General features: G+C 35.7%; 6 protein-coding genes across 11 annotated transcripts; 3 read left to right on the top strand and 3 right to left on the bottom strand.

The window, feature by feature from the left end:
* Window positions 1-5,450: 5,450 nt before the first annotated feature.
* Window positions 5,451-11,410, top strand: LOC129236819 (WASH complex subunit 4). Its single transcript, XM_054871063.1, has 10 exons — window positions 5,451-5,809; window positions 5,869-6,389; window positions 6,463-6,684; window positions 6,759-7,517; window positions 7,589-7,921; window positions 7,979-8,258; window positions 8,437-8,591; window positions 8,684-9,110; window positions 10,491-10,708; window positions 10,788-11,410. The coding sequence occupies exons 1-10, from the start codon at window positions 5,791-5,793 to the stop codon at window positions 11,277-11,279; spliced, it is 3,426 nt and encodes a 1,141-aa protein (XP_054727038.1). The 5' UTR covers window positions 5,451-5,790; the 3' UTR covers window positions 11,280-11,410.
* LOC129236818 (1-phosphatidylinositol 4,5-bisphosphate phosphodiesterase gamma-1) lies at window positions 11,345-17,546 on the bottom strand. The gene is made up of 4 exons (XM_054871062.1): window positions 15,894-17,546; window positions 15,351-15,834; window positions 14,433-15,289; window positions 11,345-14,274 (listed from the first exon to the last, which is right to left on the bottom strand). The coding sequence occupies exons 1-4, from the start codon at window positions 17,178-17,180 to the stop codon at window positions 13,159-13,161; spliced, it is 3,744 nt and encodes a 1,247-aa protein (XP_054727037.1). The 5' UTR covers window positions 17,181-17,546; the 3' UTR covers window positions 11,345-13,158.
* Window positions 17,547-22,262: 4,716 nt separating this feature from the next.
* Window positions 22,263-30,582, bottom strand: LOC129239311 (uncharacterized). The gene is made up of 5 exons (XM_054874730.1): window positions 30,479-30,582; window positions 30,261-30,415; window positions 29,651-29,993; window positions 29,237-29,582; window positions 22,263-23,400 (listed from the first exon to the last, which is right to left on the bottom strand). Exons 3-5 carry the CDS (start codon window positions 29,983-29,985, stop codon window positions 23,059-23,061), a joined length of 1,023 nt encoding a protein of 340 aa, XP_054730705.1. The 5' UTR covers window positions 29,986-29,993; window positions 30,261-30,415; window positions 30,479-30,582; the 3' UTR covers window positions 22,263-23,058.
* A 20,735-nt stretch (window positions 30,583-51,317) lies between these two features.
* LOC129238476 (potassium channel subfamily K member 1-like) lies at window positions 51,318-108,580 on the top strand. 2 transcript variants are annotated; one of them, XM_054873505.1, is made up of 7 exons: window positions 51,318-52,077; window positions 52,137-52,410; window positions 72,281-72,507; window positions 106,167-106,307; window positions 106,540-106,749; window positions 106,836-107,039; window positions 107,135-108,580. In XM_054873505.1, exons 3-7 carry the CDS (start codon window positions 72,282-72,284, stop codon window positions 107,407-107,409), a joined length of 1,056 nt encoding a protein of 351 aa, XP_054729480.1. In that variant the 5' UTR covers window positions 51,318-52,077; window positions 52,137-52,410; window position 72,281; the 3' UTR covers window positions 107,410-108,580. The 2 variants fall into 2 exon arrangements, with proteins under 2 accessions (XP_054729480.1, XP_054729479.1); XM_054873504.1 differs by lacking the exons at window positions 51,318-52,077; window positions 52,137-52,410; window positions 72,281-72,507 and adding an exon at window positions 85,695-86,411.
* Window positions 108,581-116,234: 7,654 nt separating this feature from the next.
* LOC129238205 (c-Myc-binding protein homolog) lies at window positions 116,235-116,859 on the top strand. Its single transcript, XM_054873247.1, has one exon. The coding sequence runs from the start codon at window positions 116,320-116,322 to the stop codon at window positions 116,737-116,739; it is 420 nt and encodes a 139-aa protein (XP_054729222.1). The 5' UTR covers window positions 116,235-116,319; the 3' UTR covers window positions 116,740-116,859.
* A 4,115-nt stretch (window positions 116,860-120,974) lies between these two features.
* Window positions 120,975-137,824, bottom strand: LOC129236762 (mucin-2-like). Of its 5 annotated transcripts, XM_054870961.1 has the most exons (7): window positions 137,676-137,823; window positions 137,388-137,585; window positions 126,697-128,798; window positions 125,307-126,639; window positions 124,782-125,245; window positions 124,531-124,711; window positions 120,975-124,466 (listed from the first exon to the last, which is right to left on the bottom strand). In XM_054870961.1, the coding sequence occupies exons 3-7, from the start codon at window positions 128,755-128,757 to the stop codon at window positions 124,261-124,263; spliced, it is 4,245 nt and encodes a 1,414-aa protein (XP_054726936.1). In that variant the 5' UTR covers window positions 128,758-128,798; window positions 137,388-137,585; window positions 137,676-137,823; the 3' UTR covers window positions 120,975-124,260. The 5 variants fall into 5 exon arrangements, with proteins under 5 accessions (XP_054726936.1, XP_054726937.1, XP_054726939.1 ...); XM_054870962.1 differs by having other exon boundaries at window positions 120,975-124,463; window positions 137,388-137,824; XM_054870964.1 differs by having other exon boundaries at window positions 120,975-124,463; window positions 124,537-124,711; window positions 137,388-137,824.
* Between the last annotated feature and the right edge of the window lie 3,484 nt (window positions 137,825-141,308).

The raw sequence follows: 141,308 nt of genomic DNA, 5'->3' as shown, positions 1-141,308 counted from the left end.
AAAAATGGATGTGTCACCTACTTTCAGCGTAAGTATTTTTTTTTTTTTGGTTCTTTGCCAAATTATATTAATTATCTTCATTATAGATTTTGTATTCAAGAATTTTATTTCGACCGGTTACGTTGACTATACTTCTTTCCATTTCTTGTAATTATTGATAGCACAAGTTATTCGACAAGCTTATAAACCATGCGGTGAAAGAGCCAATCCGGGCCATGCGTAAAGGCGCTAGCCGAATGCAAGCTAGTTTTGCTTATTATACTTGCTTTGAAAACGTATATGGCCATATGGGCGCTTGAAACGATGCACAGTGGTCCGACCAGAAGGCGTTGGCGGACAAAATTCAAAAACTCATTTAATTAAGCTGAAAACATATATTTAGGGGTTTTAAGGATCAGTGATGACGAATCTGACCTTAGTTTTAGCAAATTTTAAATTCATTGAATACTATAAATACATTTTTACTTCCGTAATTAGCTGGTGTGCTCATTTTTACATTTTTCACGACCCCAGAGAGTACCACGTGGAGGTTTATGGTAAGGTTATTCTCTCCTTATTTTGTTTTTGTTTTTAGATTTTTTTATTTTATATATTTTTTTTAATTTTTTTTTTTAATTTTTAAATTTTTTTTTATTTTTAATTTTTTTTTGTATTTTTAATTTTTAAATTTTTTGTTTGTTTTAGTTTTGAAATTTTGTTTGGATATTTAGTTGTTCTTTTGTTTTTCATTTTTAATTTTTTTTATGATTCAGAATCCTCGGTTTCTGATGAGCTGTTTTCTGAGGCTGGATCATTTTTCAAATTTAAAAGCGCAAGAACCTTTTTTGAAAATGGTTTTGGCTTGTTTTTCGGAACCTTAGTTTTTGATATTGTAACTACATCTGATGAACAAAGCAAAGCATTTAATAAATCTGTCATTGTGTCAGTTCTCGACATTTTTCGTGCATTGTTTTGTCTAAAATTTTTCAAATCCTTATTGCGTGCTTCCTGAGCCTCTTCGGAGAGTTGGCCAATAGGCAGCAAAGCATGTTTAATGATTAAACTCCCATGAATTAATATTTTGTGCACGGAAGCCGGCATGTAATACCAATTATATAGTTGGACAAATAGTTTAGCAGAATCAAGGGCATATTTTTGAAATGCTTCAATATTAATATCAAGACCAGACGATAATGCTTGTAAAATAGTGGCAAACCGCTTGATTAAATGAATATCAATTCCAGTAATTTCTGATGATACTTCAGGATCATTAAAAAACCTGCGAGCCGTATTCCCATCATTTGTCGTTCCACTACCACCCGTTTTAGGAATATCCACCAATAATCCCATTCGACTTTTGAATGCTGCTTGGACCGATGTCTTTTTGTTTTTTAAACTATTTTTTTCTTCTAGACTCCTAGCCTGCCATTTTTTGAACTCTAATTGATATGATATGTGTAGTAAACATTCGAAAAATCGTATGCATGCATGTAAAGTGGACAAGCCAAACTGAAATGTAGATGGATCGGTTTCATTTAGAATTGATTCTTCGATTTTGTTCATCATTATTGACGTTGACCCACATATGTACATAGCATTTTTGAGATGATGATGTGTGGGTAAGAGCATTGCATACTTTGCCATCTACCATGGTGAGTAGCATTTTATGCGAAATTGATATATTTAATTCATTAAGTTTAATTTTACTTGGTGTTAAATTATCTATTTGACTTTGTACCCAATCGCTTTCTTTCAAAGAAACTATCGAACTCTCTTTTATGAACTGAAGTCTAATAGGCACGCAAGTTCGGGAAGATGATGGGCGATCATTTTTCCAAACGATTATTTTCTCTGTTGTATTAGACATATTTGTGTACAATTCAATCCTTTTTTTCAAAACTATACGTCATTTTGATTTTATTATTACAAGCAATTCTCAGATGTTCGTTAATATTCTAATCGGCTTATGCCCGTTCCTCCAGTGACAGATAAAAATGTTATATTATTATATATAATTTTATTGTATATAGTGTTATATACATATGTATATAATTTTAATATTGTAATAATATTAAAAAAAATTTTGTTTTTTTAATAAAATTGCATAAGCCATATGTAACGTTTTGCCTGTGGGTAAATGCACAAAAGCTACATTATTTTTAATTTGCGCAACAGGTTTCAGTTTGAGATCATAGCTGAAATATGTGGCTACATCACTCATGTTGATTTCAAGTGGACCGGTGTGGACCACTCGAAAAAATTATCTTTAAAAAAAAAATTTTCCAAAAATTTTGAAATTTCAAAAAAAAAAAAATTGGATTTTGTACCACAACTTAAGAGAATTATTACTGTTTCCATTAATATATTCAATTATCTCTTTTTTTCAATATTTGGTTAACAATCAAATGGTAATATTTATTTGCAGACATGAAAATGAAACTCTTGTATGAAGTACGATTTGCATACAATTTCATGTTTAAAGTCAAAAACCTCCAATGAAAAATTTTTTAAATTAAGTAATATTTTCAGGAAATCTGCCTTGAATATTTAAGAAAACATCTGCATTATCAAATTTTTATTTCAAAAATGTTGAAAAATTGAATTTTGTTCGGCCGCCGGACCACTGTGCGATGGCATAACAATCAGATGATTCATGAAAGGAAAAAGGAAATAGGGATGTTAGCCATATTCAATAATACAAAATATATTTTTGAATTGTTGTGTTAGCTAGAAGCTTTAGAAACATATTGCAAATCTTTCTTTGAATGTACGTTTTTCTTGAAATGCACAAGATAAGACGCCACTCACACCAACCACGAAAGTTTTGGGTGCGCGAATTATATCTAGATCCACGGGCAGTTTGAAATTGATTTGCGCAAGCTTGCAAGTGACGAGGAACAATTCAAGAATGACATAACATCTATGCTTTTCAATGGCATTTATTACAGTTTCTTCAAACATTTTTGAAAAACAAATGTAAATAAACAATCTCTATAATCTGCCTAAAATTCACAAATGAAGCTAAACCATATCAAAGTAAATGAACGACAGGAGTATTCAATTCCTAATGTCAAAAACGCTGTCAAATAGACCATTGAACTAAGAAACTTCGAAAAAGTTATTTCTAATAGCGGTCGCCCCTCGGCAGTCAATGGCAAACCTCCGAGTGTATTTCTGCCATGAAAAAGATCCTCATAATAATATCTGCCGTTCGGATAGAGTCGGCTTGAAACTGTAGGTCCCTCCATTTATGGAACAACATCAAGACGAACGCCAGGAGGAGGAGCTCGGCCAAATACCCAAAAGGGTATTGTTAAAATAACGAAAAATAAAGTAACTGTTTTCGAACGGCGACACCTATGGTACTCAATTTTCCTTGATTATTTACCAATGGCTGCAGAGATGCCACCCACATGCAGATGGCAAATTTTGAATAAAGGCAAAGCCCACATCCAAGTCTGTACTAAATTACTAGACAAACAAATTGAGAATAAACAACAACGGTGAATATGAAACATGCGTTCGAACAAAAACACAAACCACATCATACTTCAATGCAACAAGTACCAGAATAATACGTCCACATATACATAAGTAGATGATCTACTTTTTTGCGCTTAACTCCCAACCCGTAATTAAAAAGCGAGATTTCCCATACAAAATTTCTCTCCCAAAATCTGAGATTATAAAATAGTCCTAGATAATAAGGATACTTTTTGACATACAACCCTGTGTTTTCTGTGTTATCGATAATTATTATTACGAATGTAAGGAGAAACATCAAAATAAAAACTAAGTGAAATGGATGCTGGCAAAGAAAACAGGTCGGTAAACATAATTCTAATAAAATGTTTGTTAAATATTATTAATTATGGATTCATTTCACAGAAAAAAGCATGTGTCCATAAACGTTTTGTCCTCTTATTACTTATTATAAAATGTAATATAGAATTTCCCATGCGTATTGCTGCCATAATTTCATGAAACCTCAGTAAACGTCGCATATGGATTTCCCCCCAACTGTTTATTATTAGCACTCAAACGCGCAATTAAATTAGCTATCCCTTCTCCTTGTATTTTCTTCATATTAGTAATAATTAAAGAAACCAAAAACACCGAAATATTCCACCAAAATAATTTCTATGAAAAAAAGAGGTTGTCTGTAAAGTCGGTGTACTGACGATAGTTTAACGTGATAACGTCATAAGAAAATACTGATTGAATGGTTGCATTTTTCAAAAGAAAATTTTAATTTCTTTTCTACCAGTTTAATTTTAATTAACATAACATAACATAACATAACATAACATAACATAACATATCATAACATAACATAACATAACATAACATAACATAACATAACATAACATAACATAACATAACATAACATAACATAACATAACATAACATAACATAACATAACATAACATAACATAACATAACATAACATAACATAACATAACATAACATAACATAACATAACATAACATAACATAACATAACATAACATAACATAACATAACATAACATAACATAAAATAACATAACATAACATAAAATAACATAACATAACATAACATAACATAACATAACATAACATAACATAACATAACATAACATAACATAACATAACATAACATAACATAACATAACATAACATAACATAACATAACATAACATAACATAACATAACATAACATAACATAACATAACATAACATAACATAACATAACATAACATAACATAAAATAACATAACATAACATAACATAACATAACATAACATAACATAACATAACATGCTGTTCAAGCAAGGTAACGACGCATGAGCAAGATAACGACGCATTTTTTGGTGCGTGCAGTCGGCTACATAGAATTATAAGACGTTATCACGTCAAAAAATAATAATAACATTAAAACAACAGGTATTATTAACAAACTTGGTTTTATTTTAAATTCTTCAAGTAAATCAAATTAATAATAATCAATAAGAAGGCATACGCAAATACAAATACGTGAATTTATATATGTACATATGCGCATACACATACACATATACGCTCACTTAAGTAGGAGAGAGCAAGATGTCGAACGTTGCCGTTCGTTTGCTTTGTTTGCTTTGTCGTTCGTTCCGCGCTTTCGCTTGCAGTTCATTCAAGGTAACGGCAATGAGCAAGGTAACGGCAATGAGCAAGGTAACGACATATGAGCAAGGTAACACTAATGAGCAAGGTAACGACACATTTTTTCGTGCGTGCAGCCTGTTAAATCGAATTATAAGACGTTATCACGTCAAAACCTCTCAAAGCAGTATGGACAGCTGATTGTGAATTTTGCAAGTAATCTGCCATGTGTGAACGGGTCGATTTATAACGCATTATAAGAAATACCCACTTTTAAAAAATTACCCATCATTAATCGAATTTTATCGAGGCATCAATGCAATAAAATATAATGCCGTCACTAACTTTCTTAAAATATACAAATAAACCTATAATAAACAAAAAGGAAAATAAAACCCTCAATTGGAGTTGGTGTTTTAGCTCTCAAGTTGGCCAACGAAGTATTCAATCTTTCTTCAGGAACATGAAGCAACTTTAAATCACAAAACAATTAGCTGGCCAAATAAGGCTTTAACTTTTGTTCAGAGAAACATTGAAACAAATTTGTATCCAAGGAAAAAAAAATACGAATAGTCAAGATACAATTTATTACTACACAGAAGATAATCACTAGGCGTTATGTGGATCTTAGGTGTGCCGGCCATCTAAAACAAAAATCATTTGATATTGGCAACTTTTAAGTTTAAATAATGAATCAATCAGCCATAAGTGAGTACCATTCATTTTTTGTAAGAGAAATTACCTTAATTGTATTATTTACACAAAAGTTTCGTCAGCTGAAGAGCAGCTAAAGAATTTTGGTACATTCCTGGATTTTCATGATAAGAGGTTGTACCGGTTGTTGAAGGACGTAATACAAATACCGACAGTTAGAGCACCGCCTACAGCTACACCTCTCATAGTCATAAACTACTCGGCCAATCAGGAGCAGCTTCAATTGCTTCGTTTACTTGAATCAGATCGTTTACTAAACAAGACTTTGCTTACTTTCGGACATCTTTGCGCGGAAGTCGATGAGTTGGTAAACAGAGCTCAGCAAATGCAGACAAAGTTCCTATATATAGATGAGAATTTATGTGTAATGTTAGCAGATGAAGATTGGAGTGGTAGTGTCAATCTCACTAAACATACAAATGAGATTGTGCTACAAATGAGCGAGTCTATGCAATTTATATGCGACATTCAGTTTTTATTGCAACGCTGCATTGTGTTGGGTAATAATTTGCTGCATCAATGTGGTGCTTACTGCGCAGCAGAGGATAACAAAAATTTGGAGTTTCGTTTTGTGGTACCGATATTACATTATTCGTATAAATAAGTGCATGCCATTTAAATATCAGTAATAAGATTTTCCTTTTTAGGATGTGTTTGACTGCCTGGCGGACCTGCTATTACAAATTCTAATATTTAACGAGATTATATCTAGCTCAAATTTCTGCCGTTTTTGGCCGACTTACAAGAAAACTGTGGACGCAGTAGCGCACAATAAAAATTTTTTAGAGTTTTGTACTGACAACGAGTTGAATGGGTTAAAAAATTGCTTGCAGGAATTTGATTTTTTGTTTTCGGGCGATTTATTTCAAGTAAGTATGTACAAATTATTGGTTAATAGGTCTTTATTGCTCTAACGAAGAAATATCTATGTTATACATTGCAGAGTTTTCTTGATAGCACATTTGCCTTAAAAGATAAAATCGGTCCGAAGGGTATTGGTCAACTTACAAATCAATGCAATGAGTATATGAAACAATGTTTGGCCGGTATAGCCAAATACGATGCGAATGAATTTTGTGATCATAGACTACTTGTTCGTCTAAATGCTTTCTGTGTAGTTTTCCACGATTTCTGTGGCCAAGTTGAAAGTAAACATGTAAAGCATTTACTAGAGCTCAATCAGAAACATCAAGGAATTATGTTGATAGGTAATGTGGCCTGGCAACCGATCGCGTTCTTGCGGCGACACGCTACCTCATTAGTGAAGCCACATGAGCGCATTTTGCAAGATACTAAACGATTGCGCCAGCATTATTTACAAACTCGAGTGCAAACTCTTCCACGTGAAAGCCGCAATTATTGTTCGCAAGTGCTTCTTTGGACGCTGAATGTGCGAAAAGCATTAAGCACCGGCCCATTCGAATTAACTGTACATCAATTTAAGGAGCTGGCCGCATTGCTGCTGCTTGGTCTGCGTTACGCATCGCAACTAAGTTGCCTAATAAAAGGTTTGGTGAATGCACATGTAACATTAGAATCACCAATGGCCAAACCAACACTACAGTGTATTTGCAAACTTATTGAGTTGTTGAAAAGTATACAACAAGTGTTCCAACAGTACATGGATGTCATTGCAAAAGTGATACAATGTGTGATGCAGTACTTACAGTATAAAGTATTACATTTGTTGAACCTGTACAAGGTATTTGAAATGCTCGATGTATGAAGTTTTGAAAAAAAAAAAACTATTTTGTAAATATTTTTATTTTAAAGAAACGCATCACTGCTGCCAAAATGCATAATCGCAACGTTGACGCTCTGGCTGCGCTGCGCATTGCTGAGAAGTGCATGGCAGGCCCACCAACGAAAATGCGCGTATTCATAACGAAACTCGCAGTGAATGCAACTAATCTTAATAACCGCACGTTGCCTCAAGATCAGTGCGAACGTTTCCAAGTATTAATGTCCCGCATTTTGATATTGGCAGATTGTCAGAAAAATGTGGATGATTTGTGCGATACCACTTTTATTTATTGGCATCAATCAGTACTTTCGGCATATTTGAAGCAGGTGGTTGAGCGTAAATTGGACTTTAATTCATTTCAGGTGTTAATTTGTTTTTATTTCTATAATCAAACAAATAAAAATTTTTGTATTTTACAGCATATTCTGTATGCTTTTAACGATTGCGGAAAAGCTTTTGATATGTTGGAGTTGAATGAGTTGAAGTTATCAAAGTGTCTGGAACGAGCAACTTATGATAATTTACGCAGCGAAATTGTCAGCAAATTATGTGCACATATTGAAACGTTTTTGCGTTTAGAAGTGCATTCCAATTTACAGCTGGAAAAGATGAGTCCGTTTGAGCAGGGCATAGATGACTATCGCGATTTGATTAATGCTTGTCCAATTCAATTAAATGGAAATTATGTGATTTTAAAAGGTTATTGCGCTAAGGCATACGAAATATGCTTATTAAGTTTTATTTTATCTTTCGCTTCGCTAATATTTTTTTGTTTGTTTTCTATTTTAATTTTTATACATAATCTGTTTTGCTACGCGCTTTCATAACTGGTTTCTTTAATTAAAATTAGTTATAACCAATTACTTGTTGTTTTCAGATCACGTTGAAAATTATTTGAGTGCTATGTTTTATAATCTAACTACCATATCACTGCACGACTGGAAGACTTACGAAGAGATGCGTCACCTGGCCAAAACGCGTTTAAAGCTTAAACCTGTGGAAGACTATTTGCCTAATCAAACATTGGAACAGGTATAGTTAGTTAATAAGACAATAGTATCAGTCCACTTGTTTTAATTTTTTATTCCTCTATTTAATATGTAATTTCTCTAAAACTTTCTAAGGGCATTGATATTTTGGAGATAATGCGTAAAATCCATATCTTCGTCTCGAAATACGTTTACAATATGAACTCCCAAATATTCGTCGAACAAACGAGCGCCAACAAGCACTTGGACTCGATTGGCATACAGCACGTGGCCAATTCGCTACGCACACACGGCACGGGTGTCATCAACACCACCGTCAATTTTACATATCAATTTTTGCGACAAAAATTTTACACTTTCTCGCAATTTCTGTACGACGAGCAAATCAAATCGCGCCTCATGAAGGAATTACGCTCTTATGCCGAACACAAACAATCGAAAAGCTATCCCCTATACGCCTACGAACGTGCCGATGCCTTTAATAAAGATGTACGTAAGTTAGGCCTCTCCAATGATGGTCAAACATATATGGATCTTTTCCGGAAGGTGATAACGCAAGTGGGTAAGTGATTTGCAATAACGAATTTTACAGGTTGCAATTTATGTTCCAGGTCGTTGTTTTTTTGAATACATTTCAAATGAAATACAATTTTGTAATTTGTGTTTTACTGCTTGATTGGTATGACGCTTTTAAGCCTGTATGGAATGTGATGCCAGTCAAGTGACCACCTAACAACGGCGAGTTGGTTAGGGTTAAGTGCATTTTGTACGACTACTACACTGAGAGATACCCAAACATTCAACATCAATCTTTTCTGATGTATATAGACTTAATTGGCGTCCAGTCTTTACTTTTTATGTCAATGTAGACCAAATTTTAAAATCATTAGTTTACATGTTACTTTGATGCCATATAAAGAGTGGGCAAAAATATTGCAATTTTACTCAAATATCAGTTATATCTTAGACATTTTGGTATCTCTGACATCAGATACACTTTTTTTGAAAAGGGTAACCGTGAAAGTCGTCCTAAACTCTTAAGTACATTATTTTGAGAGTAATTTCTGATTATTTTGGTTATCGATATGATATCTAAAAATGTATAATACTTAAATTAAAAAAGTATTCCGTAAGGACTCAACTAGTGCAGGGTAAAATTTCATAAGAAAAACATTCTAAAAATACGCAACTAAGCAAAAAATTTTACAAGCACTGTCCCTAATCTTTATACAAATTCTCATCTTATATATAAAATAAAGTCAACTTTTTGTGTGTGTTCGCTAACCGGCCATGTCTTTGCACCGAATTAAACCAAACTTACACACATTGTTAAGTAGGTATTGAAGACGGTTTACGTATAGTTTGGATACCTATTGGTGGATAGGGCTCGAGATATAGGTCAAAACGTAGACCCGGGTAACCTTCGGATGTGTATGTACAATATGGGTATCAAATGGAAGCTGTTGGTGAATGCTTTAGTTCAGAGTATTTTTCATGCCGCTCCGTGACTAGGGTCTCGAGATAGAGACCAAAACGTGGTATTGAATAAAGAAATAAATAATATGAAAACCATATATTTTCTGTTCTAAACCATATCTATTCTATTTTAGTGTGCCCAGCGAAGCGGGCCGGGTTTGCTAGTTCTTTATATTTCCTTAATAAAGTCCTTAAGTATCTAGGGCAACTTTCCTAGTAGCCCTATAGGCAACTGAGTAACAAATATAAAGGTGGCGGAAGAGAATTAATCGGTAAACTTTTAATAGTACATAAATTACCCTTGATGATATCACATTTATTCGTACTTATGCCGCCAAGTGTTCCGTTTTTGCTGCGCTAGATATTCCATTATAGATTTTTAAAGACTTGACGATCAAACAAAATCGACCTGGACCACAAAACGTACGCGTAAATATATTCAACTACATTTGTACGTATTTCTCAGGCAATGCTATGGGTTATATCCGTTTGGTGCGCTCCGGTAGCATTCATGCCAACTACAGCGCCAGTCTTTATTTACCAAAATTCGATGAGAATTTGCAATTCATATCTGCCTGTCAGGAGCAGAACCTACACGAAGTGACTGTGGCGGCGGCTGAGAATTTCGAAGCGAATATCTGCAATTTGGTGAAGAGCTTCTCCGATAGTACTGACTACTTCAAAGTGAGTTGGAAAAAGTGTGAATATTATTGAATTTTTGCTGCTATGCCTAAAAAATTATAAATATTTGTATGTATTTCAGTTACTTGTCGAAGCATTCCATCCGTTCTTTCGTAATCCAAACAACCTTCACTTAAAAAATTTCTTTCTCATTCTGCCGGCGCTTTCTCTAAATTATGTGGAACATATGTTGCGCGTCAAAGAGAAAATCAATAAGAAAGATCGTCAGGAGGCAGTGCTCTTCGATGATGGTTTCGCCGTTGGTTTAGCATACATTTTAAAGCTATTAAATCAAATTGATGATTTTTATGCTTTGCATTGGTTCGCAACGGTGCGTGAGCGCTTCAATGCGGAGCGCCGCAAAATACAAGAAATGCTGCTCGATATTAAAAAATCGACAAACACACGAGGTGGTGCAAAAAGTAACTCAAAAGCGACACTTGCAACACAAAATAGTGAAACTGAAAAGTTGCAGCAAACACTGGCGCTGACTGAACGACGCATAAATGCATATCAAATGGAATATAATCTACTTTATTGTAATTTGTGCAGTGCGAAAATCTTTTTCCAATAATTAAAGTGATACAAAAGTATTTGTATTATTTTATTCATACGATTATATAATTTTTTTATGAATTACATTGCCAAAAATTAAAGCAAAATTATATACATTTATATATGAATAAATAGAAACTTGCATAGCAATTGACTTAGAAAGCGTAGTAGAAGTAAAGATGGTAAACAACGCAATCTTTATTTTTACTACGCTTTCGCAAAGATTTCAATGGACTTCAAGGTTTGCATGGAATAAAATGCAAGTAAGGAACCAACTAATCTTAGTTTTAAAACGCAAGTTATTACTCCAGTTAGTAACAAACACCATACATTGAAGTGCAAAACTGTGATAATACTTTCTATTTCAACGTTCTATATCTTCTCCGAAATTCAATGAATTATATAACTTTATTGTCTTGTCTTATTGGTACATATACTCCCTCCCTCCCTCAAATAGTTTGGTGACAATATAACAAAAACAAAAATATATACTACATAAATAAATATATGTATGGAAAACTTGGAATTGTTCAACTGAACAATTAAAATTTCTGAGCGTTCACTCACCATGAAACATGACAAACAACTGATCGCTTCCAAGACAGTCGGTGCTACGTTACCGAAACGACCCGGATTTATATCCGGCCAAGGACTGTCGCCCCAGCATCATTTCCCGTATGTAAGTATGGGGAATCTTTTTGCTGCTACAACAACAACAACAAATAACTGATGCTTTTAATACGCAAAAAAATTCCTAGGCAACTTAAAGAATCTGAATTCTTTCATAAGACTGATGGTGCAACTGCTGTAACTGCTGTAACAACAACAAAAGCAATACTTTAATCGTTTACCAGTATAAACACTCCTCCTGCTGTTGGAGTAACAGTCCTTGATAACGTAGGAACATACTGTCCGGGTGGTGGTCTAAAAATCTGCGATTCCCCCACAGAACTTGGTCTAGGCGACGTTGGGGTGTCTTGGAACATTGTCTCAACGCTTAATTTAAAAATCCTGTTGGTTTATTTTGTGCATGTGATTTTATATAGACGAATCTCTAAAAAAGCCTAATGGAAATGTGAAAGGTGTAGATCTGGTTACAATTAAGACCGTCTTTCGTAACATAACTCGTAACTTGTTTTCTTTCGCATTGGAACCATTTTTCGAATTTCTATGTTCTTACAATTTGAGACATCTGTAAAATAGGTTTTTGTGTATACATATTTTTTTTTGGTAAATTTACATAGACATATGATAACCATACATACGCACATATATAGATACTATAAATATATAAGATGTAATAAAATTTAAAATATAATATATGCAGTGTTGCGTGCAATTAATAAAGTACATTTTGCTTAGAAGTAGATACATACCATACATAAAAAATGTTAAGTCTTTATATAAGAGTTGCAATAGTTAGTCAATGGAAGAAAAGTTTCAGTGCTATAACTCTATTGCGAAAACAATAGTTTTACAATATGTAGATGCATTTAATGGCGAGATGAAGAAATCTGGAAAGAAATGTTATCTTTTCTATATTTAATTTTCTTTAGGTGGTTTCCATATTTCCTTATGCAGAAGGAAGGAAACCAATTAATAATTCTCTATTTATCACATGTTTCCCGAGAATCTTTCATCTTCTCCTAACATATGCAATAAATGCAAAAATTGTAAATGTTTAATAATAATTATTAAAAAAGTGTTAAATTTGTTCAATTGTTTCAAAAACATACTATACTATGTAATTATGTAATCATGCCTTTTGGCATTTGTTCGTTGGGTACGTTGGTTCGTTAAAGGACACTTGCTAACAAACATACAACAAAAAGTGTTTGCACTCGTATCAAGTTAGCTTTTCATAAAACAACATTTGTTTTATCAATTCTTTCAACTTTTTAAAACCCCACAACAACCGTGTGCTCATTAGCAGCATTTGTGGCGGTGTGTTTAACGTCTATATGCACAAGCAGCGAGGCCAGTTCGAGCTCCTCACTGAATTTATTGCGCAGCGTTATGCTACGATAGCCTGTTCGTATGCAATTCAATGGGTAACATGCTTGCGCTATGAAATGCGTCTCTGCAAACATATCTTCGTCTTGTACCTCGAAACGTAGCAGCGCAAAATGTGGATTGCGTACGGCAAACTCACATTTTTCATTCCACACTGGGTTGAAACCGTTCTCGCTACCCTTTGTGCGGTGTTTAATGCCCGTATCAAAACTAGCGCCACATATCTCTACAGTGACTAGCGGGTTGTTGGATTTGCCACCGCGGAACAAATGGCGTCCGGCTATGATACGTATTGTTATAAAGCGCTCCTCTAATGAGGTGATGGCTAGTGGGTTATTTGGATCGAAGCCTTCAACTTGCATAAACTTCGGTTTCAACAGATAACCGCAATTCCCATTGTCTCGAAATTTTGACTGGTTAAGCTGCATTGCCTTGTCACCGGTCTGGTAATTGAGCGCAATCATTTGTGAGCCCACATTCCAAAATGGTACCGGATTGAAGTTGGACGAATCCAAGCGTTGACCCTTCGGATATACACGGCTGATCTGGTTGCGATGGTATTGCAAAAAGAGCATACTGTTCTGTTGCAAGAACTGTTTCTCGGCTTTAGTTTCGGGAAAGCTGGACATTTCGTAGAATACCCAGGAATGTTCACGAAATGGCACACTTCGAAAGTAAATAATCAAATCGGACATTTCTTTGGCCACCCGTGCCGAACGCTCCTTTTTACGACGCTCTGTTGCCAGTTGATTGGCGATTTGTGCACCCTCCTGTATGGCTTTTATCCATTCATAAGCCAATTCTTGATTATCAAAGCCGATGATGAAGGAATTTTGCATGGTGGGTGTTTGAATTTGTAACTGGAATAATATGCCTGGTTCATTTGATTCGGAAAGGTGCACAATTGCACCATGAATGTCAATGGAATCGGTGCGTGAGATATTTTCGCTGTTATTTTCGTCACTAAAGGAATTGTAATCATCGCCAGCAGAGTCAATCACCTATGGGAGAAATAAGAATAATTCAATTTTCTAATAGCAAAAAATATATAGGTATTTAGTTAATTAAATGTTCATGCTGCCCTTAATATATCGATTCAATAAACATTAATGTGAATATTCTTTCTTTCTCTAAGCCTGCTATGAAAATTTTTATTTACCTTTACGTAGTTAGCCGGGAAGTGGCGCTGAACCATACCTCCATAATCGCCGCGCCACCACATCGACGTATTCCTGTGAACATTCATAATAATCGCATGCTTTGGAAATGACAATTCATCCGGTTTATTAGCTTTGTAACTGTAGAGTGCTTTACATGTCACACGGTCATCCAGACTGGGATCCATATAACTGGAGGCATCGCTGAAGTCACTGCCGTTTTGATGCTCCAACGATGCCTGACAAGCGAGCAGTTTTTGGCGCAACAATTCCTGAGACACTGGGTACAATAGCTTAACGTTTCGATATAGTGGATTGCGTATGTAATAATTGACTAACGAAACAAGCGATTCAAATTGAATAGTATCCACGACATAGAGGCGACCCTCTTGCATGATGCGACAATGCTTGATTTTGCGATTAATTGTAAATGATATGACAAAAGCATTGGTGCTTTGGACTGATGGGCGCACAAGAAATGAGCCCACATCCAGTTTAATAAGCACTTGCTCCGCTTGCTCTTTGGTTGTATTTGGGTGAAACCATTCTTGTGTTTCGTGTTTTTTCGGTTGTGGTACAGGTTCCTTTAACGTGATTGAGAATTCGGAGCTGCGTAACATATTCTTCCGATAGTAAACAATAAGCGAGTAAAGCGAATCGAACACGAAATTATCGACTAGATAAAATTTAGTTGCGCCGTTTTCATGTTTCAACTTAATACGACAGTGATTCGGGCGATTTCGTCGCCAAAATGACAAACTGTAATCACCAACAAAGGTGGCTGACTCGCGCACTAGAAATGTTCCATCACCAAGATGCTTGTAGGCCTCCAAAAGTTGATCAGCCTCTTGCCGACCACCTAAAGTCATATGTTTTTAATTTTATTTAATATTTAAATATGCTTTGTTTGGTTTTCATACCTTCCAGTTTCCCATGGAACCAGTTTTCACCGAAGTGCAGCTCGTCATTCACAAAATTATCTTTCGATTTGGGTATTATTGTTGACGATGAACCCTGCGACAAGGCGTTGTCATCATCATCTCCACCACCAGTATTGTTTTCATCAGAATGCGACGAATAAATTAATTGCTGCTGTGTTAAGACAAAATGATAGAGGTTCCAAGCTTTGTCCACTGGATCTTTAAAGAACAACATTCCCTCTTTGAGGAAATTGCGCACATTTTCATTGTCATCACCATTTCCACCACTAATGGATGATCTACTTCCATTATTCGACGAGATACCAGAGCCACCACCTACTATACTGGGTCCACCAGGGCATCCATCTTCATATTCCGGCAGTTTTTTGTGCTTAAGTATAATTTTTCGACGTAACTGGTGTGGTGATGGAAGTTGTACTTCAGCGCGATCACAACGCTGGGTCAGCAGCATGTCACCGAAGACCTTCAAATTTGGTAGATTAGTAAATTAAATAAAAATTGTCCTCTCTTTTAAGATATTACCTCAATTAGTGCCTGTGCCATATTACGCTGCTGCTCCAAAGAACAGTTTTGCTCAATTGATAAAATCACTGGATACTCGGAGGTTACGAAAGCATGTTCTTTTATCGTTTTGATTACATCTTTAAATTTAATTTTGGAAGTCATTGTGTGCCCGTGAAAAATGTATGGCAGATTATCTGCCCCATTCCAACAATCCAGCTCAATGCAACGACATCCCATGCGCAATGCACGCGCATACGCTTCACATGACGATTCACTGGAAAATTGATCACCAGTGAGATAAGTGTTGTGCGAAGATGCAATCCAATATGCAGACATAGGTTGCTTCATGTCCATGTAAATACGATCACAATTGCGATCCCAGAGGTCGTTTTGCTTTGAGAAGAGGTAATCTAGAAACTCGCTTAAAGTAAAATAAGGCTCCTGCACATCACGTTCAACATCTTGCAAGAAGTCGCGTATGAAGTTTGAAACCGAGGCATCATCTCGTCCCATTATCTCATGTTGCTCTTGCACCAAAAAATTTTGGAATTCTCGCAATGTAACTGTTTCGTCATTCTTTGAGTATGGAAATGCGCCAGGAGTGCTGTAAAACATTTCTTCCAGAAAATTATTTGGCAAAAGCAGTTTTCGATACAATCGGGAAAAATCATCAAAACGTAAATCATTTTTACGTCTTACATCATCTTCAGAAAAATATTCCATCAACTTGCTGGTAGTCATTTTGCAGCTAATACTAGCCAAAAACGATTTAAAATCTTTTACTGTCACTTGACCACCATCTTTCGAAGACTGCACACTCGAATTCTCTATGGCATAATACTCTCGACGAAGCCAACGTTCTACTTGCAGTGGATAGGGTGCTGTCACCGTGTCCTGTACCATATAACGAAGACCACGTACCCAATGGTCTGCTTCCTGCTCGGAGAGTGCCACAACGGAAAAAGTTTTTAATTTAAATGAACTGCCATGCAATACTACAAAGCACTTTGCCGGCTCAAAACGTTTCGTATCTTCAGCGCAATTGCGAAATTCTTTCGAACACTTTCCAACTCGAATCTCTCGTATTTCCCGTAATTCTAGTGATCCTTCATAGTCGGTGCGGGTATCTGCCATAACGGATGACCACAGAAGTTGCCGTGTTTCGCGTACCAACAATAGACGCCGCTGCTCTGGACGATGCTTAGAGTAGAGCTTGGTAATAATTGTGCCACGTTCAAGCATACAAATTGTTTGCTCCATCTCACCCAATGTAGGCACACTCATAGTGCTAAAACAATTCAACATGTTTTCTACAATATTCAAAGTGTATATATTCAGGAAAGAGAATGCTGAAAAGGTATTGTTTGCTGGTCAATCACTTGTTTGCTAGGCTTATCTATTTTTGTAACTTCCTGTTGCTTTTTGGAGTGTTTTTCTTGCTGCACATAAGGTCTCTCTCTCTCCTGTTATTGCACTCCAGTAAGTTTTATGGTAATTGGAATTTCTATACCATATTTCATGTTTGTCCAACCACTCAATTCAATTTGCACACACAGTTTCTTCACATAAAAAGGTATCTCACAAATGGTATTAATATAAAATTGTATCACATAAATTACTATTTGTGAAATTAAGGCACTTGATGAGGAAAGTTTCCTTTGATGTTTGTTTGGTTGGCCGCATTGCCAGAAGTGAATGTTGAGCAGGGTTGTTTAAAAAATATCGGTATATCGAAACATCGATATATATATCTAAAAATCGATATTTGTAAGCGTAACCGAAAAAAACTGTGAGAATGTACTAATAAAAGGATATAAAAAGGAGGTAATTATACAGAAGAGCGGCCCTTCAGAAAATCAATATTTTTGTAAAATTTTTTCAATGATATCAATAAAATGTATTGTAAAAGAGTGTTTAAGATCGGGGGAACTATACTTTTATGTAGGATTTACTGTTAATATGAATATCAAATCCGGCGGGCGACACAACAAGAATTACCGCTTGAACATTATATAAGTGTTTTGAAATGTTGTCCAACTCCGGCTACGCAATCCACAGTATTTTTGCGTAAAACTCCTTTTCGCGTGGGCGGCCTTCGGCCGCGCTTCAAAAAAATAACCCTCATCAGTCCAACTCCGGCTACGCAATCCACAGTATTTTTGCGTAGAACTGCTTTTCGCGTGGGCGGCCTTCGGCCGCGCTTCAAAAAAATAACCCTCATCAGTCCAACTCCGGCTACGCAATCCACAGTATTTTTGCGTAGAACTCCTTTTCGCGTGGGCGGCCTTCGGCCGCGCTTCAAAAAAATAACCCTCATCAGTCCAACTCCGGCTACGCAATCCACAGTATTTTTGCGTAGAACTCCTTTTCGCGTGGGCGGCCTTCGGCCGCGCTTCAAAAAAATAACCCTCATCAGTCCAACTCCGGCTACGCAATCCACAATATTTTTGCGTAGAACTCCTTAAACACTCTTTTACAATACATTTTATTGATATCATTGAAAAAATTTTACAAAAATATTGATTTTCTGAAGGGCCGCCGGATTTGATATTCATATTAACAGTAAATCCTACATAAAAGTATAGTTCCCCCGATCTTAAACACTCTTTTACAATACATTTTATTGATATCATTGAAAAAATTTTACAAAAATATTGATTTTCTGAAGGGCCGCTCTTCTGTATAATTACCAAAAAGGATAATGAACCTAAGACCCTAAGACCCTCATGTCTAAGGGCAAGAGATCGCCCCACGTTTGATGGGGAAACGTAAACCGAACCAAGGCGTATCTAGGGTTTGCAGCCCCGGGATCCCGAAATCCCGGGATCCCGGTGTTTTTTCAAATCCCGAAATCCCGGGATTGAAATAACTAAACCCGGGATATAATTTTTATCTGAATTATATTTTGAAATTTTTTTCTCATCAAAATTTTCTAAGAATTTAATTCTCAGAAAATGTATTTTTTTTTTATGAAATATGTACGTAGAATTTTTTGTTTTGGAAACGGAATGACACCGCGCCGTTCCGCGCCGCCATTCCGTAAATTTCTGTTAAAGAAAACACTCAATCACAACAATACAGTAAAATAAAAGGAACGGCACGGCGCGGTATCATTCTGTTTTCAGCATTACAGAGAACGTAAATTCATAGAGAAGGCGCAGTCCCGGCCCGTTCCTCCCAACAAAATACGGGTAGGAAAATGAAATCAGCACAAGTTAACATTAGGAAATTAATTAATATGGCTGCCGGAGAGAAATGAGAGGGGGAGAGTGATACGCAATGTAAAAAAATGTAGTTTACATTAGCTTACATTTGCTTGCGTACAGAACAGAGTTGTTCATTTGATATGTCCATATGATTTGTATGCATGTATACAGATTTGTTCTTTTTGGTTTTTTTATGAAAATTGCGCGTAATTTAGGACATATGTATGTAATTAAGTTATGAAAATTGCGCGAAATTTTATGTATGCATGTTTATATACATATATTAGCAAAGGACATATTTATTTTAGGTTTACATATATGAAAATTGCGCCAAATATTGGAAAAAATGTATGATTGCATTAGATTTGATTTTGATTAGATAAATGTATGTATATACATATGTACATACATATATGAAAATTGCGCCAAAAATTGAAAAACTCTTATGATTGCTTGTAACCAATTGATTGAGATTGAGCAATCTGTTTACAGCAGACATAGCCATTAATTTTATGCTAAAGATGCTTAAAGATGCAAACAGTGCTATAAGTAAAAAATTATATGCAGCTCTCATTCTTCGTATGGAAGAACGCCGCACAGATCTAAGTGGTTTACTGCAATACTTACACAATGGTATAAGCAACGTCTCAGGAATAGATTTTGTCACAGTTCCTTCTTCAATTAATTGCCGTAAATTAATAGTGGACTTGCTTGAAAGACTAGACGCTTCAAATCCCACTGCATTACTAACAGCTCATGCAACTGGATCTTCTATTTCAAATGAGGTAAACCTTGAAATTGATTCCGAATTTGATTCAATAACTGAATCAATTATTAAGTTTTGTTTTGTTTTGTTTCAATAAATAATAATATTAAACCAATTTTTTAATTATGTTTTCAGTTTTTTTGTACTTTCAACTATGATAATGTGTAAGTATTTTTCATAAATAGTCCAATCCTAATCCCGGTACCAATCCCGGGATCCCGGGATTTGGATAATGTAATCCCGAAATCCCGGGATTGAAAATATAACACGGGATTGCAAACCCTAGGCGTATCTATAGAAGTGGGCGTGATTAGAGCAATCTATTTCTTCTTCTCCTTCAATTCGTTTTTAATTTTCCCTTGACCTTTCTAATTTAAAAATATTTTTGTTGCTCGAGTACAGATTCGCCTAGCACCAATCCCATTATACGGGCTAATAAGCTGTTAAACTCCGAATAAGTATATATAATTGGCGCGTACACTTCCGTTAAGTGTTTGGCAGAGCTCCTCCTCCTATTTGTGAGGTGTTTCTTGTTGTTGTTCCGAAAAGGAATAGTGAAAGGAAATTTCATATATCGAAATATACCTATACAATTGATAATTTATTGTCTGTTAAAGCTAACAAGACAGTTTACATTTGTGAGAAAATTAATTATACTTATTTTCCTTACTAAATTCTGCACTGTTAACTTCACTTGTTGAGCTTCTCTGTGGTTAAGCTGGTAGCGGCGATTTCTTCTTTACATTGCAAAAACCGAAATAAAGCAATAGTGTAAATGTTTATATATGTATGTATATTTTTATGAGTTTGCACATTTTATTAAATAATTTTTGAATACATTTTTATTTATTTTTGAGTTTTTGCTTTTATCCAGTATAAATAGGAATTTAGCGAATACAACACATAATTACGGTAAACACTTACTTAAATATACATGAATTATAATAAATGCGCCACGTTGCGCATAAAAATTCCTTATTTGCTTTAAAACATACTTATAATTCATAAAATTCAACAAAACCATTAAATAAATATTGAGCATTACCTGTTGCTATGTAATCACTATTTGTGGTATATGCAAAATTTAATACAACTCACTGTTACAAGTAAAATTACGTGGGAAAAGATAAAGCTTTTAAAAAAGCAATTTTAAATTCAGTATTTATGTATACTTTCATAGACATATACTCACATTTTATATAGTATTGTATTATACGTATATACGTAGTTATGATATCTGATTATGTGGCTTAGGAAATATGTGAGTTTAAAATTGTTTTCGTGTTAACACGAAACACGCGTTAAAATATTTTTTGCATTTTAGTGACTGAGTGTTGATGTGTAGGAATATATGTAAGTGTATAAGTATTTGCTTTATGCATTTTAATATTCAAATGTTAATTTTAAATCAGTATTTTTATTTTTTCGTCATATTTTACAAAATATTGTGACACGTTTTTTATTAAAACGCACGAGTCGAGAGATCAATTGAAAGCCGGCGGTTTTATTATCATTGTAATACATATATATTTATATATTTATGTATATATCATAATTCGTCTTTAACTTAGTGTTATTTGTGAATTAATCAATTCGCCTGTGGAAAATTCTTTGCGTGACTTTATTTACTTTTATTCTCTTATAAAGTTGATTAAAACCATTTGCGTTACCGTTTTGAAGTGTAATTTTTTTTATTACCCCTTTTAACTTTAATTTTTATTTTATATTTAACTATAATAATAGTTTTATTATAATAAATAGTATTTGAGTTGAGAATGGCTTTTACTTTTTTTAAGTTCGGCGTTTATAGTTTTACATTTTTTGGTCAGTAAGAATTTTCTAAGCTATTTAAATCCTTTTTATTCAATATTTTATAATAAAATTACTTAATCATAAAAAATATGTGTCAAGCGATTACTTACATAAAGACTTTATAACCGATTACTTGTTAGAGGGCAAGCCTATTTGTAATATTAAATTAATTCTCATTGATTAGGAATTTGGGTGTTTGCTTAAGTACTTATATTACATTTATTATAAACCATGCATACACAGTCAACAAACAAAATATAGTTTCCACCATTTTTTGTTTGATTTAGATAAAATTGTTTTCTTAAAGAAAATCATTTTCAGTTTCAGCTTTCAGTTTTCAGCTATATTTGTAAGCTGCCTAGCTTTATTTTGCGAGATCAACTAAAACAAAGCGCAGTACTAAAATTTACAAATGTTATTCACCATGCCAAAAACCAATTACAGTGAAACCTCTCTTAGGCGGACACTCCCCTTCAGTAAACTTTTGTCCGTCCAAGAGAAGTGACCACTCAAAGGATGGTAACTTCTTCCGATACATAAGATTTGGTATAGAGAAAAATGTCCGCCTAACGGAGTTGTTCGACTAATATATAGAAGTGTCCGTTAGGAGAGCTTAAATCCAAAAATCCAATTTGATCTTTATTTCAAAGCATCGGTTTTCAGCATGGTGAAAGTCTTTCGCGATTTATAGTACGTGACTTTCATCCTCTCTCTTTCAAACGTTTTCTGTCTGTCAAAAAAAAAAAATGTTCAGTTTCTTGTACACAATATACATATAACTATAGCATACATTTGGGTAAAGATTCTGTAGCGAACACAAGTAGTTTGATGTTATTTAAAGATTTCCTTTTATGAAGTTTTAAATTCATTTCTATATCTACCATTACCTCAGTACAAGTAACTAGTGTGTTGCTGCATTTTATTACGATTTTCGTAGGTTTTCAACATCTTATTGCTTTCGTATGATATATGTATGTACACACACACATACTTGCATAATAATAAATAAAATTTGTATGTACGAGTATATAAATGCTTTGAGATTTTGATTTCTTTGGGTATTTATTATATTTCTTCGCGTAGTCTGACACACTTGCCTATCATAAAATTTTCTCAAGTAATCAAAACGCCATCAAAACAGTTTTCACAGAAAAAAAACTTTTCAGAACATAACTGAACGGTTGCCCCAACTGCCACTCTTACCATCCCAGTGTTAGTAATTTGTTTCCACGCATTCATCATGAGGGCCGTTTCTTAGCAATAGCAAAACTAACGTTTCGTTGTATAAGTATACTACGATTCTTGACATTTTCTTATTACATTGAACCGCTTTTCTTTCATTATCTTCTCAACGAGACTGCTTTCAATCTACTATAGGTATATCTCCATTTTTTACGCTTCACTGTTTAGCTACAGCATTTGGTCCACAGGATGAGGCATCACTTATGCGACGTGTTAGAGTGGCTTTGCGATTTAGAGTGGCGGACGAGTGATTGGATTGCAAGGTATTAGTGCTTAAGTGGTGAGTGGAACGATTTGAAGGATAGTAGTTGAGTGGTGCCATATTTGGGTTATCGATACGTGTTGGGGACGAGACTACGGGGCGTGGGCAGACACGTTGAAGGGTGTTGAGCACTTCCTGTGGCTCCTGATAGCCAGAGTCCAAATCGTCATGATAAGAATCCATGAGTGGCGTTGGGTCTTCGTAGTCATAATCAACGAAGCCATTGTTGTCGAAAGACTAGAAATATGAAGTGAAAGTTACCTTATTTCAAGTTAATTTGTGTCATATTTGTATACAATTTTTTTATAACTCCGTAGTATGGTAAGTATTCCCAGGTACAGCCAAGGGTAGGTACGTGTTATTCTCGGTAAATATACGAATATACCATACTCCGAATTTTAATTTTTGCTTGCCACAGTTATTAGATTGGTCTAGACATTGACCAATGGCTTTTATATGGCATATAGCTTAACGAAAAAATGTTCATTAGTAGCAACCTTTAAGGGGGGACCCTCATTTATCGGGTCAAAAAAATCGATTTTTTTGAAATAATTTTAATCTATTCTACAACTATTTAAGAATATACTTTCAAAATTTCAAGTCGATATCTGTATTTTTGAAGGAGTGACAAAATTTTTAACAGGACGCGACGGGTGGCCTGATCGCCTGTATCCAAAACTTTAAACGCGTTTTTCTCGAAACATCATTTTTCGATTTTGTGTACACAATTGAGAACGCTGTATTGAACCAATCAGGCTTTACAATAGCTCATTTTAAAGATAATTAAATTGTTTTCAATGTGACATTAAGTGTTTTTTTAAAAAAAAAGATTTTCATATTTTTTTGTAATTTTAAAGTCAATTTTTATGCATGAAAAATCACTTTTAACATAAAACTGGGTAAAAAATATCAATTTCGACATTTTTTTTTTAAATCAAAATGTCACATCGAAGGTATTATCCTAAAGTTTTAAAAAAAATTTGGTTTTTTTATTTCAGAAAAAAATTCAGAGCGCTAGAATGTACACAGATAGAATGAGGTGCCATGGACGAGGTGTATATTTCCAAACTTAAAATGTTTTTTTTCTTCTCCGAAAATTTTTGTAGACAGTCAAGACATTTATTAAAGTACTTTATGAATTACAAAACGTTTGAAGTTATTTTACCTGAGAAAAAAATTCCCAAAAATGATGCATTTTTCGACCGTCTAAATGAGGGTCCCCCCTTAACCAAACACATAGATGCTTCAACAATTTTTTAGGTGCGGCCTGCTAAAAGGCTCGTTAACTCAATCGATACTGCTAACTCGTTTCAATATTTGTGGCTAAAATCCCCTGCCGTATTACGAAGTTCCAAAGAATTGTTACTAAGAAAAATGAAAAACACAAGAACTGAGGGGCGACCGCTATTATAAAGATGTTTTTCTTAATTTTGGTGTTTTCACCGAGATTCGAACCAACGCACCAACCCATTCGGCTACGGCGGGCGCACACTGGGGATTTAGCGGAAAAAAGTCAAATTTGAAACATAACACATACGCAATGTTTAATGGTATTTCTAAATTCCAGAATAGAACCAACAATAAAATCAAAAAAAATTACTAAACTCCGACTTACAGTTTTTTTTTATAGATATGTCAAAAGTATAATTTTTTTATAGTATTGAACTGACTAAGAAAAAACTTCAAAGTCCAAGATGTTTTTTTTTCCTTTTGCTTGAGCCGACTTCCAATTTTTTATTTTTCATTTAGGGTACGATATTTTTATATATTTTAGCCGGAAGAACAAAGGCTGTGAAGCATTTGATTATCTATTTATAATTAATTTTAGGAAAAAAAAAAATCATATTCCTTCATATTCTTGGATCTGCAAATTGAGCTACATTTACCTACGGTCAGAAACTAGTATCAACGTGTTGCTTAATAACGTCTCTTTCAGTTTTAATCAATTGCAGGTGCCACTAGGCGCCACTGATTATTTTTTGGCAATGATAATAACTAAACGCTTTCTAGTGTGTGCATAATGATAACGAAACACTTTTAATTTTGTTTTGACATTTTGAGGGTAATTCAAAATTATGAACTTATATGTATCCTGTGCGTAAATATTTGCTGGCTTATATTAATAAAAAAAACAAAAAAAAATTTATGAATTTTAAAAAACAATTTTGTTTTTTTTTTTTTTTTAAACAAATATATACAACTTCGTTAGTAGTAAAAATGTAAATATTTTTTGGGATATATACTTTTTTCCGAATCTCTGTACAAAAATCCCCAGTGTGGGCCGCCTATACTATATATAATAAATGTTTTAAACTTCCTAACATTTGGCATTACGATAGGAAGTTCAGGAGTTGTAGTGATAAGTATGTATATTGGTAAAGCCTACAAAAAATGGAATAAAAAAGCAAACTTAAATTAATTGTTTAACTTATTTAGTTGGGAAATGAATAGTTGCTTACCAAAACTAGACAATTATTTCTACGTATAAGAAGGGCGCAAAACTAGTCACTCTATCGAAAGATGTATAAATGGCGTCGTACGTCAACTATATTTGACACTTGAAAACTAGCTAGAGTATGCGAACAGACGAACAATGGACCGCTATACGATCCAAATAAAGATTTTTTTCATATAGTAAAAAAGCTATCCAAAAACAAAATTGTAAAGTTATGCCAATGCCATTGGCAATCCATTTTCATATGGACTACTTTCTGAAGCAATTATCTTCAGAGTCGGACGAGCAAGGTGAGCGCCAAATGGGAGAGGGTACATAGGTACAGAGGTACAGAGGGTACTTATGTCGGCTATTGAAAACAGATGATGCAGAATCGAATAGCAACAACGAATATACATACTCGTATTAATAATATGCCCCATATGTAATGATGAAAATTCATATCAGCCTGCCTCATCAAATCAAAAGAAAATAATAATTTAACAAAACTTTCTAGCACTCTTAAAGGTCTTAAAAAAGGGAAAACAATGTAACATGTTTTTATATTTTTTAGAACACAATAACCACAAAGTGGGGTTTTTACAGATTTTTTTATGTATATACAGTGAAACCTCCCCTTGCGGACACCTCCAATAAGCGGACACTCCCTAAACTGAGGAACCAAGCTTTATGTTGTGTTTTTAGAACGAATTCCACTCTAATAACCGGACGCGGACACTTTTTCTCATTTTTTTGTTCTAATCACCTCTCGAAAGCGGACGGGGACCTCTCGGTAACGGACAAGCAAAATATATCACTGAACAAATGTGGAAAGAAAACAATAAAAACCTCTCATAAGCGGACGCGATACTCTAATCCACGGACAACAAAGATAGTAGATAGACAATAGTTGAAATAAAAGATATTAAAAGAATATGGATGGGCGGTGATAACGTCAACAAAAAGAAAAAGTTCTTAAACGCGGATGGCTCAAAAATTGACCATTTGAGTTTCGAATGGTTCGTTAAGGCCAGAAGCCAAAATATACCAATATCGGGTATTATTATAAAGCTGCGTCAAATGGATGGTTGGAGAAATGGCGTAGGCGTCATAATGTGACTTTCAAAAGAATATGTGGGGAATCTTCCGAGGTTAATTTCGAGGATTGTGTGCCAATATGGTTGGAGATAAAGAAAAGCCATTGGTTATCGGAAAAGCAGCATGCCCACGCGCCTTTAAAAGAGGCAATATAGGAAGTTTGCCAGTGGAATGGAAGCCAAACCGGAAAACTTGGATGTCTCGTGAAATTATATGTGAGTGGCTAGAAATGCTTGATAAAAAAATGGGCTGCCAGAAGAGAAAAATTTTATTATTTTTGGACAATGCTACAACTCACCCTCGAGATATTAAACTAGATAACATAAAGTTGATCTTTTTACCTGCTAATAATATACAACATCCGTTTGTCAGCCCCTCGATCAGGGTATAATACAAAATTTTAAGTGTCATTACCGATGCCCTATAATCAAACATATTTTGACAAAATTAGGAGACATTCCGATGGACAGACTTTCAAAAACTTTTGACATTTTGGAGGCTGTTTTTATTATTAAATCTTCATGGGACAACGTAACGGCAGAAACGATTATGAATTGTTTTTCGAAAGCCGGATTTCAAAAAGCTCCGCTTGAATGTTCTGACTTCGAGGCAGAGGATGATATTCCCATATCGACACTAGCGGCTTTGATAAAGATTTTAAATGAAAATCAGCAAGGTCAGTATACAGAAGAGTTTTTGTTAATCGACGAAGTTGTTAATATAGAAGACAATAATATTGACGTTGTCATTGACGAAATTAATACTGAGGAATTATCTGACGGAGAAAGCGAAGACTCAAATCATGTATGTGTCCAGGATGAATGTCAGATCAAGTCATATTCTGAAGCATTAGAACAACTGCGTCGCATTAAACAATTTCTAAGAGACGATATTACTGGATTCCAATACGCCAAGACTTTAGAATGTCATCTTGAAAACCTCTCTGTGAAACATAAACAGGAAAGTCTACGACAGACTACGGTATATGAATTTTTGAAGCCTAAAATATAAATATGTTCAATCAAACATGCATATTCAAATGTGTAAATATACTCATTGTTCCCAATATAAAAATGTATATATGTACATACATATATATTTTTCAATAAATATGAAAAAAACTGAACGTACCATAAAAGAACATAAAAAAATTATAAATAGTAATTTTAACCTAGAGTTTTTTTTCAACCCCCATAAGCGGACGAAAATTGTGGAACCGTGAGTGTCCGCTTGTGGGAGGTTTCACTGTACATATTATAAAAAGGTAATAAGTGCAATAGGTTTAAAACTGTTAGAAGCAATTTGTTTGTAATTTTTTTTAGAATTATATTATGAGCACAATAAATTTCTAATAAAATTGGAAGCATAAATAGCTGTAAAATAGTTAATATTGTTATATTTCTTTAAGGGGGGGTAAGGGATAAAAATCGATTTTTTTTTTGCATGTTATTGTAGTAAAACATTTCAAAAAAAAAAATGTTAAAATTTTAAGTAAATCCGAGCAAAACTTTTTAAGTTATAGAGCATAAAGCCGTGCCGCCTCAAACATCTGCCGAGATAACTTAAAACTTTAAACGCGGTTTTCTCGAACCTTGTTTTTTAAAGTGCGTAGTCATTCGCATTTGAAAACTACTCAGCCGATCCTTTTGAAATTTTGCACACATATTTTACATATAAAAAACCTCCCGCCAACGTTTTTTTTCGCCATTTTTTTTTATATTAAGGTGGTTTTACACCTACAAAATGGCGGCATTTTTTCGTCAAAAATCACTTTTTACTTCAAACGATTACCAAATGGCTGAAAATGAAAATAAATCGTCAAAATAAACGTTGAAAGTTTAACTCATACTTTAACTAAATTATTCGATTTTTTTGATTTCAGATGATTCTACGCTGAGATATGCTGACTACTGCAAAATGTATAATATTTTTGAAAAGACGTCTACGTAAATGTGCTCTCATTCGCTCATTTTGCAATATTTTTACATGAAAATTTTATCAAATATTCTTGAAATGTTACTTTATAATATGCAATAACTTTTAATAAACTGACTTGAACCGTTTCGCTACAATAAATTCATGAAAAAAGTGTTTTTTTTAGCGTTTATCCCTTACCCCTCCCCTTAAAGACAAAGCGCTTAAGCTGTTGGTCGGCTGAAAGAGGCAACGTTTGAGCGCAAAGTGGTCATTCCATACACGAAGATAATATTGTAATTAAGCAAATTGCTCTTGTTACCGTAGGATGCCTTGTCCACTACCAGCAAGTTTGCAAAGCCAGTAGTAATAACCAAATGACCACCTCCGCATAATTGTATGCAATAGAGGTTACAAGGCAGAGCTTGGAGTTATACTCTTGTAACACAACGCACCAATTAAGTCGAGGAGTCTCGAATGCCAAGCCCAGTTGTTGGCAACATCATTTTGTTTATACATTATTTTACACCTGATTTAATTCGAAATGCACATTACTTTTATCCGTTATGATAAAAGTTCATGCAATCCTGAGGTATTGCACAGGGGAAAATAAAATATTATTCTTACCTTCACCGGTACACGCTTGACATATTCACGGTACGTTGAATTTTGCACCTTAGTGCGGTAATCCACCACCTCATAGTGAGCATCTTGTACAACATTCCCATTGCCCACTGGATAGTCCGATATGAAGTGTCGTGTGCCGTGCGGAGTTAGGGTAGCCCAAAGTAAGCGACTATCATTTGCCAATTGGGATTGCAAAGTGTCGCGATTGTTGGTTGAGGTGCATGGATATAAAATGCCACCAGCCATAAATGGGTTAGCTTTTGTTGCAGAATCGCCCAGACCCGTCATTCCATTCTGCTTGATATTCGAGTCATGATAGGATAGATTGCAGCTGGAAAATAGCGTGCTGCAAGACAGAACAGAAAAGTATTTTTAAGAGTCGTAAATAAAAAAAAAATCCTCCATTATACTCACTCTCTACACTTTAGTAAAATGACCGCCAAGAGGCCACCTAAAATTATTACACCAACGCAGCAAGATATCAAGACGAAGAGCCAAGTGTTCTCCAATCCTTTCGAATCGACGCCAGTTAGTTCGACGAATTCGATGGCCCCACTTTCGTGAGGATATGGGCTGGGGTCGCACAAGAAGGGCGCAAAGCATGGATGGGTATCGTTTATTGGTACAGCGGCCGCTATAACGGCAGTCCTAGGTAGCAGAAAGGACGGTAAAGGGGGTGGTGGCATTGATAGTATGGAGTCGGGTGGTGGGCCTGCATAGTTGCAATTGCCAACGCAGCTAGCAATCATTTTTGACTCTTGAGTAGAAGTAAAAAGTAGAAAAAATTATATTAAAATCAAGTCGTATCGCGTTTCATAAAGTAGAATAACTTTTCAATTATTTTCTCTATCACTAATCAATAACTTGCCTGCTCACAAAATACAATTACACCGTGAAATATCGATCGAAAAATCAGTCAAGTCCTAAAGCAATTTAATCTCAGTTCAAGTTGAAGTAAACACTTTTCACATGCGCTTTCATATAAATTTTATAGAATAATGATTAATTTCTTTATTTAACTTACCCGTATGGATTTTTGATTTTAATAAATGAAGGATTTTATATTTGAAGCAAAAGTAATTAGGAGATGAAGTAAGTAGTACTGCACTGCATGTAAAGGAACATATAACTGTGAAATTTGAGAAAATTCTGTATCACTTGAAATTGTAAGAGAGTGTCCTGTGAGAGTAATTATGAAATGTTATTATTTCTGTTGTATGCAGTTTGTTTTTGTTTTCTTACAATTACTTTCACTTAGTTCAATAGATAATTATGTATGCCATCCATTCATTTATTCGTTTAGTTATTTATTTTTATTTTTTATTTATACATACATATTTTTTCACACCGTTACTGAAGTATTTTCTATCTATTTAAATTGCGCAAACTATGAATATAAATAATAACAAAGGTTTCACCCCCTATAAATATGCTTTTCTAATACACCCTCATTCGCTTTCTCTCTATTACAGTGCGCATATGCTGCTCGAACACAGGGTGCCAGAAAGAATAAAAAATATTTATCAACATTTTAGTAAAGCTGTGTTCCCACTGCACATCATTCACTTTCTAAGTAATGCGCTGCACATGCGCACATTCATAATTCACATTGGCAGCTCTCTTTCTTGTTCTTTGCTTCCTATTATTATTTACTGTGATTATTAGTGATGGAGAAAAAAGTCAGTTAAAACTAAGAATGGGAATAGGCCATTCATAGATATACAGTGTAGAGCAGACGTTTTGGTACCCTAACACTGCGAAGATGCCTTATAAAAAATATCACGAAATTTTTTGAGTATCTTAATATTTTATTAAAAATTAAATAAATCCAATTGTTCCCATATGAAATACTAAGTAATATGAAATTTTAATATATAAACTAGCTCATTCTCAAATAAGAAGGAAAAAACCATAGAAAATCTTTAAATTCGCACAGCAAAAGTGTTCATACTCTTGCAATAAATTTATGTATGAAAAAGTTTAATAACAATTTGAGAAAAATGTGTAATATCTAGTAGGATATCCTCCTAATCGAATAACCTCTTTTAGTCGGTCAGACATTTAGTGAATCAAGTTTTTTGTATAATCCGAATTTATATTTTGCCATTCGACTTGAAACAAGTTTTTAAGCTGATTTTTGGAAGTTATGTATATATATGATGTTTCTTTAATCGGTTTTGCAAATGATCCCATAAATGCTATATAGGGTTCATATCTGGGCTTTGTGGAGGAGTTGATAACAAATGAGGCACTTTATGTATTAGCCACATCTTCACTATGTGCGCTGTGTGTTTGGGATCGTTGTCCTGCTAGAAATAAAATCCACCAGACAATCCCATTTTTCAGCGCTTTGTAACAAGTTTTCTTGAAGGATTTTCAAATATACTTCTTTTGCCATTATTTCATCAATGAAAACAAGATTGCCAACACCTGATGAGGACATGAAGCCCCATCCATGACGCCTCCACTTCCATTAGATTAGATTTGTGGGGGGTTGGACAAGTCCAAGCACTCAGTCAGTAAGCCCTTGTACTACACCCAAAATGTACTACACCTCCATACTTTACCGTTTTAATTGTATTTTTTGGATTTAATTCATCGTTTCTCTTCCTCCACACTTTAAGTGGCCTATCATATCCGAAAATATTATATTTCGATTTGTCGGAGCAAATTACTTTGTCCCAGAAGTGGAATTCTTTGAGTTGATAAGATCTGTCAAATTCGGGCCTTTTGTTTCTATTAGTATCACTGACGAAGGGCCTTTTTCTAGCAATACATGGCTCATATCCATTTCTCTTGATTGACCTTCGCACTGTATCCGATGAAACAATGGTGTTTAGAGATGTTTGATATACAGTACCTACATACATATATTCGGAGCACTTTTGAAAGGATTTTTTTCTATTGTTCTCTTGTAGAGGCGTTCATCTCTCTCAGTTAACTTCCTGGGGCGGTCTGATCCCTGCTTATTTTCGATCCTTTTCTCCTTTCTGAATCTTTGTAATACCTTTTGCACGTTTGCTTTACTCCTGCTGATGGTTTTCCCTATTTCTGAGTAGGATTTTCCATCTTTATGTACGCGTACAACAATTTCTCTCTTCTCTAAGGTCAATTCTTTTCGAGACATGATTGCATACGTATAAAAGTAAATACGGATGCGAATAAATGAACTTCATCAGTTATACTGAAAATGGCAATGACAACAAATATTATTTCGAAGAATCGCAAATCAAAACGACCGTTACTTCACGCATTGGCTACTTCAAAGTGCGAGCGTATCAACACTTTTGCTGTAAGAATTTCTTACTGACAGTTATTTACGAGGGGTGCCTTTTATATGTCGGGATTAGAGAACAAAAACAAATTTTAATAATCGATAATCATTTTATTGTTTTTCAAAATGTTCTCCATGAAGATCTATACACTTTTGCATGCGTTTGAACCAATTGTCGAAGCACTTTTGCCAGTCTGAATGAGGTACCTCCAAAACATGCATTCTGAATGCCGCAACCGCTTCTTCAGGTGTCGAAAAACGTTGACCTCAGTTTGTTTTTTTGCGTACGGGAATAAAAAGAAGTCATTCGGTTCCAAGTCAGGACTATACGACGGATGACCCATTAATTCGATGTTTTGGGTGCTCACAAATGCAGTTGTTTGAGCCGATGTGTGAGAGCTGGCAAACAAATGGTTGTGTACCACTCAGAATTTACTGTTCTGCGTTGTTCTAGTGGTACGGTTGCGACATGTCCAGTTTTTCCGAAAACACAGGCGACCATTTGCTTGGAAGTGCTTCGTGCGCGAACAACTTTTGTTGGATTTGGCTCATCTTGAAACACCCATACAGTCGACAGCTGTTTACTTTCGGGCTCATACGCGTAAATCCATGATTCATCACCTGTCACGATGTCATAGACGTGTTTCGAAGCCCCGCGATCGTATTTTTTGAGCATTTCCTTCGACCAATTGACACGAGACTTTTTTGAGCGATTGACAAATTGTGTGGGATCCAACGCGAACAAATTTTTTTGACAGTCAAATGTTTATGCAATATTGAATGTATGCTGGTCCCACTAATGCCTAAGATTGTCTCAATCTCACGATAGGTCACATGACGATCTTGCAATATCAGTTTGCGCACAGCATCAATGGTTTTCGGAACAACAACTGATTTTGGACGACCTTCACGAAATTCGTCTTGGAGTGAACTACGACCACGATTGAATTCACCATACCATCGATAAACACTGGTCCTTGATGGAGCTTCATCGCCAAAAAATGAATTAAGTTCATCCATACAATGTTGCTGAGTTAATCCACGTCGAAAGTTGTAAAAAATAATCGCACGAAAATGTTCACGATTTAATTCCATTTTTGGACCGAGATGAATATTTTAAGTTACTGTAAGCAACACAAATAGCGCTGGTATTTCAAAACGTTCTGAGTACGTAAAAGCCAAAAAATGTCAAACTTTGGGATACAGCTATCAGTTGCCAGATTGCAACACCAGGGTTGCCAAATCCCGACATATAAAAGGCACCCCTCGTACATGTTTGCTTGCCGTTGTTGATGCAGCAGACAAAGTTGATTCTTTTTTTTTTTTTGATTACGAATGAGTACAAAGTGTATTATTCATATAGGTATTAATAAAGTTTTTCAGAATCTATAATAATGTGTGACATTTCTTAAAATTATACTTAGAAATAAATATTTATGCTGTGCACTGTATATTCATATATATATATATGTATATCATCTTACATCTTTTTTGATGTTTCACAAATGGAGGAACCTACCTAAAACTAAACGTGTTGTGTGGCGTCCGAAAAAACAGCCACATACTTTTAGAAATTGTGCAGAAGCAAGGATTTGTGTATTCGGCGATGGAGGTAAGATCGAAAATGCATAACTTGAGTGCACAGTACATCTGAAGACAATTCGGTCCCCTCCAACATTCTTCAGGCTTCATCAACCTCATTTACACAATAATTGTTTATTGTGTTGGTAAAAAAACAGCTGATTTTGAGAATTTTAACACAAAAGTTCCATGGATTATCGAATTTATTTACAAATAGGCAGTGCTACCTACGCCAATTTCTCAAAATGATTAAAAACCGTATTTGAGCAAATTTGTTCACTAATTACTGAAACCCCATGTTTTATTTTTTATTTTTGCTAATTTTCAATACAAATATTTGGGCCAAGAGAATAATAAGCACCAAGATGTGCTTCAATATTTAATTCAACTAGAATTAGAGGATATGTAAGCATACATAAACCCGTGTTTGCGTCTGTGAAGCAAATAAATATTAAAATAAAAAATAAGTGGTACTACTATGAACTCACGCCACAAACTTAGAAAAATTTTCCAATGAATGGTCTAACTAAAATAAAATTAAAAATACATTTAAAACAGACAATTTGCTATAAAGGTATACAAGGCAATATAATATTACGATGTTACATCATGGTGGTCAAGCATTGAAAAAAAAAAATCAAATAGCAGAGGTGTTAAATACCTGCAGACTTTCTAGAAAGTCTGTTGGAAATGAACGATACGAGGGTTGCCTTTTATATTTTGGGTCCAATAAAGAAAAGAGAGTAAAATAATAATGAAATTGGCTTTGTTGTTTTTTAAAATATTCTCTTTAACAATCAATACACTTCTGGATATGTTTAATCAATTTGAACCACCAAAAAAGCCAAACCTTTTTACCTCCGAAATGAGCTGTTTAAAGGCTTCAACAGCTTCTTCAGGCATTGAAAAAGGATGGACTCGTATTGAAAAAAACAGGCGGCCGTTTGGTTTGATTTGCTTCTTCCGCGAACAATTTGTGTTAGATTAAGCTCGTCTTGGCACGCCTATACTGTCGATTGCTAATTTGTTTTCAGCTCATATATTATATATAAATCAAAGATTCGTCTCTGGTACGTTGTCATAGACGTGCATTAAACCGCTGCGGCTTAATTTCTTCAACATTTCTTTTCACCAATCGACACGAGTCCTTTTTGGTCAATCGTCAAATTATGTGGTACCAACGAGAATAAATCTTCTTAACGACCAAATGTTCACGCAATATCGAATGTATTCTGGTCCCACTAATGCCCAATAATGCCTCTATCTCGTGATATGTCACATGGCGATATTGCGTTATCAATTGACCCACAGCATGGTTTCTGGCACAACAACCGTTTTTAGATGGCCTTCACGAAATTCATCCTGCAAAGCTCGACAATATGTTGGAACTCCTTGTACGAGTATCAACGTTTCAGAGTGGCTAAGTGTGGTGCTTCAACGCTAAAAGTCAAAGTAAGTTGATCAATGCACTCCTATCCAGATAATCCACTTTGAAAATAGATCATCGCGAAAAAATTTTCACGAGTAGATTCCAACTTTTGGTCCAAATGAATTTCTCAACTTACTGAAAAAATAGTAAATAAATGAAAACTTTATATGTCAAATAATTCTCAAAAAGACCAAACTTTTTAAAAAAATGTTGAATCACAGGTCATCAAACGCAGTGTTGCAAAGATGCAAAATAAAAGGGTAACCCTCGTAGTATTGAGATTATGAAAAATATTTATAATAATTATTATAACATTGAAAACACATTTCAATTTTATGAAATTACCACTGTAAATTGGAAAAAAATTAAAGTACAAAATTGACGGCAAAATAGTAAAACTAAACTTTTTGTTGGTTTAAAATGGTTCGAGAGTCGTCAAACAAAGCAACACACGGTGAATAATAAATCAGGTGAATATTGTGGAAGAGCTGGTGAATATTGGGCCATCACAGAGTTCAGTATTAGCACCGATTCTTTCCAACATCCACATATAGATTTCAACACAGCATTTGACAAAATTGCTCAGTGCATGAAATACCAAAATGATAATAAAAGTTTTTTCTATAGCGCCTCAGCAGGTAATGGCAAACCTCCAAGTGTATTTTTGCCATGAAAAGCTCCTTATAAAAAAATATCTGCCGTACGGAGTCGGCTTAAAACTGTAGGTCCCTCCATTTGTGGAACAACATCAAGACGCACCCCACAACTATGAGGAGGCGCTCCGCCAAAAACCCAAGAAGGGTGTTTTAATATACAACAAATTAATGTTCCATAACATTGGATGTGCCGTGAAAAAGATTCAGAAAAGAAATTGGATTTATGAATAGAACATATAAATATTAAGTAGGAGAATATTATAATATAAAATATTAGTTTAACGATCTATTATTGAGCCACATTTTATATGCTGCCCCTTTTTTAATTACGTTAATTTGTAAAGGTTTCTTACATAAATTTTCTGAAACTAAATAAAAAAAATTAATTAATTTAAAACGTGAATATAAGGTACAATGTCCCAAATTCAGCTCTCAGCTGTCGTTAATGACGCCTTTGCTGTTATTTTGTGCTTTCTGATTCTCCTTTCTAAGAGCTCCAAGACATGCTCAATTGGGTTCAGATTCGGTGATTGAGGTGAATATTTAAGCTGCTTACAGTGGTAAATAAGCCATTCTTACACGAGATAAGATGAGTGTTTTGGGTCATTGTCTTGTTGGAACGAGAACCCTCTAGAATTCAGTCCAAATTTAAGGGCACTATCATGCAATTTATTCTCCAAATTGTTTAAATACAGATGATTGTCCATTTTATTATCAATAAAAATCATTTTTCCTACTCCAGATGCAACTATGCACCCCCGAATCATTGCGTTTCCTCCTCCATGCTTAACGATAGGAATACGATTTTTTCATTATGTTCTGTATTTTCTTTTCGCCAAACTATTGGAGGCCCATCTGATGCGGAAACATTATATTTCGACTCATCACCGAATGTGACGTTTTTCTAAAAAGAATATGGCTCATTTATATAGCGTTTGGCGAACTCCAATCTCTTCTTTCTGTTAATATCTGAAATGTAGGGCTTATGGGGTGCCACTCTGCTATGATAACCAGCGTTTTGCACACAATTATGGACTGTTTATGGGCTTACTTTGTTATGCAAAGACTCTAGCATATTTCGGCATAGTATCGTGGGAGTTATTTTGGGATTTTGCGCGACTGATGCTACTATGTTGCGTTCCGCACGTGAAGTCAATACTTTCCTCCTTCCGGCTTGGGGGTGATTAGCTTCCAATTTACCAGTATTAATGTAATTAGCAATAACACTTTGCACCGTATAATGTGATTTGCCAATTTTTTGTCCATTTCGCGCAGAGACTTGTTTTCCATGTACAATTTAATAACAATTTTACGCATTTCTAATGGTAAATCCACACTTCGTCCCATTTTGCCACTTTCAATCGAGATATTACGAGCAACTGAAACTGAATCAGCGAGAAAAACTAAAAAAAACCTATATTATTTCGTACGGATAAATGTTTTGCAACATTTTGCTACGTATGCCTGTTTCCTTGGAACCCCTCAGTGTGAGTTCAAATAACGGGAGTTTTGTTTGCGGCAGTTCATCAGGAATGTAACATTCTTACACTGACCAAAAAAAAATATATATTGCCACAGCAAAAATTTTGCGCAAAGCTAAAGTTTTTTACGTACTACGCGGGTGTACGAATAAATTGTGTGACCACTGTATGTAGGTACATATACTTTTCGTTAGTGTAGCATGAGATTTTTAGCATTTATGAGATAGTTCATATCGCAATATAGGCATCTTTATATATAATATGTTTCCTTATGCTATTAATCATGTAATTACCTATTATGTGAACTTTGGATATTTTATAGAGACGACTATTATCTTTATCTATATATATAAAAATGAAATGATGTTCGTTTGTACGCATTTTTTTGGGCCGATACGAGGCCAATTTTATTCGTTCTTTTTTCATATTATAGGGATCCACTAGGGGAAGGTTTTTAGCAAAAAAAAATTTCTTTTAAATATTTTCTTCATATAAAAAAAAAGAAAAAATCAAAATATTGTACAAAACAAAACTTGCTCGATTCTTAGATTAAAGTAAGTTTCGAATCGACATTCATTTTATGTGTACAACTTTTTTTGAATTTTTCGTTATTGTATACAGAAATTTCAAATGATTGGAATGAAAATTTTTTTTTTTTTTTATTTCTTCCATAAAATATTACACCTGTCGTTAGACAATAAGTAATTTGATTTACAAAAATGGAATGAGAGTGAAATTGAAGGGCCAATGCCCCCAAGCTCATTTAGAAGAAATATATACATATTATTTAAAAACAAGTGGTTAACAAACAATGACATATACGATTAGTTGACAATTGATTACATGGATTTTGCAAGATCTGTTGGTGTTTGACGGTTAAGCCGACTTTGGGTAGATTTTTCTTTATTTGGAAGTCTTCTCATCATAGGATTTGTATGCGTTAATAGTCTATTTATGTGTCTTCTGCTAGCGCTTTGTATTGTTTCATCAATAGTATCGATGTCAAGGTCGCGATGAATATCTGCGTTAGGTATGTACCAAGGTGCAATAGTTAAGGTCCTAAGTATTTATGAAAATAATGTTTCAATTCAATTGAGCAATGCTTTCTTTGACAAATTCTATATGGAAATGAATGCGTTTGCAAACGATGTTTTCGGCTATGAACAAATGTTGGAATCGAATGAAAAAGGAAAGAAACGCGAAATGATAAAAAAAATTCTTGGAAAATTTAAAATGAATGGTGCTTCATTGCAAAAATTCAAAGGTAATAAGAACATACACAAGATAAAGTTAGAATTCGAATTTTTAGATTTATTTTGTTTATTTCTCATTTTTTCAGAAGTACACCACACAACAACTCATTCCAACTCTGATTTTGAAATCCTGTTGGAATTGGTGATCGATAATTTTGTCACTATAATGGTCAATGGAAATTTGCGTGTATCAGACCCTGCATATTATTTACCATATCAACTTTTTATGGAACATATGGACCAAATGAACACAAAAAAAATAATTTAGTTTTGTTTTGATTTTTTGCAACATTTTGGTTTTCAGTTAATACAATAAAAACAATACTGTTTTTTCGTGAACACAAAATTCTAAATTTATTACGTTGTTTGTTTAGAATTTTTTTAGAAAAAAGTAAATTTTTTGGTTTTGAGGAAATTTGTTTATTGTTGCTATTTGTGAAAGCGTAGATATTTGTAAGTATTTGACTATAATCCTAAAAGTTAATGGAATACCACTATGACACATAGAAAACATTTTTTCAAAGGGGTGTTTTTCGAAAATTATAAAAAAAATTGTTTTCAAAAATTTTGAAGAAATAAAGTAAAATAAAAAAATTCAAACCAAACCAAATTTTCCTCAAAAAGATAAAAGAAATTTCTTCGAAGAGGTGTTTTTCTAAAATTACAAAAAAAAAATTTCAAAAATTTTAAACAAATAAAATAAAATAAAACTTTTTCAAGGGTATGAAATTTTTTCAAAACAAAATTTTCTGAAAACCAAACAAAATTTAAAAAAAAAATGGTGTTTTCAAAGCATTTCATATTCCACTATTAATAGAGAATACATTTTTTCGAGGGGGTGTTTTTCAAAGCGGAAAAAAATCTTTTTTAACAAATCAATTTAAACTTTTACAAAAGTATGAAATTTTTTCAAGAACAAAATTTTCTCAAAAACGTTAAATTAAAAAAAAAATAGTTTTTTCAAAATATTTAATTTTCAGCAATTAACTGAGAAGAAATTTGTTAGAGCGAAGTGTTTTTCAAAACTTCAAAAAACACTTTTTAACCAAAAAAAATAAACCTTTTTTCAAAAACAACAGGAATGATAACATTGCCTAACAATTTCTGCACTTTTGCACAGTCTAAAGAGGCATTGATACAGAGAGTATTTCCAAACATAGTTCAACATTACAAAAAACCATGATTGACTCAGCGAAAGAGCAATTTTAGCTGGGAAAAATAAGGACGTCAATGATATAAATTCAGCTATTTTAGATCAAATACCTGGTGACATAGTTGCGTATAAGTCAATGGACACTATTACTGATCAAGATGAGGTCGTAAATTATCCAACTGAATTCTTAAACTCTCTCGATTTGCCAGGCTTACCACCTCATAATTTACGATTAAAAATTGGAGCACCGATTATTATGCTGCGCAATAGTAATGTGCCCCGACTTTGCAACGGTACCAGACTCGCTGTGAAGAAGCTAATGGGTAACGTTATCGAAGCAACAATTTTGAAAGGGAAGTACAAAGGAGAAGACATTTTGATACCATGAATTCTCCTGATTCCGGCGGATTTACCATTCGATTTCAAACGTTTGCAGTTCCCTATTCGCCTTGCCTTCGCTATGAGAATTAATAAGGCGCAAGGACAGTTTCTACAAATGTGCGGTATTAATTTAGAATACCCAATTTTTTCTCATGGACAATTGTGAATTGTATGCAGCTTGCTCACGAGTTGGCAAACCATCGTCATTATTCACGCAAAAGATGAAAAAACCAAAAACGTTGTCTACCAAAAAGTGTTACAATAAAGTTCGAATGAAATTGTATCAAAGAATTTGCTTTGTTTCGAATTTTGCTTTGTTTCGAATTTGAATTTATCGTCTAGCGAAGCGGGCGAGGGTACGCTAGTCATACAATAATATTTTGTGTAATCAATTTGTGGTGCTCTGTACATTCAGGTATATGAAATTTGAAATTTGAAAAGTCATACCAAGAAGCACCGAGAGATTTAGTAACTCCTAAAATGCTCAGGCTAAAAAGGTCATTATATTTAAAGCTCTGGTAAGTGAAAGGGTACATAGTCAAGGAGGAAAGGAGAGAAGGAAATAGATATGATAGCGTAGAGAAATAAAGGTGGCTAGATCCGTGAGAATTTTCCAGATTCTTTGGTAAATCTGAAAATATCCTCCAGTTTGAGAAAACGAATTTTACTCATTCTCGTGACATCGGAACCCAAAATTCGCAGTCTTGCTCTAGCAAATGCAGGACTCTCACAGAGAAAATACTCAGTGCTATTCACCTTCTCTAAACAAGACAGGCAAATTGGGGCCCCAATGATTCCGATGAGGGCCATATGCGGACCCCATAGATTTTGTCCTGCAATAATACCGACCATCAACCGCATTTATTTTATTCCAAGTTTTAGACGAAAGTTCGACAGTTTTCTGTTCAGGCTTGTCACAAAACACTTTGCAGTTCTGCAGCATGCTAGACCGGACCATCGCTCTTTATGTAAATTGCATACATAATCGTTGATCCACTTCATGATTCCTGCAAAACTGATTCTGTTTATTGACTCTGGTCCCTGTCGGACCGCTGATCCACAGTTGGTCAATTCATCGACAATTTCATGCCCTTGAACACCGCAGAGTCCTGGAACTCATAAAAGTATAAGCATGTCTTGTAACAGTGCATACTCTGAGACATTTGGTGCAGGTAGGATGTAGATATGGGAAATAAAAATAAAGATGTTAAAAAGTATTGGTGATTTGACTGTTTCTTACTGTAATCTGTTTTCCATTATGAAATTTCGGGAACTTTTCGCCTTCCCATTAGAGACTAATCATTCTTTATTGTATATTATACCTATTGTACATAAGTTCGCGTTATTAGATGCAAAGGGGAATTGTGTTTAATGAATTTAAATATTACACTTTTACGCATAGCCCATCAAATACAGTTTCTAAACCAATCAGGCTGCAACATTTTTATGCCAGTTCCAGTTGCTGTGTGAGAGCAGACTGTGAATTGGTTGAGTTGTAGAATGTTCGTATTTAAAACCTAACTATTTTTCGCTTACAAATTTATTTTCCGAATAAAATTTGATTTGAATTATTACACTGTGCGACAGTGATTTTATACTTTTATGGAGACCTAGTACAAGTTATTGGTATAGTAAAACTAAACAAAATGGTATAGGAGAAATTTCGAATACACCCCCAAAATCTCATTTTATGGCCATAAAACCGTTTTTCAGTAGGTTGGTGTGAAGAATCACTCCTAACTTCGCCAATTTCCATCCGATTTCGAATTTGTTTTTTTAGTTCGAAAGAACAAAAACAAGCATTTTTGACAGTGTGTTGACAATTTTTCTGAAATGACAACTGACGAGACTGTAGGTGGAAGTATTTGGATTTTTTTTATTTTTCTCTATTTTTTTAACTTTGACATAATTTTTACGATATTATCCGATATTGAGTATTTTTTTTTAGTACACTACTGTTATAGTAAATTTAATTTTGCGTCGAATGAGCTATATTTGACTGTAATTGAATTAAAATTAATAGAGTTGTGTGAGTTTTAAGATTTTTTTTTTTTACTAATTTGGTATGTAGGCATCGAAGCATGAAAATGATAACAAGTGTCATTATAAACACATAATATTTATAGGAGTATTGTGCAGTGCAGCACTATACGGTATGGTACGGTGCGGTACGGTGCAGTACACAACGGAACTGGTTCCAAACCTAAAAATGCATTGGAAACGGCCCTTTGGAGTTTAGTATGGCTTGTTTTTGTTCTTTCGAACTAAAAAAACAAATTCGAAATCGGATGGAAATTGGCGAAGTTACGAGTGATTCTTCACACCAACCTACTGAAAAACGGTTTTATGGCCATACAATGAGATTTTGGGGGTGTATTCGAAATTTCTCCTATACCATTTTGTTTAGTTTTTCTATAGCCACAAGTTGAGCTAGGTCTCCATAAAAGTATATTTAATTTTTTTTTGTCACACAGTGCTATTTATGAGTGCTTCATATACCTTGCTATGGGGAATAAGTTGTTTACAATAGGTATAACGACTCTTTTGGGTATAATTGTTTTTGCCCTTTTCCTCTTCTGAGGATCCTATTCAGGTTTTGCAACGAACTAGTATTTAACAAAGGTATACACTAGGGAGAATAGCTGGATAGTCTCAACTAGGATGCCTTCGAACATATTGCAGGCTTGAATATAAGGAAGCTGGTATTGACGGAGCCCACCTTCACATGGGTGGATGAAGTGTCCAGAGAATGTGAATGACAGCGCCGACGTTTAGAAGCTTAGAAAATATTAAAAAAAACTTCTAAATATAATAAAAATTAATTTAAATGAGTACAAGTGTTTGTCAAGTAGTTAGTAATGTACGAATAATTGTGACTTGGGGGTCAAAACTCCAAACTTACGTGAGCAAAGCGTAGTAAAGTAAGGTATAATCAAAGTATGTGCAAAATTTGTTCTTAGTTAACTAAATTTAGGATGGAGCGGTTCTTCTATGAAAGAATTAGTTTTTTACTTAAATAACATTATTATTTTCCAAGCAGGAACATAGGGCCACCTTAAGTAACATAATAGCCACATATTGTCGAAGCTTGGCAACTTCGCGATCGGTTTTAAATTTAAAAGTTAGTTCACAAAATATAATTATTCGAAAAAGTTAAATCGTATTCTGTTTCAATATCACACTTGGCAATTTCCGCTAATAACTTCTATTTGTACCATATATTTATTTATACACATGTGTAAATATATATGTATAAGTACATATGGAATAGGTTTACATTGTCCATAAAATATATTACTTAAATTAAAATATTAATTGAAATATATTTTTTAAACCATTTGCAGTTGGTTTCCATTTAAGTAAAAATCACTTTTTGCTATTGTTTTTAACAAAAGGGATTTAATTTTTTCACCCTTCTTAAATGCAACCTTTTGTAAGGGAGTATCAAAAATCGAATGTCACAAGTGAGCAAACATAAATTTAAATATCATGAAATGTGTATTTTGTTTTTATTCCAAATCTTAATAAGGTACGAAACAGTTTTTAGGAATTTTTTAATTCATAACAAAATAGTTTTAAAACTTTTATTTATCGATTTTTATTTTCCGTAAATGGGGCAAGAATTTTCTTTTGTCTATTATGAACTAATTTATTAACTGGTATATGTAAAGCTGATGCAATTGGTAGCATTAAAAAAAGATGGGAGACGAATTACATACCGCAACAGCCGTTCAGAAGCAGCAAATTTAACTTCAGATATGTACAAATGTTCGTGTTAGTATCTGTTACTTTGCCGACTTCGGTCAACTTATCATTAATGTCAAAGAAACTAAACTTTTCTCTTTGTACTTGTATAATTGAAGGGAATGTGATGTGGGTGCCTTCTGCCACTTTTAAATGTACATAGTTATGTTTGTATGTGCGTACCAACACGTGAACAAAAATGAGGGCGGAGTATATTTATAGTAGAGTATTCACATTAACCACTTGAAAAGATGTATGAAAAAAAAGGTTGTTTTTTTCGGAGTCTGATTAGTGTTTATCTCTTAAATTTGGGAATCTCCTCTATTCAAACAGACAGCTTAATCAAAGAGGGCTATTCAAACCAAGAGATTGGACGAAGAACCGTAAGATCAGAGGCGTGTTTTTTTAATACAAAAATTATGGCGTGAGAAAGCCTACGAAAGGCAATAAAATAAACTAAATTAAAAAGGAAGTAACGAAAGGTTTTGTAAATTCGACTCAAATAAAAGAGAAGCTGGGTCTTCCAGTAACAACCAGCAACATCGCTCACATTTTACGCAACACAGATTACGTAAGGTGGAAAAAACCGGTATGCGAGCCTGAGTTGAAAACGCAACATTGACAAGCGCGTTTAGACTTTGCTCTCTCTCTCAGCCTTTAAGAGAAATCCTGGAATTTCCGTACGCGATGCCAGCAAAAAAGTAAGTTTGTCTTCATCATATGTACAAATTAGCAGGATATTCGTACAATGTTAATACAGCTCCCAATCGCAACGATAAGCAAAATTTTGGCGAAGCAATGCGCTCGGAAAATATATGACAATTTTATTCACAAATTTGGCTGTATTGTAATTTTATACAACAAAAAAAGGGGAAATAATGCAGTTAAATGTAAGAATAAAAACCTTGATAAGTTTCTCAAAAAATATTTCATCCGACGGGCAATTTGCCAATGGGCACTCAAAACTGATCCCTACTTTCGGGCACTGGTGCAAGAAATGTGAATTAAAGATTAGATTGTAGAAGCGGACTTTACCTGCCATGCGACAACAAAAGGATCCTGTGCTATTTTGGCCTGATCTCGTGATTCAAGCGTCCTTTGTAGCAAAAGAGGTAAGTCCACCTAATTGCCCAGAACTTCGACCAATCGAAACCTTCAGATCCATTATGGAAGCAAAACTTCTTAAAACCCAGACGTAAACTTCTTAAGACCCAGACGTACAGCAATTGAAAAGCAAATGGTTGCTGGCTTCCAAGGAAATCACACAAGTTTCTGTGCAAGGACTCATGAAGATCGTTAAACCGGAATTGCGATCGTTTGCCTATAACAAAGAAAACTAGTTTTTTTACAGAATTTCACTAGAACTAAATTTAAGTTTATTATATGAATATATCTTTAAATTTCATACAAGTATTAAATTGATGTTGTACGAATGAAGTAATATACAATATAAAAAATGTTCAAGGATTTAGTTGCCGGTGAGCTATCTGGATTCTTACATACATAATTAGCGCTTTCACCTCTTATTGGGTGCTTAACCGAGCTCCTCCTCCTGTTTGTGGTTTGCGTCTTGATGTTATTTTACAAATAAAGGAGTTTACAGTTTTAAGCCGACTCCGAACGGCAGATGGTTTTTCAATGAGGAGCTTTTTCATGCTTTGGTATAGGTCAGCCGCTATAGAAATGAGGCGTATTGATGGGAAGAATTTAATAAATTTCTGTTACACGTCTAGCAAAGTACGGAGGAATTACGAAGAGTACCTTCTACTCAAATATGAACGAGACGGTATCAATAAAACGATCCGCGGATGACATATGGCAAAAATAAATTTTTTGTTTTTTGGTAGGACTGTTATAAGCTTACATGGCAAATTTCAGCGTGATATGTCACATAGTTTGTTTTCTGTGCTACTGTAAACAAGTCAAGCTCGAGTGTGTTCTTCGAATTTAACGATGGAAATTCAAGTTGAACAAAGAATTTGTTTGAAATTTTGTTATTCCAACAAAATTTCGGCTTCAGACGCCTTAAAAATGTTGCAGACAACCTATGGGGACTCTGCTCTATCGCGTGCACGTGTTTTCCAGTGGTACAAATCGTTCAAAGAGGGCCGTACATCAACCCAAAAAACCACGCCAAAGTCGCTCAAAAATTAAGGTTATGCTGACTGTTTTTTTCGATTACGAAGGTGTGGTGCACTCGGAGTTCCTTCCGCAAGGCCGATCGGTTAACGCTGAATATTATTTAGACGTTCTAAAGCGTTTGCGCGAGAACATTCGTCTTAAAAGGAAGGAATTGTGGGACAACAAGTCATGGTTCTTGCATCACGATAATGCACCAGCTCACACATCACGTCTTGTTCGCGATTATTTGAACACAAATAATGTTAATATCGTTCCGCAAGCACCGTATTCGCCTGATATGGCTCCATGTGACTTTTTCCTGTTTCCCAAGCTCAAGTTGCCGCTCCGTGGAAAACATTTTGAGACAATTGAAGTCATAAAAGAGAATTCGAAGAACACACTCCGCGGACCGTTTTATTGATACCGTCTCGTTCATATTTGAGTAGAAGGTATGTCACAAAAAGTATATTATTAGGACTAATTAGCAAACTTTAAATGATATTTCTAAAAAAATTCAGGAGGCCGTCTAGAATTACTTATTAATTATCTGGAAAGGTCAATAATGATCTATAACCAAACAATTTTAAGAATGCTGTGCACGTAAACTGATCTCTAAAAGAAAAAATATCGATGTATTCTAAAACAATTTAGAAAAATCTGCAGAATACTGCTTTACATTGTACAGTATTGAAAACTCGGAATCACAACACTCGTTTAATTTTTTCCGAAACCTTTTCATAGAGGGCTTTTGAGGATTGGGATCTTATGAATCTATATGTAAAAATTTGGAAGGTATGAAGAATGATAGAACTATGGTGTGGTATTGTATAATGATCAGATCAGAACTTTTGATGTACTCATCTCGTAAACATTTCAAAACAAGCGTGGTTCACAGTATGTACAGGGTACGCCATCTTGTATGTGCATATGCGATTACTGAATAAATAAAAAAAAAACGATTTCCAAATATGAAGTATTTCTATTTAATTTGGACCTTTACAATTTATTTGGACTAGTTTTTTAACATATGTAACATTAATCGAATTGATGCTGTTATTGGACAAATCAAAATGTGCCATTTTTGCTGCGTTTTCCATCAGTTTTTCGAGCATTTCGGGCGGTATAGCGGTAGTTACGTCACGAATATTTGCTTTGATGTCGTCAACGAGCTGAGGCTTGCTATCGTACACTTTACTTTTTAAACAATTCCTCAAAAACGAAGTCCGGAGGAGTCAAATATAGAGATCTAGGTGGCCAGTCAAAGTCGCAATTTTTCGACATCACATGTCCAGGATAGTTAACACAATTGACTAGTAGTAGTAGTAGTAGTAGTAGTAGTAGTATTTATTGCAAGCAAAAGTAAAATATACAAAATTTGAAATTTACTTATTGTAATATTAAGAAAAAAATAAATATTTACAATAATTTAACGACAATGGCATGAGCCGTCTGTCGATTTATTTTTCGTACAAAACAATTATTCGGTTTACGGTTTTTAAAACCAGTTTAACTCTTTTATTAAGTAATCTCTGTATCTAGAGGCATATTTAATGAAACGCAAAAGTTATACCGATGATCATTTTCCCCATTGAGAATCTCAATCAGTTGTGAATCATTTAAGGTAAATTTTCCCAAAAAGACTTTTCTACATACATATATTCTCTTAATATTGGGCAGCGCGCCAGGAAATGTGCTATGTTTTCAAGCTCGCCTAAATTACACATTGAGCAAGTTTTATTTTCTGTGACAAATCTGTTGTTAATTAAAACTACCATGTCACTTCTTCCCTTATTATCCACATGCTTGATTCTATATCATATTTTTTTAAATAAACCAGACCTTTTGACCAATCTAATTCCTTATATATCCTACTAGTACTTACGGCTTTTTGTATGTACATATTCATCCTAGCCTGTTTGTGGTTTGTTAAAAGCAATTTTGCATCTTCTATCCAGCTTTTTGATTTTATGTTATCTGTTCGCCAGAAGACTTCTTTCTTTATAACTATTTCGGACAGATAATGTGGCAGCCGATTTTCTGAGTATATAAAAAAAATTCTGTATTCTGTATTCATATATTTAAGGAACAGTTCTGAACAAATGACTTTCTCGCATTCCGTGTGTGATGGCTAGCTTCAGAATTCGCTTTACAAAATACTTTTGCAATATATCAACTTCTTCAAACCACCCGAAACCTCACACCTGTGCTGCGTATGATTGTATTAAACGATAAACTGCAAGAAATAGTTTCCATTTAGCTTCAATTGAACTTTCTTTTTTTTTTTAAGACAAGTCCACGAAGCATTAATACCATTCTTTGCTGCAGCTGTTCTGTTTTCAACATGTTTTTTAAAATTCATCTGAGGTGTTATTTCCACTCCTAAGTAAGTATATCGAGACACAGTCTGTATTTCTTCCTTACTATAATACCATTTCTCCTCTTTACTAAGTTTCCCACCTTTTCTGAACACCATTATTTGAGACTTTGAGCGGTTTACTTCAAGATTCCACAGGTTGCAGTAGCTTTCAAGGTTACTAATCATCACTTGTAGTTTGTCTGGGAGATCCGCTAACAAAATGATATCATCTGCATGCATTAGAAGTCTAGTATTTTTCCCTTCTATGTTTAATCCTCCTTCTAAGCTTTCATGTAAGTCGTTTATGTAAAGAGCAAATAGTATTGGCGACAATAACTGGCGACTTTCTTATTTTCTTCGAATTTTAAATGGACAATAGCGGCTAAATTGAATATATTGTCGACTGTGGAGTAATTCTTTCTGAAGCCGTTTAAGACACTGTTCTTTTCAGAGGTTATTCTTTCGTTAATTATGCCCACCATAACTTTAGCAATGCAGTTCATGAATGAAATTCCTCTGTAGTTTCCTACCAGGGCAGGATCCCCTTTTTTGAACTTTTTGACTGTATGCAATGTATAGGGTCACTGATTCGCCGCGTTGTTTCGGTTAATCATTTCATTCATAACATTTCTCGCCTACTGCCCCCAAAGAAGAGAGCACCAATCCCAGAACAAATGATTTTGGTTCAATAATTGATCTTACATTCGATAGTACTAGTTTCTTTCGGGTTTTCCTCATGGAAAATAAGCGACTACTCTATCCAAAGTGACAATTCAGCTGTAGTATGTGAGATAACTGTTGACAAGGGTTTCAAGAATAGGCAAACGCCACTTCTGGGATTGAATGCTACTCCTCTTTATGCTGCTATATTTACAAAAACCCTATATTCGAAGAATATTTTTTGGGAATATTGCTGGAGCGAAAGCATAGCTAGCCTTCGTAACAAGTGTCTCATGAAGAGACTTCCATCGATCAGGAAGGAGGGTGAATTTTCCGGAGAGACAAACACTGTATAGAGCTGCCCTGTACCTGTCTAAAACAAGAAATCATAGGTAGATAGAAAGTAGACGCTATAGTTTCTAGAGATATATGTTGAGCCGTTCATATTTCGTGGAGTTCGGCTTACAAGATTGTCAAAAAAACTGAAGGGTCCTAAGGGCGACAGAGAGCCGGGCTTTTATAACTTTTAAAATAAAAAAATTTCGAAAGAAGTTATACTTGAACTTTCATTTTATTTGACATACAATTTTTAGCAAACCCGGACTTTTACTTTTCTACTCCAATAATAATAGTTAAACTTGGCCTAATATTTTTTTAGGCTGAACTAAAAGTTATTTCTCAACAATGAGTCCTTTCCAAACAAAGTTACTATACAATCATACTTCCATATCGTAAGGATTCCCAAAGTAGCAGAATTGAAGCAGTTTTGAAATAACAATAACTCAGTGAGGGTTGCCATCTATATTATATATTTTTTATAATTTAATAATATTTTTTAGGCCAAATAAAAGTTCTTGCTCAATAATAAACAAACTGCTAGCCTACAACAATAGTATTAAGACATTTTTAAATTTTTATGGCAACACAGGCAATTATTTAATTTGGATAGGCGTAAAAGAGTCCAAAATTGTTAGGCTAGGTTTAACTGTAATTATTAGTTCAGAAAAATAAATGTACCGATTTTTCCATTATTATAGTACTCTTTTCCAAAAAGTTTGAAAATGAATTCTAGAATTCTTGCAGAGGAGGTCCTGAAGATCAAAGGGACTTTCATCTATGACAAAATTTTTCTCCGCGCTTTTTTAGCCTCGGAAAAAAATAATGTTAAATTGGGCTCCTAAGGGCGGACTAACTTCCAAAAATAGCAATCCTATTCGTGGCGACGAATTGAAACAATAGAGTTCAAAGCGGACGGATAATATTCCATAACATTAAATAGATTAAATTATATATACATACATATACAAATACGCAGTTTCATGAGGATAATGTATTTCAGCAACTCATTTTATAGTAATTTATTTCCCAATAGGGTAATTTAACAATCAAATGGTTTGCGCGGCTAGTGAATGGCAGATCGACATCAAACGCGTCGCATGTCCTTTTGACCTATTCCAGCACAATGGACATACAGATATCTAAATTTTATGATGTGAATGTGTTCCATTCGCGTAATTACAGCGAACTTCCAATTGTTTTTGTTTTCAAACGCGAAGTTAAATAAGGATTATTATAGACTTATTGTGACAGAAGAAGAATCGCATAAGAATGCGTGTTTTCGAAGTGAGCGAAAATGACGTGAGCAGAAGGGATTTTATCGCACTTGAATTGCCTGACGGCTTACGACGAAGTCGCTCGTCACTCGTCGATTGTCGTCGACTTTGCCTCTACCTGCATTTCGGCTGCCAACTTTGTCGGTCTGGGTTAGTAGGTGAACGTGAATTTTAGTTTGGTTTTTGTTTGGCACACACGCCCACAGAAACTGGTATTCACGAAACAAATCAGGCGCATAAAATGTATACTCGCAAATATGTAGGAGCACAACGACAATGACGGCGACGAAGTCTACACACGTCGGTTGCCTTTTAGCGCTTTTGATTTTGCTTTTGCACTTTGGGCCAACTAGAAATACTTTTAGTGCTTTCACACTTATTGAGGCGAGTAGAACTGCGTAAAGTGAATGTAAAGAATATTTTTTGTAATTTTTATTAGAACGTTGGACTGTTAGTGGTGTTAAGCGAAGAAAAGTGAGGAGATCCATGTGAAAAAGTGTGTAAAATAAAACAAGAAAAAATGTCAGTAAATTTAAAATAATGAATTTACATAGTGACTTTATTTCTATAAAATAAAAACAAAAACAAAAACAGCAGTACCATATCCTTATAAGTGGGCAGGATAGCGCCTAGCATCACATACATATACACACCAATATCCTCCGCCTTTAGACTTTCGCTGCCGCATTGTTAATGCCGCCGCCATTTGTCGTTCCTTCACCTGCAACGGTTCCATGCGTACACATGTATAAGTACATACACACATGAGCACTCGTATGTAGGTGCGATTGACGCAAATTGTTGCGGTCGGCTATTTCTATTCATTGTTGTGCAATTTCTCTCTGAAATAACGCTCAGTGAAATATCGGTTGCCGCCGTCGTCGCTTTTGCAGAGTTCGGTTTGCCCTCTGTCACCTGCTGACTATGAAATGAGGAAATCTTCCTACAGTTAATTGTGTCACTAATACTGGCAGTGTCTTATAATTGCATTCAAACGAAAATAGTGTACTACAATCAGTGTGGGCAAAAATAGCAGAAGTGAATTGAATATATGAAAAGTAAAAAACACTAACCGAGAGACGCCACAACGGTGGTTCAAGGAGAAAGAGATGAGAAGGGGAGAATGTATGCTTAAAAAAGTGAGATGTAAAATAAATAATAATAAAAACTAATACGAGCATTATTATTGCTTCTGCAGGCTTTAATTAGCAGTGGCAGAGGTGTCTCATGCGCGATTTCTGGTTAAGAATGAAGGACTGTGAAATCACCCAATTATGTGTTGATAAAATAAGTAAACGTTTTTAACGAGAATGAATATAAAACGAAACTCTTAGTGTTTGATGTCAACAAGCAACTAAACAGCGCTGCAAGAGTGGAACGTTTATTTAGATAAAAATACCGTCCAGCAAATCATAAATTTGTTGAATAATTTGCTTTCATTTGTCATTCGACATATATAGGAAAAGTAAAGAGTAAGTTATTATTAAGCACTAACTTGGATAAAAAATGTGTTAAGTCATAGCAATCAAACCCATATTGGTAGTTCTATAATAAAATGGACATACCTCGATATGTACATATGTATCATATGTATGTAGAAGCCAAGATCTCCACAACTAGACCTCCCCTTTCTGGGTGCAATCAAGTACTATATTTGTATTAATTTATGTATAATATTTATAGTGGAATCACAACGAATCGTTTCAGGGTCTGAGCTGTTCGCTATAATAAATAAAAACGCGCAAATAAAATTCCCGCTGAAACTTTCTTTCGAATACTTTAAAAACACCTTAAGTATCTTAAATTCCAGGGGCGTCAGTTCTATAGTGAAGAATTGCGAAACTTGTCTTCTCAACTCATCTTTCCGCTGTTATTACCATTTTTATTATTAAGGCATGCTCCGAACAGCAGTCGCCGGAATCTTCACTAGAAAAGCGCCATCTTAAAGCCATTAAGTCTCCGAATTTTTCGCGAAATGTTCGGCCGTTTTTCCTGTCAGCCAGCATCTCAAGCTCTTCACACTCACCTAATTCGGTCTCTCAAAAAAATACAATTTCCACGTCGCTCTGCTAGCAACGTCTTTTCAGCCTTCGGCAACGCAGTATTCCCCGTCGTATCAGTAATTTTTGTATATTATCTAATTTATTGAGTAGTACTCTCGAAAGCAAGAACGAATCAAGTTCCCAATCTTGTGGCTTTTACAATTCCAGCTTTTATTCGTCAAGATTTTCTTGCTATGTTAAACACACATTTTGATTACAGAAGTGCAAATCGATGTGAGGCCTTCGCACATCAGATCGATGTATGTTACTTTATTTATTTACTCGTTTTCATAGTGGGCAGTTATACACTGCTTTAAAATATGGTGTGTGAGGAACCGAATCCTGCAGATCAAACTACAATTTTCAATATTTGAAAGATTGTGAAAGTAACCGCTATTGTTTTTTTTAAATATGCCCAGATACCCTATGAGCAAAAAGTGCCGAGAATGTTTAATTTAAACGAACCCCGCTCGTGGGAACCGGCCCACATTTTTCTCTTATGTTGGTAGGACTGTAAGGCACACATCTGTCACTTTTTAGCGCCATTGGATCATTTGAGAGATGCTGTACGTCGCAGACGGCCGGAAATGTGGACAAACAATTCTTGGATTTAGCATGATGATAACGCGCCATCGCATCGAGCCCAAAGTATGCTGGATTATTTGACCAAACACCAAGTAAATACCATCGTGCAAGCACCGTATTCACCTGATATGACCCCTTGCGACTTCTTTTTGTTTCCCAAGTTGAAGTTACCATTTCGTGGAAGGAGGTTTTAGTCGATAGAGGAGATCAAAGAGAATGCGACGAAGGAGCTGAAGGCCATCCCTTCGTCGGCCTACCAGTGGTGCATGGACTGGGTTAAACGTTGACATATGTGTGTTGCTTCAGACGGGTCATATCTTGAAGGAGATAAAATAAATTTACCTGTTTTATTTAAACAATCCCGGTACTTTCTGATCCTAGGGTATATCTTACTTTTTTTTCCTCCTAGTAATCACGGGAAATATACATATATCTATTTATCTGGGCATATATATATAATATATTATAATAATTATATTATATATTAGGCCGGATCGATTTGTGGGGAGGCAAAAAAAATCGCCCATTGCTCTGTGAAAATCATATTCCAGGGATCAAAATAAGAAACTTTGCCGAAAGAACCATACCTCTAAAACGAATTCTGATGTCTCCCAATTTGGGTCGAACTTTTTAGTTTCTTTTCTCATGTAAAGGCCAAAAATGGTGATATTTTGAAATGATTGTTTGGGGAACCCCCCAGGGGAGTTCCAGGGGGTGTGCCACTGGCATGGGTGGATCGGCGGTCCAAAGTTAGTGGGGGTCGGTCATACATTTGGACTCGATTGGAGCACTCTAAATGGGTCAAAGTGGGATTTTTCGTTCGACCCAAATTGGGGGACATCAGAATTCGTTTTAGAGGTATGGTTCCTTCGACAAAGTTTCTTATTTTGATCCCTAGAATACGATTTTCACAGAGCAATGAGCGATTTTTAAATCGACCCGCCCTAATATATATATATATATATTACATTCCGTTTGTTAAATTATTTTTTATCCTGGCGATAAGTGTGATCTTTTGTCGGATTGGAAATTATTATCGAAGGATGTACGATTCAAGACACGTTTCTCCCTTTTCCTCTAAGCGTGGCCTACTAAATCCAACTCAGAATTGCATTTTATTAAATATGTGTAATAAAAAATTTAAATATCCTCTTAATATTCATATTTGAAGACTCAAAACTATTTTAATGTTTTCAATGCCAATAATAATTTTTTTAGGTATTATTATTTCAAACCGTTTGCTTCCAACAATTGTCTAAGCCTGCCTTAAAAAATCATGTGTTCGTAAAGCATGGTTTTAACGATAGATAAGAAATTACAGATGATGATGTTCCTTCGCATATAGGCCATTGAAAATTTAAATCACTTGGAATTGTGCTAGTGAAGAATATCGCTAGAAAAGGTAGTTTTTCTAATCTCTACGCTACCCAAAAAAAAATACAACTCAAAAACTATTTTTATGTCTATATATATATATATATATGTATATATAATTGACGCTTACCCCCTTTTTGGGCGTTTAGCCGAGCTCCTCCTTCTATTCGTGGCGTGCGTCTTGATATTGTTCCACAAATGTGTCTCTATGCAAATTAATTGCTCCAAACATTACACAGTGTCTCATATCACTGCAATTAGGAAACAACGTTTTTTTTATTTTTAGCATATATACATATGTACGTATAGGTATATGCTGGAGAAAATATCAGACAATAGAAAAAAATTCATTTAAGAGCGTTACTTTATTTTGACATTTTATGAGTTCACAAAATGAAAATCCCAAATGTAATTAATAAGTTAGATAGCCCAACAAGATAATAAACACACTCACCTCACTACCATCCATATATGAATATATAATTACTTAAGTATGTATATGTGCATATAATATTTACTTATATAGAGCCCAATGAGCAGAAAAACAACGCGAAAATTAACAAGCCCATAACTCAAAATTAAGGTGTATGCATTAGTAGCAACAACTTAAACAAGCATACTTGATAAGTCACTGTTTGACAGAGCTGGAGCCATTTTATTCTCTTTCCTCCATATTTTTCATTAACCAACCGCCTACTGAACCGAGTTTCGTAGTGTGCATTTCGTATATTAGCGTAGTGAGAATGGAATACAATTGACTGCTATGAATATTGTATGGTTGATGGCCCCAAAGCCATCACTTGGAAAATTTAAAGGAGAAAATATCACACATGCATATGTGCATATGTATGTGCAAAGTGCTTACTTTGCATTAATAAAATTTTCTCCTTTTTTTATTGTTATTGATAAAGCGTTTTTCAGTAAAAGCGCTTCAACTTTTTAAAAACACAAACGGTTTGACTTTTTTGACTAATTTTTTTTTATTATCGAGTTTGAACATATACATTTAAGTATGAAATTCGATTTCTTTTGCATGACCACCGCGTGCACGACCACTCTTTTGCATAAATCGGCCGAAATTCCAGCAATTTCGCGTTCAATATTGGCTCTGAGCTCACAAATCGTCACCGGCTTATTACTGTAGACCAATGACTTCACATAACCCCAAAGAAAATAGTCTAGAGGCGTCAAATCACACGAGCGCGGCGGCCATTCGACCGGCCCATTTCTGGAAATAATGCGATCATCGAACTTACTCTTCAACAAATCAATTGTAGCGTGTGCTGTGTGGCTTGTGGCCCCGTCCTGTTGAAACCACATGCCGTCTAAGTCCATACCATTCAATTGCGGCCAAAAATAATCGTTTATCATGTCGCGGTATCGATTTCCATTCACAGTAACGTGGCGATCGTTCTCGTCAACGAAAAAATATGGGCCAATTACGCCGCCGGCATGTAAACCGCACCAAACAGTGATTTTTTCGGGATGCAACGGTGCCTCATGAATTACGTGTGGATTGCTTTCTGCCCAGTAACGCATATTTTGCTTGTTGACAAAGCCATTGAGCCAAAAGTGAGCTTCATCACTGAAGATGATTTTTTGGAAAAAATCTGGATCATTTTCGAGTTGATCTTCAGCCCAATTTACGAATCGACGTCGCTTCAAATGGTCAAACGGCTTCAGTTCTTGTGTCAGCTTGATCTTGTACGGATGTAGGCCAAGATCTTTTCGCAAAATTCGCCACAATGACGACACAGAAAGGCCCAATTGTTGAGAACGTCGTGTGAGCGACACATTTGCGTCTTCTTGAACTGAAGCCCTGGCGGCAGCAATATTTTCAACACTTCGTGCACTTCTTGCTCTCACTGGCACCGGAACATTATGTAGCGAAAACGTAGATACAAACTTTTTCACTAGACGGTCGATTGTCGAACGGGATGGCTTATTAAATGGACCGTAAAATGGCCGTAATGCTCTTAAAGTAGCAGCAACAGAACGATTATTTTCATAAAAAATTTGCACGATTTGCAATCGTTGCTCAAGTGTGTAGCGTTCCATGATGAAATGTATACTAATGAAGTTTACAAATGACAAGCGAAAAATAAAAAATATTGCGTCGTTCGGTCTCCCTTTCGGAAAAAAGTTGAAGCGCACCTATTGAAAAACGCTTTATAAATAGTGGTGTGCGATGAAATGGATTTACTATTCTCGATTTGAAATATAAAAAGATTATCAACAAGTAAGGAAGGCTAAATATACTTAAAAAATACTCTATATACATACTATATAAATATATTACTAAGCTTTATATGCCCGCACACATTTTAGTAAAATTTGATTCGAAAATGGATGGAGGTGGGGAGCAATACGTGTACCAAGTTTGGTCGAATTTTTTAAGTCGCTATCGAGATACACTTATTTACCCAAAAAAGGCGTGATACGATATGATTCGTATATATTTCCTTGGGTTCATCATTTGTAACAAATTTTAGTAATTTTGCTTCATTTATAACAGGGATATCACTTTTTTTGTTTTCTGAAAGAAAGCAGGTGCCAATTTTTTTATATTCGCTCTATAGGTTCGCCCATTGTGTCAGAGGAATTTAAAAATAGCGCACAAATGTACCCTAACCGCATATCAACTTTTATAGAGCAAAGCCAATTAAAAACTCCGAGTAAAACCAAGCTTATTTCCTTTTGGTCTTTACAACGGAGAAACTGTCATCAGTAGCATCGCACGGCTAGCCAGTGAATGCCAATGTATGTATTTGTGGAGCTCAACATTCAATCATTTTCGCTTATCATTAAGCCTAAATAGGCTCCTCAATCCAGAGCAATACTTCTTAAAACGAGAAATTTTGCATTGGATTTTGAAGTTTATTAAAACGTTACGGAGAACTTAACAACCATTTGACATTATACCACTTCCGGTTTTTTCTCTTGGCTTATGGCTCACCTTAATTACATACCACTGTATCCATGCATTTGAACATTTACATACATATAATGAAACCCATCAAACGCAAATTTCGTGCGGGTAATTACAAACGACACCGGTGAGTGTTGAGCCCAGTAGGGAAATCGAAAAATTCGTCAAGGTAAAGAGAAAGGATAATGAACCACAGGTGCATAATTTGGTACTGTGTGAGTTTCAAGCATTAGCTCATTTTCCACGAGTTTGGAGCTTAGTGCTATTATTCTCATATTTGCACGTTTATATGTACATATATGTATGTTATAAGTATATTTCTCAGCATGTGATATTGGTACGAGTATTTTCCTTGCCGTGCACTTGGATATCGTATAATTAATGCCCTTATTTTGTACACATATTAGTGCAAATATGTCTGTATGTGCATATGCGCATATTATTAAGAGTATTGGCCATAGTTTGTGCGTGCAGCAGAGCTTATAATGAATAATAACAATGACGTCTCGTCTCGCCCCGTCCCGTCAATCAATCAGCCATTCAATCACTCATACGCGTAGCCAAGAAGGAATTTTTGGGTTCAAACCCCCCTCGAAATTTTTATACCAATAAAGAATGCCACTTTTCATCATACTAAACACGACAAAGAAATTCAAAAATACAGTCATTTGTCAAAATTATATTCCAAAAGATTTATAAAATAGTGTCGGCCAAAACGTGCAAATTGTGCGGTTTGCTTTCGTGTTTTTACGCCAAGTATACCGATGCGTAAGCGCGATGTAATGAATTGATAAAATAATGCTGAGAAGCAAGCGGAAATTACTAACTTCATTTAAAAAAAAGAGGTTGTCTGTAAAGTCGGTTTACTGACGATAGTTTAACGTGACAACGTCATAAGAAAAAATTGATGGAATGGTTGCAATTTTCAAATCAAAATTTTAATTTTATTTGTTTGATAGATATTTTGTATGGATATAGAGGAGGAGGTAAATGGAATTGCAATGGAATAGGTCAAGTTACATTTACACAAACGTGAAAAATGACGTAACATTTATCAAATTCATGAAAGATTTCTTCAATTTCGATTGTGCATCAAACGTCAATAAGTATGTGCTCATAGGCTATTATTTTTTTATTGAATTTTTGGATTCTCCATCGTCGATTTTATATGTGGTCAAAATTTTGTCAAATTCTAGTTCCACAAAGTGGGTCAAAACGTCAGTCAAAAAATAATAAATATTTACAGATATAACGAGATTTGAGTGAGAGCTACTTTCGACAAAAAGTTTGAAATTCATTTTCTCAAAACATCAAAAAATGTATAGGCTATTTTAATACTAAGGGGACGATATGATACCAGTACATAAAGATCGACAGATTTTTTAATTATCTATGCTATAAAGGTGAATGTCTGTACGTTGTCCGCGCATCACTACGAAACGATAACACCAAATGAGGAAAAAATTTTTATACATTCATATTTTCACCCAATGAAGGTTATAGGCATGTTTTTATGAGGGAACTCCCTTCCCACAGCCCCCAGGCCGCGCCACCACTCTCATTCGTCACTAATAATCGAATATTTGCTTAAATTTAATCTAAAAAATCTTAGTTATTCCTATTTCCCACTATTTATAGCACACTCTAGACTTCATAATCCGTATAAGCTGTTCAACTGTGACCCAAATGCAAAGTTCAAAAACGGGTTGAGATAGAAAATTAATAAAAATAATTTTGCTTGATATTTTTCGGATTGATTGTTTTGATTTTGTTCAACGAGGCATAGCAACGGATGCCGGGTATTGTAATATTATGGTTATTAAAAAAAAATTATTTTCTATGAAACTATTGTTTGTAATTCTTTTATATACATATCCTAAATCCCTCAAAACTACTCCTACGCGAGCGGGGCCGCGGGTTAAAGCTAGTAAATATATATTTCATAACTTCCAAGACTTTTTTCCTGGAACGCATCTTGTCTTGACGATAATGCTATACTATGTAAATTAAAAAAAATCATATCTTTTATAGTGATGGCTTAGAAGGTCATTTGAGAAAATTCAGTTGGAATAAAATCTTTGGTATAAAATAATTTGCAATGTGGAGTTCGAGGAACGGCCAAAAATAAATTTAATATAACTTCTGCTCAAATATGAACGAGACGGTAGCAATAAAACGGTCCGCGGATGACATATGACAAAAATAAAATTTTTTGTTTTTTGGTAGGACTGTTATAAGCTTACATGGCAAATTTCAGCGTGATATGTCACATAGTTTGTTTTCTGTGCTACTGTAAACAAGTCAAGCTCGAGTGTGTTTTTCGAATTTAACGATGGAAATTCAAGTTGAACAAAGAATTTGTTTGAAATTTTGTTATTCCAACAAAATTTCGGCTTCAGACGCCTTAAAAATGTTGCAGACAACCTATGGGGACTCTGCTCTATCGCGTGCACGTGTTTTCCAGTGGTACAAATCGTTCAAAGAGGGCCGTACATCGGTTGAAAACTTGCCTCATGAACGTCGTCCAGCAACATCAGTAAACGACGAAAACATCGGAAAAGTAAAGGAAATTGTGCTTGAAAATCGCACAAATCGCAAAATCGGTTAACGCTGAATATTATTTAGACGTTTTAAAGCGTTTGCGCAAGAACATTCGTCTTAAAAGGACGGAATTGTGGGACAACAAGTCATGGTTCTTGCATCACGATAATGCACCAGCTCATACATCACGTCTTGTTCGCGATTTTTTGAACAAAAATAATGTTAATATTGTTCCGCCAGCTCCGTATTCGCCTGATATGGCTCCATGTGACTTTTTCCTGTTTCCCAAGCTCAAGTTGCCGCTCCGTGGAAAACATTTTGAGACAATTGAAGTCATAAAAGATAATTCGAAGAACACACTCGAGCTTGACTTGTTTACAGTAGCACAGAAAACAAACTATGTGACATATCACGCTGAAATTTGCCATGTAAGCTTATAACAGTCCTACCAAAAAACAAAAAATTTATTTTTGCCATATGTCATCCGCGGACCGTTTTATTAATAACGTCTCGTTCATATTTGAGCAGAAGATACCATTTATTAACTACTTGTATGACTTTAGCAACTCCTCCCATAACAATCGGTATGAAAATAGAAAACAATTTGAAGATAAAACTGCATTGCTTCATGTGATTAAATCAGCTTGGTCCAAGCTCTTTAGTGGTCATCTACATCTAACGAATATTATAAATGTGAAAGTTTGCATGTTTATGGGTTTGTGAGTTTGGTTGTTTGTGACTCAATCACGCGAAAACGAGTGAACAGATTTGCATGAAATTCTGCACACAGTTTATGACCTGAATTGAAAATAGGCTATGAAGACAGGTGCCACCATTTAAAATTAATTCAATTAAAATTAATAAGCTCCACCAAATATTGCATTGCAGTGTCACATTCAAAAAGTTTAAGAGAATTTAATTTTGAAAATAGGAGGGGTAGCAACCTGTTTGGAAAATGAAGTTCATGTAAAAATAATAAAACAAATGAAATATATTGTAACAGTATGGGTGTCAAAGGCAAAAGTTATGAAGCATATTATTTTGCATATATTTTTGAAAAGGTTTACCAAACATTCTTTTGGGTTGGGGAATAAGTTCGTAGCGCTTTTACTGAAGACTTTGTTTTAAACAAAAAACAATAATTATATCAATAAGTTAATAAATTATATGAACGCCGTTGCTGTTAACAACCTTTTCCCACCTCTTAATCAATTTGATGATGCCGTTCCGTCAAAAATCGTAAGGTCTGGTGTCAAAGAAGTTATTGAGCCAGTTTTTAAGGACCTCTTTGTTATCGAAGGTAACGACCTTTATATGGTTTGACAAGAAGCGGAAAAGATGGTAATCGATTGGTGCAAGGTTCGAAAAAAGCGGCGGATGCTGAATGACCTCCTATTCGAGCTGTTGGAGCGCGGCTTTGAGGGCTTGTGCAACATGGACCTGGCGTTGTCGTGAAGGTGTATGGTTTGACCATGTCGATCAGGTCTTTTTAGTCGAATAGCCTCATTCACGCGGTGTAGGGGGCAATGTAGAACACTTTGCTGACCGTGGCGTTGGCGTATCTCCGGGAGCCACCCACTCATTTCTTTGCTTCATACTGACGTATAGGCACCATTTCTCATCTCCCTATGACACCTTAGACCTCGACGAAAAGCAAAGAAGAGCAGGTGTGGATAATGTTTAGTTTTGCCTCCTTGGTATTCCATTTCTAAGCTTTTCCCGTGGCCAACTATTTATGGCTTACTCTAGACTTGGTATCCCCGATAAATCCCCCAAATTAGGAGGCCAAATATGTTGTTTATCCTCTAGGTTGAGATGAAAAATTAATAAAAATGTTTTTGTTTAATTTTTTTCTAATTGGTTGTTTTTACTTTATTTATTAAAACGTAGCAAAGCAAGCCGGGTATCAGTTCGGGTTTAGTAATTAGATAAAACAAATAACAGTTTAAATCAAAACGTCTTTTTATCTTAAGATTTTCAAGGTCAAATAGATTTTAATTTACAATTACCCCTGAACAGGATTTTTTATCAATCCCTTTTCTTAGAACATAATTATATTACTGACAAAAACAATTTCTCTAACGACTATGAGGAGGGATTTAACAGAAAAACAAAAGGAAAATATTTATCCTTAGTCAAGTGAGAAGAAGTGCATTGAAGAAGTACGATGTCACAAGATCGGTTGAATGGGGTGGCATGCTTTTAAGTCTATAGAGATTTAAACTACTATGGTGGAAAGAGTTTTAGAAAAAACAAGCGACGTGTGGAAATGAAATTATAATTTTTTCCCGGAGACTAAATGTCTTTTTTTTCATTGTGATTTGGGTTTAATTTTCTCATTTTATAAACCTAAGCTATTACAAATTTTTGCAAAGTATGTTCGCCATCTAGTCGCCGAAACGCACCTGGCGCTACAAATGTTTTGCTCCTGTGTATTTCTTGACTTACAGTAGAATCAGATAACGCTGAAGGTTTGTGCACCACGGAATCTATGTGCTAATTATTCGTTTGCTACATACCCTCCTTATTAAAAATGATTTTTTATGGTTTTATTTATTTATTTAGCGTATCGTACTAGCTAATCGTTGTTAGTTTCTTAAAATGCAAAGAAAGTGTAATTATCCTAACAGTTTTTGATACGTACATGCATACATATTAGGGCGGGTCGATTTAAAAATCGCTCATTGCTCTGTGAAAATCGTATTCTAGGGATCAAAATAAGAAACTTTGCCGAAGGAACCATACCTCTAAAACGAATTCTGATGTCCCCCAATTTGGGTCGAACGAAAAATCCCACTTTGACCCATTTAGAGTGCTCCAATCGAGTCCAAATGTATGACCGACCCCCACTAACTTTGGACGGCCGATCCACCCATGCCAATGACACACCCCTGGAACTCCCCTGGGGGGTTCCCCATACAATCATTTCAAAATATCAACATTTTTGGCCTTTACATGAGAAAAGAAACTAAAAAGTTCGACCCAAATTGGAGGACATCAGAATTCGTTTTAGAGGTATGGTTCCTTCGGCAAAGTTTCTTATTTTGATCCCTAGAATATGATTTTCACAGAGCAATGGGCGATTTTTTTGCCTCCCCACAAATCGACCCGGCCTAATATATATGTATGTGACGAAAAGTCAAAGTGAAGCAGTGTTGTCGTGATTTTGGCTTATCTGTGGCTCATTGAAATAATGATTGGGTATCTCATACGGCGGTCGCCGTAGCCGAATGGGTTGGTGCGTGACTACCATTCGGAATTCACAGAGAGAACGTAGGTTCGAATCTCGGTGAAACAGCAAAATAAAGAAAAACATTTTTCTAATAGCGGTCGCCTCTCGGCAGGCAATGGCAAACCTCCGATTGTGTTTCTGCCATGAAAAAGCTCCTCATAAAAATATGTGCCGTTCGGAGTCGGCTTGAAACTGTAGGTCCCTTCATTTGTGTAACAACATCAAGACGCACACCACAAATAGGAGGAGGAGCTCGGCCAAACACCCAGAAAGGGTGCACGCGCCAATTATATATATATATATCTCATATATTATGCATAACATGCGTCAAGAATCTGACAGGTTGGGCGAAACGAAAGCGATATATGGCTTTTGGAAAACTCGTCATTTGGACAGAGGCTATAGAGCTCGTCAAAATAGAGATGAAATTAGAAGACGCTAACGATGAACATAGAGAAAGGATAATTATTATTATTATTGGCCGAGCTTCTTCTCCTATTTGTAGTCTTGATATTGATATTGAAAAGGTTTTGCCATTGCCTGTCGAGGGGTACTTCATCTCTTTCCATTATTTGGTGTTTCATATCCGGGTTTTCGAAGCTTGGCACAACCGAATGGCGGTCACACACTAACCTATTCGACTACGGCGGCCACTCATGGAGGTTACATCTGGATATTTCCAGCATGAAAAAACGATGCCAGGGGAAATCGAGTCCTCTTATGTTGGGATGTTGCAAGTGACCAGCCTGTAGTCAAATACTGCAGAAGATAAATTGTTTTATACCCCTGTGCACTGTTAAAGGGACGAGATAGATGTAGATATGTGTACTTATATATATATAATACAAAATGCTGTGAAAGATGAGAGGAGTCAATTTAGATATGTCTGTCCGTCCGTCCCTATATCCGCTCGTGCGCACGACAACTTGAGCAAAAATTAATGTATTTCAATGAAACTTCGTACACACATTACTCTTTGAGCAAGGCAGTTTTCTATTGAAAATGGGCGAGTAATCACACTCACTTCCCATATAACGGTAATTTTCGAAAACGGAAACGAAACGGAAAGTGATAGATATCTCAGTTTTAAAAAAGCAATATTACTAAAATTTTTTGGAATTTGGGACTTGTCCCTTTTGGTAAATACGTGCATTTCGAGAACGATTTAAGGGGTTACATGGGTTTCGTCGGGTAAAAAAAGGCCTGTTTTCAATTTTTTTTGTTTTATGTAAAAAATTATTTATTTAATTCAAACTTTTTTCTGTCTTATAGATACATACCTATTTAAAGAATAATTTCTGCAATTTTCAAAGAAAAAAAATTAAAACTACTCCATTGTGACGTAATTTTCGGGGACCCCTCGAAAAAAAGGTGCGTCCGCGTTGTCAGCATAACTCCTGACAGGCTCATCAAAAATTGAAAAAACAAAAATAAGTGCTTTAGTTAAGACCATAAACTCGTCATTCAAGGAAAGAAAAAAAGTAAAAATTGGAATTTTGGCAGACATTTTTGCAAAAAAATGAAAATTTCGGTGAAATTTGCTTGACATTTTGTTTTTTTTTAAATAGTTGTAATTGAAAAAAAAAAAACAAAATCCTTCGTTCAAGCACGAGTAAATTGTATTTCGAACACCTGTGTAAAATTTCATTAAGATCGGTTGAGTAGTTTTCGAGAACATTTGACAACCGACTTTGAAAACACAGTTCCGAGAAAAACGCGTTTAAAGTTTTGAGTAACAATAAAAATGGCTTGGAGCGCACACCTTCCAAAAGTTGTATCTCCGAAACTATTAATCGGATTGACTTGAAAATTTAGGAAAATATTCATAAGATGTTGTAGAAATCAATAAGCCAAAAAAAAAATAAATCGATTTTTTGAACCACTAAACCCATGTAACCCCTTAATCAAAGATGTACATGTATTTAAACGCTTCCTATCAGCCTCATTCTCGGCCTCCTTATGAACTTGGGGCTATTTTCAGCTCAGTTAAAGTTCGGTCACATGATGCAGCAATAAATGTACAAAAATTAATCCACCCGTTCACATATGGCAGATTAGCTGCAAAATTGAAAATCAGCTGTCAAGACTGTTTTAAAAGATTTTTCTTCATAAAAAGTGTTTTTGGTTTGTTCAATTATTATTAACGAAGGGAAGAAAAGGCAAAGAGAAGCAATATTTAATTTAATTGCGCAATTTGCTGCTAGTAATAGACAATTGGAGGAAATCCGTGATCGACGTATACTGAGATTGCAAAAAATTATGGCAACAATTCGCATGCGAAATTCGATATTAAATTTTATAATAAGCAATAACAGGCCAAATCGTCTATAGACACAGGCTTTTTTCTTCAATATGAATACATAATTAATAATATGTAACAAAATTTTACTAGAATTATGTCTACAAACATCTTCTCTTTGCCGACATTCATTTTATTTAGTTCTTTGCTTTTACGTTTCTCCTTACATTTGTAATTATAATTATCGATAACGCAGAAAACACAGGATTTTACAGCAAAAAGTATATTTATAATCTGAGATTATTTTATAATCTCGGATTTCGGGAGAGAAAGTTTGTATCGTTAATCGCAGTTTTCACTTACGGATTGGTAGTTAAGCTCGAAAAAATAGATGATCTAGTTATATGTGAACCTATTATTCGCTCAATTTAGTGCATTTTTGAATTTCACAAACTTGCATATCTTAGAGATGGCAATTCTTGAACCGTCTCTATAAATGTGACATAACATTTATTCTAACAGTCCCCCCAAACATAGTGTAATGGAGTCGAATTGCAGCTTTTATACTCCCAATTGGCATAACCGTTTCGTAAATGTCTAACCAGTGGCATATCACGGGTATTATTTTAGCTGGAAAAGTTAAAAAAACGATAGCTGGGCAACACTGTAGAATGGATATAGGCATCTGGCACACTCCACCATATCCATATATTACAAACAGCGGTAATCTGTAAAATCATACGGATTTTTTTGTAATTTGCATTATCAGTAAAATTTTGATTGATTACTGAAAATACAAGGAACTCTTACCAGAGGAGATACATCGTTAACATCATAACTGGTATCTATTTATGCTGTAGACATAACGAAATTCCCTCATTTGGACTGGGTATGCTTAAGGGGTAACACCACTGTAGAAATTTCAAAAAATTGATTTTTTTTTATAAGCTTAAAAAATTCTATGAACCTTTTAAAATACAGAACAAAAAGTTTTATACGTTACCGAAGTCTATTTCATAAATATTTTAAGCTTTTAACTAAGCGTTAGTGACTGCTACCTAACGACTTCTCCAAATTTCCAAACTTTAAACGCGTTTTTCTCAAAACACGTTTTCTGAAATTGGCACGCAGCATAACTCAAACAATTTTAAATATTTTTAATCAGGTTTTTCACTACGTCTGTATAATAACCTTCTTAAGAGAAGAGCTTAGGGGATTTTCAATAGATTAATTTAAACGATTGTTATAATTATTTAAGTGCCGTTTTTTTAGTCCAAAATAGTTTTTGGTTTAAAATAGTTTAGTCCAAAGAGTTTTTTCGTTCAAATGCTTGCTAATTCCACAAAAATAAATATTTTTTAAATCCCCTACGTGTTTCTCTAGCTATTCTTATCTAGATTAAGAAAAACAAATTTTCTTTGTTCCAGATTAAAATTTGCACCCTCTGTGCTGCGTGCCGCGGAGCTCCTTCAAGAGAAACCACATTACAAAAATGTCTCCAATGCCGCCATTTTGTAAACATTTTCGATCAAACTTTGTAGTTTTGTATTTTAGTATATAAGTAATAACTTCCCAAATCAGAGTGATTGTTTCTCCCCTCCTTCTATACAAAAAAATTCTTTAAAAATCGTGTTTATTTTACGCGTGTATAGTGGTGTTACCCCTTAAATCATATTTTCAACTAGTTACAATACTTCTACTACCGCCTTAATAAAGAAGATGATAAGTTCGAAAACAAAAATGTCTAAAAAAACGTTAAAATGTATCATCATTAAACTGGAAAAAGAAAGAGTGAAGTTCCAGCCTTAGGACGAAGCACAAATCTCAATTAAAACAACTACAGCAGGATAAAAATCCTTATTTCCTTTTTGTTTTAGACAAAATTTTGTATTTCCGCCCATAAATCAATTTCGCATACTTCTGATAAAACTTAACGGCAAAGAGTCTATAGATCCAACATATAGAAAAAAATATAAATAAAAAATAAAAAAATGCTATTCATTCGATTTTATTGTTTAAATGTAATTTGTTTTAAAAAAGTGTTTTGTGACTTGATGAATAAATAAAATATTTAGAAACAGCAAAACACTGTTTAGCCAATTATGAAAATTAAATTATATTATATTTCGCTGTGGTTCAAAGTTTCGCCTTACCTTTAAATATACTGGCATTGTGCTACAGTCCAATATAAATTTCTAAAACACTACAAATATCACCTCCATATATTCGTACATATGTTGTATATCAACCTCCGTCTCCACACTGGGTCCTTATAAAATTTAAGTGGCACTATTGCGCTGGCAAATATGCGTGCCCACGCTGAAGTATGCATGGATGTAGGCGTGTGGATGCAAATGTGTCAGCGAAAGTGCAGCTGACAGATTTGACGTCACTGCTTCTACCCCTGCCAATAAAACTTTCATGCAGTCGCAGTACTGTAATTGTATACATTTATATATTGAAGTTCTCCTCCACTCACTTATGGCATGTACAAATACACAGTAGGATGCATTTCTATATGTCAATAAAAATATGTGTGAATATTTGTACTCATGTTCATACATAAATACTCGTATATATCTTTATACTCGTACTTCTCTGATTGCCATTAGTCATTGTTGACTAGAGCCCACGCAAGTACTCAAATACGAACGCATACGTATGCATGTACATATGTAAGTTTGTACAAAGGTATATCTATTGCGTGTACTTAGCGGTCATGCAGAGTATACCCGTACATGTTGAAGAAATAACATATTAAATAAATATAGGGCACAACTTTATTAACGCTTAATCATAATTATTAATCACTCTTTTAATTTCACAATTACTTAATTTGGCACTTAACATCATTAAATTTATTTATTATGTTGGGAAATATGCTGTGCCGAGCCAGTGCTTCAAATTTTTTATTTTGATTTTCAGTTACGATTGCTCTATATTTGCAATCGGGTTATAATAATATTGCCAAAGTGTTGCTGGCCAGAAATAGAGATGTTGTGGAACTATCCTGACATACTTTGCTTATGAGATCATTGAAATCAGTGTAGTTTTCCCCCAAACAGCTACGTTTGCTATTGAGTATTTATAAATATTAAAGGAAACAGCTTGATAAGTGTAAGGTGAGGAAAGATCCAAATTTGTTTTTAAATAACTTTTTTATCAAATAAAATAAACGAATGATTTTGAGTGATCGAAACCTTTGTTTTGACCTTTACGTGCTCCATTGCTTGTCTGACTGCTTATTATACTGCAACTTTCTAGTTCACAAGAGTCAAATTTGATTGAGGGGCAACAACATTTGCAAAAATTATAAATCCTCTGGTAGGGTGATTAGTTTTACGCCACCTGGTATATGAAGAAAATACTATCAGCAGATAGAACTCCGCATTAGAAATATTAGGACCTAAAATAGCACTTCGACAAACTATATGTACTACATACATGCATATGTATTGAATATAATAAAATATAATAATTTATTGTACTTAAACTTCTTTTTAACAATTAAAGTTTTCGCCCAACTATTTTGACGAACTTGTACACACAGATATCTAAATTAAAATTAGCTGGACGCCTTTCATTTTTTATAGAAATACTGTCAGAGTGCAACAGTTAAAAAAACCCACAATCATACTTAAGTATGCATATGCTGAGCAAAGAGCACGCAAATTTAGAAGCCTCAGCCCAGGGGAAAATAAATGCAACATTAATATGGGGAAATAAAAACTTATCGTGTTTTTTTTTCTCGTAGCAGCAATAACTGTCCGTTTCATCAAAAAGAATGATGTTTTTGCCAATAAAGTAAAGCAGGTTGTGTTGCCATTAATTTGTGACTTTTATTTGACCATCCGGTAACCGAACCCAGAGGAATTATTGTGAGCGGTTTATTTGGATTTTAACGTAACGAAATCCGTAGCAATATATATTATATGCCCTTTTTGAGCATTTGACCGAGCTCCTCCTGTATGTGGCGTGCGTCTTGATCTTGTTTCACAAATGGACGGAACCTACAGTTAAAGCCGACTCCAAACGGCAGATATTTTTTTATAAGTAGCTTTTTCATGGCAGAAATACACTTGGAGGTTTGCCATTGCCTGCCGAGGGGCGACCGCTATTAAAAAAACGTTTCATATCATTATCTATTGGGTAGTCGAAAAAGTCTTTTCGTATTTCTAATCAAACTTCAACTCATTTTTTTTTATATTTATAATGAACTTTATTAAACCAAATATGTACCATTTTGGTCGACCAACTTTTGGACTACTAGAGACATTATTCCATCAGTGTAAAACTTTTGTGGTTTCTCGGCGAAAAACTGCGACAAGTAATATAATTTTCACAGGCTTCTCTTAAAGCCAAGTTTACTCCATTAAGGGAGTTCTGCATTGACCGAAACAAATGGTAGTCCGATGGTGCAAGGTCAGGGCTATATGGTGGATGCATCAAAACTTCCCAGCCAAGCTCTCCCAGTTTTTGTGGAGTCATCAAAGATGTGTGTGGCCTAGCGTTGTCCTGATGGAAGGCAACGCCCTTCCTGCTGATAAGTTCTGGTCGTTTTTTTCGATTGCTTGCTTCAATCTCATCAGTTGCTGACAGTAAAGTGTAGAATCAATCGTTCGAGCAGGCTGGAGCAGCTCATAGTGGATGATTCCTTTCCAATCCCACCAAACACACAGCATAACCTTTCGGGGCGTCAATCCTGGCTTTGCGACCATTTGTTGAGCTTCACCACCCTTGCACCATGATCCTTTTCGCACATTATTGTCGTATTTGATCCACTTTTCGTCTCCTGTTACCATTCGCTTCAGAAATGGTTCGATTTCATTTCGTTTCAGCAAAGAATCGCAGATGTTAATTCGGTCCATTAAATTTTTCACAGACAATTCATGTGGTACCCAAACATCGAGCTTCGTTTTGTAACCAGCCTTTTTAAAATCGTTCAAATCCGTTTGATGATGAATGTTTAGTACTTTGGCGATTTCGTGGAAGCTTATGTGACGGTCCTGATCAATCTTTTCCATAATTTCATCGACTTTTTCAACGACAGGTCGACCGGAGCGAGGTACATCTTTCACATCGAAATTTCCAGAACGGAAGCGAGCGAACCATTGTTGTGCTACACGAACTGATACAGCATCGTCTTCGTAAACTTCACAAATTTCATTGGTGGCTTGTGTGGCATTCTTCTCTTTTTTATACAAAAATTTCAAAATATAGCGAATTTCTTCATTATTTTCACTCATTCATTTTTGAACAGCTATAACTTTTTTTCAACTTCTCCGAATTTAATTTTTTTTAGTTAAATGAATCTTAAAATGTCACCTTTCCATAATGTGATTGGTAGCACTGGAGATAGATGACTCCAACGACATCTATTGACAAAATACGAAAAGACTTTTTCGCCTACCCAATATTACTTTGTTATGAAAAAGCTTGCAATCAGGCTACATTTTAAGCTAATAGCGGTCGCCGCTCGGCAGGCAATAGCAAACCTCTGAGTGTGAGGACATAAATGGCAATGGACATACGGGCCCTCCAAAATCAGTAGTCACCGAAAACTCCATTGATTCCATTGTTCGTAAATTTATCAAAAATAAACCGAAATCATCATTGAAATTCATGGAAAGGGAGTTGAATATCTCCAAAACATTGATTTATCGCATTTTAACTGATCATTTTGGCTTACGAAAGGTCTATACGTTTCCTTCCGCACAAGTTAACTGAGGACCAAAAATTGCTCAGAACTCAAATTCGAAAGACCTTATTAAAGAGGTGAGAAAAGACGCGAACTTCCTTTACAACATTGTGAAACGTGGTGTTTCCAACATTTACCTGAAATTAGGCGTCAAAGTGCCGAATGGAAGACTCCAGACGAGCCACCACCCAAAAAATCGGGTTTGGAGAAGTCAAAAATGAAGCCGATGCTCATTTGTTCTTACAATTCCAAGCAGTTCGTGCCAACATGCCAAACCGTCAATTTAATTTCCTATCTGGGCGTTTTGAAGCGTTTGTTGCATCGCATTCGTCGAAGTCGCCCTGAATACCACGAAGGGGGAAGCTGACGTTTATTGCATGATAATGCACCATCTCATCGATCCACTCTTGGGACTGATTTTTTTACTAGAATCGCATTTTAACTATCAATCACTCACCGTATTCGCCTGATATATGTATGTAGCTCTCTGTGACTTCTACCTGTTTGGAAAATTGCATTTGGCCATGAAACACTCTTTCGCAAAGCTTTTAGATCGCGCAAAACAGTGTATCGAGGCCAGTGTATTTGAATAAATAAACTCGAATTTATAAGAGCAAAGCTCCTGTCGTTTCTATTTCGGCTCAGTATTGTTTATTTTGGACTTCACCTTGTATTTACATTATTATCATTATTTCTTTACAGCATGCTTTTAGGCGCGTTTCCCGTCGGCGCCAAATCCGGTGCGAATTCAACTAACAACAATAAAAATGGTAAATGCAGATTTGTGCTGCTATGCGGTGGTTATATTTTATTTTTAGTCTTGGGAGCGGCGATGTTTTCGGCGATAGAAGCACCAAAAATCGACGCCATCTCGAAACGAGTGCAAAGTTTTCGAAATCAGTTTTTGCAAAATAATGCTTGTTTAAATGGTAAGTGAGACAATCCTACTAATATTATAAATAAGAAAATGTGTACGTTTGTGAATTTGGATGTTTGGAATGCGAAAACGACTAAACGCTTGTAATGAAATTTTGCACACGGCCATACTAGTATTGAAAAATGTGCTACTTCTTTGAAATATTTTATACCTGTTAATAAAGTTAAATTAAGTTACATTCATCCATTTAATCATATATTGCAACACAGGCGTCAAATAAACAAAGGTTTAAAAGAGCATAGCTTTGAAAATAGTTTTGAAGAGAATTGCCACCTGTTTGAAAAATTAACTTCGAGTCAAATTCATAAAATAAACGAAATACAACAATATGGCTGTCAAAGGAAAGTGATTTAAAAAGGCTTAGTTCCGAGTAAAGTTTTGAATAGGGTTGCCACCTGTTAAGAAATTAAAATGAATAAATTAAATAATGAATAACAAATAACTAAAATAATACAGTAGGGGTGCCAGGGTTAGAGAAGAAAAACAAATTTTAATCATCGAAAATCACTTTATTGTTTTTCAAAATATTCTCCATGAAGATCTATGTATTCACTTTTGCATGAGTTTGAACCTATTGTCGAAGCACTTTTGCCACTCTGAATGAGGTACCTCCAAAATATGCATTCTGAATGCCGCAACCGCCTCTTCAGGTGTCGAAAAACGTTGACCTCTCAGTTTGTTTTTTAAGTACGGGAATAAAAAGAAGTCATTCGGTGCCAAGTCAGGACTATACGGCGGATGACCCATTAATTCGATGTTTTAGGTACTCAAAAATGCAGTTATTTGAGCCGATGTGTGAGAGCTCGCATTGTCCTGGTGAAGAGTGATCCGTCTTTGGCGATTGGTTTTCCTAATTTCTTGGAAGACAACTGGCAAACAAATGGTTGTGTACCACTCAGAATTTACTGTTCTGCGTTGTTCTAGTGGTACGGTTGCGACATGTCCAGTTTTTCCGAAAACATAGGCGACCATTTGCTTGGAAGTGCTTCGTGCGCGAACAACCATACAGTCGACTGCTGTTTACTTTCGGGCTCATACGCGTAAATCCATGATTCATTACCTGTCACGATGTCATAGACGTGTTTCGAAGCCCCTCGATCGTATTTTTTGAGCATTTCCTTCGACCAATCGACACGAGCCTTTTTTTGAGCGATTGACAAATTGTGTGGGATCCAACGCGAACAAATTTTTTTGACAGTCAAATGTTTATGCAATATTGAATGTATGCTGGTCCCACTAATGCCTAAGATTGTCTCAATCTCACGATAGGTCACATGACGATCTTGCAATATCAGTTCGCGCACAGCATCAATGGTTTTCGGAACAACAACTGATTTTGGACGACCTTCACGAAATTCGTCTTGGAGTGAACTACGACCACGATTGAATTCACCATACCATCGATAAACACTGGTCCTTGATGGAGCTTCATCGCCAAAAAATGAATTAAGTTCATCCATGCAATGTTGCTGAGTTAATCCACGTCGAAAGTTGTAAAAAATAATAGCACGAAAATGTTCACGATTTAATTCCATTTTTTGGCCGAGATGAATCTTTTAAGTTACTGTAAACAACACAAATAGCGCTGGTATTTCAAAACGTTCTGAGTACGTAAAAGCCAAAAAATGTCAAACTTTGCGATACACCTGTCAGTTGCCAGATTGCAACACCAGGGTTGACAAATCCCGACATAAAAGGCACCCCTCGTACTTTAGAGATCGTTGCCACCTATTTGAATAAACCATACTGATTGTACAATTTTAAAATAACCCAAGCACTACAATATTCGTATCAAATGAAACAGATATGAAAAATCTTTATTTTTAATATATTTTGAAAATATAAACAAACTAATGGATTTTACGAGAAACCAATAATCTGATAGCATGATTCTCGCACAGCTCTCAATTTACACAATTTGCACGCAAATGTTGAAGACTAGAGTGGGAACAAATTTTTTTACCTCAATTTTTATGCTTTCCATAAAATTTCCGTATTTCAAACTCAAAAACTATTCGCATTATTTTATTTGCTATTGTAAATATGGACTATTAACAATAAGCAAAATTATTTAATAAAAGCACATATACTTGAAAGCACTCATTTACGAAAGTTAGCTCGCAAGAAACCCGCAAAATAAACTCTCAAGTCGCTTAATTTGTTGTTGTTTTCGCCATACGAATTTACCGCTAAGCGAGCAGAGAAGTAGCGAATCGAAAGCGGAATATTGCAGATTCCTTTCTAATAATGTTTCACAACAATTGATGGATAGATATCTTTTGCGTTTCCGTTTTCTTTTCCTCTACTACTGAAAAAAGTGATACGAACAAATAAAACTAAATTAAAATCAAATATAAACGTATATATATAATAGGGTGGTCCAAAAATGCATGGGAAAAAATTTATATTAACATTTTTATGCTGCCGCCCCCCATAATGGTAAAGAATGAAAAATAAAAAGACCCGTATTTTTTTTTTTTAATCAGACCATATTTAATGGTGCCGCCGGGGCTTTGAAATATCCCATGTATTTTGCATGGGAAAAAAATACTTTTTCGTAGATTTCATGTAAAAACCTGAAAAATGAATATATTTTAACCGGATACCTCAGTTTCTCTTCATAATTGGTCAGGGAATAACAACCAATTATGAAATAATAAATTTTTTTGTATTAACTATTTTTTATAGAACCCCAAAAAGCCCCCATAAAACGAAAATCTAAGAAAAAATCGAAAAACAATATTTTATATTACTTTTATGAAAATAGTTAATACAAAAAAAATTAATTATTTCATAATTGGTTATTATTCCCTGACCAATTATGAAGAGAAACTGAGGTATCCGGTTAAAATATATTCATTTTCCAGGTTTTTACATGAAATCTACGAAAAAGTATTTTTTTCCCATGCAAAATACATGGGATATTTCAAAGCCCCGGCGGCACCATTAAATATGGTCTGATTAAAAAAAAAAAAAATACGGGTCTTTTTATTTTTCATTCTTTACTATTTTGGGGGGCGGCAGCATACAAATTTTTTTTGGACCACCCTAATATATAAATATACAATGTATATATATATAAATATACAAATTACACAAGGTCGCGCAAAATTAATCAAGATTTTATATCTGAATGACTTTTTTAATAAATAAATAAATAAAAAAGTTTTTGACGTACGACGTCATTTGCAAAAATTGTAAATCATCTGTCAGGGAGAAAATTAAGAATTGAATGAATTGAATTGCATTAGGTTTTCCCCACCAAAATGTTTAAATATGTATGGAGAAAAATATCCATAAGCCAACAGTTGCGTTTAAAAGTTACGTGTATTTAGAGAAAAGTTCTGAAAATTTATTTATTGTAAACATACATCAATACACAAGAATTGTTCAAAAAACTTTTTATTTTTGTCGAAAATTATTTATTTAACAAATATTTATCTATTTTTTCCTTCAAACCTGTGCCAACGCTTTTTCTAATTTTCGAAACGCTTCTGATATGCGCTGTTTGGTATGTCCTTGAGCTCTCCAGTGAGCCGCTCTTTATCTCCTCCATAGTGGCAAATCTCTATAAAATGAGACGAAAAAAAGGCCAGACTGGGGTAAAATATTTATGAAAGACTTTTTTTAAAGTATATTGAAGCTTTTCTTATTTGGGCTCAATTTGATCTAAATTATTAAAAAAAACTCGTATTAAATTACATTACCACTGTTATATTGTCTTTATATATTTTATTGGCGCTTACACCATTTATTGAGTGTTTGGCCGAGACCCTCCTCTTATTTGTAGTGTGACTCTTGAAAGGTCCGACTCCGAACGGCAAAGGAGCTTTTTCATGGCATAAATACACTCGTAAGATTACCATTGTCTGCCGAGGGACGACCGCTATTAGAAGCAACTTTTTCTATCATTTGGTATTTCATGCTTGGAAATTCGAACCTGTACACTTCCGGATAGTAGTCACGTGCCAACTAAGAGTCTACGAATTCCATTACCATTTATAGAATAATATAAAGATGCACACTACAAATAGAAGAAGGAGCTCGGCAAACAACCAACAAAGGATGAAAGCGTCAATTATATATAGAATTATATATACACACATCAGCATATACACATACATATATAGCCTATAATAAAAATTTAAGGGCGCATAGTTTTGTGTAGGATTTTAACCCAATATTTCTTACCTCTGTGGGTTGGTAAAGGGTTCAAATGTTTCACAAAACAAAACGGGTGTAAATGCAAACAATCCTCCAATAGATAAAGCTTCTGCTCAAAAATAAATTTTTTGTTTTTTGGTAGGACTGTTATAAGCTTACATGGCAAATTTCAGCGTGATATGTCACATAGTTTGTTTTCTGTGCTACTGTAAACAAGTCAAGCTCGAGTGTGTTCTTCGAATTTAATGATGGAAATTCAAGTTGAACAAAGAATTTGTTTGAAATTTTGTTATTCCAACAAAATTTCGGCTTCAGACGCCTTAAAAATGTTGCAGACAACCTATGGGGACTCTGCTCTATCGCGTGCACGTGTTTTCCAGTGGTACAAATCGTTCAAAGAGGGCCGTACATCGGTTGAAAACTTGCCTCATGAACGTCGTCCAGCAACATCAGTAAACGACGAAAACATCGGAAAAGTAAAGGAAATTGTGCTTGAAAATCGCACAAATCGCAAAATCGGTTAACGCTGAATATTATTTAGACGTTTTAAAGCGTTTGCGCGAGAACATTCGTCTTAAAAGGACGGAATTGTGGGACAACAAGTCATGGTTCTTGCATCACGATAATGCACCAACTCACACATCACGTCTTGTTCGCGATTATTTGAACAAAAATAATGTTAATATCGTTTCGCAAGCACCGTATTCGCCTCATATGGCTCCATGTGACTTTTTCCTGTTTCCCAAGCTCAAGTTGCCGCTCCGTGGAAAACATTTTGAGACAATTGAAGTCATAAAAGAGAATTCGAAGAACACACTCGAGCTTGACTTGTTTACAGTAGTACAGAAAACAAACTATGTGACATATGACGCTGAAATTCGCCATGTAAGCTTATAACAGTCCTACCAAAAAACAAAAAAATTATTTTTGCCATATGTCATCCGCGGACCGTTTTATTGATACCGTCTCGTCCATATTTGAGTAGAATGTATGTATAAGTTATTTACATGACAATAAAGTACCAACTTTTGCATTGACCACAATTAAGGAAAATGTATCAAGTGGCCAACACAGAAACGATTTTTGCAATATCAGTAGTTGGTTTTCTAATAACAAATTACTCAGAGTAATAAATTTGAGCTGTAAAACTACATACTGAGAGCATATTTTCAAACAAATTTCAAGAAGAGCACGAATGCAGATATCGAACTTAAAAGACGAGCAAACTCTCTCTCTTAAAAGTTATAAGAAGGCCATAAAAATGTATTTAAAATTTTATTCTTGTTTATTTATAAAAACTAATTGATTTTCAAAAGTTGTAAGACTTTAATCAAAGATGTCACAAATTTTTTTTTTTTGTTTTTTTTTCATTTTGGAAATCTAAAAAAAAGAGCTTGTCTCTCCCATACTTTTTTTATACGAGAATGAGTGAATGGTTCCGTTCTTGGGGATTCTTTGCTATAAACTAGTGTAATTTTTACATAATATGTTCCGGACGTGTGTAGCAACATAACAAAGAACTTTCGAAAAGTCTACCTTTTTTAACAAACAAATAAATACTTAGTTCTATAAAAATTAATGTCATATTCCGAATAATAGCATAACAGTAAAAAGGCTCGTCTTACGATGAGAGCACTTGAGCAAAAAATTCTACCAAAAATTATTGAATAAGTGCTCTTACTTTTACCAAAATTCTATATACAGATGTGTTAAAAAATATAGTAGTGCAGCACCTCACAATATTCATATTCATTTTTCTATATGTTAAACATTACAAATTAAACTGGTTTTCATATTTTTCTAAGAATAGCATACAAAGAAGAGAATAGTGAAAAGATACCGTTAGTTTTCCATTGGTTTGTGTAATTTCTTGATGACTTTGGCGAAGTGTACCGAAAAATAGCTGTTCATAATTATAGTAGTGGCTACATAAAAGGAAAAACAAAATTGAATAACTTCATTCAAAAATGATTTTTTGAGTTCTTCATACTCAATACAGTCTAATATTTAGTTGTATAGCCTTTATTTTTAATAACGACTTCGTACCAGCGGGGCACGGAATCGATAAGGTCCTCACAACGCTTCAAGGGGATTTGAGACCATTCTTCCTGAACCACTTGCCAAAGCTCAGCTTTGTTTGAAGCATTTGCATTTGCCACAACCCGCTTAACATCTCCCTATAAGTTTTCGATCGGATTAAGATCTTACTTGTATGTTTCGTATCGTTGTCCTGTTGAAATGTCCATTTTATAGGCATTTCCCAACTGGCATATGGTAGCATTGTATTTTGTAATATGTCTACATAAGCCAACCAACGCCATTGCAAGCCCATATCACAATGCTTAACTGTCTTCTTTGTCTCCTTTGGATTATATTCGGTGTTTAGTGGACGTCGTACATACTGCCTAGAGCCTGTTCCACCAAATAAAGCAATTTTGCTTTCGTCTGTCCACAATATGTTTCGCCACTTTTCTGCGGGCCAAACCAGATGAGCATTTGCAAATCTGAGTCGTTCTTCCACATGCTTCCTAGTCAAAACGGGTACTTTTCTAGGATTTTGCTCAATTAGACGACGACGGACTGTAACGTCACTGACCGAGAGATTCAATTCATTTTTGATAACTTTAGATGCTGCTGACGGCCTTATCTTGCTAAAGCGCATAATGCGTCTACCTTTGACAGCGGTTGTGTGGCGTTTTCTACCCCTATTTTCTGGCTTTTTTTAATAATGAATCGCATTAAATATCATTGTAGGTGTGCAGCCAACAATATTTTCAATTTTCTTGCTCATAGGCTAACTATCAAATCTCTTTTCTCACCCGTGCAATTCTTTCCCCTGCCCACTACAACAAAATATTGTTACAAACCCAATGAAAATCATTCACCAAAACATGAATTACTACATTACACTTACTATTGAAGTTTTTTTTTGTGCTAATAAATTATTATAATTGATGCTTTCCATTTCAATTCAACCGGGCTATTCGGGACATGTTCTTCGATTTCGATGTAACTCAAATATGTTGCTCTCTGGTCAAAATAATGAGACACGTATTTTTTTGTTCGCCCGAAAAAATTTTTTTTCAAGCTTTATCGGCAATTTTGTTTTTCGGTTCAAACTCGATTTTTTTTATTATTAAGAAAATTTTTTTTTAGTCAAAAATGAACCGATTTTCTTTTTTGCTGAATAAAAAAATATTCAACTACTTTTTTGCAATTGTTTCTACATGAAGTCGCTCGTGTAAGTAATTACGATCATTTTGAACCCAGAATTATTAAAATCGGTTAATTTTTGACTAAGTTATGGGCACTTAAAAAAAAATTTTTTTTATATAATTAAAAAAAATCGAGTTTGAGCCGAAAAACAAAATTGCCGATAACGCTTGAAAAAAATTTTTTTCAGGCGAACAAAAAAATACGTGTCTCATTATTTTGACCAGAGAGCAACATATTTCAGTTACATCGAAATCGAAGAACATGACCCGAATAGTCCGGTTGAATTGAAATGGAAAGCATCAATTGGTTTGCAACCACTCATACCAAACACTACTATAATTATGAACAGCCACTATTCGGTGCATTCATGCAAAAGTCATCAAAAGCTTACACAAACCAATGCAAAACTAACGGGACCTAATCGCTATTCTCTTCTTTGCATCCTATTCTTAGAACACAACTGTATATATTGTATATGTATGCACTTAATTGGTGTTAGAGAAAATATTCATAGTCAAGAGCAAATCTATCGTCTTCTGATTTGCTGTATTATACTATTTGTATGCATTTTTTGAGGCTCATTCTGCGGTTAATTTAATTTCAAAATAGTCCAAAAAGTTGAGAACGCCCTAGGAATGGCCGCCATTTCTACATATTTTTATCCAGCTTCACTACAAAGATGTGCCCTAAAAAACCCAATAAAATTATCTTGTCGATAACGATCTGAATTATAGTTTATATAAAAACTGAAGTGTTTTGGCATTTATCGACATTCGACTACTCTAATTTTTGTATCAATTAAAAACCTCAATTGGAATCAAGTCCTTCTCCACGTGGTCTTAGTTACGCAAAGGAGACCTTCTTCTTCCTTTGCGCCTGTCAACAGGTGCAACATCGCATACTTTCCGGACTGGAGCATTTAATCCCATTCATATGATATAATCAAGTCAGCGAATCCGCGCAAAGGTCTTTAAATCATCCGCAGAATCTCTCTCAAATACTTCAAGGGTCCTCCCATCGTATGTAGCCACCACCATGTTAGATGTTTCTGCGTCATATAATAGGCAAGTTTAACTCGAAATTTTCTTTTTAAGTGTGATTTTTTGGCATACTAGGAAAATTTTACTGTCGAAATCAAAAAATTGGCGAACGAAGCCTTTGCGAGAAAAGTTTATTTTTAGTATCGGTGACAAAAAAATCTACTGACCGGCCAACCGATAATAGTTTGACGTTTTAATATTTCATTTTACAGATAATATTTTTTATTAAATAACAACGCAAAATCTAAAAATGAAAGAACTAATACTCTGAATGATTGACCATTCCTTTGTAATTGTTCCACAACACGTTGAAGTCAGAGTCTACAGGTTCCCTTGCTTGTTCACGGTATTTACCTAGGCCTGACTTACTGACATCGCAAAATTCCTGAATGGGCTAAAATACGAAATAGACTTTCAGCGTAAAGGGTAGCCCCGTCTTAGCTGGGATCCAAATCATGCCAATGGAATATTTTTAGTGAAAGTGGTTTAATTTGTACAACAAATTTTCCCACGGTCCTCATTATGCGTTGCGGCGCCTTTCGGAATCACAAAGCCGGTATCAAAATAATCTATGAATACTGCAATATTTTATTTTCAGGGGAAGATACTTTGAATTTGAATGCCATAAACTTAAGGCTTTCAAAATAAATTCAAGGTGACAAATGCAGAAAAACGGTCGGTCAATACAAAAATCAATTGTTCTCACAAGGGGCTCTACTTCAAAAGTGTCGCGTGTACTGATACCCAGATGCCCCCACTGTTTGCTTGATAGCGTTCACTTTCTGACTAATGTTCTACATTATGGGTCATATTAAGAAGAACGATGACAAAATAATTGGCGTAGATTGGACAGAGCACACTTAAATATCAATCGGCAGGAATGCATTCTTTTGAAAATATTCTACATACTTGCATAGAAACTGATGCATGTCCCTTACCAGCTTCACGCCATCGTATTTGAATAACTCTGCCCGTTTTTACTTATTTTAAAGACTCTTTCTACAGTACAAAATCCAAATACCTATCATATTTAACGCCGTGACCACTTTTGAACTGCAAGATTCTTTTCATTTTATATTGGAGACGAAACAACACGGATGGTCTTCTAAGGTCTAAATTAGGAGTAAAGTACAAGGGTAAAGAGCGCGTCTTAACAGCGCCATCATTTTTAACAGTATCTAATGTAAATGGTATTACAAATACAATGATCTTGTTATAATATTCATTACTTTGGCATTGATAGCTCTTTCCTACTCGAATTCTTTGACTTCAGTAAAAGATAAGTACACCATATCCGGCCACGATAAGCTATGATTACCGAATTTTCAGCCACTGCATTCTAGACATTAAGTTAGGGGATCTTCAGCTTTGGCAAGAGCCGCGCTAAGTTCAGCTGCCTTATGATGTCAAATGATCTGCAAAGTACCTACAGTCAGTCTAATAGAAGCGTGACCCCCATAACTTGGAAACTATTCAAAAATGAACCGATTTTAATAATTTTGGGTTCAAAATGATCGTCATTACTTACACAAGCGATTTCATGTAGAAACAGTTGCAAAAAATTAGTTGAAAATTTTTTATTTTGCAAAAAACAAAAAGTGCGAAACAGGTTTTTTACTCAAAAATCCATTACTCAAAAAAAAACTCATTTTAGCTACTGGGCATTCAGCTTAATTGAAGTTTGAGGTGTCCTCTTGATTTGGAAAAAGTTATAAAAAAAAAATACACTTTTTGAAATATACAATTTCGAAAAAATTTCAATTTTTTTTTCTTTTTTGCTAAATAAAAAATTTTCAACTACTTTTTTGCAATTGTTTCTACATGAAGTCGCTCGTGTAAGTAATTACGATCATTTTGAACCCAGAATTATTAAAATCGGTTCATATTTGACTAAGTTATGGGCGTTTAAAAAAATTTTTTCCTTATATAATTAAAAAAAATCGAGTTTGAGCCGAAAAATAAAATTGCCGATAACTCTTGAAAAAATTTTTTTTCGGGCAAACAAAAAAATACGTGTCTCATTATTTTGACCAGAGAGCAACATATTTAAGTTTCATCGAAATCGAAGAACGCGACCCGAATAGCCCGGTTGAATTGAAATGGAAAGCATCTTTATCGAATTCGATTCTAACAAATTGCATTGTATGGGCATATAATATTTATTATACGCAATATATCCAACAAAATGTATAGTCACTATAAGCTGTAATGACTTTACATCTTCGAGTTATAGTTTGTGTTAATTTCTGCGCAAGTTGTGGAGGCAACCAGCACCAAATCTGTCGAATTAGCTTTGATAACTGTCTGGTCGTTCATATTTGTTTTCCTTTGAGTTTTTGATTAACTATTGCCCAAATATTTTCAATAGGATTGGCATCAGGCGACTGTGAAGTCCAATCCAACATTTCTACATTTCTAAACATCTTCGCAGCTGACGGTAATAAGACTTTTTTGGTAAATTCATCACAACTGCATTTAAATTTGCGGTAAACACAAATAAACGGACCGACCCTTTTTCGAAGAAGCGGACCCAAACATGAACCTAAACTGGATGCTTAGCAGTTCGTTGAAGTCGTGTCGATTACACTGGCACACAAAAAAACAAAGTTGTCTGTACACTGGGTGCCACCTATCTATGGCCATGTTTTTCGACCCGCTGAATACGAATTTAAAGTCAGTTTGGGCCGTCCAGCCTTCAGTTACTAGTAAATTGCAAAAAACCCCAAAAATTAGCGAATTAATGGTTTTCGTATGACATTTTGAGTACCAACATTTAAGTGCACTCTCGTAGGCCATTCTTTTTTCACATAGTGATTCTTTCTGTCTCTGCTATCACACAAACATAGATAGCAAGGATATTTTGTGAATCCTGTTTGTTGGCCTAAAAGAAGTGTTGCGATTTTGAGATCCCCGCAAATTTGCCATTGGTGTTCTGAATATTTTATCTTGTCCAATACAATTTCCAAATTTTCATAGGTCTCCTTAAGCTTCGTCGAATGGGCTATTGGAATTGCCGCTAATACTTATGTTTCCAATGTGAAGCAAGACAGCTTTGAGGCTTCTAGTTGATGAATCTATAAAGAGTCTCCACTTTCAATTCATCAACCAAGCTTTTAACATTGGAACAGTACACCACCGAGTTCTCATCGTCCTTTGTGAAAAACTTCCGGAATTCCTCTTCTCTATTCCGATAAAAGTAAGTACGATCGAAATTAGTATGTAACGGATCAAAATACATAAAAAATTATGCTTTCCTTAGATCTCAAATTTTTTTTTTTTTTGCCATACATCGAATTTTCGCTATTTTTTCGATTTGTTTGCAATTTACTCGAAATTGAAGGCTGGACGACCCAAACTGACTTGAAATTCGTATTCAGCGGGTCGAAAAACATGCCCGTAGATAGGTGGCGCCCGGTGTACAGACAATTTTTTTTTGTGTGCCGGTGTTATCAACAGTAACTATCAACAGTTGCCATCTATGTAACTATTCGCCCAAAAGGGAGATTCATCTGTGAATATTACATTTGCCGAAATTCGATCTGAATTTGCCTTAGTACATCCAAGCCTTTTCTTAATGTGTGATAATGAGAGCAGCGGTATAGTGCGCCGGAAAGTGTAAATTACTTATATCGCTATCTTAAATACTAATCTCTATTTCTGACTCATAACTGCTGAATAGACGAACAGCACATTGCTCTATGCTTTCGTACAGGCTAATAAATATTTCCCGCGCACAATTGTGGCATTTTTATTTGCTATACATTTGTGTACAGGGTGTTCTAATTGGTATATTTAACGAACCTCGAGCCTTAGTTAGGTTAGGTTAGGCTATGGTGGTAGTCGGTCTGCACGACCAACTCACTTAGACCTTACAGGTCCGTTGTGTTACCACTGTGCTGCACGGGAACCCCATTTACCTTCCTTCGTGGAACCATTTTGTGGCTCGTATGAAACGTAGAATTGATCCCAACTCCACACCAGACAACTCTGTAAGAGAATTAAAAAAGTATTTACCTAGACAACCTGCTCTGATTTTAGCTATCACTGTTTCTTCCTCTTCCTCATCTCTGCAACTTCTGCAATATTCAGAAAACTCCTAGTCTTGAGGAATGCCTGCCAAATAGCCAATGTCCGGTTAAACAAGCCACGACCTTCCTTCGAGATATTGTCTCTTGAGAGACTAAGCAATTAACCTCAAGCCCTGAAAATCATTTTTCCACTTTGGTAATTGTTCCTTTGCTATTGACCTGCAAAAACCCCCCAAAGAAAATTCATCGGCGTAAAACCACCTGATTTCGATTGGCACTCAATACCAACAAAAAAATTGCGCTAAACATCAAAAAGGCGGCCTAATTGGACACCCAATATAGGTACAATATAATAAAATATTTCTATATGTATCTTCACGCGTGCTTCTGTATGCACATATGTAGGTATGTGCATTATAGTAAATAAACAAAAGTAAAAAGTGCAAAGCGCAGCGAAAGTTCAAATACAAGCACAGTTATTGTAATCAGAGCACATTTCAAATCTCTGATTTCTGCATTCAGTTGATGAGCGAGCGACCGACCAGCGAGATTAACAAACCGCAAGTTAGACTTTCAAAATTCTTTCAATTATTTACAAATTCAAAATACTGTGCTGTTTTCCAAGAAAAGTTTTGTATACGTGTGTACGTGTTACTTATTGGTTCCGGTATTGTGATTATGCACATCATAAACCTAAATCACACCCGCTGGTCATTTTGATGATCATCTAGTACTCAACGCTCTTTGAGATTCCTAACGTGTTAGGACACTTAAGCACCGTTTATTCTGGGGTGTCACGTGCTTTTCCTCCGTACTATTCATCACCGCAAACGTGAATGTTGCGATGCCCTCGACAGCGTTTCGCCGCCGCAATGGCTACGAGGATCTGGATAAATGCAATCAATCATCAGAGGAAAGACTATCCAATAAGGTATATGCTGAGAGCCAAACACTTAGTCAACAAAACCGGCAACAGAAGCACATTTTCTCAATATCCGACACCACATTAAACTTTACGCCAACGCCAAATTTAAAGCCACAAAACAGACCTTCAAGCGTCCTGACCCAACAGCAATCACCGTCGCACTGCCCGCCAGGCAATCAATCAACGCTGAGTATCGGTAATGGCATTAGCCTTGGTTCAATCGTGTTGCTCCCTTCCCGTGCTCTCAGCGCCGCAGAAGATTGTGGTGATGCTGCTATGCATAGTTGCACCAGTATCAACCTTGAGCACTGTGCCACAAACCATGGCAGTGCTGCCGCCAAAAAGTGGGGATGTGTGCTCAAACAAAATGTTCGTTTGCTTTGCTTTGCACTCTTTTATTGTGTTTACTTAGCAATTGGTAGTGTTTGCTTCCAAATTGTCGAAACGCCGGTCGAGGAGGAATTGCGTAAAGCCGTGCGTCTATTGCGCGCCAACTTCTTGCAAAAATATCCACAAATATCTGGTAAAGTTGTATTTATGTAAAAGTATATACGAGTATATATATATATATATACATATATATATATTTATTTATTCATCCCCAAAGTTTTGGAGAGTTCATTCACGCACGTACGTGTGTGCATATATATATACATTTATTTGAAAAGGTGAACTCGATAGACTAGATACGAGTACTTACAATAACATATATGAATATTTGCTTATCAATGAGTCAAGCTTTTTTGGTGCGTTATCCCAATTTGTAACCGAACACTCGACAATTGTAAAAACAAATAAAACTCGGTATAAGTTAGTTTGTTGTTATATAGGTACATATGCATGTATGCAGGAATTATCTACGAAATAGCATACTTAGTCCATACTTAACTCAACTTAACTGACATTATTTAACTTAATTTGAGAATTTGGCAGCAATTAACGAACAAGTCACCTTCATTTTTGACACTTAATTTTACTTGCATTTGTTCCTGTTCCTTTTTGCTGACATTTTATCATTCGTGCGTGCCTGTATGTTTTTGAAAAAGCACTTATTATAAAAATTGAATTGGGACGCTGAAGGACAAGCCGGTGGCTAAGGTTTTTACATCTCCAACGCTATATGCCTCCACATATCTGCCATTCATTCTACCAACATATAGCCTGAGCAGTATCAATTTTCTATCATAGCAACAATTTCTGCATGCATTTATTTTCAATAATTGTTTTTTGAAAGATAATGGTTATCCTGTTTCTCCCACCGCTCTAAAGTTATGTAAAGCCGAAACTTAAATAGTAAAATCCACAAGTTCTAATGTCAATCTGACACCAATACGGGAGACGTTTGTAAACGTATAATTTGCACCTTCCCGTAACCCATGGATTTTTTCGAGAAATTTAAAATATAGCTATACTGCTCCCTTCTTTCTTCTTATCCAACAATGAGGTAAATATTCATTACATATGGCAAATCACCATTGATGTAATTTTTAGTCACAGTTGACTAATAAAACTTGAGCCACATCGCCTCTTTTGCACTGGTTTATATCCAAATATTGACAGTACTTGCATATATAAAATTGCTGTATGTATTAGTTTCCATCATCCCATTCATATAGGAACTTTCTTAAGATAAGTTAAGTTTTAACTAATCACTAACTCAGCCCTCCACATAACATGTTGGACAAAATACAGGGTGGCTGATGAATTTTGCTACATTAAGAAACTCAAATAACTTTTTTTTTAGTGTATGGAATTCATTTATTTTTTTTTTCAAGTTGAAGGTCATTAAATTTTATTAAATGTAGCTTAACTAGTTTTAAAAATAATTGAATTTAAATGCCCCCCATGCTCGTTGACACAAGTGCGGCATCTTAGTAAAAAGTTGTTCATTGCTGCTTTGAGAGTTGCGACAGGAATAGCCGCAATTGTTGCCCGAATGGATTGTTTTAGTTCATCTAAATTTGTTGGCTTTGTTTTATAAACTTCTTGTTTACATAAACCCCACAAGAAAAAGTCAGGTGCAGTAAAGTCAGGCGACCTGGGGGGCCAACGAAATTCGGAGTTTCTTGAAATCAGTTTATTGGGAAATTTTCGTCGCAACTCTGTCATAACAGTCTGGGCTATGTGAGACGTTGCCCCATCTTGTTGAAACCACACAGAGTTGAAAGGAATTCTCTTTCGGCGTAGTTCTGGATAGAAAAATTCTTTCAGCATTTTCAAATAACGGTCTCCAGTAACCGTAACGGTGTGACCATTTTCTTCAAAAAAATAAGGCCCGACAATACAGCGTGAAGAAACCGCACACAACACTGTCACGCGAAGAGGATGCAATTCCGTCTCGTGGAGTATCTGTGGGTTAGAAGTACTCCATATTCGACAATTTTGTTTGCTCACATTGCCGTTTAAATCGAAATGGGCCTCATCAGACATGAAAAGGCAGTTTAACATGTTTTGGTCTTCTTCCACCATTTGCAGGATCTTCTGGCAAAATTCCAAGCGAATCGGCAAGTCTGCTGCATTCAGTTTGTTAACCATTTGAATTTTGTAGGGAAATAAGTCTAAATCTTTGTGCATTATTGTTTGCAAAGACTGTCGGCTGACACCAATTTGAGCAGATAAGCTTCTTGTTGAAACCCTTGGATTGCTTTGTATAGCTGCAGCTACAGCAGCGATCGTTTCCTCCGTCCGAACTGGTGGGTTTCGATGATAAGGCCTTCTTGTGACTGTTCCTTGCTCAGCAAAATTATTCACCAGTCTCATTATGGTCCATCTGCTCGGGGGATCGCCGCCAAACATCCGCCTGTACTCTCTCTGTACCAAAACTACGGACTCCAGTGCGTGATAGCGGCGGACTATTCAAATTCTTGTTTGCGTGTCCCAGTTATCCATTTTAATAAATTTTAAAGATCAATCTGCAAATTAAAACAAAAATGGAACAGATAACTTAAAAAGAAAAAAAGTTATTCAATTTTTTTTTGGTAGCGGCTTTCATCAGCCACCCTGTATTAAGTAAAGTTAAATTACGTCCTTTGGCACTTTGATCGCAGGCACGAAGCGGATATTACTACGTGAATGCTACGTGACTAAATATTTTAACCAATAAAGAGCAAACCTGAATATATTATAACTAATTTGACAATAATGGATTGCGTTAGTACTAAACGTTACCCTCGGGCCAGCCCGCATATCTCTTTCATTTAGCATAACAGAACGTGTTTATTGGCTAACTAAGATTTTTTAGTATCCCAAAATTACATAAATTTGTTCCATTCTTACTTAAATTATCTCAATATTAAATGTTAAAGATTAAATTCATCAATATCAGAATAAAAATTCAATGTAACTGACGGAGCCGTCAGATGTGGCACGGAATGTGATTTCAGCAAGTCTATCCAATTGAAAGATTTCGGAATGTACGTATATAATATAAGATCAGTATTATTATATCTCTAAAGTGCTTTCCGAAACAACCAACTACTTGTTGGCTATTCACACCCTAAAATACCTTGCATCGGTCTACCTAACGGGTGGGCCATATAGCGTTTGCTTTTTGATCCACCTATTTTTTTGAGAATGGTAACACAAATGACATGTCAAATGTGTTCATAATTTACTTAAAGGTTTGACATTTACGAAATGGGACGCTATACGCTTGAACAAAATTGGGAAATATTGAAAACCTCTTTCCAAAGTGGTGAGTCGAAAAATCATCTTTTCTGATGAAGCTCATTGTCACATCGGTGGCTACGTCAATAAGCAAAATTATCGGATTTGGGGCTCAGAAAATCCGCAAGTTACTGTAGAGAAGCAAATGCATCCATAACGAGTCACTGTTTGGTGCGGTTTTTGGTCTGGCGGCATCATCGGGCCATCGAGGAGCCGCGGTTACAGTAAATGGCAAGCGTTACCGTGATATGCCCAACGAGTTGTTTCCAAAAATTGAAGAGGATGACATGGACGACATTTGGTTTCAACAGGATGGTGCAACTGTCACACTGCCAAAGTTACACTCGAACTTTTGGCTACCGTTTTTGAAAACCGAATAATCAGCCGAAATTCCGATATCAATTGGCCGCCTCGGAGCTGTGATTTAAGCCCGTTGGACTATTTTTTGTGGGGAGCCGTTAAGGACAAATGCTATGCGAACCATCCAGAGACGATTGATGCTTTAAAACACGAAATCGAAGTTGCCATTCATGAAATTGGAGCCGAAACAATCGAAAATGTGCTTAAAAATTGGGTTGATCGAATGGTTTACTGTAAAGCCAGTCGTGGCAGTCATTTGAACGATATTATTTTTCATTCATAAATGAGAATGTTTAATCTTCAAAATAAAAAAAAAAAACGTTTAAAAAAATATTGATTAGTTTTTTTTTTATAGCCGATTCAAAAAGCAAATTTTACATGGCCCACCCTTATATGTTTCGCATTTCGAGGAAAAGTTTAAAAAAAAATTAATAAAATCAAACCAACTTAAATTGATTTCAGATCAGAGCAATATGTTTGTTAATCTTATTTTATTATTATTTGAAAAAGTATTCGTTTGTCCTGCCAATAAAAAATCGAATATTTCCTTCTCTCTCCACAGGTGTGAGGAAAATCGGTAAGGCACTATAGTTTCTTGAAAGTCTGTAGGTAACATAGATATAAAAAAAAGTCTGCTTTTGGATAAATCGTAGCGAAAATGCCATTTTTTGGGTACTACCTTTTACGTAGCTAATACATTTAATTATTTATTTGTTCAGTTTATTCAGTTCATTTCTAATTTAACACGGTGCATAAATTCCATTTAAATCTAGATAAACTGGCATTAAAATCCAACCGGTTCGCAGCAATATTTCATAGCCGTATACTTCTAGCAATTGGTTCATTAGATCCATTATTAGTTCTATGAGAAGTTGTGCAATAAAATTCAAAGAAATGTAAACACATCATAATCAATTATACCTATTGCATTTTAAACAGATATCAATACGAAATAAGTCCTCATATCTTGTAGAGATTAAATCCGAAGGAGTTTCCGTCTACCAATGTAGGCCGGCAAACAGCAAGACTAATTTAGTTTATAGGTATAAACCTATATTGACAAACGTTTTTTCAACTCTTTCCATTCCATTAATATCCGATTTATGCGAATCCGAGGCTTTGTGCATGCTTTCATTGGAGGGGGGTTTTTAAATGGCGGGTCCCAAACCCAGCGCACAACCAGCTATACTGAAATGCTTCACCTTCTCACGTTAGCTCACTCCCGAACGGGTGTTCGTAAGCTACCCAGAGGACACTTGTGCTAATCAAGGGAGTTGTGAACTGCTGGAATCATATACAGAAGAATCGTCCTGGCCACTCCCAAGTGAATCGAAGCGATCAGTAACTTTCCCCACTTGCGTGGAATTCTACATATGGAACCATCCTCCATATGGAGGGAACACTTCAAGAACCTGTTAAATAATGATAGCTGGAAAAGATTAGTATTCTAAATATCGCCTATAAGGGTCTAGCGAGCGTATTGTGTGAAAGGCTGAAGCCCACCGTCAACCAACTGATTGGACCTTATCAGTGTGGCTTTAGACCTGGAAAGTCTACCATCGACCAAATATTCACAATACGCCAAATCTTGGAAAAGACCCATGAAAGGAGAATCGACACACACCATCTCTTCCTCGACTTCAAAGTTGCATTCGACGGTGCGAAAAGGAGTTTCCTGTATGCCGCGATATACGGCCCCAAACGCCCGTAAAATAATAAAAAGTGTATGCATACTCCAAATTGGTGTGCATAACAAAAATTCTTTATGAAACTTGTAAGGCGTTAAACATTTTCCAATTTGGCTCTAATTAGCTGAAACTTAATTAAATTAAATTGTTTTCTTTGGCTGTCGGAATTATTACAAACTTTTGAGAAGTAGCTGTCCGTTACTGCTTTCTTACAAATTAAAGTTGCTTAACCCATCTTCGGCCGCTACAAGAATTCGACATAATTTTTCCATTTCCTTTTTAGTCAGTGCTTATAGGACCATAATCAAAAAAATTAAAAAAAAAAAAATTCTGACCATCGGTGTTTTAGATATGGACTGGTCGAAAAATGGACCGCTGGCTAAAAACCGTCAAATATATTAAAAAAAATACAACATTTATGGAAAAAATTTAGCACACGAAGTCAATTTATTTCATTTTATTTCAAATACAAATATTTTTTTCTTGTTTTATTGATAGAAAAGTCAGCTTACAAATTTGGAATATTGCATTTTTTGCAAGTAAAAATAGTATGTTTCTTGCAAAATTTACACCGCCGAAATTTGTTTTCAATGCTTCTCATGACGGCGTGTACCCTTTCATTGATCCGAGGAAGGTTCGATGGACCTTCATCTCCATGTTCGTTTTCATACTCGTCCTCGTCCTTGTCGTAATTCAATAATTCTGTTGTGACTTTGGAACGAAAATCAATTTGTGACAGCGGTTTTATCTTTTCAATTTTTGCCATCATACAATGAAGTTTCTATGTATTGACCATTGCGTTACCAAGAGCATTTGTCCATATTGGCCACCATCATTTTTTTCCTCTCATACATATTCTATAATTTGCCACCGCATTATCATGGAGATCCACACCACCCATGCCATGATTATACTCTTGAATAACTTTTGGCTGCGGGATAGTGATAGTTTGTTTTTTTTCCGACAATATCTTTTAGTGCTAATAATTGGATTGACTGTGGAGTTATTAGTTATAACATTGACTACAGAATTATCATTCCACCGAACAGTCAATATTTCTTGCTGATGATCAAGTAGTTGGTCAAATTTTCCTCGTATTTCTTTTTTTAAATTTCTCAAAGGAGAATCGCCCATTCTATTTTCGCGTATAGTACCAGTTGCAAAAAATCGACGTTCGTTCAGAAGGCACATTAGATGGTACGAAGAGAAAAAAATTATCAAAGGAAATGATGTGGCACTCAGGGTCAGATACGTTGGCAAGCAAGTCTAAGACTGTTTGTGCGCCTAGACCAATAGTTTTATCGTGAGGGGTTGCTGCTCCTCCTTACAATGAACTAGAAAATAAGTACCCACTTTCAGAGCATAAGCACCATATTTTAAACCCAAACCGGATTGGCTTTCCCTTGATAAACATTTTGCAGGAGTGGCGTCCAAAGTATGGAATCATCTGTTCGTCTATAGAGAGATTATGGCTAAACACTCCAAACTGCATAAACTTTTTGTTGAGTCAGTAATAGGACGAACCTTCGCAAAACGGTCTGCTGCGTTTAAATTCGTGTTGTCAGCGAGATGGAAAAACTGCTTAATTTTGGAGGTAAGGTACTAGTGCTGACCTAGAATTTTGGTTCACTAGTAGTGATTTTCCCTACAGGGGTAGTACCTTTCCTATACCACAAAGATACTCACTTCCATCTCTTTCAATAAGAAAAAAATATTGCTAGATTTTGTTCTATCCTTCATGACGATTTCTCGACCACTAAAGTTTACGTCCATGAAACAGTAAAAAATATTGCAATATCGATATGTTACTTTTTTGATTCTCTTAATTTCATCTTTTCTCTTCACAATAAATTAGTAACAATTATTTATTTTTTTGTTTTTCATTATTTTTTCATCTGCACAAAAAACATGTAAAAATAGTGATAATTTCATTCTTTTAATATACAAAAATCTGCCCTGAACCTTTTTTTCTTAAAAAATTATGCTCTAGAAATTAACTGAATTCCAAATTTAAAACTTGTGAAAACTGATCAATAAATTTACATTTAGTTTCTGAGATATTGGAGTCCGAAGTTGGTGGTCGAAAAATCGACCAGCTGCCGAAAATGGGTTAAATAGGGAGTATAACTCCAAGTGCAATGAAACCGGTTAAATAATTTATAAAAAATGAATGAATTGGCCGTAGGAGGATTATGATATATGTAAATTAACTTAACGTTACTAGTTTTAGAACAGAGCCGAAAAGTGACCTCCTCGGTATAAACTTCATGAGTCTGCAATTAGGCTAAGCCAAATGCTTCGGAGTGATAGTACAATAAATTGATGCATAGGTGGTTGGTCATTTGAATTGCTTGCAACGGATTTATTTGTATTAATACCCTACAAAACTCTGTCTGCTTGGCTTTTAACACTTCTGTAGAAGTAACCAATTGCTGGTTTTTTTTTTGCATTATGTGTACATAAAGTGTTTTCCAATAACAGGTGAATGGTGCGCTATCGAGAGATGATTAAAGATTTTTTATGGTCGGAATTGGATGGTATTGATCTGGACAACGTTTATTTTCAACAAGACGGCGCTGCGTGCCAAACAAGAAACGAAACGATTGAACTTTTACGGGAAAAGTTTCCGGACCGTGTTATCTCTGGAAGAGGTGATCACAATTGGCCACCGAGATCTTGTGATTTAACACCTTGTGACTTTTTTTTTCTTTGAGGCCACGTGCAAGAGAAGGTCTACACCAACAGCCCAGGGTCGATTCAAGACCTCAAAGATGGAATTCGTGAAGCTATCGAGGACATAGGGCAGCCACTTTGCAATTCGATTGTGGAAAATTTCATGACTAGGATATTGTTGTATTAACGGCATACCTTCCTCTTTATAATGAAATAGACATCATTTATATTAAAAAATAGCATTTTTCTTTGAATATCAAAATAACACCTCTTATTAAAAAACCCTTTATGTATGAACATAAAGGCTACAATAATATTAGTATACAATATAAAAGCATTGTTTGGTTTCTTTTAAAAATTTTACACAAAACGGCATTCAATAGCAAGTATACTTTCATGCAGTGGCACATTTCCATCAATGTTGTCGGTATTTAAGTAAATCGTTTCTGAAATCTCGACATAATAGGTTTGTTCATGTAAAAATTATGCAGTAACTTGCCAGTAACTTAATTTTCAAGAATCGCCCCTCAAAGAGAAAAATATCAAAAACGGTACATGAACGCAAAACCAGTAACAATTTGCAAGTTTTATGAGCAATTAAATTGTTGGCGGGAAAAATCGCAAAAAGTAAAAAAAAATTCAGTTGAGGTACCTCGTATTAAATTAAAAAAAGAAAGCAAATGAAATGATTTTATTTTGTCCACAATAATTTGTTCCATTTTATCATCGCTGTCAGATTAAGAGCATTCCATTAGCGCATGAATTGTCGTGGCAATTACAGCTCTATTCATATTTTCATTCCTTCTGTCTATGAATATATGTACTTATATGTACCTGATGCTTTCCATTTCAATTCAACCGGGCTATTCGGGTCATGTTCTTCGATTTCGATGTAACTCAAATATGTTGCTCTCTGGTCAAAATAATGAGACACGTATTTTTTTGTTCGCCCGAAAGAAATTTTTTTCAAGAGTTATCGGCAATTTTGTTTTTCGGCTCAAAATCGATTTTTTTCATTATATAAGAACTTTTTTTTTTAATGCTCATAACTTAGTCGAAAATGAACCGATTTTAATAATTCTGGGTTCAAAATGATCGTCATTACTTACACGAGCGACTTCATGTAGAAACAATTGCAAAAAAGTAGTTGAAAATTTTTTATTTTGCAAAAAACAAAAAAAGCGAAAACGGTTTTTACTCAAAAATTCATTACTCAAAAACAACTCATTTTAGCTAATGGGCATTCAGCTCAATTAAAGTTTGAGATGACCTTTTGATTTGGAAAAAGTTATAAAAAAAAAGAAATACACTTTTTGAAATATTGAATTTCGAAAAAATCTCAATTTTTTTCTTTTTTGCTAAATAAAAAAATTTCAACTACTTTTTTGCAATTTTTTCTACATTAAGTCGCTCCTGTAAGTAATGACGATCATTTTGAACCCAGAACTATTAAAATCGGTTCATTTTTGACTAAGTTATGGACATTTAAAAAAAATATTTTCTTATATAATTAAAAAAAATCGAGTTTGAGCCGAAAAACAAAATTGCCGATAACTCTTGAAAAAACATTTTTTCGGGCGAACAAAAAAATACGTGTCTCATTATTTTGACCAGAGAGCAACATATTTCAGTTACATCGAAATCGAAGAACATGACCCGAATAGCCCGGTTGAATTGATATGGAAAGCATCACCTATATATAAGTACTAGCTTTAACCCGCGGCCCGCTCGCATAGGAGTAGTTTTGAGGGATTTAGGATATGTATAGTATATAAAATAATTACACGCAATAATTTCATAGAAAATAATTTTTTATTAATAACCATAATATTATATTACAATACCCGGCATTCGTTGCTATGCCTCGTTGAATAAAATCAAAACAACCAATCAGAAAAATATCAAGCAAAATTATTTTTATTAATTTTCTATCTCAAACCGTTTTTGAACTTTGCATTTGGGTTATAGTGGAACAGCTTATGCGGATTATGAAGTCTAGAGTGTGCTATAAATAGTGGGAAATAGGAAAAACTAAGATTTTTTAGATTAAATTTAAGCAAATATTCGATTATTAGTGACGAATGAGAGTGGTGGCGCGGCCTGGGGGCTGTGGGAAGGGAGTTCCATCATAAAAACATGCCTATAACCTTCATTGGGTGAAAATATGAATGTATACTAAAATTATAGATAAGTATGCATATTGCCAAATTAGTTAATAATCAAATTAGTTAAAAAACAAAAGATACCCTAAGATTCAGCCTGCACAACGAAATCCGGTAACGGACAGAGGCTGATCGACTTCGCCGGGGCCCGAAACATGGTAGTCTGCAGCACCAGATTCTAGCATAAGAAAATTTACCAAGACACCTGGCTGTCCCCTGATCGAAAAACATGAAACCAGATCGATCATGTTACGATAGATGGAAGGCACGATCCTAGTGTATTAGATGTACGTACGATCCGAGAACCCAACATCGACTCGGATCACTACCTTGTTGCAGTCAAACTGCGCACACGCCTCTGTGCAGCAAAAAACGTGCATCTACCTACGCAAAGAATGTTCGACATCGAAAAGCTGCAATCACAACAGACAGCCAGAAGATTCGCCACTCGACTCTCACTCCTGCTCTCAGAGAGCACTTCCCAACAAACCGGCATGCACGAGCAATGGAGCAACATTTCTCGTTCCCTACGTACCGCCGCCGAAGAAGAAATCGGATTCCGGCGAGCCCGAAAAAACAATTGGTACGACGAGGAATGTCATGCTGCCTCAGAAAGAAAGGATGCCGCCTATAAAGTCACCCTGTGATCGGGCGCAACACGAGCCATGTTGGATCGCTACAAAGAGCTAAAAAAGAGAGACGTATTATCCGAGAGAAGAAACGAGAGGCCGAAATACGTGAGTGCGAGGAGCTTGAGATGCTGGCCAATAGGAGCAACGCCCGAAAATTCTACCAGAAAGTTCGGCGGCTTACAGAAGGTTTTAAGACCGGGGCGTTTTCCTGTAAGAACAAAGACGGCGATCTGGTGACTGACGTACAGAGCAATCTTAAATTATGGAGGGAACACTTCTCGAACCTGTTAAACAGTGACAGCTGCGCATGTCACAGAGAATGTGAAGATCCCGATTCCCCAAATCTTGGAAAAGACCCATGAAAGGAGAATCCACATGCACCATCTTTTCGTCGATTTTAAAGCTGCATTCGACAGTACGGAAAGGAGTTACTTGTATACCGCGATGTCTGAATTCGGTATCCCCACAAAACTAATACGGCTATGCAAGATGACTTTGCTCAACACCAGCAGCGCCGCCAGAACTGGAAAGGACCTCTCCGAGCCGTTTGATACCAAACGAGGTTTCAGACAGGGTAACTCGCTGTCGTGTGACTAATTTAACCTGATGTTGGAGAGCATCGTACGAGCCACAGAACTTAATCGCTCAGGTACAATATTTTATACGAGCGTACAATTGTTGGCGTATGCCAATTATATTGACATCGTCGGCCTTAACAACCGCGCTGTTAGTTCTGCCTTCTCCAAACTGGATAAAGAGGCAAAGCGAATGGGTCTGGTGGTGAACGAGGACAAAACGAAGTACCTCCTGTCATCAAACAAACAGCCGCCGCAGTCGCGTATCGGCACCCACGTCACTGTTGACAGTTATAATTTCGAGGTTGTAAAAGACTTCGTGTATTTAAGAACCAGCATTAACACCGATAACAATGTCAGCCTGGAAATCCAACGTAGAATCTCTCTTGCCAACAAGTGCTACTTTGGACTAAGTAGGCAACTGAGCAGTAAAGTCCTCTCTCGGCGAACAAAACTCACACTCTACAAGGCTCTCATCATGCCCGTCCTAACGTATGGCGCAGAAGTTTGGACGATGACAACATCCGACGAAGCAACGCTTGGAGTGTTCGAGAGAAGGATTCTGCGTAAGATTTTTGGACCTTTGCACGTTGGCAACGGCGAATATCGCAGGCGATGGAACGATGAGCTGTATGAGCTTAACGACGACATACACATAGCGTAGCGAATAAAGATCCAGCGGTTACGCTTGCTGGGTCATGTCGTCCGAATGGATACAAACGCTTCGGCACAGAAAGTATTCGATGCGGTACCAGCTGGTGGTAGTAGAGGAAGAGGAAGGCCTCCTCTGCCTTGGAAAGATCAGGTGGAGAAGGACTTGGCTTCACTCGGTATGTCCAACTGGCGCCGGTTAGTACGAGAAAGAAACGACTGGCGCGCTTTGTTAATCTCGGCCAAAATCGCGTAAGCGGTTATCGCGCCAATTAAGAAGAAGAAGATTTCGCTAACTATAGTAACGGTGACTAGAGGTTGTGGTTCAGAAGTACATATCCGATTCCTATTTAATGTATGTATGTGTGACTTCAAATAAACTTTATAAATTTTATCTACAATAAAATATATTCACTCACAATATTTAAATTTGGAACTTTGATTCAATTCGCATATTTTTGTTCATGTTTAATTTTACTTTGCGGTCAGCTGTTTTTCTCACTCTTATAAATAAAAATGTATCCAATCAGAACTTGCAACTTCCCCTTAAAATGAAATGTCATTTTGCTCTCTCCCTTTCCTCGACTTTGCAAGTTTTTTGGACTCATGAACATCAAAACTTGATTGTTCCATTCACCGAAATCATAACAATTGCTACAAATTATTTGCTTCATGAACATACATACCTAATATCAGTCTTTAATGACACCCCAAAAAAACATTCACGATGTCAAACCTTAGCTCCGCGGAAACCAACTGACATCTCCAAAAGTCTGACTATCAAACTTAATGTAGAAAAAGTTAATTGTTACGTGACGTGTGTAACATAATTTTCAATATGCTCTAATGATATTTTAGCAAAAAATACTATAGGTTCATAATGCGGCAATTTTGTTTGTAGCGTTGCCGTCGATATGAAAAAGCGAATAAGGCGCGATTCTTATGCAGAATTTTTCTTTGGCTAGTATTGCTAACGCTGGGTTGTGAACTGCGGCAAGTTGATATGCTCATTTTGAACAGGTAGCGGCAGAGGAGCATGAAGAACAAGAGCAATGTATTTTGTTTTTGCTTTCAGTCCATGGAATGTCAAAATCTAAAAACAAAGATTGGGGTTAGGGGTAGTTAGAATTTTCAAAAACTTGGATTTTTTTTGCATTTTCTTAAAGTATAATATCTTAAAAATATTGTGTAAAAATTTGAAGTGAATTTGACAAATACTTTTCGAGTTATTCAACAATTAACAAAGGGCGCTCCGGAGCGTTCGAGAGCAAGCAGCTAGCAGCACACGTATGAAAGTAGCAGATAAGCGCGCTAACGATAACACTCGAGAAGGTAGAATGCTACGTAGGCAAGAGCAAATCGATATTTTGGAGCTGCTATGACGGCTGAAAAACTATTATATGGCCCAGAAATAGGTGACACAGTGTAAGTAATTAAATAATTCGATAGCAAAACTTTAACTGCGTTTTTCTCAAAACTATGTTTTTTGGACTGGTGATCACTGTAACTTAAAAACCGCTTCGTAGATTCCAATAAAATTTATACTGCTTTCGAAAAACATAAAAAACTCGTGTCTGAGTATTTTTTGTTTTTTTTTCAAAAATTTCGATTTTTTTTAAACAATTAATTGTCGGTTTTTTTTTTCGAAAATCTGAAAAATATTTCCTGATGCCGCCATATTGTTAGTTTTGAAAAAAAGCTTCGATCACGCACAAGATTATCTATTAATAAAACTAATTTCTCTTGTACGTTTGATTTTAGATGAATCTTCAGGGACTTGGGATGATCACCGCAAGGGACTGGAGAAATAGGCTCCACACAAACAGCGATAACAATTATTATTATTATTATTTTTTTAATTTTGCTAAAGTCAAGTCGAAACATGATGTATCAATGTTATGTTTTTATTTTTGTAAAATAAAACAACTGACTAACAAACAAAATTATTGAAAGTCTTAACCCCTTAAACTAAATTTGAAACTTTTGTGACCAAATGAATAGAAAAAATCGAATAAGCTGCTCTGCTGCTAATACTTGTTCAATATGCCTAGTGTACGCAATAGAAACAATATGTGCTGTCGGTTGAGCAGGCAATGACATGCGATTGAAGAAGGGAACAGCCAATGGCCCACTCTTCATTTAAATGAGTCCAGATTGCCACTTTTTCACTTCGAGTAAGCTCTTTCATAGACATCACTCAGGCATTTATCAATTCGACCCAAAGTTGAATAATGCCCCTCTTAAGGATATAGATAGGTGCAACGATCCTATTAAATAAAGTGTGGGCCTATCAAGCTGACCGATAATGTGCTCTAATATCTCCTCTTCTTTCAAATCAAAAATAGCTAGATCCGTATTTATATATGTATATATATAATTGGCGCGTACACCCTTTTTGGGTGTTTGGCCGAGCTCCTCCTCCTATTTGTGGTGTGCGTCTTGATGTTGTTCCACAAATTGAGGGACCTACAGTTTCAAGCCGACTCCGAACGGCAGATATTTTTATGAGGAGCTTTTTCATGGCAGAAATACACCCTGAGGTTTGCCATTGCCTGCCGAGGGGCTACCGCTATTAGAAAAATGTTTTTCTTAATTTTGGTGTTCCACCGAGATTCGAACCAACGTTCTCTCTGAGAATTCCGAATGGTAGTCACGCACCAACCCATTCGACTACGACGGCCGCCGTATCCGTATTTAATACAGTCGAACTTCCATATAGTGAATTCGCACGGGACCTGAAAATCAATTCACTATATAGAAACTTCATTATAAAGAAACATTGATTTTTTATGTAATTTTATTTAAAATAATCAGTGAGTTTGGTTTGAATTACAGTCTTCCATTTTTCATTTTCAATAAAAGCTTCCAAATCATGTAGAGAGTTGAAAACATTAATCGGCACGTCACTCCTCATTTCCACAAAGGTTCCAATTACGCTAATGGATGAAGCAGCTTGTATCAACGTAGGTAATGCCTCCTCAGTTTCTGCCAATTCTTCAACGGTCAAACCGTGTTCATCGTTATCTGAAATAATATAATTATTTATATACATATTAAATTTTTGTTTGACTATAAAAAGATAAATGCTTACCAGGTTCAGCTGGAACTCCGCGACTTTCAAAAATGCTGTTGAGAATATCTTCTTCGGATGGGTTGTCCCAAGTCTGCACACCATTATCAACATTTACGTAGTCATCAAACGATGCTTCGATATTTGCTACTTTTTTAAATGAAGACTGTAAAGCAGCCAAATCCGATATTGAAAGAAGGTCCTCTTCATCCCAATGCTCAAATGGAATCTGCATAGCATCTTTTGAAAATCCAGCCTTTTTAAAACAGTTGGCAATTGTTTCTGGTTTAACATAGACATTCCATACATTGCTAAGATTTCGAACTGCTTGCAGCAAGTCTATGGCCATAACAGAATTTCCCTCATCCACTTGAGTCAATATATTCGTTAAAATTCGTTTTCTGTAATGTTGTTTCATGTTGTAGATAATGCCTTGGTCCATTGGTTGCAGTAACGAAGTCATGTTGGGAGGAAAATAAGCGAGATGAATGTTTCTCAACTTGCCTCTTACATCTTTATGGTGGGCAGTGCAGTTATCAACAAAAAACAACACCTTTCTCTTTTGATCACAAAGTTTTTTGTTAAACTCATAATCGACACCTAAAGATTTTATTCCCTTGAAGCACCTCGGATTTTTGGCCTTTCCGATTACCAGCAATTTTAGCTTTTCTGATCCAGTCATATTGCTTCCCACCAGGACAGTTATTCTCTCCTTGCTTTGCTTCCCACCAAAGCATTTTTCATTTTTGAATGCCAGTGTTTTAGTTGGCAAGCATATGAAAAACACAGCAGTCTCGTCGGCATTAAAAATGTCGTTAATGTTGTAATTTTCAATTAATTTCGGTAAGACGTTCGTTACCCATTCATCACGGTTTTCTATGTTGGCGTCAGCACTTTCCCCACATAATGTCTTTTGAATAACGCCATGCCGACTTTTGAACTTTTCTAACCAACCTGTACTTGCCTCAAATTCGTGGTGTCCTAGTGCTTCCGCAAAATCTTTGGCCTTTTGCTTCAATAATGGTCCAGATAAAGGGAGATTTTTACCACGTGCAACGAGTAACCATTTCAGCATTGCTTCGTCAAAATCCTCAAAATGACAAGGTCGAAGTCTTTTTAAAATGTTTGATAAAGTGCTGGGAAGAACTCCGAATTCATTGGCAATATCTTTTTTTTTTCTTTCCTTCATTAACTTTGTTAATCATTAATAACTTGTTTTCAAGCGAAATGCTGCTTCGATGCGTCATTTTAACTTCAATCACTGACTAAAACTGTAATAGCTCAGCTCTTTCTGTTTTAATTTTGGGATTTCCCTCATTACAGTTTGTCCACATCTAACTGTAATTTTTTGCAACAGAAAACTTTTGAAAAAATTCACTATATGGAGACAAAAACTTAGGACGCTTGAATTTCCAGCTGTAAAATTTGTTCATTATATAGAAAACTTCACTATATAGAAATTCATTATAAGGAGACAAAAATACACCGAAAGTAGAACGAAAAAGCAGTGTCTTCGAAACCAGTTCATTATAAGGAGAGCTTCATTATATGGAAGTTCACTGTAGAGAAGTTCGACTGTAAATGATTTAATACCTATTAGAGGTATTTTTGGTGATTTCTGAAATGAAAAATTTGATATATTTTTTCTCATTAAAGTACTGCTTTGCAAGTGCGTAACCCATCATTGACAGTGAGTGGTAAGCAAATGTAGCAGGACTTCCAGGCGATTCTACAAAGCGTTGACTTGTACGATGACATTTGTCAAGTCGACAGATATACAATTTTACACGATAGAATATGATAAGAAAATCGACGATCATTATGAGCAGCATATCGGAATTTTTTTTTATGGAAATAAAATTTTACCTGTAGATATGCTCATGGAGGACCTTTCAATGATGACATTTTTTACATATAATTGTTGAGAGCCGTGTTTTGAATAAAAATAGTGAAATCTGAACGAATCTAAATGTTTACATGTTTTAGTTTAAAACCAAAATCTAAGCGCGTCTTTCGAAAGGCCCTTTATAAACACTTAGTAGATATATTTATAGCTACGAGGGTTGCCTTTTATATGTCGGGATTAGAGAACAAAAACAAATTTTAATCATCGAAAATCACTTTATTGTTTTTCAAAATATTCTCCATGAAGATCTATACACTTTTGCATGCGTTTGAACCAATTGTCGAAGCACTTTTGCCACTCTGAATGAGGTACCTCCAAAACATGCATTCTGAATGCCGCAACCGCTTCTTCAGGTGTCGAAAAACGTTGACCTCTCAGTTTGTTTTTTACGTACGGGAATAAAAAGAAGTCATTCGGTGCCAAGTCAGGACTATACGGCGGATGACCCATTAATTCGATGTTTTGGGTGCTCAAAAATGCAGTTGTTTGAGCCGATGTGTGAGAGCTCGCATTGTCCTGGTGAAGAGTGATCCGTCTTTGGCGATTGGTTTTCCTAATTTCTTGGAAGACAACTGGCAAACAAATGGTTGTGTACCACTCAGAATTTACTGTTCTGCGTTGTTCTAGTGGTACGGTTGCAACATGTCCAGTTTTTCCGAAAAAATAGGCGACCATTTGCTTGGAAGTGCTTCGTGCGCGAACAACTTTTGTTGGATTTGGCTCATCTTGAAACACCCATGCAGTCGACTGCTGTTTACTCATACGCGTAAATCCATGATTCATCACCTGTCACGATGTCATAGACATGTTTCGAAGCCCCGCGAACGTATTTTTTGAGCATTTCCTTCGACCAATCGACACAAGCCTTTTTTTGAGCGATTGACAAATTGTGTGTGATCCAACGCGAACAAATTTTTTTGCCAGTCAAATGTTTATGCAATATTGAATGTATGCTGGTCCCACTAATGCCTAAGATTGTCTCAATTTCACGATAGGTCACATGACGATCTTGCAATATCAGTTCGCGCACAGCATCAATGGTTTTCGGAACAAAAACTGATTTTGGACGACCTTCACGAAATTCGTCTTGGAGTGAACTACGACCACGATTGAATTCACCATACCATCGATAAACACTGGTCCTTGATAGAGCTTCATCGCCAAAAAATGAATTAAGTTCATCCATGCAATGTTGCTGAGTTAATCCACGTCGAAAGTTGTAAAAAATAATCGCACGAAAATGTTCACGATTTAATTCCATTTTTGGACCGAGATGAATCTTTTAAGTTACTGTAAACAACACAAATAGCGCTGGAATTTCAAAACGTTCTGAGTACGTAAAAGCCAAAAAATGTCAAACTTTGCGATACAGCTGTCAGTTGCAGGTTGCAACACCAGGGTTGCCAAATCCCGAAATATAAAAGGCACCCCTCGTATTCAGTCATTACGGGGCATTGCCTAATCGGTAGGCACGCCCAGAGAATGGGTGTGCAAACACATGACTTCTAAGTGAATTTGACAGAATCAGCTTTTGTGCTGACGTAATTGTAGAGTTGCATTTATTTGTTATTCTCTTGTTCCTTGTTTAAATTACTTAACTCAACCTAACATTGCATTTTTGTTTACAAAAGCAAACTTTTGACATTATCTTCTTAGTGCTCTCTCACATATTGCCTACAGTTAGGTCACGCCAAAGTTACGCTCTGTTTTCCACTTCAGTCTGTGAAATCGTGTATTTTATCATAGTTGAGCGTCACTTATAAGTGAATTTTGGTTCAAAAGCTTACACCTGATACATCAGCTTGAAAGTCTGAGCCGCCTATAGTAGATCCAAACAACCGTTTGCTTGTATATGATGCTTTCCTTTTCAATTCAACCGGGCTATTCGGGTCATGTTCTTCGATTTCGATGAAACTTAAATATATTGCTCTCTGGTCAAAATAATGAGACACGTATTTTTTTGTTCGCCCGAAAAAAAATTTTTTCAAGAATTATCGGCAATTTTGTTGTTCGGCTCAAACTCGATTTTTTTTGATTATATAAGAAAACATTTTTTTTAAACGCCCATAACTTAGTCAAATATGAACCGATTTTAATAATTTTGGGTTCAAAATGATCGTAATTACTTACACGAGCGACTTCATGTAGAAACAATTGAAAAAAAGTAGTTGAAAATTTTTTATTTAGCAAAAAAGAAAAAAAATTGAAATTTTTTCGAAATTCAATATTTCAAAAAGTGTATTTTTTTTTTTATAACTTTTTCCAAATCAAGAGGACACCTCAAACTTCAATTAAGCTGAATGTCCAGTAGCTAAAATGAGTTGTTATTGAGTAATGAATTTTTGAGTAAAAAGCCTGTTTCGCACTTTTTGTTTTTTGCAAACTAAAAAATTTTCAACTATTTTTTTGCAATTGTTTCTACATGAAATCGCTCGTGTAAGTAATGACAATCATTTTGAACCCAAAATTATTAAAATCGGTTTATTTTTGACTAAGTTATTAGCATTTAAAAAAAATTCTTATATTAATATATTAAAAAAAAATCGATTTTGAGCCGAAAAACAAAATTGCCGATAAAGCTTGAAAAAATTTTTTTTCGGGCGAACAAAAAAATACGTGTCTCATTATTTTGACCAGAGAGCAATATATTTAAGTTTCATCGAAATCGAAGAACATGACCCGAATAGCCCGGTTGAATTGAAATGGAAAGCATCATATGCATTTGCCAAAGGCTTCTATGTAACATGTGCATGTGTGTATTTATTTATTTCTGAATTAAATTAATCAATTATGAACACTTTTATTACTTATACTTATTGCATTGATCTCATTACAATATTATTGTGCGCCCATTTAATTTATAATCCTTTTTGTTTTTTTAATTCATTTACGTAGACGAAGATCTCGAAGAATTTCTCAACGCTGTGATTACGGCTAACGATCGCGGCATATCACCATTGCGCAATGCCACAAATGAAATGAACTGGAGCTTTGGTCAGGCATTCTTCTTCTCCAGCACCGTGATAACAACAATCGGTGGGTGTCTTCAACCTATTTTCATATGTTTTATGCACTTTTATGTACAAGCAGATTACATTATCATTATTATTTTCTGCATTTTAATTTTTGTTCTTTGTTGTTTGAATTGTTCATTACGCCTGCAGAATATACATGTATACATGCTCATATACATATTTATATAATCATTGGTGTAGTAAAAGTTATACTTTTTGGTTTTTGCATTTAAAATATGTTTACCTATACACAGGATATGGTCATGTAACACCACTTAGCCAAACGGGAAAAATATTTTGCATAATTTATGCGGCAATTGGCATTCCACTCACGTTGGTGTTATTGAGCGCAATGGTGGAGCGTCTATTGGTACCGGCAAGCTGGTTGTTGGGCACTTTAAATTCCAAATTGGGTCATCTCTATCAGCCCTTCAATATACGTTTGCTGCATCTGAGTATTGTTGGTAAGTGGGTGTAAGGAGTTTGGATATTCTATATATATATATATACATACATACTGAACATTTTTTCCTACTTTGTACAATTTTAGCTATAATTGTGATTATCGTATTCTTCGCTATACCAACGGCTATTTTCGCTTATATCGAACCGACCTGGGGTGTTTTGGATGCGTTCTACTATTGTTTTATTTCGCTGACAACTATTGGCTTAGGCGATTACATTCCCGGCGACGGGGTAACCATTGACAATCGTTCGATGTATAAAATATTTATAAGCTCTTACTTGATATGTGGTGCGTTAAGAATCAAAATATTATAATTAATACAAAATTAGCTAAAATGTGTGTGTTTACTAAAATGAGTATATTTCTCCCAAACTTCCCTTTAGGTCTCATTGCAATGATGTTTGTATTGACAATCTTCTATGATATACCGCAATTAAATCTTGGTCAACTCTTCACTGAGAGCACAAATGGTGAAACGGAGAAATTGCGCTTATCTAGCAACAATACAACCTGCTATTCCGGGCCATCTGGTCTGTATATGCCACATCGTGATGAGGACACTAGGCGCGCGATAGTACGTATACGGCCACATGGTGACGATTCACCCAGTCCCGATGAAGCACCGTCGTCGCTCAATAGTGACATGAGAGTGCCATAGAGTGCATGCATAGACGGCATAACTATGGTGGGATGTCAATGAAACTGGAATTAAAAACAAGTCACTTATGAAGAGAGAACACTATTATATCGTTGTCAAACCCACTGCATATCCACTAAATGTTGAACATCATTACAAAATAATCGATAGCATAAATCCTAGAAATCCAGTCTACAAATGTATCTTGAAGTAAATCACAGGTTGCACCAACTTTTGAGGAGGTTATAAAAAATTATCGCTTTGAATTACAATTTTTAGGTACTTGTACATAAATTTTTCAGCTCATATCACGAAAAAAAAAAGAAAAACAACAAAGACAAATCGTTCAAATGTACAAAATAAACAGCATCCATACCAAAAATACCTATTTAAATTACTAAACTAAATACTATCTACTACACTAACAAATATTTATAACAATTATCCTCTCACTTGCGAATACCATAAGATCGAGAATGTTGTAGAAAAAATTTCATAAACTCATTATGAATCAGACTTCGCTAACTTGCAAGTGATTACACATTTCAAGCATAAATATGGTACTATTCACACTTTATGGAATAGCGTAGAGTAGAATCAGCAAAGTAGACGATGATTAGCAAAAACCATGTATTTATGTGCCTGCTTAACAAAAGGAGAAAACATTGGAGGCAACCTTTTTTAGAAGATCAACTTATGAGTTCTAAAAAAATATTCAAGAATTATATTATATTTTTCTAATATAATTTTAGATCAATTAGGTGAACAAGGATTAATTCATGGCATCAATAATGATAGTTAAAAAAATCACAGTTTGCTCCATCTGATATTTCTGTCTGGAGTGGTCTTGACGGATAGTCTTTAGTAAGCAGACTGAATTGCCTGTCGGCTATTTTTTCTACTCAAATTTCCAATCGATACCGATCTAGTATCAAATAGAATGCCGAGGAAAATATTGAAAATACATGTGGCGCACATGGTATACTAAAAGAATTAAAAATTGCAAGATACAGTTGTGTGCGGCCAAATTAGTTTGTGATGAACAAGCTCAACAATGCAACGAATGCTGCAGTTGAAAGTGAGGAATAAGAGGGTACATAAACAGCATAAACCCCTTAGCTAAGCTTAAACAAATTTACAGTCTGTTGTAGAAAAGAACTCAAATAGAGTGTGTACCAGAGAACTGCACCGGCTCAGTCAAGGCGAATTTATTACAGGTGACAGCAAACACATATAAGTAAAACCCTACATGTATTTGTTGTTGCGTTTGGTGCAAGCATCATGTCAAAATCAGCAAGCAAATGTAAACATACGAATGTAAACATACCAATACATACAAACAAAGCATATCATTTTGACGTAAGCCATACCTACGGCGCAAAATTCAGCTGGGTGAATGCTGTCACCTTATTAAATCCACCTTGGGCTCAGTGTAAAACATGCATACGCTTCACTTGAACAAAAAAACAGGCCTTTGCGTTCAAACGATCGAACTTGTTCAAATAAGTTATTGTCATTGTTTATTTCAGCTCAATCAAATCATGTGCTGCGTTTTAGCTCTCCGATGTTATCACCAATCGTCTTCATAGCAGCCGTTTCGGGTATTTGCTCGTTCGGCTATACATTCATTTTTTTGAACAAAAATAAAAGGGCTATAGAGCCAAATGAGCCGGTTTGAACACGTATGATCCCGCATGAGTTTTTGCTTGTAACTAACGATAGCAAAGTAAAAGCAAAATTTTAAAGCAAAAACACTATATTTTCATATTTGTTTTTTTTTCTTAAAACTTATAATAAAACACGAAAGAAAATGATGTAAATAAGGAAACATTGCTGGAGCCAACTAATCCTTTCAAATACGAAATGCAATTTACAGCGTACATTGTACGCCAACGCTCGTTTGCTCGAACATGTGCTATTTACAATGATGACAATTACTTCTTTGAACAAGTTTGATCGTTTGAACGCAAAGGCCGATGCTAATTTCATTCTATTGGCCTCGGGAGACGTACCAGCATGCTTGACTGAGCTTTGTGTGTGTTAGTGCAGTCGGGTGTCGTCGTGTCACACATACTTGTTGTCGGCTTTTGAATGATGAAAATCAAAAATTTTTGATATTAGCGTCAATCAGCCGACACGCACACATATAAAGTTCTTGTCAAACAATGTTGACCGTCACCAAAGGCCAAATGCTGCTTTTTGTTCAATGATTAGATTTGAGCCGAAGACATTAGATCATACGTGTTGACTGAGCTGAACTACGCGTTCGCCTGCATGAGCTGACTGCACTTGACCAAATATTTTGGTTCAATTGACTGAATGTGAGCAAGAAATTTAGCGTATGAACAACTCAAGAAAACAGTGAGCCATGCAGGTCTCTGGTGTGTACCCAGTATTCATTAGCTCTTAGTATACATATGTGCTTTTTAGCTAAACGCATACTACAAGTACTTGATTTGAATTTGGTATTGGCGATACACCGTTTCCGTCCATAAATTCCCAGACACACATAGGTAATTCTCGATCTCCATCTCCCCAACTGCATCTGCAATGGCTAGTAGAGTATAAGGCAGCAAAAAAGTCCTTAAGTTGCTGGCACAGAAAACGTTAATTACTGGCAGCATTTGATGGACTATGTATCGCCAATTCCGGCCGTCACAGCTCACGTGGTTGAGCTGTGCGTAACCATTCGGTTGGTTCCAAATTCGATTACTCACTGTGAACATGAAACATCAAGTGAATGAAAAATGTTTTCATTATAGCGATAGAACTTCGGCCAGCAATGACAAATCTCAGAACGCTTTTAGGCCATGAAAGAGCTTCTCATCAATTGTATTTGGAGAAACGTACCAACAATTTCAAGTAAAAGCTCGGTCGTGCACCTAACAAAGGATGTGGATTTACGTGTTATGCTGAAAACAGTGAACGACGTAAACGCAATCCCCTGTCAGCTGTTACGATCAAACTAATGAGAACCCCATGTAAATGAAAAATTCCTTCCTTCCGTATCGTAGTATCGTAGATTTTATTTCACGATATTTAAAAATTCCCGTAATACCCTGTCAGCTGATGGCTCTCTCACCAAACAGTGTTGCCAATCAGTACATTTCGAAATCATTTACAAAATAAACTTAGAAAAATTATAATTTTTATTAAAATAACTTAAAAACACTGTTGAATAATGTTAATTATAGATAAATGAACTATCTGCATTTGTTGGTTTTTGGCTTTGGTTTATTAAACAATGAAAAATTGTAACTGATAACGCGGATGTGTGAAAAAGTGTGTAAGCAAAAATATCAATGGCAACATTGTGTAGATACAACCAAACACATACACACACAAACCGATGTATTGATAACTCACGGGATGAGTTTTTGTGCTCGTTAGGGGCTACGGTAAGGGACTGCGTACGTTTTTCACTGTTTTCAGTATTAAAACTCCCACTCTGCGTAGATTGAAATGGAAAAAGGAACGTAACTTTATAATGACGTATGTAACTCTAGATGAGTTGTGGGAGAGAACTTAGAAGATATTGTCAAAATAATGAAAATTGGTAAACAAAACGATGCTAAGTTAATGTAAACAAAGAAGATAATAGGAAAAACAAAGTTGTTTCTAAACGGAGGAAGTAAACAAAAATCGGGAATTACGTCAGCTCAAACGCTAGCATATTAGTCCCGATTTAAACGAGGAGACATCTGGAAGGGAGACACTGCAAATTCTCTTGTGATGTCTCATTCGCGACCACACGGGCAAAATTGTTTTCGGCAACATTTTGACATTTAATACTTTAGCATCGTCTGGTTCGGATGTATTCTAGCACGCGCTTACATGTAAAGCAGAGAGCGTTCGACAACAGTTTCTTAAATATATGAATGAAAAATGCAAACTGGTTAAATAATAAATAATTTGTTGTTTTTTTTTATTGAAATATATTTATAAATTCTTATACTTGAATAAAAAAAAATTAAATTAAAAATACTTCATATGTAAATAATTAATTAAATTCGCCATAGCCGAATGGGTTGGTGCTTGATTACCATTCGGAATTCACAGAGAGGTCGTTGGTTCGAATCTCGGTGAAAGCAAAATTAATAAAAACATTTTTCTAATAGCGGTCGCCCCTCGGCAGGCAACAGCAAACCTCCGAGTGTATTTCTGCCATGAAAAAGCTCCTCATAAAAATATCTGCCGTTCGGAGTCGGCTTGAAACTGTAGGTCCCTCCATTTGTGGAACAACAGACGCACACCACAAATAGGAGGAGGAGCTCGGCCAAACACCTAACAGAAGTGTACGCGCCAATTATTTATTTTTTTTATTTTTCATCTAGAAATGCAGGGAAAAATTAGAAATCAGCATACACATGTCCCATAACTATTTTAAATTATACCTACTTTACTAGCAAATATAATCGTGTATTTCCCAAGCAGCGTTCGGATGTTTGTCATCGTTGTTATCTTCCGTTTGATTGAAAACCAACACATAACTTAGAACTTTCTTCCACAAAAGAAGAAAACGAATGAAGCAAGCGTCAAAAAAATTGTTTGCAGCCAATTTCAACATTGAAAATACGGATAAACACAAAGCGTGTCGCCGAGTACGGGAGACAAAATCCCTTCTCTCTTCCCCGACCGTCCTTCGCCCGTGAACAAAATGTTTCATTTCTAGATGTCTCCTCGTGTAAATCGGGACTTATATTCATTAGTAGCGGTACAGAACAAATGAGTAGCAATTTACCGGTAATTGTTATAACGGTATAAGCTTAAGCACGAAATGTTTTTCGAAACGCGCAAATATGCTTTTTGTTTACGCTTCAAATAAAAAACTTATACTGACGTTTGTGCCTTACGACAGTAGCTCTCCAATGAATGTTTGGAAATGTGGATCGATGGAATAATAATCAAGTTACGCCATCTGTTGTAAAACCGCACGAACTTATCCATAGACCTATTACATATAGTAGCAGTGTTGTATCTGCGCTTAAAATTGAAGCGATAAGCGCGCAATTTTAAATTTGGTTATGAACAGTTGCGGATAAAATCAATTTTTCGATCAATTAAAGGCAATTTCCGATGAGCGTTTTTTTAGTTAAAGAGTGATACATACACAATTTATACAATTTTTTCTTCAGTTAGGCTAGAAGCGTTCTACTAAAGGTGGAAATACATACATAATATTGTTATTATTATTTTAATTATTTTTAATTTTTTTTAAGTAAGTATTTTTCATATTAATTAAATAGTTAAATTATTTTTACCGATCATAATTCATGTAAGTACGATAATTACATTTCGAATGAGGTAAACAGAAATATTATTAAAAAAATTTTAATTATCCGTATACAAGCTCGAACAGCTAATAAGAAGAATTCATATGTATGTATTTACTGTAGTGCTATAACGAAATGCGGGAAAATAATGGACAATGCTTTATTCGAGACATATTTAAGGAATATTCAATGACAACAACAACAATAAACACAATAATATCAAACGTAATATATATATTTATGTAGATTACTTAATAATAAAAACCTAACAAAAAATTATGAAAACAACAAATATTTTTTGAGCATACATAAAAAGATAAGAATTATACTCGTATATGGCATACTAAAGGCCTTTCCAATAAATAAGGATCTTATTTTCGAGCTGAATTTATTTCGTTTATTGGTATGGTCTATAGTATTTATCAATACATATGTATGTGTATGCTGAATATTTAAATTTATGTACCTTCATATTGTATTATAGCAGTCGTTTACATATGCGGACACTCATATGTAAGCACCTAATTATACTTATATATACTATAATTTTCAGAAAAATAAATTTAAAACGCTACAATTTAATATACAGCTATACACAATTTTAGTAAGAATCTATTTCACTCATTTACAAACAATATATATATGTATATATTTGTATATATATAAAATATATACTCCTTAATATGGATTTAAAGACATTATACAACAATCTAATTTAGTTAAGCATCAAACTTAGTACGCATTTTTACTTTGTTAATTAAACATAGTATATAAATTCCTATTTTTGGTTATGAAAAGTATGATTCTTATGAAAATATGAAAATATTATATTAATTAAAAATATTGTAAAAAGCTGCGAGCGCGAAGATTTCGCTAAAAACCCTGAAAATGTAAACAAACATACCTAAAATATTTTAAGCACGTTCAAGTACATCCATAAAAATATTTGTAATGGTGTTAAATCTGGAAAAACTTGTTGGGCAAATAAATTAATCATGTGTAGTGTGTAAAAATTAAACTTAATTTGTAATTTTTTCACTAGGGATTTTCACTCAGAGTTCGTTAAAGTTGCATTCATTAACTTTGCTCGTATATTTTAATTTTTTCAAATTTCTGAATTATATATAATATATATTAGGTCTGCAACTATGTTCTCGCTATTTGCCGCCAGCAGTGTGTGCTAGTCGATTCTAACATAACCTAAACGTCATAAACCAAGCTTAGACATATGGTAAACAAACTGCTTCGACACACAGAGAACGTTAAATTTAACGTTCTCTGCGACACATTAGTGATTTTGTTTTGGTATCATATAGGCCCCTATTATGAGTTAGATTCGATCTTCGATATTCGCTGGTTGTCGAAGATCGAAAATCGAATGTCAATTTGGTATTATGAGCGATGCAACTCTATCGAAATTTTCGTTGTTTACCGAATTTAGAGTCGAATGCAATTTTTCTGTCGATTGTGTAGCGTATTGTGGGAAAATTAGTTAAAATGTAAGTTGTTTGCGATTATTTATTGTTTTATAGTAACCAAATAATAAATATACACTAATTTTGTTAATTTTATGCAGGTCGAAAGTCGTGAGTACCAAACAGCAATTAGAAAGGCTGATCGCATTAATGGAAGAGAATCCACAATTCGCAAAAAGGATTTACACAAAAGTTCAAGCAGCAAAAAAATGGGAGGAGTTTACAACGGAGCTGAATTGATTGGGACCACCAGTTAGAACGGCAGCAAAATGGATTAAGGTTAATAATGGTTTTTTTGTGATGTTTGTAGAAATACATTTTTATTTTCCCTTGGCAGGTATGGGCTGCTGAATCATGAATGTTTGAATAAGGAAAATGTATAACAAAAATAAAAAAGAAACTATGGAGTAAAGGTTTTTATTTAATACTTTTTAGTTTTTTTCATAATATTCTAAGAATTTAATTTCTTATGTTTTCTGCTTCTCCCTTATTTGACTCCACTTCAATATTTCCAGCATCATCGTTGAGGGTCTCATCGGATATCTCTTCAGCCGGAAGTTAAACATTGTAAAGCAGACAAATGTTGTGCAAAGCTGCACACACACAAATAATTTGTGTTGTTTTTTTTTTTTTGAGAATAGTGGAGAGTTCTTGCCTGCAACAAACATCTTTAAGACTCTAATTGTTCTCTCAATGATACTTCTCGCTTTAGCATGTTGTTTGTTGTATGTCCTTTGTGGAGACCCTTCCTCAGAGTTTTTGAACGCCGTCATTAAATATGGTTTGAATGTTGCTCATAATAAGGGCCATACTTTTGGTTTTGTGAAAATGTCTGATTTTATGCCGAGTAATCGTCATTTGCGGGAAGTGTTGATCTTCCTCTTTCATGCGAAAAAAAAACGGCGGCTGAAGCGCATCGAGAGCTACAAAAAGTTTATGGAGATGCTGCTTTAAGGCCAGGTTACCCTTGATTTGTGTGCTTTTTTAAATAAACTTTATTCATAGTACAAAATATATTTATTAATCAATTTTTTTACATGTGAAAAAACAAATATTAAATTGCTTAAAAAAAATTTTTTTTTTTTTTTTTCAAATGGTGGCTTTCAAAATGGCTGCTAAATTTTAGCTGATTCGTAGTTGGATGCCATCATATCTCGAAAACGAATTATCTGAAAGTAAAAAATCAAACGGTTTCATCTTCTGTATTGAATTGGTTATGACCGCAAGCAGAATCAAATATTTTTAATAAAAAAAAACAAAATGGCGGACTTTTGAATTTTTTGCCACTATTTTTTCACTTTTAATTGTTTATAATTTTTTTAAATAACAATAAATGTTTGTGATTCTGCTTGCGGCTATAACCAATTCAATACAGAAGATGAAACCGTTTGATTTTTTACTTTCAGATAATTCGTTTTCGAGATATGATGGCATCCAACTACGAATCAGCTAAAATTTAGCAGCCATTTTGAAAGCCACCATTTGAAAAAAAAAAAAAAAAAAAATTTTTTTAAGCAATTTAATATTTGTTTTTTCACATGTAAGAAAATTGATTAATAAATATATTTTGTACTATGAATAAAGTTTATTTAAAAAAGCACACAAATCAAGGGTAACCTGGCCTTAAGAGAAACATCGTGCAGAGATTGGTTCCGTCGCTTCAAAGATGGTGATTTTATTGTTGACGACTGTCCGCGTGAAGGAAGGCCAAAAACTTTCGAAGACGCTGAATTAGAAGCATTGCTCAATTAGGAGTTACCCGCCAATCCATTTCCAAGCGATTGCATGCTTTGGATGCTTCAGAAACAGGGGGCTTGGGTTTCTTATGAGTTACAACCAAGGGATGTTGAACGTCGTATTTTCGCCAGCGAACAACTGCTCCAGCGGCAAAAAAGAAAAATCATAATTTTTCCCTTTTCCCCTTTCCAGAGCTTGGGTAAACATATAAAGTATATAAATTTTAATATAAAACTTCAGTGGTTTCAGTTGAAGTGTGGCGGTAACACTGACGGTGGTTATGAGTAAACTGCCTTACCTACAACACCAACTCTCCATATTTATGGTAAATGGAAACTGTCAAACATTTACAGTTATTTTCGTTAGTTTGTAACGTCAACCATTTTTTTTTTGCAATCCATCGTAGGAGTTTTAATATTATTTTATTCAACCAAAGTAGTAAAATTATGGAAGTGCTTTTAAATGAAGAACTCTCATCTGAAGCGAAAAAAGATCTGCGACATGCATATCTGCGGGAATGTGGTATAACTGGCAAACTTAACGAAATATTCAACAAATTATTGCAAGCGAAGGTGAAGCCAGAAAATCCTTTGGACTTCATACGGGAGGAATTGGGTGATAAGCCCATACCGGATGAAATTATTGAAAATATGGAGCACGAGTTGGACGACGCGCATCGTGAGATTCGACGCTTACGTGGAATACTAAAAGAGCTTGGAATTGACAATGTGGACGAACAATTGCAAGATATTGATGCGGGGCCAGATGAGTTTGAAAATGCGACGAACGAGTTCAACAATGCGTTGAACGCTGCAGTTGATAGTGAGGAGCAAATGGGCGGACAACAGAATCAACACATAAGCTAAGTTTAAACAAATTCACTTCAATTCAAAATGGCTTATTTGAATATTGGTAAATAAAAATAATGTACAAATGATGATGTCTGAAAGGAAATAAATAATTGATTGAACAAGAACAATAATAAATTGTAGGTAATTATTTAGTTCATTATAAATATACGTATTTGATTAATAGAATTAGAATTTTTTATTTACTTGGCTGCGTTTCCACAACACTATTCAGGGCATATTAATGTATATGCAATTCAATTTTTCCTCCATTAAGGATAAGACATTAACTACCATTCTGGTAATTTGCTAGTATTTTCCCTCGAATACAAAAATATTCAAATGGGTACAAAAATATAAAACTTACAAGTTTTCATGCCAAAAATTTGAAAAATTGAAAGTCACTCGAACTAATTTTCTATTTAAACATTTTTTTGTGCTATTAGCATGGGATATATGTACCTATGTAGATGTTGAAACACAAGTTCTAGCTTTAAACATCATCCTTTAACAACACGCTACGAATGCAATTTCTGCTCCGGTAGACACTTCTCATTCCCACGGCAGTCTGTTCTACGTTATCGGAGTGACCCGGATTTATATCTGGTGAAAGACTTGTCACTCCAGCGCCAACTCCCGTACATGTAAGGACATTGTTTATGCTGCTACGACAACAACATCACTTTGAGGAGGCTAAGCACTCTTCTAGACACGTCAGAAGGCATCTGTGTGAACTGATTGACGAGATGCGGCTATACGTATAATCACTGGGCCTCACAGTATACAATATACATCTGTCCGCTACCGTCAAAGGTAACGCCTTTAGATTATTTTTTGTGGAGCTATGTTAAAGCTCTTGTCTGTTCAGACAAGCCTGCTTCAATTAACGCATTGGAAGACAACATTAAAGCATTTATATGTAAGATACCGGCCGAAACATTGGGAAGAGTATGCCAAAATTGGACTAAGCGGATGGACCATTTGAAGCGCAGTCGCTGTCAACATTTTCATGAAATAATCTTCAAACATACAATTATATGGACTGTACTATCGATTTAAATAAAAAATTCATGAATTTGTCTGAGTTTTACGTGCGTTTTTTTTTTTTTTTGAAATACGTATTCCTTAGCCTAGTTCAACCAATACTCGCCTTAGTCCTTGAAAGAAGGGACATTTTCTAGGAGTGTACGCTCTATACTCGTTACTGTGCGCAAAATGTCTGATAGCTTTGGGTGTACGTCCACAATTACCAAATTTTTGGTAATGTAGCCATGTTAATTCTTCCAGTACCAACTAACTAAGAAAAGAATAGTTATCATTATATTTTCAATATATTAAATACTGTCGATTTAGGTTATTTCAAAACTTCCGTGACTGGAATCACACTTTTCCCCTTCGGAATGGCATTTCGCCATAAATTCTTTTAAAGCCCTCGATGTTTGTGTCTCCAGAAAAAAAGAAAACGCGAAATACTACTAACCAGATTGATAAGGTGATCGTTAGATTATCAAAACAGGATACCAGGAAGAGTGCTGCTAACACCCCTGTGCACCTGGAAAAGCAAATAACGAAGAGAACAGTTGCGAACCACGACAGTCGGTTCTACGTAACCGGAACGACCCGGATTTATATTCGGCCAAGGACTGTCACTTCAGCAGCATTCCTCGTATATACACGGGGAATGTTTATGCTGCTACAACACAACAACAACAACAAGAACAGTTGCGCTTCGATTTGCAGAAGCAGGGCTTCACGGTCCACTGGTACGGAAAAAGCTATTGATAACAGCATTGCAATTAAAACGTCGAATTGAGTTTTCTGGAGAGCACATGTTCTGGATTCAAAATCAGTGGCGTTATATTTTATTCAGCGATGAGGCGAAAAAAGAGTTGGTTCAAATGGATGTGCAGGATTCGACCCCAAGTTCGTCTCACCAATCATAAAGCTCGGGGGAAGCTTAATAATGGTGTGAGGCTACTTTTGATGGAACGGTGTCGAACAATTCATCGTATTGAAGGTAATATGGGTGCGGTCAAGTACATTCAGATACTTCAAAATGTAATGCTACCTTATGCGAAAGAGAATTTACCGGTGATTTGAAAATTTCAACACGACAATGATCCAAAGCAGACTTCTTATGTGGAAAATGGTTTTTCGAAGACAATTTGATCACAGTTTTGGATTGGGCATCTTCGAGTGTCGAGTTAAATCCAATAGGACATCTCTAGAACGATGTAAAAAACACACTCAACATAATATCATAAATTTTGGATCAGATATTTGAAAAAGCGAATGCAGAATGGGAATCCATTCCTGTTGAACGTTGTAAACGTTTAATAATGTCAATACAAAGGCGCTATACATCAATAATAAAGCAAAAAGGATTTTAAACAAAATTTTTAACTTTTAACTTTTAAATTTTTTGGTGATTTCACTATTTAATTCCTCCTTAAGAATTTTTCTCAAACGTATTTCGCATTGTATTAACTTTTGCACATGAAGTAAAAAATATTATGTTTTCCTTAGACAAAAAGACTGATTTTATTGAAAAAGTCTCAAAAGAAGAAAACTGGGTATAGTTCTTAAATCAATAAAATCAGTCAACATAAAAATATAAAAAACAAAAACATAATAGTATTAAATTGTTGTTATAACAGTTTGCTAGTTTGCCTGTCAATGCGGTGGTCACCGATCGTCATCGTTTAACTCATCTAACGGTAGACCCGGGAACGTGCTATTTCGACAGGTTGGGTCCAGAGAGAGGGGTGTTAGGCGAGTGGGTTTAAAAGGGTATGTGAATAGGTGGTTAGTATCATGCGGTGTTCCTTCACTTATTTATATAATTTCCTTTAACTCCAGTTGGAGCGTAGACCCAATTCTGGTTTCAGTAATTAGTTTATTTCGAAATGATGGGAGATCTTCCGAAGTTTTCTAGTCCAATGGTAGGGCTACTATTTTGATAGCATATAGTTACTGCTTAGCCTTAACCTACTGCAATATGCAGAACCTAATGTTCTTAAGTATTTTTCAACGGTTGTATATACATATGATCCAGATCCAGTTCTCATATGAAATCTAAGATATTATTGGGAGTTGAATAGGTGTGCGTTTCTTTCGGCCGATAAGACATTACATTGAAGGAGCAAGCGCGTTTATTTCTCTGGTAACATTCGGACGGTAATCGGTTCTACGTCACCGGAACGACCCAGATTTATGCCCGGTCAAGGACTGTCACTCCAGCGTCAGCGTTCGCCGTAGATGTACGAGGAATGTTTCAGCTGCTACAATAACAAGGTATCTAGTCTCACAACCCAAAGCGAACTGAGTATTAATGATGGCACGTTCCCAAAACAGTTACTTTATTTTTCCCGATTTTGACAAGTCTGACGTCAGGTCCCTTTGCAATACAAAACAAACACGTTTCTGAAAATTCAGTGAATGGCTTGGTAATATTGTGATTTGTGAGATTTAAACTAAACCAACTAATAATATAAAAACGTAACGTGAAAGTTGCAGCCCAATAATTGGCCTTGAAACACGCTTCGATTAAGAACGTACTTTGTTCACCCGTCCACTAAGACGTCGTAACTAACGTTTCCACGACAGTCGGTTCTACGTTACCGAAACGACCCGGATTTATATCCGGCCAAGGACTGTCACCCCAGCAGCATTCCCCCGTATGTAAGTATGGGGAATGTTTATGCTGCTACAACAACAAGATCGTAACTAAATAACCCACACGAATAACGAAGCTAACGCGATCCCCTCCCATCATACGCTCAGCGGTTGGAGAGAAACTTTAAATATAAAACCTATTTCTGCCACCGGACACCCTGAAAATATATCTCAAGTTATTGTCTCTCTAAGTCCTCTAAAAGAAACGAAAGGTTGCAATTCTTTTTATTGAATTTCAAAATGAATTTTATTCCGTTTTGTTTTAGTTACTTATATCATAAACTTAAATCGTAAATTAAATTGTATGCATATATAATGCATTTTTAATATTTTTAATGTTATTATTTTAAGAATTCTGTACCTTTTCGCATTCATTTATTTATATAATTATATATTCATTCATTATTGGGTGAATTTATTTGAATATCCTCGAAAGGAAACAATACACTAAAACCAAGGAGAATATGATATATTCTTAGTGCGGAATACGTTGCTTTCCCGTATGTATACATAACTAACATTTTTTATTTCTTTGATTTATCCATTCAAATTTACTTTATTATATAATTCATATTTCATTTTCATATTCTAGCTTTTTGTAAGATATTTTTTCTATATAAAACTGTTTCCTTTGATGATCTTGCAAGCTCTTTGCTTTTGCCTTTGTATTTGTTGCGCCAGGTCTGCATATTTTTGAATTTATTAAAAAATGGGTCTATAGCAGACTTTTAGAGCCGTGCTGGTGCCAAATTGCAATTGCACTGTTACGAATGCCAAATTGGCTGGTAACATACCAATAGTCACGATGTACATCGCGTTGGCTATTGTGTTGACGCAATATTAATATTTATCTGTTTTTCCATAAATACTACACTTGTTTTATACCTGCTTCTGTTTTGTGTTTCTTTAAAATCCTTTAGCCGCTAATATTGCAGTGTGTTCATGTATGTTATTTAAATTAACCAACACAAAGTCATTGATTTCTTGCTGTTACAAATCTTGAGTAAAATGAATGAAATCATGGCTGCGGCGTGTGAAATGTTTTTTATCGTAAGTTTTTTTTTTTTTTTTTTGATACATACATTGATCATTTTGCTTAATTTTCTCTGATTTTGTATTAAATTGTATGCAGGCTATTATAAATGCCTCGTTTTATGTACTATTTATGTTGTTGTATATATGTATATTTGGGTTCGCTAACTCGGCATTAATGTTTATATTTATTTGTATATATAATTAATATTCTCATGCATTTGTTTTGTTAAGAATCGCGCCCCCAAATGTTTGAAACTTTCTATGCTAAAACCTAAATTAATGAAACTTACATTGGCGCGTTGTTGTGTTTGCTGATAATTTAAAAGAAAAGTCAATGTATTCTTACATAATTATTAATCTTATTTTATAATTGCTGTTATTTGCAGTTTTTTTTTTTTTTGTAATATTTTTTCTATTTTTTTCTGCCTGTTAGCATACACAAATTTCTTACAAAAGAACAAAAGAAATGCAATTTTCAACACGTCAAGTCCAGTTTTTGAGAAATTAATTCGCATTAAAATGAAGTGTTTTAATTTTTTTATTCTTGTCATGTTAGCCATATTAACATACACATTTTAAGTGCATTGTTTGTATACATACTGGTCTGCATATACATACATGCATATATATGCGTATATTTCGAAACATTACAATCTACATTTTTAATTTGATGATATTTGAATGGCTAGTTTAGTATAATTTATGCTTTATTTTCTTACTTGCACTGCACTTCATATAGTTTATTAAATAACTATGCGCGCGCTTGCACTACACTTTGCCTCTTTGACCCATTTACTGAGCATATACTTTTACAATTTTCTCCAAACCCATTGTTATAATATACATTTTTTATGTTTCTTTTCTGTGTGATTTATGTTAATCTATGTTATTTTTTCTTAATGGGAATGAGTACATTTTTCATACATTCAAATATCTATTGATTTCTTCCCTGCATTCATTTAAAGTTTCATTTTGATATTACATCGGTGCTTAAATATTGCCTTAATGCACACTCATTTTCCCTTGAATAGCAACGTATTTATCCATTTTAGCTTTTCATTATTTCTGATATTATGATGTAGAATATTCTTGCTTCATGCGCTTCTTTGAATGAAACGCAAACATTTCTATTTTTGCGACTCAGAACAGAAGTTATTCAATTTGATGCCTTCATTTGCCTTCTGTATCTAATGTGTTTAAGCATGAATAACTCATTCTACAATGACTTTAATGTTACTGTTGTTGCTTTATAAAGACACTACTCATATTATTATTTTTTGTTTGAGCTACTTAAAGAAGCAAATTTTTTAACATCTGGGAGATATTAATAAAAAATAATATTATCTTATTAGTGAAAATAAGCTCTTACCGATATCCAGACCTTCGCAAATGAGTTAACATTGCAAGTCGCCATTTTGCTCCGACGGCGGTAGGGTCTAAGGCTATCGCTCCGACGACAGACAAATCTATTTTACCGAAACGACTGTCATTTCAACAGCATTCCCCAAAATGTATGGGGAGTATTTTGCGCTCTAAAGTTTCCCAAAAGTTTCTGTTCTGGAAAATATTTTCTACTGTTCAAGCGACAAGTTATCGTGCCTATCGCTCTCTTTACTTTACTCTAGTTTATTTCGATTATTTTCACTTTAGGATCTGTACTTTGTATACATATAAGAAAAGTGTTTAAATATATCAATACATCCACTATATAGCTTATATAGCCCTAAATACAAAAATAAAGACTAAGCAGTAGAACTATTACTTACAAATAACCATGAAACACTAATTGCAAACAAAAAATTTAAATCTAACGACATAGAAAATAGGATAAAGTATACATATAAATTGACGAAACAAATTATATTCCAAGACAAAATCTGATGTAAATTAAGAAAAAATACACAACACTTCCATTTCCCAGTACAGATTAGTGGCTAATGTCCGCAGAAAATTTGGTGGATGCAGCAAGTCGTCTTAAATCCTTCATAAGCATGCAGTTTTACTTTAACGTTTGACAACAATACAATCTATATTAGCGTATACAAATTTGGTGGAAGGAAATTGGTATATTAAAAAATAATAATATTGCGTCATATTGAGTGTTTTGAGTTGTAATAATTGCGGCAGTGTTACTTTTTATGAGATGGCATCATATTCTGTTACAAAAATTCTGCAACAATGCCAACGTCACGAAATCTGTCAGTAAAATGTTGGCAATCTACTGATCATCACTAGCTAATCAAGCACAATAGAAAAGTTGTCACTGCTAAATTGAAATGGAAGAGTAAACGTAAGTGTTTACTTTACAAATATTGTTTTCAAATTTAATATAGTTTATTTTTCGCTTTCTTCGAAAAATTAAGTTAAAATGAAACGAAGTTATTGGTCCATATTCGCACGCAACACGTTCGGCGTGACATAACTTCTACAATATTGTAGCAGCTAATCAGCTGAGTGTCAGCAACATGCCATCAAAAAAATAACAGAGTCGCAATATTGCCGTAATTGTTGAATGCCGCGAACACATCTATTATTTTAGGGTTATGTTGCACACTCTGTATACATCTTATATGTGCAAGATTTTGTCGAGTATGCGTCGAACTCTTTTTACATACATTCTAAATCTAAAACACATTTTGTTCGAACGTTTTCCAGCATCAGTGCAAAATCCGATCGTTTTGTTTTACTTTCTCGAAATTCTACTATGCATATTAGTTTTTTTATGTTTTCTGAGCGTATTTAAATTTGTAGTTTTTGGGGAATGAGGAAACTGCATAATAACGCTACTAATCATAAACGCATTAACTCTCTTCTAACTACTTATATTTTCTATTTTCGACTTCTGGTCGGCCTATTGTTAGTACTGCCTCCATTTCCGCCGCCACTGGTGGTGGCAGCAGCAGTTGTGCTATCGACTGCAATTGTGTTGCTAGCGTTTGTCGTGCTACTGACTACATCCGTTGTCTCCGTTGCCGGGTTGGCCTTCTTTGCAATCGACGCACTATTGTTCGCTTCGATTACGACATCTTGACCTGCTATATAGACGTGCAATTTAATGAATTCAAGCTCAAAAATATAACTTAGAATGTGCATTAGTACCTTTACTTTTTGTATTAGATGTTTTGGAGGCATTTAGTGTTGCTGTAGCAGCAGCTATTGAAGTTGCTCCGCCAGCTCTCTTTGCTGGAGTTGCCGCATTTTCTGCAGTCAGAATTGGGACATCTGCAGCGGCCTTACGTTTGTTCGCCCGCTCACCACGACTACTCGCCGTTGGAGTCAACTGTAAATCCAAAGGGAAAAATGTAAAATAATCAAAAATAAATTTAAGCTTTGAAACACTTCATACAAACCTTTACAGACACGTTTTTAGTTCGCGCTGTTGTCGAGCTAATAGGTGAAGCCGCTCTAGCTTTTGCCAGTGGTGAACGTTGTGCGCGAGGCGACGCCTTCGAAGCAGCTCCCGTATTCTTTTGATTTGGTTTATATTCTGCATCGGAATCATCGGTGCTATCATTTTCTTCATCAGTGGTTGTAGTCTTCTTCGATTTCGATTTACGCTTTGTGGCTAATTTTCGTTTCTTTGTCGACGATTTTACACCATTGTCGCCGGCAGTTGCTCCCGAAATACTTGCTCGACCGCGTTTGTGCCCTTTCGTTATAGACGCCGCTGATGCGACACTTGTACTGGTTTTAGCAGTTGTTGGCGTGCCAATACTGTTACCACTACGTCGGGATTTACGTATACCAGTGGGTGTAGCACCTGCCGCAAATTTCTTTTCAATCTGAGATTCATCTTTGTACAATGATATATCCACTTTAAAAAAATATATATATAAAATGTAATTTTACGAGTTTAAGTATCACTGTCTACTTACGGCCGTCGGGATTTTCCTCTGTAAGCTCTGGCCTAGGTACCAGACCTTTTTCCACGTCAATTGCCTTCTTGAGTATACTTTCTATACGCGCTTGTTCTTTCTTCGGTAAGCTAAGGTGACCCTTGTCAACACGTTTTAGTTCAACAGTCGTCAGTACACACTCAATATCAGTGTGATCATAAAAATCAGGTATATAAATTCCACTGTTATTTGGATCCTCCGATAACCAACGGATGCTAATGCGTGGTGAAGTCCGATAAACATTTTGCATCGTTTGACACAAATAAAATGTGCTTTCGACGTTACGAACCGCCATATATTCATTTTTGTAGAATACAATTAACTTATCTTCCATTGACATGGGTTTTGGTGAGTTGGAGGCTTCGCTGGCCGACAACTTTGTGATGTATGCGAGCTCGGGGAGTGGACTTTGAAATGGTATGGTCTTGAGGCGATGGCGAGAGCTTTTGCGATCGTTAGCGCTGGTGCTGGGCCCTTGATCGGGTTTTGGTGTCGCTGGCGAGGCGGTCACATCAGTTACAGCACTTGTATTGTTGCTGCTGCTGACACCATTCTTTGACTTTCTGGGTCGGCTTGTGCTCGATACTTTTTCGCTCTTTTCAATTACAGCCTTCTCCGATTTTGCTACAGTTTTAGTTTGACGGCCCGAACGCTTGACTGGTGTAATATTTGTATCTGATATATAACTGTTTGTTGAATCAGGAGCGGCCTCCGGGGCCTTTGATTTTGTGCTTTTTGTAGCAGTATGGTTGTTGCTATTGCTTTGAGTTGGTTCTTCGGCAGCAGATGACGTCACTGCAAGTGCTGGTGCTGACGCTGGCACTTTTTCCAACTTTATGTTCTTTGTTTTTTCTTCTTTTGGCTTCTCAGCGGAAGATACTTTGCCAGATTGACGTTTGTCTCCATCTGTTGTGACTTCAGCTGTCGTTAAAGCAGCAACCTTTGATTTGATTTCTACCGGAGTTAAGGTAGCTTCTGCCGCTTTTGAGTCACTTATCGCGTTTGAAGCTTCTTTTTTGTCTACGTTTGTCGGCATTTGTTTTTCTGCAGTATCCGTAGAACTTTTACTAACTACCTCTGCTGGTTTTGCTTTTGCTATATCTATTTTCTCCGAGACCCGACCCTTCTGTTCCATTGTATCTATAGACCTGTTTTCAATTTTCTCCTCACATTCCTTTTTAGCTGAAACGGTCGGTGTATTACTATTCGTGTCTGTATTCTTTGATGCCTTGGTAACATGTAATTCTCCAGCTACGGGTAGTTTTGCATCTTGTCCGATTACAGCTGTAGTAGATTCCAATTGATTTGCGTTCTAAAATATGATTATTTTTAATATCAGTCTGTTGGTATACTAATTAATTATAATTACCTTATTTACCTCTTCAGTTTGGATTCCAGGGTCCACTTTCGACGCAAGTGATGTAGCACTTTCTTGCTCCTTTGCAGCTGGTGGCTTGTCTGGTTCTTGTTTCCCATCGCCACCAGTGCTACCTCTAGCATCGAAACCACTTATATTGTCCGCTGGTAGTTTGCTTTCATAAAGTGTATTTGATTTCTCAGCCGAGATTTCTAAATCAGTTGGCTTCAGGGCTTTAACATCTATAACAGCAGCATTTACGTCTTTGATCGCTGTGCAGTCAGTAATCTTTTTTGCTGCAGTTAGTTTTGCCGTGCTGGCGGCGCTATGCTCTTCTTTCGCCTTGGTAGGTGTATTTCCCACCACTTCAACACTTTTAACCGTCTCAAGTATTTCCGAAGTTGTTGACTTGACATTCTTATCCGTGGCGGGAGCTGATGTAACGTTGGCACCAGGGGCCGCAGGAGAGGTTGGTGTTGAATTCGTAGCCTTTTGTGTTGCTGTAATTTGATCTGTACTATCCGCTTTTCCGTTATTTGCAGAAGGTGCTGCTGTGATTGCACTCAAAGTGGGTGAAGCCGTTGCTGCGGTGGCAACTGGTCCAAATTGCGATGTTGGAGGTGGTGCAAGCGAAGTCAGTTTTGTAAGTGATACAGGGCTGGCACTCTGCTGTGGTGACTTATTTATTGCGGTTGCAATCGAAGAGCTAGATATCATTGTTGCTGTACCCGTAGGCACTGAGCCAGCTTTGGCCGTTGGAATTATATTGCTAGTGGATGCATTACCACTAGACACGGCTGCTGACGGTTTCTGGAAGTGTGTGGGAAATGGGGATGGTATGGCGCTAACAACCGGAGATGTTTTACCAGGGCCGAATTTGCTTTGTTGGTGGGCGGCAGTTGGTGCTGTGGTTGAAGTGCTAGCCTTCGCCGGCAACAATGAAATGGAGGGTGTTGGTACTTGCTTAGCACCGACTGTAGGGGCTACATTACCGCCACCACTGCCAGCAGCGTTCGAGATGGCAGCAGGACCTGACGTGGTAACTGGTGTGCTGCTAACAGTGTTCTTGGTGGCCTGCTGTGCTGCAACACCACCTGAGCCCCCTGAACCAACATTGCCTGCAACCGGTGTGATTTGAGTGCTTGGCGGTAAATTGGGTGCTTTTAGTTGATTACCGATTGCAGTCGATGGTGGGGCTTGTGATGGAGGCTGTGTAGATACAACGCTGACACCTTTATTGCCACCACTACTTGATGGTTGCGGCGCGGCAGTCGGCTGCGTGGGTGCAGCTGTAGGGAAATAACGCAAACTCTGCTGGAATTGTTGGAGTGCTTTTTGTTGTTGTTGCTGAAATTGTCCGTGAAGTTGTTGCTGTTGGTGTGCAGTCAACAAAGGTTGCTGCTGTTGTTGCGGCGACGGTGGCGGTTGCTGATGAGTTGGATGGTGTTGAGCTGGCGTCGCCTGTGATGGATGTTGTTGCTGGTGCTGCTGGTGTTGCTGTTGTTGGTGTTGATGTTGCTGTTGCTGATGTTGTTGCATTTGATATTGCAATGTTTGCAGCTGCTGAATGATATTTGGCGGCAAAGCCTGCAATTGCTGTTGGAATTGATTCAATGCTGCATTTGGTGCAGCGGCACTACCATTAGGTTGCTGCTGCTGATGTTGAAATGTTTTATTTAGTAGCTCAGCAGCTGCTGGGGTCCGTGTAAGTGCTAATGGCTCACCACCGCCGCCACCACCAGCACCAATGCCCACACCACCGCCCCCACGATCCTTCTGTTGCTGCTGCTGTTGTTGTTGGTGTTGCTGTTGTTGTTGTTGATGTTGCATTTGGAAATGCAACAACTGCTGTTGCTTCAACATGTTTTGAAAACGCTGCTGTTGCAAGAAAACATTTAGATCAGCCTGTGACGATTGCGGTAATGTATTTTGGCCGTGAACCAAATTCTGCATTTGCTGTTGTATACCAGCCAAAGTCTTTGCAACTTGCTGCGAGTTGTTCGGTCCATTGGGTGGTATACCACCCCCCATGCCGCTGCCGCCGGCACCAGGTGGTTTCTGATTATAGCTCATGTTCGCATAAAATCCTCAAAAACGCGAATATTTGAATATACCTTCAAATTAAACAAAATCCACAAGTTAAATTTGAAAGCTATATTATTTAAAGCTGAAAATATGGCTTTGTCTACTTTTTTTTAGACGCACCGAAATTTTGTTCAAAGAAGCTTTAAATATATCAATTAAATTGCCAGTATTTTTACTTAATAAGATTAAATTTTTTCTGGCTTTAGTGTTTATAATTAATTTTAGTTATATGGCTACTTCGCCTTTTGAAGGCCATTCAGAGGCATCAGTTGCTTTTGCGTAGCCGTCTTTTTTCACTAATAATACTTAGTATCAGGCGTCCAAGCCACCAATAAATAAAGATTCACAAGTAATGTAATACCACTTTTTAAGGGTGTTATTAATAATTTAAGGCGCTTTCGTACTAACACATTACCTGTTTACTGACAAATATAGTAGGGGTATAAAATGAATGCATGCACGAATACAGGTTCTTTTGGCATAATTGTAGCCCTGTCTCGGGCTGACGAAAGAGAACCAAAATTAATTGGGGAATAAGCGTTCTGTCAATAATCCACCTCGATCTGACTATACTTCGAAATTAGAGCGAGAAAATCTGCAAAAAGATTAGCAGATCCTAATGAAGAATATGCTTGCCTCTCAGATGGAATGCCCACCAAGCTTTTTAAAGATTAAACATAAGTGCAAAAAGCCTTGGGATTTAGTTTAATAACATATTCAAATTTACAAATGTGGTTTCGCGTTACTCTGGTACAACTAAGGTCTGGATATTGCAGGAGGTTAAACGCTTCCTTTCTTCCCCACCACCCCTACCCTTATCCCGCTTGAATTTGCGTGTAAAAAGACCAACCAGCAGCTCTTGATGCTCCCTACTTGGGTCTGTAAGACCCTCCTATTCCCGTTCTTTACGAAACACTTTATTTCTGTTGCACATCAGCATGGTTTCTGTGAACTGCACAGTACCACTACAGCACTTAACGAAATAAACATATAATACAAATAAATCCCGAGCTTAAAACCACCTCTGCGAGAGAACAACCCTAGTAGTGTTAGCCATTCCACGCTACTAGATGATATTCATCTATCGACTCTCCCATCAGAACTAAGGAGGTGGTCCCCAAACTACCTATGTGGTCGACAGTCGTCAGCAATATTTCGAGATCCACCAACATCCATCGTAGACGAAGAGCTTCATCTGTCTTGTGAGACCCGCGATAGCTTGGCATAATTGCATTCAGAATATTGTATTAGATTAAACGCCAGATATACTAAATATACATATGTATATCCGGCATGTGAAGATACGTAAATAAATGAAGACTGTAAATAAATAAAAATTTAATTAAATTTAGTAATTTAGGCACAGCCCATATCATATACTATATGTATATATAAGTCGCTCAGTATTGTGCCTCTGTGATGGCCCCACTACTTAAGAAATTAAAGCTTCCTCTTTTGCAAAACCTTTATATCTTTAAGAGATAAATTTCCAACTTGGAACGAATTACGGTTCACACGAAAATTTGCATATCTGCTGTATATCACGTTTTAATAAAAATGTGTGCGCGTGCCAAAATTACTCAAAGAAACGAAAAACACCTGCTAACTATTATAGTTTTCCGTTTTTGTTGATCTGATCTGATTTTGCTTGATGCTGTGCTCGCACATGTGTTGATGTGTTAGTTGTACTCGTACACCTACATGTACAAATCGTTTCTGCAGATTGAACACACGTGCATGAAATAGAAGTGTTTGGTGAGCGTAATGTGGACTTCCTCAATGGTTGTTTGGTATGTATGTTCGTTTTCAACTCTTCGCGTTCAACGAACTTTTGTTGCGTTAACCAAAACGAGGTTCTGCTCAGACTGCATCGAACTTAGTATCGCTTTTTTTATAGTTATTTTCACATGTTAATATTATATATGTTATAATCAAACATGGGACACACGCACGATAACACACGCCGAACACAAAAGATTCAACTAGAAATTTTCCAAACTCCATTTTTTCCTAAATCAATTCCCTACTGCAAACAATTTCTTTAACACAAAAATACAATTACGCTGTTTTAACGTTAGATGCTTAACAAAAAAATAGTACTATTTTATTTACGTCGAAATAATTAAGAACAAAACAATTATAAATTAGTTGTTGTTGTAGCATCATAAACATTCCTCATATATGTACGGGGAATGCTGTTGAAATGACAGTCCTTGGCCGGTTACGTAGAAACGACTGTCGTGGGAACGTGTCATGGGAAGTATCTAACCATAGTTTGTTTTGAAGTAAAAGATACTCATACTTTGTATTTCTTTATTTAATAGTACAGGGGCTGTATTCTCCCAACTCCATCCATTTTTTGAAGGTACTCTGCTAGTTCGCCTTTCCACTGTAGTCTGTGACTTCATTAGCTGCGTACGCTCGTCACCTTCGCCTCAAGTAATCTCTTCAGCACTCTATCCGCCTTCATATGCGTCACGTAGTCGACAGCAACATTTCCTTGTCTTTGCCACAAGTGCTACCGGCAAGCGACTTGAGAACTTGTTGCGATTCTGTACTTTAGTTGCAATAGCGGTTGTATGCGCTGAGAAGGAAAGCAAGGTAACTCCCAATATTTTAGGGTTGTTCACCGTTGAAATTTGTGTATCATCGACCGTCTGGTAGCACGACTTTTGGATCTGTCGGCCGGAGGATGCAGAATAAATTGTCGGCTAAATTAGCTCGCGCATCTCTTCGGATCCGACGAAGCACGATCGTTAAAGGTGATATCCACCTTGTCATTGTGCTTCGTCGGGTTCGACAGGGACCTTACGGTGGCGTTCGCCTGCGCGCACATCCGTGGGAATAGGGAGAGCGGCGAAGATGTCTTCAGTAAATTCCGCGAATATGGTCCAATTAGCTTTGTTGAAGTTGATGTATGACCGATGATCCGCGGAAACAAAGTCGGCAGGTTTCTCGATCGAGATGATAATGGCAAGTGATCTGATGCAAGCGATAGCATAGGTTGTTGTTGTTGTAGCAGTATCTTCGCCCTGTCAGTGTAGTGTAATTACCGGTCGTCTTCGTCTAGCTCATCTAAGGGTAGGCCCAGGAAACTGGCAGTTTCGACGGGTTGGGTCCAGAGGGAGAGAGGTGTTAGATGAGTGGGTTTGATGGGGCATGTGAAGAGGTGGTTAGTGTCGTGCGGGGTACCTTCACATGCTGGACATACGTTTAGTATGCCGGGGTCGATTCTGGATAGGTAGGAGTTAGCATAGGTCGCCAGGTTATGCTATTTATCAGACCTGCGCTAGCAATTGTGATGTCAGGAGAGCTGCTGTAATTGCCCACTACCCTGATGGGGGCGTCGTCGTTTACAGTGCTGAATGTCGAGTCGTCTATCTGCTCTGCCAATAGCTGTCCCCTACGATGATTTGGCAGGTTTGAATTCCAAAGATCGTGATGCGCATTAAAGTCACCTACTACCAATCGATTTTCACCACTGATGAGCGCACCAATATCAGGGTGATATCCGGCCGGGCAGCAGGTCACAGGGGATATGTAAACATTATAGATTTCGAGCTCGGCATCGCCTGATCGGACAGCTATCCTTTGACATTCTAAGGTTCTGTCCCTGCGGTCGATGCCTTCATCAATGAGACGATACTGCACTGTATGGTGGACTATGAACGCTAGGCCTCCACCGTGGTCTCGCTTGCGATCCTTTCCGTGCACGTTGTAGCCGTCCCTGGTGACCAGGGGGGAGCTAGCGTGCAGGTTTGTCTCTTGGTCCGCAGGTATCTTGATACCATGTCGGCTCAGGAAGTCGACTATCTCGTCAATCTTACTCGTAAGTGCGTTGCAGTTCAGTTGTAAGAGTTTAAAACTCCTCGGGAGTGTGATTGTAACTCGGGGGCGAGGGACGCGGTGTTGTCTGCGTTGGTCCTGCTGTGCGCAACAGTTGTTGTGGCCTGACGTTGGCGGACGGCCGCGCCGCAGGGGGCAACGAAGTCGCGTGTCCACTCACGGGTGGTGCACAGGCCAGAGCACCTCCGAAAATGGCACTAGCCATTGCAAGAATTGCACTAGATTGTTGTCAGGTTCCGAGGGACCCTGGTATGACACACGGAGCAGACTGTGCGGGGGACCAAAAGCTGCTGGTTTGTCCCACACTGGGATAGGAGCAAGAGGGTTGTGGGTCGTTGGGGGAGTTGTGTTACGAATAAAGGCTCCTTACCGTTGAGGTATTGTTGGTGGCGGCAGTTTGAAGTGCCGGCACTGAGGACGGTAGCGCCGTTGACGCAGGGACCGCCTGATGGCGGGAGCAACACGTGGCTACATACCTTGTGGACCACTCCCTATACGTCTTAAGGCCTGAACAGGTCTGGAGTTCTGGTGGAGCCGTTTGTGGCAGATGCAGCAGTAAAATACCTCTGATCCAGGGTTGGGTTCGACGCCAGCCCTGAAGAGAAGTATTCGGAGCAAACGTGCTGCAAGGGATTGCTCCTGTGTCGAGAGATTAGCGATGGGATACGGTACACTAGACAGGGCTAGTTTACTGGGGCGGCAGCCCTTGGTCGGGAAAAACCCGAGTCATTCCGGTAACCTAGAACTGGCTACCATGGGAATGGCTTTTCAGACTTTGTGGTTTAATTTCCTGTTAGAACTTTCCTCTAAAATTAAAATAAACATACATATCCTTACTATTTTTAACAATAAGTTCAAAATTTGATGATGTTCTTAAGATTAAATAACCGACTATCGATATATATAGAAATAATTGCAGGTTAACAATTTAGTTTTTTTAATAAACAGAGTGACCGAAGGAAATAAAATATTTTTTAATGACTTCCTCGCAACTTCTTTTAATTTGACGCAATTTAAAATGTCTAGTAGATAATTTTATTGGCTTTCAATTTCGTAAGCATAATACGTCTACTTGAAAAGATATAGGCCCGTAGTCAAAGTCCATCTTAAAACCCGACTTTAGTTAGTAAAATAATAAATAGAATAACCGACTTTATTTTTAGTTTTATCATAGTGAGTTTATTAATGGTGTTAACCAATCACGATGAAGAATATGGCACCGCTACAAAAATAGCAATAGCATACAGGACGGATAGCATCGCAAATGAACAATAAATACATTTTATCGTTTGGTATTTGAAACTTCAGAATTTTACAATAAAAGGTTGTTTTGTCATTAAAAATAAATTTAAATTATTAAAAAATAATAATTAAAATAAAATATTTTATATGTTTATACTAAGTGAAAAATGGTAATTGATATCGTAAGTTTATTTTAAGTGTAAAAGAGTGCCAACTGATCGCTCACTTCTAAGCAATGTTACCAGTTTACACAAAAAACTTGTTTGAATAATTCAAAAAAATTTATTTGGTAGATGGATAACTGACCAATGACAAAATTGTAACTAATTTATGCAGCTTCATTGTTAGGAGTTAATTGGCTCCTGCCGTGTTAAGGCTTATATTCTGATATATTACCATTGCCATGAACGTATGTTCAACTCGTCAAGTAAACATTTATTTATTTTTAATTTTATTTATGTAAAGTCGTATTTTAATTTAATGAAATACTGTTTGTTGATATCGCCAAGAAATTTGTTCACAGCATAAAATAAGAGCTTTTGGTAATTTATGGATACATACAGCCATGGACAGATAAATAGCACAAATGTGAATCTTATACATATGTTAAGTTTTTAGTACGGACTCTGCTTTGATCAAGTAAATTTGTTTGTTTATATTTATTATCGTTATTAAGCTTACATTTTGCGAGGAATTTACGTTTTTTTCGATGGAATTTTTTGCGTTCTATTTTATTTATGCATATTGCTGTTTTGAAGTGGGCATAAATATAGCGCATTTTATATTAAAATGTTAATGTAATTATTAAAAATGGGACGTGGAAAACATTGCACGCCGGAGAAATGAGCTATTTTATACCGTATGAGTCAAAACGGAAAAACTATGCAGAAATAGCTGAAATGATGAAGTACTCTCGGAAAATGGTTTATAATGCTCTTAATTTAGTTAAGAAAGATTCATCCTATCTAAGCTATAAGGCCGCGAAAAACTAATGGTAATGTGGATAGAGCTATAATACGCAAGAGCAAAGCAGATCCTTTTCAGTCGACACGGCAAATAGTGCTTGAACAAACAAAGAATCTGGTATACAGGTGTCCAGAAAGGTTGTAGGAAGGCGACTTAACGAAGCCCAGCTGTTTGGCCGCATACGCAAAAAAAAACACTCCTCTCAAAAATCCATATAAAACACCGAATTGCCTTTGCAAAAGCCCTCAAAGACATCTCATCATCACAGTATTCAAATGGATAGATTTCAGTATTTAGAAATCACGGAGCGACGGCTTGAAGAAGTCATCAAAAACGGTGGATATAGTACAAAATACTAATGTGGTAAAGCAATATTATGACTTAACTATCTGATTTGTTTACTATTTTTACTTTTGTTTGGAATTTTGTAAAATAAATCAGAACTGAAATTCCTGTTGACAATTTTTTTGTTTTAAAGAGGAAGTAATTAAGTTTTTTTATTTTTTATGTTGCTTTTCCCCACTAAAAAAATAAGTATTTAAAAACATATTCAACTCTTTGCTTTCAAAGTCTAAATGTGCTATTTACATGACCATGGCTGTATGTAAAAAAATGTATATTCTTTAGTGTTTCGCCTTTCTAATGTGTATGTGTTATTAGAATTTAATACCGTCTTTGCTTGAAAAGGTAATTCAGTAAAAAAACTAATTAATAATAATTCAAAACTTTTGTTCCAAATATCAAAGTAATTTAGTGAACCATAGTGTAATATATTTCTATACTGTAAATGAGCATGAAAGCTCTTTTTCTCCTATTCTTGTCATGAGACATTTATTTGCTTACATACATATATGTATATATTATTTATTCATATTTTTAATGACAAAAATACAAACAAATATTTTTTTATATTATCTTAATCATACATAAATTTATTATACAAATTTGTTCCGGGAACTTTTTTCCCCAACTGCTTTCCTACCTCTCAAATGAAATAATCCTAGTGAGAGGAAGTTCGGACCAGTGAGAAGAAATTTTGTTAAAGCTGAAGAACGCCAATCAAAAAGCCCGCCCTCTTATACTGCAAGAAGGCATTGACGGTAAAAATGTCGTGAATATTTGAAAAGCCACCAAAATACCAACTCTGTGGGAATTGGCAAAAAAAAAGCCGGTTCCTACTATGTTGTACTTATTCATACATAAAAATATGCATTGAAATCAAGTTGATATATAAAGTGAAAATTAATTTTCCATTTCAGCGGCATGTATTTGTTATTGCACATCTTAAATAAAAGCAGGAACTTTTTTTACTATTACTATTATTTTTATTACCGATGTTGAATTTTAAAAGAAATACTGATACTAAATATTTTGCAGTATTGTAAAGCTAAATTGACCAAAACAAACATGATCCACAAATAATTTTTCACAAGCATACATATACCAATACCATTCGAAAAAACCAATCGAGTCTCACAGCACTCAAAAACCTGTTAGATTTGCAAATTTTTTAAACAAAATAATAATAATTTCCTATCAGAAATATAAAATATATTTGCTCTTAAGATTTACGCAATATTATAGATTATTTGTTGTTTTCTATTACTTTAATGATTTAAACTTTTGACTGACATCATACCATTCAAACTATCATAGGAGCAACAACATATTAGAAGTAATGCGCTTGCGTCACAATTCAGGTAAAAATATGGCGATGCAAAAAATTAACAGGTATACCCGAACTTTAGCATATTGATAGAAAATCCCGAACGAAGAAAATAATTAACATTTTACGCAAAATAATTTGTTAAGAAATCTTTCTCAGAAGACTGATCTTTCAAAATATATAACTATGTATATTTAACTGTACTTTTAGCTAGATCACTGTTTTATTGCTGTCCCAAGTTCTACTTATTTGTTTGTTCCGTATACACATGCGCTTTCAAGCACATGTATATGTGTGCACATACGAATATATTTACGAACGCCGAAATCGAAAAACAAATCAAAAAATCTTAATTCAAATTCCGACAACATCAATAAATCATTTGCTATTGTTGCTTTGTGTATTGAACCGATTTTCTGCGCGCGATATTCTTTGGCTGTTAAATGGCAAACAAAAAGTCAAACAGCCACCCAGGCACAAACGCTAATATCTGTAGGAACAAAAATCCAAGAAAAGGAGAATAAGCGATAATGGAGTAGTGAAGAACAAACGCATAGCGCAACGTTGAAGCAAAGGCAAAGACACGGCACAGCCTGCGTGCTTTTGCTGGCTAGATGTAGAATTACGGGTGTTATGGAGGGGCACCAAACATGGTAGTTACGTGGTGCGTGCTCCGCGCGAAGTATTGTGCGGTATCGACTTCTACTATGGTGTCGCTGCGTTGACGTCGTCGCTCTTGTACACAAACACAAAAACCAAACCACCGACACTGTCCGCGCGCTAACCTCTTTGTAGGAAAGACACACACATACACTTGGTAGTACACTTCCACCGCTCCTATTTATTTTTTCATAGGCTTTCAAAAATAATTTTTTCCGACATACACCACTCCACTTACTTTAAAAAAAAATGTATCCACGAAACAACAGTAAATTTCGCCGGTTAACAATGCAGTTCTCCAACTTTTAATATAATTCTTTAATATTTTCCATCGGCAGTTATGCACATTTCTCAATACTTTTTACCACTGTGTGAACTTTTTTCTTTTCTGTTCTCTGCTTCTCTTCTTTTCTGTTCTCGTTCTTCTTTCCAAATGCTACGGCAACGACCGAATTAATTCTTCGATTTTTCACATGCAATTTTCGAGGGAAAATAATTGCGAAAAATAATCAATTCTTATACACACATATAGCACATTATGTCCACTTTATTATTATAACCACTTTATCTAATTCAATTTACTTTTAGTGCGGAAATTTTATAATTTTCTGCGCACAAGATGACAAATTGAAAATTTTTTAGAGAAATTGGACGAGAAACGAACGACACGAACGATAAACGAGGAAACCGACGAAAACTCTACACTTCGACTTCGACTCTCCGCTCTTTTATTGATGGCGTCCGTTCAGAGTTGCATTGTGAACTGATAGCAGTGTAGCCATTTCATGAATGGTACCACTATCAGACATATCGTGTTATTTCTGGTAATTATAGCCGTCTTCGATTCGCCTTCGCCACTTCCCTGCTCGCTGTATATAGCGAAAGCAACCACATTGTTGTTATCATACATCATAAAATAATTTAACTCACTATATTGAATGCTACCAACTCTATTTTCTAAAATTAAGCAAATTTCATTACTAATACTCATTCGGCGTGTCTTCTTGGGTTGTCCAGCTCAGTATCCCGATCAATTTCAACGGGAATGATTCGTATTATTTTAATGGCTGTTGAGAGCACTGATATGAAACGTTTAAGTGGAAATACTAAATATAATTATAGTTGGATACATTATTTGCGGTACTCGCTTGAAACGCTTTACAGTTTCGAATAGTACTTTTTCGGCTTTTGACATTTTGAATTGGGTGTCGCATGGTTTTCTCTATTACTTACTTATTATTCTAGCCGTCGTGGCATGTGATGCGAAACTTTCCCATTTACGTGATTGTAAGTATATATACGCCCAGGAACACGCTTGAATACTTACAGCACTGCCAATCCTTGGATAGACGAAAAGCAGCTGATAGACGAAATGGCGCGACAAAATTAAGAAATGTATATAATTGTTCGGTGTTTGGCCGAGCTCCTCCTCCTATTTGTGGTGTGCGTCTTGATGTTGTTCCACAAATGCAGGGACCTACAGTTTCAAGCCGACTCCGAACGGCAGATATTTTTATGAGGAGCTTTTTCATAGCAGAAATACACCCTGAGGTTTGCCATTGCCTGCCGAGGGGCGACTGCTATTAGAAAAATGTTTTTATTAATTTTGCTTTCACCGAGATTCGAACCAACGTTCTCTCTGTGAATTCCGAATGGTAATCACGCACCAACCCATTCGGCTACGGCGGCCACCTTAAGAACAACATTTTAGCGGCTATCTGAATAACTTGGAAGAACGAATTACGATTAAATCCGAAAATTGCGCTTTGTTTAAAACAAAAGTCACGTATCTTGGACATAAAGTTACAACCGAAGTCGTCAAGACAGACGAAGAGAAAATAAAGGCAGTAAAAAAGTGGTCACATCCAAGAAATGTGCACGAAGTGTGTGGTTTCCTGTCGTTTTGTTTCTGGATTCGGGAATGTTGCCCAGAGTTTGGATAATCTCACTAAGAAGAAATGAGCTTTTGTGGGGCACAAAGAACAAGAGAAAGCATTCCAGTAGCTCAAAGAGCTTCTTTGTACTACGCCTATATTAGCGTATCCGGTCGCGGGAGAAAAGTGAGTTGTAGATACAGTCTTCAGCGCAATCGTAATAGGAGGAATACTGTCACAGGACGTCAATAGGCAAGAAAAAGTTACCATGCAGCATTGAGATGGTTACTCCAGTTCAAGCATCCAGAAGGAAAAATTACCACATTGTGCTATAGAGTGTAAGCATTGTTCCAAAGTCGATAAAACTGAAGGAATAAATGATATCATATCGTTGTTATGGGTTACTTCGGTGAATGAAGTGTGCGCTCTACCAAACCAAAACCAAAACCATTGCTGAGCTTTTTGTACAGAACTGGATAACGAGGTTTGGAGTACTTATTGAGTTACATTCGGAACAAGGAGGAAACTTTGAGTCATATGTAGCAATATTTAAAGAGATATGTTGCTTGTTGGGAATTAAGAAAACACGTACAACACGCTTGCACCCACAAGCGGATGGAATGTTCGAAAGATTCCATCGCACTCTACAAGGACACTTGCGAAAAAATCGGAACAAACACATCCAAATGCTCCTGTTGTCTTATCGCTCATCTATATATGAAACTACTGGCCAATCGACTGCAAGGACCATCTTTGAAAGTGGTTGAAGGCTTTTGAGTGATTTAGCGTTCTGAAGAGGTGACGCTTCTGCAATGGACGAAGGTAATCATTGGGAAACATTGCAGGGCAGCATGGATGAATTACACTATCATTTGAAACAACATACCAGGCTAATGAGTAACAAGATGAAGGATCGATTTGAAGGAGCTGTGAACTCTAAAGTATTCAACGAAGGTAATTTTTTACTTCTTTATAATACGCAGAAAGAAAGAAGCTCCTCCAAAATTGGAAGGCGATTAAAAGTTGAATGATGTGGTGTATCGTATATAGCAATACAAAAATAGAACCGGGGAAGTCAATGGTCAAATAGTGCATCTTGAAAGATTGGCTTCATTTGGGTCAAATGACTTAATGACTAACGATCAGGCGATCAGACTTAAACGGAGGGCAGTGTAACGAACCGATAAACTTCGCGAACTAACTGGCAACAATACCGAGAGAATGACATACCAAAATGAAAACATGGATTCGCCTTGGGTAGGCAGAACTCCCAAGAAGATACTAGCTCCTGGTGACGCTCAAGGATGCATATCCTGCAGCTTATATGTGTGCGTGTCGGGTGCATGACGCTAATATCTAAAATTTTTGATTTTCATCATGCAAAAGCCGACAACAAGTATGTATGACACGAAGCAAGTACGAGTGTCACCCGACACGCACACATATAAGCCTGCTGGACATACATGCTTGAGCGTCACCAGGAGCTATACGAGTTACCCAAGAATGATAAAGAAAGAGATTACGCCTTCCGAATTCCCCGTGTTGTAAAAGCCCATGAATAAACAAGCAAAAGGAAGGAGAATTACTTGTTTGTGAAGAAGAAGAGTAAGCGAAAGCAACGAAAACAACCAAACATAAGAATATACATACACATATTCTTTCCTGTCACGGCGTCTTCCACATAAAAACGTAAACAAACTGCATTTGGAGACTTTACATTAATTTGTGATTTTACAATTTAACTCACGGCACTTCGTTTTCATTAGTTTGTTTAGTTTAAGACTCGCAAATCACAAAACTATCAAGCTATTCACTGAATTTTCACAAACATGTAATTTTTTCCATCTTTTGTTTGGTTTGTTCGTTTGTTTTGTATTGCGAAGGGAGCTGACGTCAGTCTTGTCAAAATCGCGAAAAATAAAGTAACTTTTTTTAATGGCGTCACCTTAGATATTCAATTGGCCTTGGTATACCAATGCGACATTCACCTTGGTCAGAGGCAAGGCGTATTTATAGAAAATGTTGTGATTAGACTAGTTGATTTCTTCTTCTTCATTTCTCCTTTAATTTAGAAATGACAGCAAAACGGAATAACGGTAAGTTGTTGTTGTGTTGTGAATGCGCGACAAACGAATTTCATCTATTTGTTATTCGTTCCATTCTTTTATTCTCTTTTTCTTGACATTTCTAATTTAAAAAATGTTGTTGCTCGATTGTCATCACCTTGATCGCCTCGGTCAAGGTATAACAGTGTGAGAAAAGAAAACGAAAATATGACAGTTTTG

Source organism: Anastrepha obliqua, chromosome 2 (assembly GCF_027943255.1).
Source record: "Anastrepha obliqua isolate idAnaObli1 chromosome 2, idAnaObli1_1.0, whole genome shotgun sequence".
NCBI lineage: Eukaryota > Metazoa > Arthropoda > Insecta > Diptera > Tephritidae > Anastrepha > Anastrepha obliqua.
This window is presented reverse-complemented; position numbering and strand designations above follow the sequence as displayed.

Excerpts from the sequence above, each read along its gene's own strand:
- LOC129236819 (XM_054871063.1), top strand. Across the intron at positions 6,685-6,758 it reads TTTCGGGCGATTTATTTCAA|AGTTTTCTTGATAGCACATT; the intron begins GTAAGTATGTAC and ends TATACATTGCAG. Across the intron at positions 9,111-10,490 it reads GAAGGTGATAACGCAAGTGG|GCAATGCTATGGGTTATATC; the intron begins GTAAGTGATTTG and ends CGTATTTCTCAG.
- LOC129236818 (XM_054871062.1), bottom strand. The coding sequence starts at position 17,180 with ATGTTGAATTGTTTTAGCACTATGAGTGTGCCTACATTGGGTGAGATG. Across the intron at positions 15,835-15,893 it reads TGGCACAGGCACTAATTGAG|GTCTTCGGTGACATGCTGCT; the intron begins GTAATATCTTAA and ends CCAAATTTGAAG. Across the intron at positions 15,290-15,350 it reads GTTCCATGGGAAACTGGAAG|GTGGTCGGCAAGAGGCTGAT; the intron begins GTATGAAAACCA and ends ATATGACTTTAG.
- LOC129239311 (XM_054874730.1), bottom strand. The coding sequence starts at position 29,985 with ATGATTGCTAGCTGCGTTGGCAATTGCAACTATGCAGGCCCACCACCC. Across the intron at positions 29,583-29,650 it reads ATTTTACTAAAGTGTAGAGA|CACGCTATTTTCCAGCTGCA; the intron begins GTGAGTATAATG and ends TCTGTCTTGCAG. Across the intron at positions 23,401-29,236 it reads TCAAGCGTGTACCGGTGAAG|TCTTTCGACAACAATGGCTT; the intron begins GTAAGAATAATA and ends TCATATTTCTAG.
- LOC129238476 (XM_054873504.1), top strand. The coding sequence starts at position 85,808 with ATGCCCTCGACAGCGTTTCGCCGCCGCAATGGCTACGAGGATCTGGAT. Across the intron at positions 86,412-106,166 it reads AAAATATCCACAAATATCTG|ACGAAGATCTCGAAGAATTT; the intron begins GTAAAGTTGTAT and ends TCATTTACGTAG. Across the intron at positions 106,308-106,539 it reads CACCGTGATAACAACAATCG|GATATGGTCATGTAACACCA; the intron begins GTGGGTGTCTTC and ends ACCTATACACAG.
- LOC129238205 (XM_054873247.1), top strand. The coding sequence starts at position 116,320 with ATGGAAGTGCTTTTAAATGAAGAACTCTCATCTGAAGCGAAAAAAGAT.
- LOC129236762 (XM_054870960.1), bottom strand. The coding sequence starts at position 128,757 with ATGAGCTATAATCAGAAACCACCTGGTGCCGGCGGCAGCGGCATGGGG. Across the intron at positions 124,712-124,781 it reads CTAAAAACGTGTCTGTAAAG|TTGACTCCAACGGCGAGTAG; the intron begins GTTTGTATGAAG and ends TTGGATTTACAG. Across the intron at positions 124,467-124,530 it reads ATCTAATACAAAAAGTAAAG|CAGGTCAAGATGTCGTAATC; the intron begins GTACTAATGCAC and ends ACGTCTATATAG.